Source organism: Peromyscus eremicus, chromosome 8b (genome assembly GCF_949786415.1).
Source record: "Peromyscus eremicus chromosome 8b, PerEre_H2_v1, whole genome shotgun sequence".
Taxonomy (NCBI): Eukaryota; Metazoa; Chordata; class Mammalia; order Rodentia; family Cricetidae; genus Peromyscus; species Peromyscus eremicus.
The window spans coordinates 59,251,635-59,394,196 of record NC_081424.1 but is presented as its reverse complement, the minus strand read 5'-3'; the positions used below and the strand labels follow the sequence as shown (position 1 = coordinate 59,394,196).

The window sequence follows — 142,562 nt, the reverse complement described above, 5'->3', positions numbered from 1 at the left end:
CGCAGACGTCCCTTTACCCACTTTCCTCTCTTGCCCCCACCCCCCAGTCGCCCTGCATTGATTTTTTTCAGTGACCTGAACTTCTGGATACTAATTAGGTGTCTCTCCCTCGCTTTGATTTACACTTTGGCCTCAGTCATCACCTCTCTGGGCCTCATTGTCTCTGCATCTCTCTCTCTCTCTCTGAAGCCCCTTGCTTCCTGTAGCCCCTCACGGGACTCAGTTATAACTGCAAAGCTGTGTCTGGGCCCCCTGGTCCCTCTGATTCTTTACAAATGTCCTCCTTCCTTCACCCATGGAGTGGCAGGCTTAAAACACAACCGGTGTGTGGCTTTGTGAGGAGCTTAGTCAGGTCAGGTGTGCCCAAGACTCTGCATTCACACGGACTTTGTTCTCCTCCACCCAAGAACCTCACGTGACACTCCCATCTGCCCCTGTTTGCCGGAAGGTGGAAGCTCAAACAGCACCTGGTGGCTGAGCCCTCACCTTAGCCAGCTGCCTCTGGATCTTGTTCTAAATGAAACTTCCACGTTGACTGTGTCCTGTTCAGACTGGAAAGTGTTAATACAGAGCGCACTGCTGCTCACTGTGTGGGTTTACTTTCTGTGTACCCCACAATGTCCATGCAGAGGCAGTGTCTTTTCACATCTGTGGGTGGAGCTTGGGCATGGGACGTTCCCAGATAAAAACAAACGCACTGAAGTGTTCTCGGGGTGACGTATAATAATTTGGACTTTGCTTTGAGATGTGGAAGGAATGTTGGGACAGAGAACACACAAAACACCGCAGAGTCTGGGAGAGCAGAGCTCCGTAACAACCACAAAGGCCAGGCAACAGTGGCCACCTGAATGGAAGCCATCTGGTGTGGCCTGAGAGCCCTGGAAGGCCGAGGGAGGATATTCTGTGGTTCACTTTACTCCCTTGGGTGGAGAAGAGAGGTCAGAGCAGGCCCTGAGGGCCTTTCCCCTCTAGCCTCTTCAAAGTTCAGTTCTGGATCCCTGTTTCCAGGGAAGGAAGATGGGTCCGAAGCCTTTGGAGTGACTCACCCACAGTGCTTTGGCCCAACATGCAAGATTTCTGTTTAGTATTCTTTTTTGGTCCTTAACAAGGTTAAATCTGTTATATTGTTTTTTTATTTCTTTCAGGCAAGTCATTTCTGGGGCTAGTTCTCTGTAAGAGATTTGCTTTCTAGCTGGGTGTGGTAGCACACCCCTTTAATCCCAGCACTCAGGAGGCAGAGGGAGGTGGATCTCTGTGAGTTCAAGGCCAGCCTGGTCTACACAGTGAATTCCAGGACAGTCAGGGCTACAGAGTCAGACCCTCCTCATCTTCATGACAGACAAGGTCGTGAAAGGAGTGAGGAAGCAGGGCGGTGGTGACACACGCCTTTAATCCCGGCACTCGGGAGGCAGAGCCAGGCGGATCTCTGTGAGTTTGAGGCCAGCCTGGGCTACAGGGTGAGTCCCAGGAAAGGTGCAAAGCTACACAGAGAAACTCTGTCTTGAAAAACCAAAAAAAAAAAAAAAAAAAAAAAAGAAGAAGAAGAAGAGAGAGAGAGAGAGAGAGAGAGAGGAGCAGTGGGTAGAAAGGCCAGGTCAGCCACACGTATCCCCAAGCATCATAGGAGCCCAGTTTCTTCCTCTATGTGGCCAGTGAACCCCCTGGTGGGTACTCACACCAGCTTCTTCCTCTGTGTGGCCAGTGAACTTCTCTAGTGTGAACCCCCTGATGTGAACCCCCTGGTGGGTACTCATGCCAGCTTCTACCCCAGAAAGAAGCAGAAGCCAAGGGGCCCTGGAGGCTGGAGGGGAATGAGGCCAGGAGTAGGTGTTTTTAGCTTTCCTTCCTATCTGGGGGTGATGGTTCTAGGCATGGGAAGATACTGCCACAGCACAGGCCTCCCTCCCACAGGCAAGAGGCCCAGGCCACTTGTAACCACAGGAAATCCAGGCTCTTCCATAGAACAGGGTAGCAGGACTTGGGAAGGAGGCGTCTGTCCAAAGAACAGGGACAGCAGTGGTCACAGGGTCTGCAGACACTTCACCTCCCATGTAGAGCCAAAGGCAGGGGGCAGAGCCATGGTGTCTTGGGTGGGGAAGCTGGAGGGGTGCTGGCAGGACGCTGGCTGGACGAAGATCCCATTGTGACAGCCAGTTCCCTGGAACGGAGCAGAGCAGGTTCAGTTTTCCTGTCACACTCAAGTTTGGGGACAAGCTGAGCTCAGGATTCTGTGGAGCAGAAAGGTGTAAAACAAAGTGTATCCAGACTGAGCCAGTCGGGCTGGGTTGTGAGACCACGTGGTCAACACCTCTAGGAAGTGAGAGTGGGGATCAGTCAGCCCTGCTTGGGGTTGACCACTGTGTCTCCTCGGCTTTGTATTCAGCATTTCTTGGGACTTGCTTCCTGGCCACCGAAGTGTGAGAAACTTCATGATACTGTGATTTTGTGCTCCTCTAGTATTAAAACCACTAGAGACATGAAGAAACATCTCTTTACTCTGCTGTATATCGGGTGTGGGTGTAGGTTCACATGGGTCCATGGAATCAAGACACAGAGGCACCCCAAGGATGTTCTAGCCTTTCCCAGCTGCAGGGAGGATCCATCTCTACGACTGGTCCACTCTAGCTTAGGAAAGGGCCATTTTATTGTTCTCCAATATACACCTTTTAGCAAGTTAATCTCTGTACCCCAACACTCCTCACCTAAGCTCCCCAAAGGGACAATGCCAAATGCAAAATTTCAGTTGAGAAATACCTGCGGTGTTCCGGGTTCTTCCTCAACCAAATTTGCATTTGGCTGTGCACTTTCAGAAAACTCTCAGACAAAATTCACATAGAGGATACCTGGGAAGCAAAGACAGCAATCCCAAAAGGCAGATTAAAGCTGGGTGCTAACACTCTGGAGCCAAACCAACTGTGGCTCTGCGGGAATTCTCCTAACATTATGCCATGGAGCTGGAGAGATGGCTCAGTGGTTAAGAGCACTTGTTCTTGCAGAGGACCCGGGTTTGATTCCCAGTATCCACATGGCAGCTCACACACATCCACAGCCTCAGTTCCAGGAAATCTGATGCCGCCTTCTGACCTCTTTGAGTACCAGCACTACGTACACGCGGTACACAGAGCCAAACACTCACACACTCAAAGGTAAGCTGCATCCTGGAACCCCACCCTGGCTTTGATGACAATGAATGATAGCTGTGTCCTTGGAGCTCCTGGCACAAAGTCTCCTCTCTCCAGCAGCTGTCACTGCGTATATAACCTTGGGGAGTTGGGGAGGGTCCTTGTGGATCTTGTATAGTTAAGGAGTTTCCTCAACCTTGTAAATTTTGTTTACTTTTGGACTCTTTTGAGCCTTTCTCCTGGAGGGAGTGTCTTAATTCAGAGGAACTAGCTACAGTTCAAACACTTGCACCACCTAAAAGTGAGTTTCTTAAGTGAGTCCCCACCTGTCGCTTCCCGGGATCTGGCTAAGGACAGGGTAGTCATGGTAACCCTCACCAGCCATCTCATGGAGGTAAGGAGCACTACTTTAGGGATCCCTGCTTTCAATCTTACTGCACAGGAGTGGAAGCTATGATCGCTGAAGCCCGCTTTCCTCCGTCTCTGTCCTGTGTGCCCCCCTCACAGCCCTCCCGTTCTCTTCAGTACTTGAGGTAGGAACTACTGTGGATCTGGCCGTGGTCTGGGACAGCATCCTTCCTGTGCCTTTAGGACGTCTGGGGTAGAGCAGGGCACAACCAAAGCTCCAGACTCTGACTTCAGCCACTCGGAACACTGCAAATGTTCACATTGCCTCCGGGTGGATTCACACCCCAACACTTCACATCGAAAACAGCACAAAGGCTCTCTTCTTTGAGAAACCACAAAACCAAATTCTTCTCCACTTTGCCCTGGTCTGGCTCCAAGTCAGATTAGGGTGGTGGGTGATTGACAGTAGTGGTGATGGTGATGATGATGATGGTGATGATGATGATGGTGATGACTATGATGATGGCAAATAATTCTTTTACAGACTACAGGATGTACATGGTTAACCATTTGCATCCAGGCAGATAGGCGTTGCTTTTAAATAGGAAGTAGCGACTCGGTGACTTTCTTCTGACAATCCTAGCGTCTCTTAATGATCACTGCTGGTCGCATCTGGTGACAGAATGGTCCTCGCACTGCTAAGGCTGGAGCTTGGACAACCACTGAGGCGGGGGTAGCTGGCCAATCCACATTGGAGATCAGCATTTCCTGGGGTGAGCATGCAGCCCTTCCCAATTTTTTTTCTCAGACATGTCTTAGCTTCTCAGACATTCTCACCTGTGGCAGGGATGTCTGGAAGGGATAGTTTCCTGTGGGATGTGGGCATGCCAACCAAGCTTCCACATAATAAGTTCTTACCATTTTGTTTTGTACCAGTTCTTGTGGTTTTAGGAGAGAGGAGCATGTTTTCCAGAAAGCAGCTCTTTCTGCAGGGCTCACCGGGAGGCTCACTGGGAGGCTTGCTTCTCTCCACCTCACACCAGAGGTCTGGAGATGGTTGGTCACTACTTCTTTCTTTGGGAAATATATGAGAAACTTCAGTCTAGCAAGGAAGTGTGTGTGTGTGTGTGTGTGTGTGTGTGTGTGTGTGTGTCTGCATGTGTCTGTGTGGTCTGTGTGTATGTCTGTGTGTGTTTATCTGTGTGTATGTGTCTGTTTGTATATGTCTGTATCTGTGTGTCTCTGTGTATGTGTATCTGTGTGTCTGTGTGTGTGCCTATGTGTGCTTGTGTGTGTGTGTGTGTGTGTGTGTGCCTATGTGTGCTTGTGTGTGTGTGTGTGTGTGCCTATGTGTGCTTGTGTGTGTGTGTGTGTGTGTGTGTGTGTGTGTGTGTGTGTTGGCAGGAATTGAATCTGGGGTATTGTGCGTGCTAGACAAGCACTCCACCACTGAGCTTTATTCCTGGATACATTTTTACTCTTGATTCTGAGACAAGGTCTCACTAGGGTGTGTAACTTGATTTCAAATTCACATCACGACCCAGGCATTGAACTTGCCATTCTCCTGCCTCACCCTCTTGAGTACGTAGGATCACAGCCCTATGCCACCAAGCTCAGGCTACTGTTTTTGTGTGCCAGGAGTGAAGCACAGGCCCCACAAACACCAGGCAGTGGCACTACCCTAGCTGCACCCAGTCCTAGCGACGGAACGCTTTCCTTAAGGCTTTTTTTTTTTAATCTATTTATTTATCATGTATACAGTGTTCTGTCTGCAGGCCAGAAGAGGGCACCAGATCTCATTACAGATGGTTGTGAGCCACCATGTGGTTGCTGGGAATTGAACTCAGGACCTCTGAAAGAGCAGCCAGTGCTCTTAACCTCTGAGCCATCTCTTCAGTCCTCCTTAAGAGTTATTATTTATTTTTCATTATGTGTACATGTGTGTGTCTGGGTGGGGATATGAACACATTCGTGTAAGTGTCCAAGGAGGTCAAAAGTATCAGATCCCACTGAAGCTGGAGTTACACATGGTCGGGAGCTACCAAACGTGCGTGCTGGGAACAGACTCTAGTCTTTTGCAAGAGCAGTCCTCGCTCTTAATAACAGAGTCATCCTCTGGACCCCTAAAAATGCAATTCTTTATTTATCTCAGTACACAGAGAGACTTTGAGAAGCCAAGCACTAAGTTAAGACACAGAACCGCAAGAGATTTAGGCAATGCAAAGCTGTGGGTGGGACGTTGTGGAGACCAGCACCCTAAATACGGAACAGACACCAAGTCTGCATCACAGCTACTCTTGAAATGCTTAAAGATTTAATTCCTGCCAATAAATAAGGAAATATTAGCTGTGCATATAGAACCAGACTGTGTTCCCAGAATTCAATAGATTAAAAAAAGGATTATGGGTGCAACTCCACCATATGTCAAATAGTGAGACCTGGCCCCTAAAAACAAAGCGAACAACAACAACAACAAAATGCAGTATAAAAGTGAGCTGCCAAGCCCGAAAGCAAATCACTGGAAAATACCTTCTGGGTTCTTCCTACCCACCAGCTCAAAAGCAGAAGGAAGCTGGGTAGCACTTCAGCTGCACTGAGGTCAGCAGAGGGGGGAAGCCAGCATGCCTGTGGTTCCTGTGAACTTAAAACGTACTAAACCTAGCAGTAGAGAACGCCTGATGGAAGAAGCTTTAACTAAACTTATTGCTGAAGGTCTTGTGGGAACCGCCTGGCAAAGTGACCCAGATGTTGGGTGGCAGGCAATGGGGGAGTTCAGCACTGCTCATAGTCCAGGTGGGCTGTCTGCTAGGACACTGGCATGCTGTCTGTTCCTGGAGTGACCTCAGTGCCCAGCATGTGTCTGGAACTTGATTTACAGCCTGCACGCAGCTGTACACACACAGCTGCACACACACACAGCTGCACACACACACAGCTGCACACACACACAGCTGTACACACACACAGCTGCACACACACAGCTGTACACACACAGCTGCACACACACACAGCTGCACACACACAGCTGCACACACACCGCTGTACACACACAGCTGCACACACACCGCTGCACACACAGCTGCACACACACAGCTGTACACATACACAGCTGCACACACAAACACACACACACACACATGCCTTGTCCAAACATACTCCTCTGTGCACGTCTGCATACGCACTCATTCATACACACCTAAGACAGTATATACCACGTATGCATATATGTGTATATGCACACATAAACTCAGATATGCACACACCCATACATACCACCAGAAATGCTCATCCAGAGACAACACATGCAGGCCTATAGACACATGCGTATAGATACATGCATGTATACACAACTATCCATGCCTACATACCTACACATGGACATCAATGCATCTACACATATGCACATACACACATACACACGTAAACAGACATGCACACACACACATCTGGGCACATGCATAAAATCTCTCTCTCTCTCTCTCTCTCTCTCTCTCTGTGTGTGTGTGGGGGGGGGACTGCCTGTCTCTGTCCCGTCTCAAAGCCAGTTGCAGCCACTCTCCCAGGCTTACCATTGACTGTCTGGCACCAGCGAGGGCACTAACTGTCATGATAGTGAGATCTGTGTCACTTTCCTTGGCACAGTGTACACAGTAAAAATGTCTCTAGGAAATCATATCATGGTACATAAAAGATTAGTTTTACACTGTGTTGAAAGCATTACTAGTATTAAATTTCCCTAAAATAATGGTTTCTTTTTCGATGTGATTAAAAGAATTACCTCTGAAATGTTAGAACCCAGAGGTAGAAGCAGAGTTGGCCCAGACCATGAGCATGGGTTCCATCCTGGCACCCTAGCTCTGTTCCTTTCATTGGAAAAGGGGAAGTGGTAGTGTGCCTATACGGCTTCAAAACCGTAGACATGAAAGCTATGAAAGAGCTTAGTTTATTCTTTGGGTGCTAGGAGGAAAGAGAGAAGAAAGAGGGAGGGAAAAGAGGGGAGAGAGCAGAAATGAGAGAGGGAGAGCAGAGAGAGGGAGATGGTGCCTCTGGAAGAGAAGAAAAGCCATCCAAAGCCGTGCTGACCAGGAACTAGTTTCTAAAGCCAGTGAAGGGAGAGAGCACAGCTTGGGGAGTGCTTGGTTTTCACAGTTTCAAGAGACAGGATCCACTTGGATGTGATGTAACAGGGGTCAACGTGTCACTGTGACTTGTGACACCACCCCTTCCAAACCAGGTAGAGCAGTGCTGCAGACACCACAAGCCACTGCAGTCCGGCGTGGCGTGGCGTGGCGTGGCGTGGCGTGGCGTGGTGTGGCGTGGCCCGGGGACAGGCTCCTGGGAGCCCCTGGGCCTGCCTTTTTCAGGTCCTCTGCATTTTCCGAAGTCCCCTGCAGAGATCACAGGCTGTAAATGTCCCAGGGGCAGGAGGTTTGTCAGTGGTGATGGGACAGGGACCCAGATCCATGATGTCTCACCCTCAGCACCCTGAGAAGCTCCCATAATCTTTTGGGGACCTCAGCACATGCCAAATCAAGTTTTAGGGGGTTGATACAGAAAAGAATTTCAGGCATACCTGGTCTGAAACTGCTTTTTATTAAAGTTATCTTAAAACAGACTTTAGGCACAGGGGTTAGGGGAAAGAAGGCACTTGGGGAAAGAAAGTTAAGCTACACTGAGGGCATGGGTAGGGGCTTCTCTATGAATCGTGAAGAGTAAGACACCAAGTGTGGGTCTTAAGTGTCTCAGCATTAGCCACATGTACCATTTTGGTGGCCCTCAAGGTATATCTCAAAAGCCTGCTAAGACACACACACACACCCTTCTTTTGATATGTGAGGTTACAGGGTGACTGGAGATTCCTTGGATGGAGTTACCATGTGATGAAGTTAGGCCAGGAACCACTAGGGTGCACCAAGAGCTGAGTACATGTCCTTCCCACGTGAATGAGGTTTCTGGTGAGATTCCTAGAAAACTGGAGCTTTGCAGCTTGAAAGAGAGAAAGCACACATCCAGAGGACCTAGGGTCCTCACCTGGCAGCAGGTTTCCCAGTGACCCACGGCCAGCAGCGGGCACTTGGCATAGGAAGCAGTCCTTTCCCCAGAGCAGGGCCAAAGCCCCCAGGCACAGCTGACTAGGAATGAGCGTGGTTACAGAGTAATGAAAAGCACTGTGTGTGTACATGCTCTTCTCAAGATCCCTGGTACATCCACTCCTCACCAGATAGTAGATGCCTGTGTAACTCTCTCCTGCCTCCAAGAGACCTCGCTCAGATCACCTATGAACTCCAGGCACATAGGCAGTAAGCAGTCTAGGCTTGTGGGTGTACCCTGATGGCAAGCATCTGCGGATAGGACTCCTGGGTCTCACGGCACCTGTAGCTACATCTCATGCTCACCCATCTCCTGCAGCCAAGGGCTCCTGGCCCAAGAGGTCCAACCCATCCTGCGTTCAACTCCCCCACTCAAGCCAGCAGTGGTCACCACGTCCCAAGGGCACCTGTGCTGTTGTTGAATCACCTGACATTCTTCCTGGCACTCACATCATCTCTACTCCCAAGCGGAGTCCGACTTTAGGGTAGAGTAGAAGTCCCTCTTTCAAGTCACAATCTCCCACACCACGATGGGTGTCCTTTCTAGCTGACCCTCCACTTCTGAAGCTAAACAGCACCTCACTGTGCTTGTTCAATCACCAAAGATCCCTAGACCCCTCTCCCAACCCCTAATCACTGTGTAAAACTGGCTAGAGCCAGGTGCAGAGACTGGCACTAACCTCATTCTGAGCCTGGTGGTTTCTGTGGTTTTTTTGCTAAAAGTTAAGCAAATGTTCATTTTGCTGAGCTCTCTCTGAGTCTCACCATTACCACCGAGTCGGCAGTTCACATGGCTGAGCTTCCTGGCTTCCAGTTCTGCAGCCAGCGATCTGACACCAACCTCAGCTGCAGGGCAGCTGGGCACAGTGCCACCTTCTCTTCTGGGCCTCTAGGGGGGGAATCTGTGATTGATCCCTCCAGTTGTGGGCAGACCTCAGTTCCTGGGGCAGGACCCAGATTCCTATTTTTTCAACAGCCGTCAGAGAGGGCACTTGCCAGCCTCTTCAAGGAACCCGCTTGGCTTGTGGTTCCTCAACTGCCTTCAACATGAGCAGCAATAGACACTTCCCTCCCAAACCTCCATCTCTTCCCTTGCCTCAGGCGAGAGAGTCTTGAGGGCCAAGTACTTTCAACTCTATCTACCCCATGTGGCTACTCATCCAAACTGAATCATGTCTGCACAGTCCCTTTTGCCAGCGATTAGGGAGCAGACATCTTTGGAGCGCTAGGCACGGTGCTGTCGGTCGGTGTGTCGGACCGTTGGCTCCGAAGGCTGAGTGACTGAAGTGGAGGGAGACAGTCACAGCAGCTAGACAGCTGTGCCTGGTGGGGGCGGCTCAGCAGGCTGGGTGAACTTCCTATCAAATAAACGCCGACGTTATGCTCTTTTGGAACTTGGATTTTTCATCTGAGCTGTTGACTATTTAAATAAATGCAAGTGCAGGGGCCGGGCAGGAGAGATGGGTCGGTTGTTAAGAGCACTTGCTGATCTTGAGGACCTGGGTCATCCACTTTGTTATCTTCTAAAACTCTTGACATTTCCAACACAGTGCACTTACCTCCTCTCTTTGTTCTTATTCATCGTGGGAACGAGAAGAAACTCTCAAGTGAAGATTCTGATGGGCGCTATGCCAGTCAAGGTCTGTCCCAGTGTGCCTGGAAACAGGTTCCACATGGATTGTCACCACACCCAAACCGCTGCCCGGCTGGTGGCCCGTCCATCTCTCTGGCACCCAGACCATAGTTCCTTCTCATGATTACTTTCAAATTTCAGATTTAATCACAGATTTGCAATGTCTGTCACACTTCCCTTATCTGTGGTCTGTGACCATAACTATGGCTTCAGACCACCTGGTGACTGTCTGTCAGCAAATGGTGATGCTAGACCAGGTGTCTGAAATTCCTTCATGATGTCCTTTTGTTTGGTGGTGGGGGGGGAGGTTTGAGACAGGATTTCTCTGAGTAACAGCCCTGGCTGTCCTAAAACTCTGTAGACCAGGCTGGCCTTGAACTCACAGAGATCTGCCTCCTGTGCACCGTGACTAAAGATACTACCACTGCCCAGTCCTTCATGACATTCTTGGATTCGTACTGACTCCATACCTCAGTGGTGACATTCACTTTTTCTGTATCTACATTGTGAAGCTTTACCCTGTTCTTTCTTATGTGTATGTGTGTGGAACATGTGCATATGTGTGTTCACGTGTGTGGGCACATGTGTGTGCAGGCCCAAGGTTGACGACATGAATCTTCTTCAGTCGCTTTTCTTACTCTTTTTTCTTGTGTGTGTCCCCCCCCCCCTCCGAGACAGGGTTTCTCTGTGTAGTTTTGGAGCTTGTCCTGGATCTTGCTCTGTAGACCAGGCTGGCCTTGAACTCACACAGATCCACCTGCCTCTGCCTCCCGAGTGCTGGGATTAAAGGTGTGCACCACCACTGCCTGGCTCTGTCTTAATCTTTAAGGCAGGGTTTCTCAACCAAACCTGGAGTATGGTTAGTCTTACTAACCAAGCTTGCTGTGAGAATCCCATCTCTACCTTAGGAGGCTGAAATTACAGGTAAGCTGCATGCCTACCTAGTGTTTACATGGATCCAAATTCTTCTCTTGTGTCATGGTAAGCCCTTTACTAAGTTTTGAAGGTTCTGACAATAGCCCCACCTTCCTTCTCCTCATGGAGTAGGCAGCCTGACATTGACATTCTTGTCATCTGGAAATGACTTTAGAGTGGGCAGGTGGGGGGGAACAGGAGTGAGAAATTGCTTTGTCTCGTGTTTTGAAGATGTAATGAACTTCACGGAGACACACTTGGTGGTGAGGAAGAACCTTTGGGTGCTAACATTTTGATGTTGTACTGGCACACACTGAAGGGTCCTACTGCGTCCCACATGAGACGCCAGCGGCCTGGAAAGGGGGAAAGTCCAACAAAAGGCAGACAGAGGGTGACAGAAAGAGTGACACTTTACTCAAGGCAGCTGATGGCAGGCAAGGGGGTGTCTTCATATCCATCCCCTCACAGGACCCCAGAAGTTTTTCTCCAAAGGATAATTTGGGGCAGGTTTCAGAGACTCTCTTAATATCGATTGTTCTTTAGAATATTTCTATACATACCTGTTTGAGAACTGCTGACTTAGGAACATTAAACACCAAAGATGACCATAGTATGCATTGAAAATCAGTTGACAAACATAGGTCTTCTATGTGATTTATTCAGGCCAAAATAAGACTCAGTGAGTGGGCATATGTGAAGGAGAACAGTGTGAGCCTGAGGACAAGGCAGAGAGGTGTCTTGCTGTGGGTAGCTTGACTATGGTTTGTAGGTTCACAGAAAAGCAGGCTGTAGGCCCTATCCTTCCAGAAGCTTTCCTCTTGGTATACTGACTGTCTAGATGGCTCTAAATTCTTTAAAGGACAGACAGAAACATTTAATCAGGAATGAATTCACCAGCAGGTGCCGGGTATACTGGCACAAGCCTTTAATTCCAGCACTCAAGAGGCAGAGGCAGGTGGATCTCTGAGTTTGAGGCTAGCCTGGTCTACAGAGAGAATTCCAGGACAGCCAGGGCTACACAGAGAAACCCTATCTCAACCTCTCCCCCATAATTCACCAATGAGGACTGGAGAGATGGCTCAGTGGTTAAGAGCACTGGCTGCTCTTCCAGAGGACCTGGGTTCAATTCTCGGCACCCACATGGCAGCTCATGACTATCTGTAATTAAAGTTTCAGATGATCTGACACCTTCATACAGACATACAGGTAGGCAGATCACCAATGTACATAAAACAAAAACAAATAAATAATTTTTAAAAAAATCAAACAATCCCCAAAAGAAAAAGGAAAAAAAGAATTTACCAAGGTCCTTATCGTCACACACAAATTCTCTTAACAGAAAATGTATAGGTTGAATCTCCAGAGGACTAACTGCTGACACATTGAGATGATGAGGCAGATTATGCTCAGGACTCTACGTGCTGTGGTGGCCCAGATGCCAATCTGTGTCCAGTGTGATTTCCTAGCAACGATATGTATCACTCTTGTGGTGACAGTTGTGGTTTGACAGGCTGATTCATTTCAAGGTACTGTGAGTGTCTGGCATTCAAGTAAACATGACAGTTATTGTCTTACTGAGAGCACTGATTGCCAACCCCAGCACTGCTGAGATCATTATTATTCTGAGTTTCACAGGGTTAGCCCAACACGCTCACAGCATTCTCCCGAGACAGGTCCTTGGGAATTGTTTCACCATGGTAATCAAGGAATGTAGATTAAGACACTGTCTCTTGAATATAATAGACACTTGAACAATTGTCGGCCTCTGCTAGTGGTGCCCTCCAGTCTGGTCTGGAAACTATGCAGGCCACATTCCAGATCCTCCTGTCCATGAGGAACCACCATGGCTGACACCGGCCATCCCTTCAGTAGGAGCTGGCCTGGTTTTCTGTATGCCTTGTCTGAATTACATTGTTTGGGGCTATTGTGTTGCCTGGTACCTTCTTGACTCTCAGGCTCATGTTAGTTCTATGTCATGAGTCAGTGCCCATCCTCAAGAGACTTTTAAAACTTCCACTGAACTGAATTTACGTAAATGCAGAAAATGTGACTTATCATAGTGCAGATAAATATTTTGCTTATGTGGGAAGTCTAGCTGGGGATTGATGTACAGTACGGCTGGCTGACCCTCATAATCTTTTTTTTTAATTTATTTATTTATTATGTATACAGCATTCCATCTGCACATATCCCTACAGGCCAGAAGAAGGCACCAGATCTCACTACAGATGCTTGTGAGCCACCATGTGGTTGCTGGGAATTGAACTCAGGACCTTTGGAATAGCAACCAGTGCTCTCAACCTCTGAGCCGTCTCTCCAGGCCCGACCCTCATAATCTTTAATTAGAGCATTTTCCCCACCAACACAATGAGCATGGGGAGAAATTACCATGTCCTGTCTCTCCCCAAGCCGCTCTAGCTAAGGGACCATACTGACCACTCCCCTGCTTCAGTCCTCCCAATGGGTGTACCATTCTCCCCTATAGGACTGGCCCTCGGCAGCCTCTGCAGTATCCTGAACCTTTACACCTCCTTCTGAGGTTCCCACCACCTGTAGCCCCCACTCTCCCCAAGTCTGTACGGATACCACCCTTCAGGGTCACCTCAGTCCTACGGCCCATGCACTTTCTGTAACTGGTCTCTGAGCTCTATCACTGTTGGTGCAAGGCTGTTTACATAAAAGAACATTCAATAATTTTAAAATTAGCTTTACTGGGGCATAATTACACACAGTTATCGAAGAAGACAGTTCAAGGGTTTTGATAGACACATGGCCACACATCAAGTAGTATTCCACTGAGTGTGGGTCCACTATGATTCACTCTGCTGCCCCTGGGCATTTAGGCTCTTCCCAGTTTGGAGCTATTAGAAGGACTTTCTCTAAAAACTCAAGTTAGTGTTTTTGCCTCCCACCTGGGTGAATGCTAGGAGCCAGTTACTGGTTTGTGCAGCCAGTGCAAAATCCAGTGCACAGCCAGCATACAGCCAGTGCACAGCCAGTGCAATCCAGTGCATAGCCAGTATACATCCAGTGCACAGCCAGCATACAGCCAGTACAATCCAGTGCATAGCCAGTGTACATCCAGTGCACAGCCAGCATACAGCCAGTGCACAGCCAGTGCAATCCAGTGCATAGCCAGTGTACATCCATTGCACAGCCAGCATACAGCCAGTGCAAAATCCAGTGCACAGCCAGTGCAATCCAGTGCACAGCCAGCATACAGCCAGTGCAACACAGTGCAAAATCCAGTGCACAGCCAGTGTCACACGAGGTGAACTCATTTTTGTCCACGTACTTGACTTCACATTCCCACCACCCAACCAGGACATCTGCAGCTGCTCCGTGTCGTGTCGTTGCGGACACCCTCACCTTCCATGGCCATCCTTGTGGGAATTAAGTAGCACCTCAGGGAGGCTGTGGCTTGGCTTCCCTAACAACATCTTTTGTACATATTCACCATCACATATTTTGTTGTCTTCCAGGTACTGAGTAGCTGAGATTCCTTGTATGTTCTGGATGTGAATAGATACGGTTTTATAAATGCTATTTTCTGATTCAAATTTTTTTTTTCATTTTCTGAAGTGTTTTGAAAAGAGCAGAAGTTTTTAATTATTTTTTATTTCAAATATTTATTATTATTATTATTATTATTATTATTATTATTGGCTTTTCGAGATAGCATTTCTCTGTGTAGCTTTGTGCCTTTCCTGGAACTCACTCTGTAGCCCAGGCTGGCCTCGAACTTACAGAGATCCACCTGCCTCTGCCTCCCGAGTGCTGGGATTAAAGGCGTGCACCGCCACCACCTTGCTGACGTTTTTAATTCTTATTAAGCATGATTTATTACTATTACTTTACAATACATGTCTTTCACAATTTATGTAAGAAAATTCTTCCATTCCTTGGGTCACGAAGATTTCTTGTGTTTCCCTCTAGATGTTCTCTGTCTCTGCTCTTGCATCTAGAGCTACAACCAATGTGAGCTCACTTTTCTTGTGGGAGAGGTGAAAGGGTGATCAGCTCTCTCACATAAGGCCCAGTACCAGCGCCATTAATTCAAGGTGTCTTTGCACTGCAGAGTCACCCCGGTGCCTTGTTTAAAAATCGGCTGACTACTTAATGTAGGTATGGTTTGTTTCTGGGCTTTGTGTCCGTCCACGGATTCCTGTTCCTTCTCCTTCATGGACGTCACCTGCCCTGACACTGAAGTGGCCTAAGTCTCACAGGGTCTCATGAATCCTCCGACTTCATTCTCTCTTGAATTCATTGTAGAATCAGAATCAGTTAGCCACTTTCTCTATTTAGAAAACCTTCCAGAGTTTTGACTTAGTTTATGTTGTAGATACACATCAATTTGTGGAGCGTGTATCTGAATAAAGAACCATTCAGCCTTGCTCTAGACACCCCTCTCCTAAATCTACACACTATTTATTTTCTCTCAGCTATTAGGATTTTCAGCATATAAATCTTGTTCATTAATGCTTTGTGGGTTTTTTGTTTTTGTTTTGTTTGTTTGTTTGTTTTTTCGAGACAGGGTTTCTCTGTGTAGCTTTGCACCTTTCCTGGAACTCGCTTTGTAGACCAGGCTGGCCTCGAACTCACAGAGATCTGCCTGGCTCTGCCTCCCAAGTGCTGGGATTAAAGGCATGTGCCACCACCACCTGTGAGTTTTTTTCAATCCTCTCACTCTCTCCTCCTCCCTCCTGCTCTCGTAATTTATCTTTTGATATTTGTTTTTTTTTTTTTTCAAGATAGTTTCACTGTGTATCCCAGACTGGCTTTGAACTCACCATCCTCCTGCCTCAGCCTTCTGAGTGCTGAGGTTACAGGCATGCACCACCACACTGGGCTTCCAGCTTTCAGTTTTTAAGTCTTCTTGTTAGGGTAGAATCATAATGGCTTTATCCATGTGGACTGTGTCTACTCATGATATTGATCACAGGAAGTTTCTGCCACATGCATTGGGCCAGGAGAGGGCATCACATCCCCTGGAACTGGAATCACACTGACTATGAGCACCTGATACGGGTGGTGCTGGGAATCAAACACAGGTCCTCCAGAAAGGCAGCGAGTGTTCTTAACCACTGCGCCACCTCTCCAGTCCTCAAATCATGAGTTTCTATCCATACACACACACACACACACACACACACACACACACACACACACACACACACACACACATATACTGTTCTGTGGGATTTTCTTGTATATTCTTAACTGGAATTTTGGGTGAAGACTCTTGTATAGTTCAAGAGCTGTGGATTTTTTTTTCTTTTTTTTTTGGTTTTTTGAGACAGGGTTTCTCTGTGTAGCTTTGCGCCTTTCCTGGAACTCACTTGGTAGCCCAGGCCTCGAACTCACAGAGATCCGCCTGGCTCTGCCTCCCGAGTGCTGGGATTAAAGGCGTGCGCCACCACCGCCCGGCTGATTTTTTTTTTTTTTTCTGATATGACTTTTCTTAAGCCAAAAAGATCAGAAATTGGAAAGTCACAGTCTATGGCTAACCAAGTGTGGTCAGGCCCATTCATTTCTATGTTCTTTACGGCTGTTTCCAAGCCACCAACGCTGGCTTGAGATGCCAAGACAGAGCCACAGGGCCTGCAGAGCCCATAGTGTTTGCTCTCTGGCTCTTCAGAAAGCGTCCTGTTAAGTGGGTATTTTCACATCAAATAATATGCAGTGCAGTATGTTCTGATGGGGTAGAATGTTCCAGAACAGGGGGTGACTGAGCACACTTTGCCTTCTTTCCTCCATAGCTTCCCCTCTGCTCTCCTAACATCTGTGCTAGTGAGTGTGTGGTTGAACCGCCCACTTCACTTTCTACACCAGGTCTGGATCTCCCCCTACACCAACGACCATGACACATGAAGTGAGGATCTGCTTTGTTTTGGCAAAGAGTGGGAGCTTGGCTAAATGTGGTCGCTTGAAAAATGTGTTGTCACTAATTCTGTTTTCATTGTTTTCCAGGAGACAATGAATTCCACAGAGCTCTACTCCTCGACTGATGATTACTCTGACCCGACTTTCTATTCTGTGCCTATGGACGACTTGCAATGCTCTTTGAAAGAAGTCAGAGAGTTCACCAGGGTATTTATGCCAATCGCCTACTCCTTAATATGTGTCTTTGGCCTCCTGGGCAATATTATGGTGGTGATGACCTTTGCCTTCTACAAGAAGGCCAGGTCCATGACTGATGTCTACCTGCTGAACATGGCCATTACAGACATCCTTTTTGTCCTCACTCTGCCATTCTGGGCAGTCACTCATGCCACTGGCACTTGGGTTTTCAACAACTCACTGTGTAAACTCATGAAAGGCATCTACGCGGTCAACTTTAACTGCGGGATGCTGCTCCTGGCCTGTATCAGCATGGACCGGTACATTGCCATCGTTCAGGCAACCAAATCTTTCCGGGTACGATCCAGAACATTGGCACACAGTAAGATCATCTGTTTGGTGGTGTGGGTCATATCGGTCTTCATCTCAAGTCCCACATTTATCTTCCATGAGAAATACGAGTTGCTGGGCAGACAGGTCTGCGAGCCCCAGTACAAGCTTGTCTTGGAGCCCATCACCTGGAAACTGCTGGGGCTGGGGCTGGAGCTGCTTTTTGGCTTCTTCATCCCTTTGCTGTTCATGGTGTTCTGCTACCTGTTCATTATCAAGACCTTGGTGCAGGCCCAAAATTCTAAAAGGCACAGGGCCATTCGTGTCGTGATCGCTGTGGTTCTCGTGTTCCTGGCTTGCCAGATCCCTCACAATGTCGTCCTCCTCGTGACTTCAGTAAACATGGGCAAAATGACCCGGACCTGCAGTGGTGAGATACGCCTCGCCTACACCAGGAACGTGGCCGAGATCCTGGCTTTCCTTCACTGCTGCCTCAACCCTGTGTTGTACGCATTTGTTGGACAGAAGTTCAGAAACTACTTCATGAAGATCATGAAGGATGTGTGGTGTGCTAAACGAAAGAACAAGGTGCCAGGTTTCCTCTGTGCCCGGGTGTACTCAGAAAGCTACGTTTCCCGGCAGACCAGTGAGATTATGGACAATGACAATGCATCATCCTTTACCATGTAACATGAAGCCACATACCCCAAAAACCTTTGTGAAACTTGCTATCACATGTGAAAGAGAGAGAGAGAGAGAGAGAAAGCCATGCCCAAATAACTATGGAAATTAAACGAAGCCTTCCTGCAGGATCAGAACCAGTTGGCAGGTGGGCACCAATAGCCAAGCTCTCCCTGGTGTGGTTGACAAGAAACGTTGGTGGCTCTTGTCTCCTGGGGTTGGTGTTCCACGAAACAAGCTGTGGGGAATGCTGGATTAGAGTGATGTGCTATGAATATGAACATATTCACAAACTGCGTGAAGGGGTCGCAGACCCAGTTAGAGCACAAAACAAGGAGACAGCTTGAGAAAGCTACAGAAGCCCTCCTGTGACTCACGGGACGCTAACAAGATGTTTACCATCCCTGATGGCAAGTGGCAAAGATCCTGTACAGCTTCCCTTTTATCACCTCAGCGAGCGCTAGGCGGCCGGGGTGGGGTGGGGGGAGGGGGGCCAAGGGCAAGTATCCACAAACTGGAACCGCAGCCTGGGAGGCAGGGACTAAGTAGGACATGGGCAGGCTGCCATCATGGGGGCTTGCTTCCCTTTCAGGAAGTGGTTTCCTGTGGCTCCCTTCCCCTCCGAGGTGGGTGGAGCCTGAGGAGGCAAGCTGGGATCCGGTTCCAGGCTAGGCTACCAGTTCAGCAGTCTCTAGCATAGTTTAACATTCATCCCATGGGTGGTAAACTTGGCTTGTCTGTAGTTGAAAGTGCTTTTCTTCCAGTTCTGAAATGGAGCTGAGGATTCTGGCCACCAAGAACTTCAAGTTAGCCCCTGAACAGGGGAAAGTGTGCTGGCCTCTGAGACCAAGTGGATTTGTGGTGTGTTTAAATTGGGAATTGAACCTAAGGTCTCACTCACATAAGGCTCCGCAAGTGTGCCGCCACTGTGCTGTATTCCAAGACCTTTCCGTATCTTTTGTTTAGAGGCGGGCCTAAGATGTCCATGCCAGTCTTGAACTTTGAAATCCTCTAAGATTACAGACCTATGATTGGCTCTGAGACTGATCTTAAGGAAGCTTTACCCAAAGTCACGGTTAGCGGTAGAATCAGGTTTTGGTAAGTCTCGTCTGCCTCATTAGAAGTTCATGAGACTCTAGTCCATAAAGTCCAGCATACGCAGGTGGCAAATATGAACTGGGAACACAGAAACACAAACCTCCTTACAGAAGTTGCTGATATGAGTGTCAAAATACTGGTGTGTGTGTGTGTGTGTGTGTGTGTGTGTGTGTGTGTGTGTGTACTCGAGTGTGGAGGCCAGAGAACTACTTCCGGTGTGCTCCTCAGGCGTTCTTTTTTCTTGTTTAAGACAGTCTCTCAGAGCTCAATAAGTAGGCTTGACTGGCAGGTCACGGGAGCCACAGATCCACTTACCTCTGCCCCCCAGCGCTAGGATTAAAAGCATGCACCACCACATTTTTTTTTTGTTTGTTTGTTTGTTTGTTTGTTTTTTTACATAGGTTCTGGACATTGAACTGGTCTTTGTGCCCACAAGGCAAGTGCTTTACTGTTGAAGCATCTCCCCAGCCCAGCACTGGAATGTAACTCCTTGGCTTACTCTGATTGTTTCACATATTAAAACATAAACTTATTCACAAGCTTTAAGAATTCTGGGTCTTTTTGTTTGCTTTGTTTTAAGAACCATTAAGAAAGTGGGGTGGGGGGGGCAGGGCAGAATGTGTACCGCTTTCGTGGAGTCCTGGTTTAATTTCTGTTGCTGTGATAAAAGACTCATCCTGACCAAAAGCAACTTTGGGAAGAACAGGTCTATTACAGTTTGCAGTTCTAGGTCACAGCCCATTATCATGTGGAAGCAATGAAGGAAAATATCAGCCAGCGTCCAGGGCAGAGAAAGAATGAATGCCTGGATCCCTGTCCACTTACTGCTCCAACGACAAGCTAGCTCTCTTACTTTTTCATACAGTTCAGGGCCCCATCCATGAAATGCCGCCACCCACATTCCGGATGGGTCTTCACACCCAACTAACAAGACAAGCCCTCCTCCCTACACACACACACACACACACACACACACACACACACACACACACACTCCAACGTCACCTAGACAACAAGTTACTAACACTCTTCCCAGATAATCCTAGGCTGTGTGAAAATTGCAGTTAAAATTAATGGGCACACGTGGTGTCCCTGGGGGCAATTTTAGTATTTCCTCAGTGGAAAACGCTTTGTTCCAAGGCTGAAATAACTTTGAAATCGTTTTTATTTTTAGTTATGAATTATTTTGTTTCTCATTAGATAATTAGAAAAGAAAGTGGACCATGCTTAGGTGACAGATTCCATCGTTCTATAAATGAGTAGAGGCCCTTAAACCCTGTGCTGGCCTCGCAGGCATGGATCCTTCTGTCAGCTGCCCATAGCCTTCGGCCTGAGTTTTTAAACTTCACATCTAAGTTTGATGAAGGCAGAGGAACACAGAATGCATTGCTGAGGGCATGGGCATCTTCTAGCCTGCAGAGGAAGACACAACAGGTAAAATGCAGAGCGTGCCGAGGTGGCCAGCTTGCAGGGGAGGGACGGAGAGCAGAGGATGCTGCTGGGTACTAGGTAGCTAAGGATCCAGAGCACAAACCAGGTCCTGGCCCTGCTCTTTCAACAACCAACTGACTCATTGCCTTTATCCTCCTATCTACTCAACCCCTTCATGGCTAGAAACCAGGACCTAAGACAAAAATAAGTGAGCCAAACACAGCGGCACCTGCCTGTGGTCCCAGCAACTGTGAGCCTGAGGCAGGAGGATCACCTGAGCCCAGTAGTTCAAAGTCAGCCTGGGCAACATAGTGAGACTATCTCAAAATATAACATAAATAAAAATTGCCGGGCGGTGGTGGCGCACGCCTTTAATCCCAGCACTCCCGAGGCAGAGGCAGGCGGATCTCTGTGAGTTCGAGGCCAGCCTGGGCTACAGAGTGAGGACAGGCTCCAAAGCTACAGAGAAACCCTGTCTCGAAACGTCCTCCCCCAAATAATAATCATAGTCATAATCATAATAAAATAAAACTGAAAATACTCATTGCTCTTCTGCTGGGATCCTGTCCTTCAGCCTTCATGGGCTGTAATGAGGTCAAAGATACATTGTTGAGTGCCCCATGAAGGCTGCATAGACCCACTGCCATGGAGGGCTAAGCAGAACCATATCACCTAGGGATTGGTGCTGTGCTGTGGGGACCCTGTGCTTCGAAAACCAGCATCCTGACTCTCTTGTCTCCCTTCTCATGTCACAGGGCTGGGTATCAAACCCCCAGGCCGTATGTGCACAGGTCACATGCTCTGCCGCCTGTTGCATCCCCAGCCTCTGACTCCCCTTGGAGGACTACCCACACTGAGAAGCTGCTGGGCTTCTTTAACATCACAGAATCAATGTCTGACTTATTTTGAACTTGTTCTTCACGTCTCTCTCCGTAAAGTCACACCGAGAGTTTCAGCCCTGCCTGCGGCGTGAGAATGTCTGTGCTTGGAGTCCGAGTTTCTCACTTCCAGTTTCTCATTCTCTCTGGGCTTGCTGCCCCCTTATCTCTCTCCATCTGCTGCTAAGGTGGCCCCTCCTCCATGCTCTGACAACCCTGGATGCTTTCACACCACAGGGACCAGGGTAGCTAACTAAGAGTGGATCCCTAGGGTTTTCCTGCAGACCAGGGCCAATGCCACCTCGCCCATGAACTTCCAGCTCTCACCCTCTGCTAATGGCTGCAAGCAGGCAGCACGTACTCTTGGTTCTGGCATCTGTATGGCAGTGAGTGAGAAGTGGGGCAGCCATGGGACGGGGCACACTGCCTGACGGAGAGCGGCCAGCAGAGCACAGAGGATGGGTCACATTAGCAGCGAGTGGTAGGATATAAGGGGCACCAAGCCTGTGGGAGTGGCTGCTTGTGAAGAGAATGAGAAACTGGAATTGAGAAACTTGGGACTCCAGCACAGAAATTCTCATGCCATAGACATGTGCCCTGGTGAGCCTTCAGGCTGGCACAGAGAGCATTGGAGGCTTTGGACAGGGGCTTAGTTCCCGCCCTCCTGTCAGCTCATGGTCCTCTAGCTCAGCTCCCTAAACTCAAGCCACACAACCCTTGCAGTCCCTGGCAAGGCAGCGAGGGACTGCTGTGACCTTGCTCTACACACCATCGAATTCCCTCTCTCTCCTTTTTGGCTGAGACCTGCCTCCCTCCCAACTGCCCAAACACAAGTCAATCTGGAGTCACATCTAGTCCTTAGCAGTGGCTTCCTGACTCCTAGTGTGGAGGCTGGTCCTGTGGTATAGAATGTAACTCTACAGCAAAACAAAATTGGTAAAAGCAAGCCCCCTCTTTGTTCCCTAGTGCTGAAGGGCTTTCCAAACCCCTTTAGGACCCAGTAGCACCATTTATCATACAATCCAGGACTCTCCTAAAATCCCAGAACTAAAGGGATGTGGAGGCTCTTTCACTTCAGGACCTCCTGCATGCTGTACATAGTGTCTGTTTCTCCTAATGCTCTCTGACTTCACAGCCTCCTTTCAGCTGCCTACAGCCATGAGCTAAAACTCCCTTAATAAAACAAAGTTCCTGAAAGGCAATTCACCTCAGTTTCCTTTTTTATGAACTTGTTCTGTTGTTCATAACACCTGGTTTGCAAAATGACTCAGACATGTGATCACAGTCACACCAACAGCACATGAAACGGAGAAATAACTTCCACAAAACTGCTGGGGCAGTGCTTTCCAAGAGGATGATGGGAAATGCTGCAGAGGTCCACTGGGACCTGGACCCAGAACCAGGAAGAGTTTGAAGATTTGAGCTGCTCTGTGAGGTCTACATGCTGCTGCCTCATCCATGCACATGCGTACACACTCCTCAAAATCCCTGAACCACAGGTGAAGTGGCCGGAGACCGTCAGGCTGAGCATGTGCCTTATCACCTCCCACGCGTCCTCACTCTGCCTCCAGACAGGGCCACCGTGCAACCCGAGGCCTGAGAATGTGTGTTCCCTCTTCCTGTTTTATCAAAGCAGGATTGCTAATCCAGGGCTACACTTGATCCCTTCTGCTTGCATAGTCCATGCAGAAAACCAAAGCCCACACCTGCGGCTGTTCTGTACAGTCCAAATAATGAGCTACCAGAGACATGCATGCTTCCTGTTTTGAATGAGTGAATATATATATATATATATATATATATATATATATATGCTATGTATTACATATAATTGTTACATTTTTGTTACATGTAATTGTTTTATATATATATAGAGAGAGAGAGACAGAGAGAGACAGAGAGACAGCGAGAGACAGACAGACAGACAGACAGAGACAGAGAGAGAGAGACACAGAGAGCAAGAAAAGTAAAAGAATAAACAGCCAATTGAAAAAAGCAACAGACAGACAGAAAAACATCGTCAAACTGGGTGCTAATAACGCCCAGCAGAATTAACTAGAGACAGAAACTGAAAGAGAAAACGAAGGTGACATCATCAAATCAGAAACTTACAGGCAACCAGCAGGAATCGCCTGAGGAAGCTGAGGCGGCTGGCTGTTGTTCCCATGTCGGGGCTTTCTCTCCATGGATGAGCATCCTGCTTCTCGTTCTCTTTTTAGGCATTTTTGTACCGTGGTAAACCTTGCTGGAAACGGTCCCCCTTCTGGCTGGTCTCAAGGATTCAGTGTTGTCAATGTCCTTAGCTGCTTGCTGGTGTTCCTTCTCCTGGACAGCCTGGCCCAGGACAGGAGGGCTTATGGGAAACAAGGAAGGGCCCCTTGATCCAAGAGTCCACTTTCAACAAGTTGTCATAGCATATGGCAGCTTACCAATATAATTTGCATTACAGCAGCAAGCTTGACCCTGTGGGAAAGCAACTGATGGTCTCTGACTGTCCTTAGTCATCCTGGGAATACAGAAAGTTTTGCTCCCAGGTGTATAAGGTTCAGTCCCAGACAACACAGGTACACGATGTGATGCATATACTTTGTGCTGTTTACCTTCCTGAAATCCAGGATACCAGAGGGATCCCATAGGGTCTACAATGGTACAGTTATCGACCCCTTCTTCCTCCTCCTCTTCCTCCTCCTCCTCCTCCTCCTCCTCCTCCTCCTCCTCCTCCTCCTCCTCTCCTCTCTCTTTCCTCTCCCTCTATTACTTCATTATTTCAGTAGGAGGGACCTGGGGTTGGAAGCTTCCTGGCTGTGGAAATGGTACTGGGAACTCAGTCTGAGTGCTGCAGCCTGCAGGTGGAGAGACAAAGGGTTGGATGTCCCAGAACCATGTTCCGTTCACTGGCCTGGGGCTATACAATTTCTAAATGGGGCTTCGATGTTTCCAGGAGGATGAAGTGCCCTTCTTGGACTTCTCCTGGAACCATACCTCACAGCAACTTATGTGTGTTTACAATTTTATAATCTGCCACGAGAGGGCGATAAGTGCACATCCACAGAGGTGGCACTTCCCTCCTCAGACCTGCGGGTAATTAGAGCCTTCCCGGCCGGTTCCCTTTGACAGCCCTCTCAGAAGAAGAGCCCTGCACCAGACAGTGTGCCCACAGGGGATACGGCAGGCTGCATTTGCTTCTGGTTCCTTCTACAGCCTGGTCAGGCGACTGCTGGCCCTGAGAACACAGAGTCCATGCTTGATGGTCCTTACTGGGAGAAGCAGAGAACCATAAATCCACCAGAGACCTGCACAGGAGAAGGTGTTGAGATGATCAGAGTGTGGTTGGCTTGGTAGGAACCCAGGATGTTAACACTGGTGGTTCTTCGTGTAGGAGGCTTAGATGCCTCCTTTAAAATGCCTGCTCCATAAGTACTTTAGAGAGGGGCTTGTTTCTTGGTTTTGTTTCTTGGTTTTTTGTTGAGACAGGGTCTCTTTAGCTGTGTAGCACAAACTAGCCTTGAACTTCTGATCCTCCCGACTCAGCCTCTTGAGAACTGGAGTAGAGGCATTTGCCAAGCCCTGTAATAAATATTTTTACTTTTTTTTAAAAAAAAAAAATGTACTCTTTGCGCGCGCGCGCCTGCGCGCGTGCGTGTGCGTGTGTGTGTGTGTGTGTGTGTGTGTGTGTGTGTGTGTGTGTGTGTGTGGCAGAGCACACATGCAAGGTCAGTCAGTTCTCCCTCTGCAGCCCTGGTTTTGAGGCAGGGTCTAGCTTGCTTCTGCTGCTGCTGTTCAGCTTGTGTGATTCTGGCTGGTTCTCCTGCCTCCACCTTCCACCTTGGGAGACATGCTAGGATTTCAATGGCCACACCCAGATCATCGGGCTTGCTGGCAAGCGCCTTCACTGCTGAGCCATCTCCCTGCTCTCTGTACTCCCCCGCCCCTCCCCGGGGATCTCATCGTTTGGTTGTTTATTTAGTTTGGTTTTTGCTTTTTTGAGACAGGGTTTCTCTGTGTAGCCCTGGTTGTCCTGGAATACACACTGTAGACCAGGCTGGCCTCAAACTCAGAGACCTGCCTGCCTCTGCCTCGGGAGTGCTCAGGGTGCACCGCCACCACCGCCCGGCTTTGTGTTACTCTTTAAGTCCTGACTTCGACAGGACTCAGAAGCAGAAGCTCTCAGCGAAGACAGCTTCTGACACTTGGCTATCTGCTCCTGGCATGTTCTTTGCTTTCCCTCATTCTCTTGGCCAAAAGTTTAGCAAATCACAGCCTCTTAGTGTATTGTTTCTTCAGAACAATACATTGGCATTGGTATTGTAGGACACATGGACTAATAAGATACTGAATCTTGGGTGCCTTAGTTCTGGCTTCTTACCTTCTTGGTTTAAGGACTTTCTGACAACGTATTGGTGGAAATCATTCATTTAGAGGAATTGAAAAGCTTTTGGATTCTGCTAGCCTTTTGGGACCTCAACTGCCAAGACACAGTAGTATCTGTCAGTCCAGGCATACACTTCTCTCCTCTTTTTTTTAAACAATAACTAAGCCAAGAACACTCAGATTGGCATCTGTGAATAGACTTGTGCTTCCTCTCCCCAGTTCTCCTTGGTCTATAGCAGGAATGCCCCTTACTCAACAGCAGGCCCACTCTGCTGGAGGTCAAGACACCTTGCTTCATTGCTTCATGGGAAAACCTTGTTGCCTTGAGGTGTCCTGACAGGTTGACCTGGGTCCCTCCACCCTACCACCCCGGTACATGTGTGCTGTCAGCAACCACACCTAGCTGGTCTCTTCAAACTTGTTCCATACCCAACTCAGCACTCCACTAGAACAGCTCTGCCCACCCCTCTGTGTTGTGTTGAAAAGATTAGCAGCTCTCATCCTCCAGGAGGAAGTCCAGGCTTCTGGCCTGGTGCCCATGACCTTGGCCAGTCACCCCTAAGGCACCCCAGTGTGAATCCATGCTTCAGTGCTTGGGTTCAGCAGTCCACACGGTGCCATGTGCTCCCCATGGCTATTGACATTTAAGTTACTTAAATGCAATTCCAAACTTTAGATTCATGGCTACCCAACCACATTTGAAGTGCTTACTCATCTTAAGGCTTGTGACCTCTGTTGTAGATGGCACAGAGGTCCTGCTCTACCAAATCCTCTGGTTCGGGATTTACTGATTCAAGGATGGCTCCAGCAAGTTCCCAGAAGAGAAACGTTGAAGGGTATAGGTAGCTTGTAAAACTTCCAGAGAGCAGGAAATCGAGCCTGGGGGCCTTGTGACTGTGAGGAACCAATGTCCCTCGAGGCTCAGCCTAAAGGACTCTGCCCTTTGTGAAGCACTCTGTGCCTCAGTGGGAGAACTGATGAGCAGACCCAGGAGGAAAATCTAAATAACTACTGTTGATGTGACCATGTACCCGGCTCCTTCCAGATTATCACCTATTGAAGTCCTGACCCCCAGGACCTATTTTGTGTGACTGTATTTGGAGATGGGGTCTTCACGGAGGCCATCAAGATTATGCCATTTGGGGTGGCCCTAATCAGGTATAACCAGTGTCCTTATTTAAAGGGAGGCTTGGGGGTCTGGGGAGATGACTCTGTGGGTAAGAGAACTTCCTAACAATAATAAGGATGGAGTTGGATCCCAGAACACACATACCAAGTTGGGTATTGGGGACACATCTGTAACCCCAGCTCTGCAGGGGAGCAGAGACAGGAGAACTACTGGGGCTTGCTAGTCAAGCCTAGCAGAGCATGACATGAGACCCTGCCTCCTGGGAGGAAGCAGAGTGACAGAGGAGGCTGCCCTGTGCCCTCTTCTCCTTCCACACATGAATACAGGCACCCACACCTGCACATGCACACATGCAAATACATATTTAAATCACTTTAAAGGAAGTTTGGACACAGTGACAGCTATACAGAGATGCTGTGTAGAGTTGTAAAGACAAGACACCATTTGGAAGCTAAAAAAAAAAAGGGACCTTGGAGGAACCAGCCCTTCTGCTGTTAATGGTTTGAATCTGAAAAGTCCTTCACAGTTCCATGTTTTGTTTCCAGTTGGCAGTGCTATTTTGGGGGGCCTGGAAGTCTTTAGGAGGTGGGGCCTGCCTGGCTAAAGTATATTGTTGCTTGTTTTTGCTCCTTTGGGGAGCCCACCACCCAGCTCCCAAATAAATCACCCACAGAGGCTTATTATTTCTTATAAATGCCCAGCCTTAGCTCGGCTTGCTTCTAGCCAGCTCCTCTTAATTCAAATTACCCCATCTACCTTTCGCCTCTGGGCCTTTTCCTATCTTACTTCTACAATCTTACTTTTACCAACATACCATGGCTGGCTGGGTGGCTGGGTGGCTGTGTGGCTGTGTGGCTGTGTGGCTGGGTGGCTGGGTGGCTGTGTGGCTGGGTGGCTGGGTGGCTGTGTGGCTGTATGACTGTGTGGTCGTGTGTCTGGGTGTCTGGGTGTCTGTGTGTCTGGGTGTCTGTGTGGCTGTGTGGCTGGGTGGCTGGGTGGCTGGGTGGCTGGGTGGCTGGCCCCTTCTTTTCTCGATCCTTCGTCTCTTGCTCCTCAAATTTCTTTTCCTCCCAGATTTCTCCTTCTATTTATTCTCTCTGCCTGCCAGCCCCACCTGTCCTTTCTCCTGCCTTGCTATTGGCCATTTGGCTCTTTATTAGACCAATCAGGTGTTTTAGACAGGCAAAGTAACCCAGCTTCACAGAGTTAAGCAAATGCAACATCAAAGAATACAGCACATCTTTCCATCATTATAAGAGCAAACGTTCCACAGTATAAACAAATGTAACACAACCTAAATTAATGTTCTACAACAAATGTAGGTCATGAAAGGCAGGTCATTGAAAGTGACACCTAGCCCTGGATCTGGCCGGTCTCGCTGTTTCCTGGTCTGCTGTGATGTGAGCCACCCCACTCCATGCTCTTGTCTCTATGAATAAGCCCCTCTACTTTGCCTTCCCTGCCATGATGAACAGAACCATGAGCTAATAAATCTTTCCTCCTCTGTTTTCTTTAGGTGTTCTGAACAGGTTGATGGAAATGTGACTGATACTCCTGCTGACACCTTGGTCATGGATGCCCAGCCCCCACAACTCTGAGAACAGTGTCTAGTTAAGCCATCCATTGATGGGAGTTTGTTGTAGCAGCTCTAGGAAACTCAAACAGCTACCACAGATAGTCCTTATCCCCCAAGTAGGGCCCACTGGTATCCCCAACTGATTGAGTGTCCCCATATTCCTTTTCCTACCTATGACTTGACTTATTTGGAAATTGTGTTAGCTTTCTGTTACTGTGACAAAATAACAGAAATCATTATATTAAAAACAAGAAAGGTTCAGTTGTAGAGAATTCAGTCTATGACGGGTCCCATTGCTCTGAACTTGTGGTAGCATAGCACCAGACGGTGGGCTCACGTGGCACAGGAAGCTCATGGTTAGAACATGAGGGAAAGAAGGGCTGAGTGTCATGACCTTCTTTCAGGGCATGCCTCCAATAACCTTCCCATCTTCTAAAGCTTCTATTTCCCCCATAGCTTTAAGACAAAGACTAAAGGCCTTTAGTATAGCAGCCCTTGGGAAATTCCAAATCCAAAGAACAGCAGAAACTTTCCTTGTGAGTTCCTGTTTTCTACCCCTGCTCGCCCATGCCCTGGGCAGTTACCTGTTCATGGTGTTGCAGATGCCACTGATAATAATTTACTATGAGGCAAGGCAGTTCAGGGAGGGACGTCTACCCATTCCCCACTGTGGAGAGCCCAGAGTGTAGCTCAGCACCTTTGGGTGTTCGCTGTATAGAGCTGGCTACAAATCAGACTTGCTAGCCAGAGAGCACCCTCACCTCCTGAGGCCTCAGGCAAAGTACAGTGGGCAGGTTCCCCCGGCATAGGCTATTTCCCATACCAGGTAGCTGTGCTTAGGGACCTGGCCAGCTGGATGACAAGATATCCACTCCCAAGGCATGGCACCCCTGCTGGGCACATCCAAATCCAAGTGTGCTCGCTGAGTTTTGTAAACTGTCAGGCTGTGTTGGATCCCATGACCAGTCTTTTAGAGTCTGCTAGGACCTGGGAAAAATCCAGAAGTTGTTTTTCAAGAAGAGAAAAGAGAGAGAGTAGGGGCCATGGGAGGAACCTATCTGATACACAATACAGATTTGTATGAAAATGTCCTTTTTGAAATAGCATCATGTACAATGGGCATGCACCATTAATTTTATTTTATTTTTTAAAGAAAACAGTTATTTGCTGAAGGGAACATGGTGTCTTCTACAGCCTCAGGGGTTGATTGTGGCCTCTGGGACCGGGGTCCATGGAGATGCTTGTGGCACCTTTTTCCTGTAAGTGTCAGGGCCCCTTCCAGCCAGTTCTGTGCTTGCCTGTCCTGCATCCCTGACTGGAGCCCTTCTAGAACCTCCCCCTGAGATGGGGATGCCTGGCCCTGTGGCCCAGGGCTCTGCCGTCTACATAGCTGACCTTCCCCAGCCTCTAAGCACAGAGTCCCTCAGGGATTGAACCTCACCGTCTCAAGGAAGCATGGCAATTGTCCTGCCTACCTCCCGGGAATCTCTGTTTGGTCATCCTCCTCCTGGCATACAGCAGAGCCTGGGATGGATGCATCCCTCCCGATTCAGCGTCCGCGTTTCTGTGGAGGTGTGAGCACTGGAGACCCCTTATCTTATATCTGTTGCCAGCAGCACCACCTGGCACCTTTGGTGTCTAATGACACCTGTGGGCAGACAAAGAATTAAAGGTGAATGGAGAGATTTAAAATTGGACAAGGACCTAAGTCATACACAGGACTGATCTGACGTTAATGTGTTAGAGAAAACTCCCTTGCCTTCTGCTCCTGTCTCACTCCCCACAGAGTCCCTGGGAAATCTAATGCCACATGGCAAGAAAATGTGTGTGCTTGAGCAGGTGTCTCAGGCTAAGCTGCAGCCCTGAGGTTTGTGAGGGTGACATCCTGCCCTAGGTGCTTTGGGAGGTGGGCTGTGACATGCAGTCGCATGACTTTCTCAGAGCTCTGGGGCCTGGGGACAAGGAAAGGTATGGGCAGCACAGGGCCACAGCTGACTCCACTCCTTGCTCTGTTGGTGGAATGTTGGGGTGTGGCTGCTGCCTGGCGGCTTCCCCTTGGACAGCTGATGAGCACACAGCAAATATTAGCTTTCAGATAGCTGCTCTGTCCATCAGGGCTAGTCGCTGTGGTCCACGTGGCAGTGTCTCTGAGGGCGAGTAAGCAAAGCTAACCCAGTCGGACTTCGATCTGTTTTCTGAGTGAGAAGAACAGGCTAAGACTGCCACCTTCTCATGTGGGTGGCTCACCGTGGATGGCTCCTCCAGCCTCAGCTTCCAGGCACTGGGTCAGCTGGCCAGGTCAGCCACACTTCTACATCACAGCTCAGCTGGCAAACATCAGCTTCCCTGATTTTGTTTCATTTAGAAACCAGTCCCACTGAGGCTGAGTCCTTGGAACCCAAGGTGGCCCTGTGGCTTCCTGCTACGGGGACTCAGCGTTGTCTTGAACTAAGGCACACCTGAGCAAGAGGAGGAAGACACAATCACCAAGATAAGTGAGCATTCCTGGAGGATCCCAGATGTGGCAGTGCCCGCCTATAATCCCTGCACCTGGGAAGAGAGGACAGGAGGTTGGGAGCTGGGAGCCAGCCTGTGCTGTGTAACACCCATTTCAAACGGAACAAAAACAGAGAACACAGACTTAGGGAGAACTGCAGAGGAGACCGGCCTGGTGCATGGCAGGGCAGAGGCTGAAGCCTCTGGCTGCTGAGGGGAAGGAGCCAAGCCTCTGTGCCTTTGGAGGGCAGGAAGGTTCCTTTGCATCTGCTCGGAGCATCATTTAGATGCAAAGATCTCAAACACACCTAAACTACAGCACTTAAATCTGAAGGGGATAAAGGAAACTCAGGGAGAGCCACACCCCAGAAATATGCTGAGTCCCAGGCATAGACCTTGCCAACGACAGCCTAACAAATGGAACAGTGGTACAGGCATTTGGGAACCTTGCAGCATGTCAGCCACAGGTGGACAGAATGCTTCCACCCGCATGGAGGTGTTCCTGCTACACTGGTGCCCTGGACTTATCTGAAACAGGACAGTGAGGATATACACTAATGGGTTAGTATCTCTGAGGCCAGTGCTGACCACCAGCTGTACTGGGAGCCATAGGGAAATGTGGCCATTGTGCTGGCTCATGAGTGTTGTGGGGCATTCCCTGGAGAAGACTGTTTAAGTCCATAGAAAGTCCTTTATCAGCGACAACACTGGGTGTTCGGGATCCCAGTGTAGCACCAACCTTTCTCAGGGTGAGTTTTTAAGCACAAAAACCATGTTCTGGGTTGACTTCAGTTAATAAGAACAGTTAGCCTGTCAGTTAGCTGACAGAAGTAGAACTACAGAAGCCAGAAAGCAAGGTAGAGACTTTCCCAGAACTGTGGACTTTGATGGACTAGGTCTTTGTTTTCATTTTGGCAAGTGATACTGTCTATGTGCCGAGTTTTATGGCCAGATTGGTATTTCCATCAGGGACTCAGTTGTACTAAGGTTTGGTGCCTGTTACAGTTTCAGTAGAGCTTTATAAGGATTTATGCTAACTCCAATTCTAGAATCTCTGCAATAAAATGTTTGACAAGTATAAGAAACTAAAGGGAGCAATGGCAGCATTGTTTGCTCACCGAATCCACTGCACAGGACGACCTGAGCATGTGGTACCACAGGGACAAGCTGAGCATGTGGTACAGGGCATCCTGTGACAGCTCATGTAGGACCAACTTAGCTAGGAGGATACCTTTGCAACTAAGGCTGCTGGGATGTGAGTCAGTAAGAATAACTTCATGTACCTTTACGTGAGCACAGGCTTTAATGGTGGTGGACAGCACTATGTACATTAAACACTAAAATTACTCCTGGGAGGGAAGAGCTGGTCTTCAGCTATGTGATAACCTGTGAGTTTCCTGTTGATACAAATGAGTTGCCATGAGAGGTGGTGAACCAAGCAAGAAGTGATGGTGCAGGCCTGTGATTCCAGCATTAGGGAAGCTGGCACAGGGGACTGTGAGTTCCAGGCCAGCTTGAGCTATGTGGTAAGAAGAGAAACCCCGTGGGGACGGAAGGGAGGGACCGGGAGGAGAGGTGGGGAGATGGGGAGGGGAAAGTAGGTAAGACTGCCTGACTTGAAGTGATAGGATTTTTTTTTTTTTTTTTTGGTTTTTCGAGACAGGGTTTCTCTGTGTAGTTTTGCGCCTTTCCTGGAACTCACTTGGTAGACCAGGCTGGCCTTGAACTCACAGAGATCCACCTGGCTCTGCCTCCCGAGTGCTGGGATTAAAGGCGTGCGCCACCACCGCCCGGCGAAGTGATAGGATTTTAAAACTACCATGTTTGCCTCAAAGAAAATCAATTCTCCTGAAAAAAGACGAACCCATTTTGTCAATATGACTGCACCCGTTGACGATGTTATGACTAGGTTCAGTTTTGGAAAACTTTTCAGTCTGGCTACACTTTGAAGACATTCCATTTTATGAAATTCAAATTTTGTCAATTAGAATTTAGTATCTGAACTGAAAGGAATCATGTATCTAAAATATATACCAGATCTTGAGGACTTGGTGCAAAAAGAAGAAAACAGAATTCAATAATGGTTGCTGACAGAGCATAGGGGCAGCTATCTTCTTGTAGTGTGGGTTTTCAGCTCCCTGGTCTGACCAGCACCAGACAAAAAAAAGTGTTCCTTGTGTGTTTTAGATATGGATCCCTTATCAGACAGGTGATCTGCAAACATTTCCTCCCATTCTATAGTCTTGTTTTTCCCTTCCAGGACCAGGAAATCATAGAATTTTATGTCAGTGTTTCAACATCTGTAGTACATATTCTTTTCAATATTCACATTCTCCTGTGTGTGGCCACTGGGAGCCCCTAAAAGATGGCTTCCTGCTCTGTTGCTATCGGTAGAATTCCAGTCAGTATGCTGAGCAGACTGGAGGAACACCTGGCACTCTGGCAATCACAGACTCAGCTCTTTTTTTTTTTTTTAAATATTTATTTATTTATTTATTATGCATACAGTGTTCTGCCTGCATCCCTGTAGGCCAGAAGAGGGCACCAGATTACATTACAGATGGTTATAAGACATCACGCGGTTGCTAGGAATTGAACTCAGGACCTTTGGAAGAACAGCCAGTGCTCTTAACCTCTGAGCCATCTCTCCAGCCCCAGACTCTACTCTTGCTGACTGTGGCCAGGGAGCTCAGCTTCCTCATGGAAAGCTCTGTAAGCAGAAACATGTCACTTTGCTGTGGATCTAGCTTCTTGGAACTTGGTTGTCACCCTGCATGGAAACAGGGCCGTGTGCAAGAGAAGCAGACAGGCAGACCAGGACAGACAGTAAGAGAAGCCATAGCCCTGACCTCCCCAAGTTCAGAAATCAGCAGGGATACCATCCTTGGTGCTTGCCCTTTGACAGGGGAGCTAAGCTCGCAGCATTAGAGAGCTGTGACCCAGCTTGTTAACCAGAGGAGGATATAGCAGGTAGAGCGGCTGAGGTTCCTTAAGGAAGGAGGAAGGGGCAGGGAGTATTATGGAGTGTGCTGTGACAGCACCAAGACATTATTCATTTTCTTTTTTTGTTGGAGTCACAATCCACAGAAGGTACATGTTCCATCCTTGATTTTCTCATTGCCATGGATGTTATCCCTACGATGGTGGTGCATGCCTTTAATCCTAGCACTCGGGAGGCAGAGCCAGGCTGATTTCTGTAAGTTCAAGGCCAGCTACAAAGTGAGTTCCAGGACAGCCAGGGCTACACAGAGAAACCCTGTCTGGAAAAACAAAACAAACAAACAAACAAAGATTCAACCTACAGGGTGTGACAATAATAGTTACTGTGTCTATGTTATAGATTAGGAAAGTGAGGCCCTGTAGGATTTAATGACTTCCACTTGTGGACAACTCTGAGCATTCCAGGGCGCCCCGACTCAGAAAGCTCAACTGGCCCCTCCAACACGTGGGATGTTCTGAGTGGATGGGCTCTGGGGCTAAGGGGCTTTGGATGCAGGCTGCCCCAGAAAACTACACTAACAAACTCTCTGATGCAAACAGACTTCACACTTACATGACCAAGAGCTCCCCTTTCCGCTCGGCTCCCGAGGACACGGCTGTGTTTATGCGGGAACTAAGAGCGGTCCCTGTGGCTTGGATGGCAGCCTAGCACTCTGCCATGATCCCGTCCTCCCAGCTTTCAGTGGGGAACTTTCAGTGTTTACTGACCCCTATGTGAGTCCCTCACTTCCACAGTGACCAGACTGCGGCTGTTTCTGAGTCCCTTGTCTCTCTAACACTTATTCATTAGGGAACCTCAAAGCTGCCAGCCTGTGAGACCCGTCTTTTGTGACTTCTCTGTCTGTGGGTGAGAACCAGAACCCGGGAAGAAGATGGAGAGCGAAGGCAAATGCTCGTGTGGGACAGTTCATCAGGCACAAACCCAGCAACTCACCGCCCCCTCTTTAAGTGGCTTCATTCTCTAGTCTGGGGCCCTTCACCCTCTGCTCCTTGAACTAGGTTAGGTGTCCTAACAGGCTGAGCAGAGGTCAGTGACAGAGATAGAGCTGAAGAAAGCAGAAACAACACAAAGGATGCCGGTCGTTACACAGTTATTTTCCTTTTGAGACATGAAGACAGGATGTAGAGAAAAGAGCAGCTCAGGAGTCTGGGAAACTGCCTCTTTACATTACCTCAGGACTTATCTGAGAGCTGGGTCTGAGATGCTCACATCAGTTGACATGGGTGACAGGATTTTATTTACAGTTTGGGCCAAAACTGGGTACAGAAGCTCTCTGCCTGCACATTGCCACAGTAATGTGGTTACTTATACTAAAGATGAAGCAAAACCATGTATAGATGAACTGGGGGCCCCAGTTACCAGCCTGGGAGAGATTTCTTCTGGTAGATAACTTTTCTCCTGCACCAGGGTTCCAGGGTGGCTATTTTCACATCTAGCAAGCTATTCCTGAAGCATCTAAATTCCAATTCTCGGCTACAGTACCAACAACACTGCCAGGCAGACAGTAGATTTTCACCATCCTCAGCTCCACACGATGCTTGGATAAGAGCTGAGCTGGAGAGTGAAGGGTTTAGCTCAGACTTGGAACCCCTCAGCCTCACCCCTCTTCCTGATTGATAGGACAGAAAATGCACAAGGTGTGGTTGCTCAGGCCTGTAATCCCAGCACTGCTGTCATCCCAGCAGAAGGACTGTGGGTCTCTAGCTGGCTGTTCAGTAAGAACCCGCCTCAAACATCAAAAACTGAAAATAAAAAGGTGAAGACGAAGGAGAACGGAGGTACACTTGCTTCAGCAGCAGCCTGGTCAAAGGGTGGGAATACATAGCAACACCATGAGGGAATTAGCGAGACCATGATGAATATGCTGTGTAGACAAAGGAAAACCCATAGCATGGGCCTGCAGGTAAGCCATAAGAGATGTTTGGGACAGGGTTCTGCTGTATAGACTAAGCTGGGCTGGAACTCCCTATGTAACTCAAAACTGACCTCAAACTTGCAATCTTTCAGTGTCTGCTTCCTATGTGCTGTAGTAACAGGCCTGTGGCACTGAGCCTGGCAAGCTATTTTTATTTTTTTCAGTTCAACATTCTTTTTGTGTGTGCTGGAGATCAAAGCCAGAGCCCACATGCTAGGTGTTATGGTTTGAATGTGAAATGTCCAAATGTCTCCTATAGGATCATAGTTTGAAGCCTGATCTCCAGGGCTGGTGATGATGTGTTGGGGCATTTACAAAACATCCAGGTGTCAGGGCCTGGGTGCCACAGATGAGTATCTCTGCTTGGAGGCCTTTGACTTACAGCCTGGTCCTGGTTCCAGTCCACAGCCATGCGAGGAGCCTCTGCTACATGCCTCCCCTGCTATGGAGACTCTGTGCCAAAATCATGAGCCAAAATGTGAGGTATTTTGCCATAGCAATGACAGAAGTAATACACTAGGCACCAAGCTGTAGCTTGTGCACCATAAAAACTGTAGTTCATGCTGCACTGGCTGGCCCAAAGCTCACCATATAAACCTGATTGACCTCAATTTTATGGAGTTCTGATTCTGCCTTCTCAGTGCTGGGATGCACCAAGACACTTGTTCTCAGGGTCCAAAATAAAGAACTGATGAGTATTTGAGTGACGGATATGCCAGTGATCCTGATCTGACCGTTAAACATTGGATACATATATGGAGATGCTGAGGTTGGGATGTAGCTCAGTGACAGAGTATGTATTTAGAGCATCCGTGGGCTCAGGAGGTGGACTGCCTTCTGACTTTTCAAACTCAACCTGCACACTGGGCTCAAAGTAGCCAGCGATGGGTTCATTTGCCTTTGTACCTTCCACACACTGTCCAAACATGCAAGAGCATATGGAGTTGGCCTTCTAAACTTCCAGAAAATTATCAGCAGTGTGCCTGCTATCACATTATCTTAGGCTTTAGACTTAACTGCCCAAATCCTACAAATACATACAGATGTATGTTAACACAAGGGAAATTCTTTCTTCATCAGTGGAAAGTGTGGCTTTTGGAATCCAGGAAAGCTAGGTTCACGTTCCAGTCAAGATCTTTAATAGAGTGGGACTTCCTGATTCTATTCCTTTACTTCAACATTCCATGTCACTGTTCTCCATGGGTGTGAGCTAATGGAAAGCTTCAAGGTCCAGAAGCCCTGAGTAGAAAACATGTCCTGATATTGTTTCAGAGGTAGCAATGGGACAGTAGGACAAAGGCCTCTGTAGTGTTTCTTCAAACTCTACTGGGCAGGAGCTAGATGCTCTGTGGCCCATACCATCTCCAGTGTGGCTCTCTGTAGTGAGCTACTGTAGGTGGACTTTCAGCCGGTGCCCAAATAACCACACAGAGACTTAATTATAAATGCTTGGCCTATAGCTTATGCTTGTTACTAAATAGCTCTTACAACTTAAATTGACCCATATTTCTTATGTACCCTCTGCCACATGGCAGTACCTTCTTTCAGGAAGGCATGCTCTCCTGCGTCTCATCAGACTCCTGTGACTTCACCCTTCTTCCTCCCAGCATTCTCTCTGCCCTGTACCTATACTGATAAAAGAATCTCAGTCACTTCCCCCATTGAATCCTATGTGTCTTTGTTAGAATTTCTATTGCTGTGATGAAGCACCATGACCAAAAACACATTGAGGAGGAAAGGGTTTATTTGGCCTATACTTCCACATCACTGTTCATCATTGAAAGAAGTCAGGACAGGAACTCAAGCAGGGCAGGAGCCTGGAGGCAGGAGCTGATGCAGAGGCTATGGGGGGAGCCGCTTACTGGCTTGTTCCTCATGGCTTGCTCAACCTGTTTTCTTATAGAACCCAGGACCAGCAGCCCAGAGATGGTACCACCCACAATGAGCTGGGCCCTCCCAATCAATCACTAATTAAGAAAATATCCTACAACCTTGCCTACAACCCAGTCTTATGGAGACATTTTCTCAATTGAGGTTCCCTTCTCTCAAATGACTTTAGCTTGTGTCAAGTTGACATAAAACTATCCAGCACACTATGACTCCCAGCCATATGTTTTTGTCGGAGCTTACCAGACATAAATTTCACCAGGAGTGAATTTCCCTGAGACATGGTCCTTAAGTCCAATCAGAAAGCTGGTTGTGCCCATTAAAATTCATTTCACTATACACTGGATGGCATTTCTTGCCTGGCACTTTCACAGTGCAGCATGCAGGGCCCGCAGCTGAGTAGAACTTGGGCTGTAGCTCTCTCTAGCAGTCTTCAGCACAACTTCCAGGACTACAAAAGCCAGTCAGCAGACAGGGGACACTTGTAGTTCAGTCCCAGCCTGATCTCTCCACGTCCTACAACCAAAGTGTGTGGTGTCTTTAGCAACTGGGCTTTACCATCTAGTTTTGGCATGCAACCAACACCAGTGGCAAGAGCCTTTATCAGTTTTGGAACATCGAGGGCCTCCCTGGTCACCAGCTCATAGGGAGGTAACCCACCCCTAGCTCTGGGATTCTCAATCAATAACCATAGGGCTCTGGGAGCATCTTTCTCCATCCACAAAGGGTACCTTTGTTCATGCCGGTGTAGACATGTACAGGTACAGGCTATTGCACAACTTTCTTGGTCATGGTAGGTATCATTACTCAACCACAAAGCTTCCTAGAATTTTACAGCTGTGCCTTACAATGTTCCTGACTACCGTTTGTGAACTGATTTCCCATCTTTTACATCCTATGTCTCTCAGATGTGTTTCTAAATCTACAAATCACTCAGAAGTTAGCATTATGTCACCCATACAATAAAACCTTTATTTATGAGATAGGGTCTCACCATAAAGTTCTGGCTGTCCTGAAACTCACTGTGTAGCCAGGCTGGTCTCAGACTCAGAGATCTGCCTGCCTCTGCCTCCTGAGTACTGGGATTAAAGAGGCACGCCACCAAACGAAGAATACAATAAAATTTTTTAACAGAAGATGAACAGGAGGATTGTCATGAGTTCCAGATCAGCCAGGGCTACACAGTAAAAAATGAAATTGCTTTTTCTCCATCTCATGTCCCATTAGTCATACTTAGGGACAGCTACTGACAATGTTGTTCCAGTATCTTTGCACACACATCCCTATGCACAAATGAGTAGCATACTTTACACAGTATTCCCTATCTTTTTTTCTTGCAAATAAATATAATTATTTAACACCAGAACATAAATAACTACTGTTTTTTCTTTTCTTTTTTTCTCACTATGGATTTCACTATGTAGCCTTGGCTAGTCACTATATAGACCAGGCTGGCCTCAGGAGTCCCAGAGATCCATCTCTGCCTCCCGAGTGCTAGGACTAAAGGTGTGAACCACCAGGTCTGGCTTACGACTGTTTAGTTATTTTAGACAGGGTGTCCTGTAGCCCAGGCCAGCGTTGAACTCCTGGAACTCCTTTCTCCACCTCTCACCTGCTGGAATTAGGTATGTGCCACCACACATGCCAGAACTTACCCTGAATATCATATAATCTGTTAAAGACGTGTATTGTGATATGTTTAACCCTCCTTGAGGATTGCTTTCATACTAAAACAAGGTGCACAAACTAGCCTGTTAAAGGTCAGCTCTAGAAAGGGACTTGCTGGGTCAAAGGGCATGCCCACTGTTAATACTAATATATATATTCCCTTGAGTGCTTGGTTTATCTTCCTATATCCATTTCTGCCAATGCGTTCCAAAGCCCGTGTTCCCCAGAAAGCATTCTAAATGACTCAATTTCGGTTGCTTTGGGGTGTAATCCCCAAATTGTGTTTTTGTTTTTTGTTTTTCTTTCCTCCTCCTCCTCCTCCTCTTTTTTTTTTTTTTTTTTGAGACAGGTATTGGTGAAATTATTAAGGCAACTCCACGTAGTTAAAAGGGAGGATTTCCAGCCGGGTGGTGGCGAACGCCTTTAATCCCAGCACCTCGGGAGGCAGAGGCAGGCAGATCTCTGTGAGTTCGGGGCCAGCCTGGTTTACAAAGCGAGATCCAGGAAAGGCACAAAGCTACACAGAGAAACCCTGTCTCGGAAAAACGAGAAAAAAAAAAAGGGAGGATTTCCCTGAGTAGCCCTGGCTGTCCTGGAGCTAGCTCTGTAGACCAGGCTGGCTCAAACTCAGGTCCTCCTCTTGCCTCTGCCTGAGCGCTAGGATCAAAAGCATGTGCCACCACACCCAGCTTCCAGTTGTACTTTTTGTAAGGAAGATAGTCTCCTCCATTCTCAGAAGGTTGTTAGGATAAACTGACAAAAGTTAAATCTTAGAAAGGGCGCACACATTTACTATATGCAGAAGGGGTAAGTCACAGAAGTGAGATTACCATTTGCTTAACAGCATTCATCCCAATTCTCCACCCTGAAGACTCAGGCAGTGGTGACCTTGAACTTCTGATCATACTGCCTCCACCTCCCAAATTCACCACCCCGCCTGGTTTGTGCCTTACTGGAGATGGAACCCAGTCAGGGTTTCCCACGCATACCAGGCAAGAATGCTACCTTCGGTGTAATAGTCCCAGCCCCTATAGAGAGGAAGAGACTGGCACTTGAATCAGGGAACAGGCATTAACTAGCTCGTATGGGAGGTCCACTCAGGTGTGGCTGGGAGCGGCCCTGTCTCCTGAGACAATGAGATTTTAGGGTGAGGATCGAAGGCAGCTGTGTTCTTTGTGCTATCCGGTTTAAAGCGGAGGAGATCGGGGCGCCGTTCCTTTGTTTAGGGGAGGTGGTAGTGACAGGAGCAAACGTACCCAGGCCTTTTCATTTCCTTCAGCTCAACTCGCTCTGCACTCCTGCACCCGCCACGTCCGGGGGCGCGGCTCTGAGCCTCGACACCGGCTCGGGCGGGTGTCCCAGCTAACGCTCCTCCAGCGTGCACACGGAGGGGACTTACGTAACCTTCACTTTCCACACGTGGGCAGCAGCCACACACTTCTGGAGACTGAGGCTTCCTGCTATTTTTAACTGCCTTCCTCCTCTGCTCCGGGTGACTCCATCCCGAGCCGGTTGCCGCCGGCTTGCAGGATCTCACTGCCTCTCTGCCGTCGCCGGCGGGGCAAAGGGACGGGAGCAGGACGACGGGAGCCCGACCTACCCGCCGTGTCCCCCCTAGGCCCACGCAGGCCCGGGGACAGAGACGTGTCACCCTTACAGTCCCTAGCAACCGTCAGCCTGCGCTCGCCGCCGGGGGGCCCTTTTACGACCGCAGCCGCGGGCGCGCGCAGCCCGGAGGGCAGGCGGGAGGTGTGTCGGCCGCGCCAGCCAATCCCGGCCGCGCGCTCCAGCCTGGCTCGCCCTCATTGGCGGGGCGCTGGGCGGCCGTAAGGCGTATCCGGGTGTCGTGAGGCGGGCGCAGGGTGAGAAGACCGAGGGCCGCTGCCCGGTCGACGCTGGTGTGTCATCTGTCCCGAGAGCGGCTGCACCGCGAACCAACCGCAGGGCCATGGCTGGGACGCTGGTGCGCAAAGCGGCGGACTATGTCCGGAGCAAGGATTTCCGGGACTATCTCATGAGGTGAGCGTCGGGGAAGGGCCGTGGGGAGCCGCCCCGCCACGGGACAGCCCTGTGTGGCGCGGTGCCAAGGTGGGAGAGCCGCGCGCGGGCAAGCGGACCGGGCTCCCACCCGTGACCGAAGGGACGCTGCTCCCTCCCGTGACCAAGGGGGCGGCTGCAGGTGACCGAGGGGGACGGTGCTCCCACCGTGACCAAGGGGGCGGCTGCAGGTGACCGAGGGGGACGGTGCTCCCACCGTGACCAAGGGGGCGGCTGCAGGTGACCGAGGGGACGGTGCTCCCACCGTGACCAAGGGGGCGGCTGCAGGTGACCGAGGGGGACGGTGCTCCCACCGTGACCAAGGGGGCGGCTGCAGGTGACCGAGGGGACGCTGTTCCCACCCGTGACCAAGGGGGCGACTGCAGGTGACCGAGGGGGACGGTGCTCCCACCCGTGTCTAAGGGGACAGCAGGTGACCGAGGGGACGCTGGTCCCACCCGTGACCAAGGGGACGGCAGGCGACCAAGGGGATGGCAGGTGACCAAGGGGACGGCGCTCCCGGGCAGGGCGACCTAGGGAATGGCAGGTGACAGGGAACGTAAGGTGACTGGAGGGACGCCGCTCCCGCTCGTGACCATGACCGGGCGAGCGCCGCTCCTGGGCAGGCAGTCGAGGTGCCCTTGCGTGGGTTGACGCGGGGACACTGGGTGACAGCCACCACCTCCCTCCTGGTGTCCCCTTCGTCACGGGCCTGGGACTTGGCGAGAGCAGTGTTGGAATGTTCCCGGACGCGCGGAGCTGGGTCCTGGGAGCTAGAGTTCGCCGCTGCGTCGAGGTCGTTTTTCCGTTTGCCATCTTTAAGGTACAGGACTTGCAGGGGGGGTGGGGCAGGACCGACCAGTGTCTGTCAGTGGCAGCCAAGCAGTCTGAGAGCGGGCTTTTCCCTGCAGCGGTGTGACTGGGGGGCTTGACCTTGAGAGATCGAAGAGGCACTTTCTAGAATTCATTTTCACGTAAAGTCTTCTGCTGCCTGCTTCTATGTATAAGCATTTCATAAAACTTAGAAACAGTTTTAGAATATTTCCAAGCATAATTTTATTTTCTTGTGATATTTAAAACCTAGGTAAGTGGAAGTCTGCTTTTTAGCATTTCTTTTTAATAGTTAATAGTGTAGTAAAGAGGTAAAGTGTTGAATGCAAACTTAATTTTAGCTTTTTCTCCCCTAGGGAAAAAATACTTTTCTTTCTAGAACTTACCATGGTGATATATATTCTCAGTTATTTCTTCTAGATGCCACCCACTCAACAACTTGGCTTTACTTTAGGAAGGGAGAATAAATCATACATAGAAAAATCTAATTATGGCTCTGTACATATAAGGTTCTAGTCCTTTGTGTTTTATTAATGACTTATACATGCCTTATTTACATCCGTTGCCAACTAAAGATCTGCATGAGTTTACAGCCTGCTGACTATTCAGATTTTCTGAACTGAAGCCTTTCTAGAATTAGAAAAACAATGTTTTTCTTTTTTTGAGACAGGGTCTCATTTAATGCAGGCTAGCCTCCCAGCTCCCTATATAGCTGAGGATAATCTTGAATTTGTGATCCTTTTGCCTCTGCCTCCTGAGTGCTGGAATGGCAGGCATGTGCCACCACACCTGGTTTATGTGGTACTGGGTGTGAAGCCCAGGGCTTCTTGGATTGGTGCTAGGCAAGCTGGTCTTGCTGCCTCCTAGCTTTGTGAAGATTAGTTTTATGCTTTAGTAGCTGCAATGCTTGACAAACATACCATGATTTTTTATTGTAATATTATATGTTTGATGCCTTGGATGTCTCTAACTCTCCTTACTCACCTTGATAAGGATGTCTTTTCCTTGGAGAGGAGGTTCTCTTTTCCTGGGACTAGCCTTCAATGCCTAGACTCAATTGAGCACCTCCAACCTCCAGAGTAACCACGTTGCCAGACTTGGTTTTCCATAATAATTGCAGATCAAGAACTTTCTAGATTTCTAGTTCAGTATTTTCTTAATAGTTCTCTTTTTTTTTTCTTTTTCTTTCTTTTTGAATATTGAGGCCCAAAGTCGGGACTTGTGCCTTTTGTAAGCCCTACAAGGTGTACTACTAAGTTATACCCCAGCCCTCCAATTTCTTTTTCTAATTTATGTGTTTGATATGTGCCTGAGTATATGTACCTATGGAGGTGAGAAGAGGCATCAGATACCCTGGGCTAGCTTTACAGACAGTTATGAGCTGCCACGTTGGTGCTGGCAATGGAACCCAGGTCTTTTGTAAGAGCAGTTGCACTCTTAACTGCTGAGTCACCTCTCCAACCTCTGTTTTATTTTTATTTTTAGTTGTTTTGTTTTTGAAACAGGGTCTCTACATATCTCTGGCTGTCCTGGAATTCACGATGTAGACTAGGCCGAGATTTATCTGCCTCTGCTTCCTGAATGTTGGGATTAAAGGCGTGTGCCACCACCACACCTGGCTGCAAAGTTTTTTTTCTTAAGAAACTATTTCCTTATGTACCTTACTGACAGGATAAAACAAAATAGCCCTTTTTTTTCACTCTCTCATTCCTCTTAGATTTTTGGTTAAATTAGAATGAGCAGTCAGGTAAGACTTGTATTTTAAGGACTGAGGAAATCAGCACGTGTACAGATTTATTTTAGAGGTTTATTTTCAAGTTTATATATAAGAGCAGAGGTGACTGTGTACACACAGAGAGAGAGAGAGAGAGAGAGAGAGAGAGAGAGAGAGAGAGAGAGAGAGAGAGAGAGAGAGAGAAAGAAAGAGAGAGAGAGGGAGAGAGCCATTCAGCATGCTTACAACTCTGGGATTAGTGAGATGTTGGCAGTGAATATTCTTAAGTTAATAAGGTGTTGTATTCTAAGTTGACTTCTGCATTCCCAGGAAAGCTTTAAGAGTTTATATTGTCTACCTAAATGAAAAAAAAAATGAAAAGTTGTAGTGGAAATAAAGGGAATGTTTCCGACATAGAATATTAGAGTGGAAATAACTGAGCATTTCACCTGCAACTTGAGAAAACTGACATTTAGACCAAGCAGAAAACTTGAGGTCCTCTGAACGCTCAACTTGTGAAGCCAAAAGAAGATTGTCAGCTTAAGACTTCAGGAAGAGTGATGTATGGAAATGGTTTTGGAAGAGAGCAGGTTGTTTTGGGAGAGGTGGGGGTAGAGGTTGAGGCAAGCTCGCCCGCCTCATGTGACCATGGCTGGCCTGGAACTCTGGGAGAACTTGAACCAACAGAGACCTGCCTGCCTCTGCCTCCTAAGTGCTGGGAGTAAAGGTGTGCACCTCCACACCCAGCCTGGTACCTTCTGCCCCGCCACCTTCTCTCTGCAACACTATTTCTCACATTCTGCCTTTGGACTCTCTCAGCACTTCTTGTTCTATTATTGACCTTCAGAATTAATGAAGATGAAAATGTTGAGACCTAGCTATGAGTCTCTTGATAACTGGAAAGTCCAGTTTATCCAGTTTACAGGGGTCTTTACTATCATTTAACACAGGTTCTAATTGTTACATTACAACTAAAATAATAGATAAAGTTTTGTGAAAATAATTGAAATATAGGTGAGCATTTTTAGCAAAATACAGAATTATAATCCAGACAACCTTAAAAATCTCATCCCATGTGATCAGGATGTAAAATAAATGAAAAAATTTAAGTGAGTTTATAGTAAACTATGTTCCTTAAATTGCTCTCAGTGTTTTCAAAGAAATGTAGCAAAACCTATCAGTCCCAAAGAAACTAAAGTCAGCAGACTCATCAGACGCTGGAAAATAAAAATGATCATAGGAAAGAACTCTGAGCCAGCCAGTCACTACTCAGAATAAGGGAAAGACAAAGATAAGCACATCCCATGGTAGTTGTCTTTATCATTCTATGTCATCAAACTTGTAATTGAGTAATAGAAGCATCACTTGATTAAATTCGTAGTGCTTACTGTGTTTCTCAGTATAGAATGAACAGTATAATAGGCAGTTGTTGACTCCACAAGAAATAGATATATATTATATATTGTGTATATATGTATGTATATCAAATAATGAGAAGCTTAACTCTCACTAAGATCAGAACCAAGACAAAGATGCCCCTAGTACTATTTTTTAACATCAAATAAGTTCTGACTAATGCGGTTATGAAAAAAAAGATAAATGTCATACTGGGAAGAAAGCAACAAAACTTAAAAACTATGTAGACAATCCCAAAGGACCAAAACTTTATGGAACTAACAAGTGATTATAGCAAGGATTAGGGTACAATGTTAATATATAAAAGTCTATTGCTTTCCTATTCACTTTCAACTAATAAATGCAATTTGAAATTAAAATACAATGTCATTTACATTATCACATTCAAATGCTGGAGTCTTATTTTGTTTTGGGTGCTGGGGATTGAATCCAGGGCCTTGTGCATGTTAAACACACATTCCATCACTAAGCTACATCCCTATCCCTAAATGAAATAGATGTAGATACAAAAAAATCTAGCAAAATTATATGTAAGAGCTATCTAAGAAAACAACTTTAAAAGATAATCAAAGAACTAAGTATCGGAGAGGAGCTACTCCAAGTCCATTGATGGAAAGACTCTAGATCTTCAAGATAACCATTCTTCCCGCTTAACTTAGAGAATCAGTGCAGTACCAGTCAAACTACCACAAAATGATTTTGTGGGTATCAGGAAATAGATTCTGGACTTCATATAATTTGAAATAAGAATGAATTAGTAGATAAGTAGTTTATATGGAGAGACAGTAGACCCAATGTAAGCAGGACAGTACTGAGGGAGAACAAAGTTGGAAGGCTGATACTACCCAGTTTTACAATTTACTGTAAAGCTACAGTAATCAAACCTGTGCTACTAACACAGGGATAAACAAATAGGTCAATGGCGCAGACTAGACAGGTCGTAAGTAAACACACATAAGTACAGCCAAGTGAACTTTGGCCAAGGGTCAAAGACAAAATAATGGCACCGAGCAACTGGCCATCCACATTAAACAAAACAAAACATTTAGACACATCCTATGTCTTTAACAAAAAATTTACTCAATTTACATTTGTAGATCTAAACATAAAGTGCAAACTATAGGATGTGGGAGAAAAATGTAAGTGATCTGGGGTTGGCAATGACTTAGATACAGCTCCTAAGTCATGATCCATGAGAGAAAGAATGGATCATCTGGACGTGGTGGTTCATGCCTGTAAATGCCAACTCAGGATGTGGAGGCAAACCAGCCTGGGCTACACAAGGAGACCCTGTCTCAGACAACAATGTTAAAAGTATTTGAAAACGCTAACCATTACCTGAAATAGACCGAGTTCCTGAGATAACTAAACTGAAGCAGGATGAAGGTCATAACAGATCACATAAGGGCACACAGACAGCAAGTAAGCGTATGAAAGTTGCTCCTCGGCCTGCGTTACCATAGAAGGAAGTGCACATTAAGTCAGTGAAATGTAACAGAACACCTACTGTGATCGCCCACATGCAGCACTGGCAGCACTGCAGCTGCTTTGGAGCCAGGGGATCTCTTCGCTGCTGGTGGGAACACAAATGGTACAGCCGCTCTGGAGGATAGTTCAGCCTTTCTTGCAAAGCTTGACCTGCTCCTATTATATATCTGATGTCATACCACCTGATATAAACAGCTTGAAAATTCATTTCCACCCAGGAACCAACGTACGGCTATTTATAGCAGCTCTATGCATAATTGCCCATCAAACAAGTTGTCTTTCAGTGGGTGAGTGATTAATACATCCAGACAGTAGAATATTGCTCAGGACCAAAAGGAAATGAGCTACAAAATCATGAAAACATATGAAGGGAACTTAAGCTCACATTACTAAATGAAATAACTTGAAAACAGCAAATAGTAGAAGTTTCTGTAATCAGGATTCAGGCTTCTTTTGTCAAAAGCTCTTCGCCTGCAAAAGGATGTCTGGTGGGCAACTCAAAGCAGGACTAAAGCTTAGCATTTGCCTGGGGTGATAGTTCTGTTTTGTGCTGGCTAGTTTTTATGTTAACTTGATGGAAGCTAGAGTCTTCTGAGAGGAGGGAACCTTGATTGAGAAAATGTCTCCATAAAACCAGCCTGTAGCCAGGCCTGTACAGCAGTTTCTTAGTGATTGATGCAGGAGGGCCCAGCTCCTTGTTGGTGATGGGGCTGGTGGTCCTGGATTCGAGCAGGCTGAGCAAGCCAGAGGAAACAAGCTAATAAGCAGCACTCCTTCATGGCTTTTGCATCAGCTTCTCCCTTAATTTACCTTTACTAAAGGTTCTGGCTTTACTTGAGTTCCTATCCTAATTGCCTCAGATGATGGACCATTACCTGGAAGTGTACTTGAAATAAATCCTTTCCTTCCCAAGTTGCCTTTTGGTCATGGTGTTTTATCACTTATTATTACAATAATACAAGTGCTAACTAAGACAAATTTGATCTCTAGAAACGTGTTAAAAAGAGCTGACATGAAATCAGGAGTGGAGGCATACTCCCTTAAACCTAGCACAGAGGCAGGTGGGTCTCTTCAAGTTCAGAGCTAGCCTGGTCTACATATCAACTGTGAATTCTAACCAGCCAGGGATACACAATGAGACCCTGTCTCAAAAGGGAGGATGAGGCTGGGAGTGGTGGCACACGGTTACTCCAGCACTGGGGCCGTGGAGACAGGCAGAAGCCTGGGTTTGCTGGCCAGTATACCTAGTCTGCTTTGCAAACTCCAGACCGATGTAAACAAACAAAAACTAAGATGGGTAGACCTGACAAGAGTAGCAGCTGAGGGTGTCTTCTGGCCTACACATGTGCGCACATAAACATGTCCACACAGAAAAGCATCTTTGCCTTCATTTTGCATCTATCGTCTCTACTACCTTAAACTGGAGGTCAGATTCCTGCCCAGCTCTGCAAGTAAACATGTTAATTATTTAAGGAGTGTTAGTCTAAAACTGGTACTACAAAGCTGATTCATCCTGAAGTAACCTAGTCTTTCTTCCCGTCTGAAGTCTGAGGACACCAAGATCAGGGTAGCTAAGGTATTTTCAAAATTCCAGGAACAGTAAGACTTGCAGGCAGATCACTCAATGATGAAACTGAAGCTCCCCGTCAAATGAAGAAATTATTTCACAGCAAGAGCTGAACACCTCCCGCCCCCCGACACACACTGTAATTTTCCACAGCAGGACCACACAGAACCAGAGCTGAGAAAAACGATCACCCAGAACACAGCTGACCACTGCTTGCTGTGCATACACCTTGTCCCTGCTCTTGTCCCTTCCCCAATGCAATCTGTTATTTATATACTATAGTAATCTATAAGCTGTTGCCAGCACCTTGACGGTAGCCTGTAGAATGAGAGTCCCCTGCTCCTCCTGTGTGGCCATATCGAGTAACCTGCTTCACAGCCATGCCTTTGATTGGACTTGGAGCTGTGCCTTAGTTAGGGTTTCTGTTGCTGTGAAGAGACACCATGACCACGGCAGCTCTTATAAAGAACACATTTAACTGAGGTGGTGGCTTACAGTTCAGAGGTTCAGTCCATTGTCATGGCAGAGAGCATGGCAGCGTGCAGGCAGACATGGAACAGGAAGTGGCCTGAGTGTCACACTGAGCAAAGCTTGAGCAAAAGAGACCCCAAAGCCCACCCCCACAGTGACACACTTCCTCCAACAAGACCACACCTACTCCACATGGCCACACCTCCTAACAGTGCCACGAGTAGCCAAATCTGATCTGTTGGGACCCCTAGTCAGGCCTAACTTAACACAAACTGGGGTCATCTGGGAAGAGGGAACTTCATTTGAAGAATTCTCCCTATCAGACTGGCCTGTGGGCTATTTTCTTGATTATTGATTCAGACTGGAGGGCTCAGCCCACTGTGGGCAGTGCTACCTACCTCAGGGTACATGGTCCCAGGCTGTGTAAGGAAGCAGGCTGAGCAGGCCATGGAGGGCTAGCCAGTAACCAGTGTTCCAGGGCTTCTGCTTTGGCTCCTGCCTCCAGAGTTTTTGCTCTGACTTCCCCTTATGATGGCTTGTAGGCCATAATATAAATAAACCTTTTCCTCTCCAAATTGCTTTTGGCTCTGGTCTTCATCACAGCAACAGAACAAACTAGGACAGATTCCAACTCTGTGACATTCTGGGAAAGGCAGAGTTACAGAATCAGGTAAAAGATCTGAGGTTTCCAGGGGTTAAGAGCAAGAGAGGAAGAGAAGGCAGAGTCCAGGGTTTTACGGCAGCAGAACCACCGGTGACCTTGTCTAGTGTGTCAATGTGGCACATGCTCATCCAGCCCAGAGAATATAGTTTCTCTACCATGACAGTTGGAGTTCACTGTGTCAATCCAAACGCAGTTTTTCATGTTCAACCGAAATACAGCAGATGACCACACAAAGAGAAAATCAAACGTATTTTCCACATGATTTACATTACTGCCCCAAGCTATAGTTAAAAGTAGCCAGGCTTGCCACTATTCCACCAAGGTCACGTTGTGATTTGTGTGTTGCTTACAAGTTTACCTTTGTCTGGACGTGTACTGTTACATAATGGGGGAGGTATTTTTTTTCTAGTGTAGCCCTGCACAAATATGCTTTTCATAGTTTTTAAACAGAACACAAATTGTATGTGCCTAGAGCATGAAATATGACTCTATTTTATTTATTTATTTATTTATTTATTTATTTATTTATTTATTTATTTATTTATTTTTTCGAGACAGGGTTTCTCTGTGTAGCTTTGCGCCTTTCCTGGAACTCACTTGGTAGCCCAGGCTGGCCTTAAACTCACAGAGATCCGCCTGGCTCTGCCTCCCGAGTGCTGGGATTAAAGGCATGCGCCACCACGGCCCGGCTATGACTCTATTTTTAAATTGTCTTATTAAATATGGGTCTGTATGGGTGTATACTAAATGTGTGGCTGCTTGTAGAGGCCATAAGAGGGTGTTAGCTCATCTGGAATTAGAATTATCAGTAGTTAGTTATGAGCTGCTGCCCAACCAAACTCAGTTCTCTAGAATAGCTGAGCCATCTCTCTAGCTCACTTTTCAGATTTCTGTGTTTTGTTTTTAAAAGACCTTTTAATGGGTATGTTTGTGAGCCTGCATATCTGCACTTGTATGCAAGTGCCCACAGAGGCAAAAAGAAGCATAGGAGCCCGTGGAACCGGAGGGATACATAGTTGTAAGCTGCCAGGTATTCTGGGAATTGATCGTAGGTCTTCTGCAAGATGGACCTCTGTTAGATGCTCTTAACTAAGCCATCTCTCCTCCAGCCCTACAAAACTTTTATTTTAAAAATCTTTTTTCTTTCGATTTTTTTTTTTTTTCGAGACAGGGTTTCTCCATGTAGTTTTGGTGCCTGTCCTGAATTTCGCTTTTTGTAGACCAGGCTGGCCTCAGACTCACAGAGATCCACCTGACCCTACCTCCTGAGTGCTGGGATAAAGGTGTGTGCCACCGACTCCCTTTACAATCTTTTTTAAAAGATAAAAAATTTAACATTCGTAAAATAATACCATTCATTCATTCATTCATTCATTCATCCTTCATTCATTCAGTAATTACTTTGCACACCAGGCACCACTTTAGATACGTCAGTTATAAAAAAATACAGGCCTTTCATGAGACTAACTTTATGTGATAATGAAAGTTCATTAATAATAAAATTCAACACTTTCCAAGACTATGCTGTCCACTGTAAGCCATAGGCCACTGGCTTACACTTGAACTGTGGCTAGTCCAAACTGAGATGTTCATTAAGTGTAGAATCACACTAGACTTCTAACAATGAGTATAAAAAAGTATGTGACATGGCTAACTAGTAATTTTAGTGATGACATGTTCATACTAATTTTTTTTATATTCTAGGACAACTTTAAGAATGATTTGTATCACTCTCACACACACTCACTCACCAGGGTTTCACTATATAGTTCAAGTCTCAGACTTGCTTGGTGACATTAAATGGTCTTTAACCTGAGTGCTCGAATATGGACACACACCACCGTACTCTGTTCTTTTCACCTCAGGGGACTTGTGGATGGATTTAAGTCACACGTACAGCCCGGGTTGTATTCACATTGTACTTCTATTAGGCAGCTCAGCCCTAAAGGTGAAGCTTGTTTTCATAGAGTGAAGATTTTACTTCACTTGTTATTGCATATGATTCCTTAAAAATCATTTTACACTTATTTAATGTGGGGAGAGGTTCATGTGTCAGAGCACACTTGTGAAGGATTCGCTTCTCTCCTTACAACGTAGGCCCCAGGAATCAACTCGGTTGTTAGACTTGGTGGCAGGCACCTGTACCCACTGGGCCATCTGGCCAGCCCTAATGTAAACTGCAAACTGCGTTGCTAGCATGTGACTGAAACTTAGATGCATGTGAGTTTGAAATGGGCTGGAAGTGCCTGGAAGTATCTGATTCTTCTCTTCTGTTTTGTTTCCTCCATGTCTCCTGTCTGGACCTTGGTGCCTCCACAAACAGTACGGTAAGAAACCGTGTCCGTTCTGGGCACTTGCGGACTCTGTGCTGTAGGGGTTATAGACAGTGGGCATGCTGCGGTGGCCGGTTGACTGCCATGGTGAGCTGTAAGTGAAGCACACTGGCGGGCCCGCCTCTGGAGACCACAGCTCCCCTGTGCTTAGACAGGAACCTGCACTCCTTCGTTAACTAGAGTCACTTCAGAACTGGCGGCTGATGAAGAGAAGGGGAGAGAAGGGGAAGCAGACCGGGTGGTTTCCATGGCCTGCTTCCCGTGTGACAGATCCCACACCATGCTGCTCGTTTCTGTTGGAACTTTTTATAGCCACAATAAAAATAGCACAGTAACATTTTTGCATATAACTGATAAATATTAATGACAAAATTCCTTATTTTTCTATAAATTGACTACAATTTCTGGCAACTTAGACCAGACACATATTTCAGAACAGAGAAGAGAGAATTACAATTTTGCACCAGATAGAAAATGTGCATTAAAAGCTTTCTTTGCCAAGGCTGCTTCACAGAGAAACTCTGTCTAGAAAAACAAAACAAAACAAACAACAACAAAAAGCTTTCTTTGTTGAAATGATTTTTGCCTTATGTGTGTTTGTCTATTTGTTGGTAACAGAGACCCATGTAGACCAGGCTGATTTACTATTAATTAATTAATTATTTCCTTTGTTAGCGAGACAGGGTCTCACTAAGCAAGCAGCCTTGGCTGGTCTGGAGCTTGATATGTTAAACCAGGCTAGCCTCAAACTGACAGAGATCCCCCTGCCTCTATGAATGTGTGTACTGCCATACCCGGCTAGGTTGACTTGAACTCACCATTTTCCTGCCATAGATGCCAGAGTGCTGGGATTTAGAGGCATGTACCACACACCTATCACCCTTGCGTTTGTAAGGAATATATTTAAATATATTTAATAGATAGCTCAATGCTATAGTTCTGTGTGTCTTTCTTAGCTTTTAGAATTCCATGTCATATAATCAAAATTTATTCTTAAAGTTGCCATCATTTAACTAGAAATTCTTTAGGCGTTAACTAGGAATCTTTCAGGCATCTAGACAGCTTCGGATCTATTCCATTGTCTGTTCCTACTTGGGCAGAAGGCAGGTCACACCTGGTGGTAGACAGGGCTGTAAGCCCATCCTAGAGTAACTCTTGAGGCTTTGTTAGAGAAGTCACAATCTGCGTCATAAATATCAAATCAAGTCAACCATACGGTGCAGGGCACTGGAAAGAGATTAACGGGAAAGAGATGGAACTAGACCAACTGGAGAGAGAAAAGAGGAAAAGCAACATTGTTATGGAGCAAGCAGTACAGTTGAGGATGAAGCAACATCTAATAAAGAGACAGATAGGAGAAGAAGTCAGCAGAGTAATCAAGGAGGAAGGACTCACATTACAAAGGTCTGGGCGTACGGGAGAATTGAAAGTTAATCTCTGTTGAAATACAAAAATGAGGACATAAGCAGTGAACAGCTTACTTAGATAATAGCGGTTTGACTGCATGAAGACTAGTTGCTCAACACAGAAGCCCAGAGATTCCTTAAACCAACAAGCCGTGTTCTGTAGAGTTGGGCAGTCCTTATCATGCGGGCTGAATAGAAATTGTAGCATAATTACTCAAAGCATGAGCCTCAGAACTAACATTTAAGCATGTTGGGTTAGCATTTCAGTGTGTTCTCCCAGCATGCCAAATGCGGCCCTAAATTATTTTTCTTGTATTGCCCTTGTTTTCCCACTTCCTGGAGGGTTTTTAAGATTGTAACGACCTCTACTCAAAGCAAAGTCTAGAAATATATTTCAGTCTTTATTCATCACAATCCCCCCTGAGGGAAGTCCAGTGAAGGCTGTTTTCACCATTTAGTGTTTTCAAACTCTATGCAAACAATTTTAATTCAGTTGACAAAAATCATTGACTTAGTACATTTTTGCCTCAGAAATTAGAATAAATTAGACATAGCTGCTATTAAACAGCTTAATTTTAGTTACTTTAGATGAGCATAGTTTTAGAATGATCTACTTTTTTTTTTTTTTGTATTACTTCAAAAAGTATTTTCAAACAATCTTAATTTCCTAATGTGGGAGACCCTGGCCGTAGATTTTCAGGTTCTTTGATCTTACTATATTTCATGTACAGGCTGAAAAATATTTCTTTACTTGAGTTGAAGAGATGATGGCTCAGCAGTTAAAAGTGGGTATTGTTCTTGCAGAGAACCTGAGTTCTGTTCCCAACACCTACGTTGGGTGGCCCACAACTACTTGTAACTAGTTCCCAGGGTACCTGATGCCCTCTTCTCAACTCCAAGGGCACCTACACTTAGACCTATAGATACCCCTCCAAACACAAACACATAGACACAGAATTCAAGAAAATCTTTTAAGCCAAGCATAGTGTGCCTGCCTTTAATCCAAGCAGAAGTAGGCGGATCTCTGTGAATTTGGTGACAGCCTGGTCTACACAGTGAATTTCAGGGTAGCCAGCACTGCTTAGTGAGACTGTATCTCAAAAAAACAAAATCAAGCCAGACAGTGGTGGCACACACCTTTAATCCAGCACTCAGGAGGCAGAGGCAGGTGGATCTCTGTGAGTTCGAGGCCAGCCTGGGCTACAGAGCGAGATCCAGGACAGCCAAGGCTACACAGAGAAACCCTGTCTTGGGGGGAAAAAATCAATCTTTAAAAAAGTATTCTTTCCTTCCTACTGTGAACTTTTCTTCAGAAAAAGTGTCTAATTTATGCTCTGCATTTTACTAACAGGTAACTTAATGAAAATTAGAGGGCAAGCATTTTGATAGATTTAAACATACTGTAGACAGTAGCTGTAACAAGGCTTAAACTGTGTAAGGATGGACTGTCAGAAGTTGTAACATTTCCCTTCTCTGGCTGCATAGTCAGGGGTCACTGACTTGTAGTGTGGAAGCCAGTGAGGAGCTGGAATAAACAGCCGGCCCTTCTTAGTGCTGGGCTCACCTTGGAAGAACTGAGTCAGGGACACAGTGAGCAATCAGACTTGTTGTCGTGGACTGTGGTTGTTAGAAGGGTGGAAATGCAGGTGTCTGTGGCTTCACTCTAACTCCCTCCTCTCTCCCCTCTATTTATTGCAGCACTTCTGGGGCCCAGTTGCCAACTGGGGTCTCCCCATTGCTGCTATCAATGACATGAAGAAGTCTCCAGAGATTATCAGTGGGCGGATGACCTTTGGTAAGAACACACTGAGGTCAAGGAGGGCGTGACACATGATGTAGCTTCTGCATACATCTCACCACATGCTATGGTTGCTATTAGGAAGTCACATGAGAATATAAGGGCATCGAAGAGTGCTGCTTTCTCTGAGATAGAGTAATTTGAAGTATTTGGGAGATGTGAAAATTATTGCTAAGTAGTTTGCTTAGTTTCAGTATGTGTCGTTCTAATCATCCTCGTAGCCAACAGATTTGATTATAAACTTGATCTGGCAGGGTTTACTTGACTCCAGTATTTGAACATACAAATGAAGGGGAAGTATAAGCAGCAATTCTTTCAAAGGATTGATATAAAAACTCTAGCACACAGTACAAGTGGCAAGAACTGAATTCCACTTGTTCCTGCTAATGCATGTTCCTAAACTTTCAGGTTATAAACAACAGACATGCCCATGACACAGTGGAGTATTCCCATAGCTTCCCAGCCTTCTATAGAGGCTTAGAAGTTCTTTGTTTCACGATTGCATTGGACGTATTGACTTGTTTCCTTCAGCTTGGTACCCTAGATGCTCATGTTCTTTTGTTTTGATGTTTCTACAGCCCTCTGTTGCTATTCTTTGACATTCATGAGATTTGCCTACAAAGTACAACCTCGAAACTGGCTTCTGTTTGCCTGCCATGTAACAAATGAAGTAGCTCAGCTCATTCAGGGAGGACGGCTTATCAACTATGAGTAAGCAAATTTTAATATATTGTTTTGAGGAATTAGTGAGAAACTCTATTAAAAAACAGAAATGAATGTGAAATAGGATGTACCATTGTTACAAAACCACATTACAGAAATGTGTCTTCTAAAACCATGCTGAGCCTCTGAGGCTGGCAGGAGAATTTGTTTTTCATTGGAACTCTCTGTTTCCAGGATGAGTAAGAAGGCATCTGCATAGCGGTGCATGGACCAGCTCTTAAAGGGACAGCACCCAGCCACTGCTGCCAAGCCACAGATCACATCAGCACACGTGGTCTTGCTGAGGGGAAAACACGAAAGCTATCTTTAATTACCATGCCAACATTATAGACTAGCCGGGAGTTCCCAAGCCAACTCTTTGCTGCCTTATCACTGCTAAAATGGATTTGTCTTCATCAAGAGTAGTTCAAAATATGCAACTAATTTAATAATTTTGAATGATGGTTTTATCTGTAGTACTCTGTAGTAATATGTATATTATCTATTGGGATTTGTGTAATAAAAATCTAGGGAACAAAATTTTATAACTATAAGCACTTATTCAAATTCTTGACTCTTTCTTTAATTACTATAGTACATCCCTCAGTTGGCCACATGTCTACACATACTTTCCAGTGTTTTCCATAGTGTGTAGATTGAGATCTGTAACTTAATGGCAATAAAGGATTTAAATATTTGCTATTTGAGTGTGACTGTATATCTTGCTGTGTTGGTTAGGAAACTGCAGGACTAAACACCTGAAAGGGTAGTTTCAGAAGAAAAATGGGACTCCCTGAGAACTGTTGATGTGACCTGAGGGAATGAAGAGCCGGAGAGGTGTCCTTTGCAGAGTCCTTCAGCCCCAGCTATTCACAATGCACACGCCTGGGTCCCTGTTCTCACTCTTAGGCCTCACAGTCTTCTGAAGAAGTAGACTGTTTTCTGGTGAGGGTGGGATGATGGTGGTTTAGAAGTTGGAAAATACTTGATAACCGGGCAGAGCCAGAGGCTCCACTCTAGGCTCCCCACTGCCAAGCTGCATCTGCAGCCACAGCCAGGGCCCCCCTGGGAATGGTCCAGTGCCTGCCTGTCACAGACCCTTTCTAACAGACACCAGAGAGCCAGCACTGGGAGCCACAGATTGTTCCATCTGCTTTATTATGTAAAGTGCAGTTACAGCCATGGCCTTCCCGGGCCTCTGATCCCCGGGATCAGAGATTTGAATCTTGTTCTTTCAACATTTGGGGAAAGTTCTGACTGAATAGTCTTGAACATTGAGGAGAGAGCCCAAGATTTTTCATATTTCCATCAGGAAGACTGACCAGCTCCCCAGGGTAACCATAAAGAAGAGTCCAGCTGGAGACAGAAAGAGCTGCAGAGACCCAGCAGCAGAGCAGCAGATGAGACTCAGACGGGTCCCTAAAGCAAGCCAATAGTTCTGCGAAGGTTTCTCACGAAAAAGTTCTTTGTGAAACCCAGATGAGGAAATAAAGATTTTTTTGCTGGTGAGGAGACTCAGCACATAAAGGTACTTGCTGTCAAGCCAGACCTGAGTTTGATTGCTGGCACCCACACGGTAGCAAGAACTGATTTCTGGAAACTGTTTTCTACTTCCACACTTGAGCTATAGTGTGTGTATGTGTGTGTGTGCACATCCACAAATAATGAAATAAATATATAGGATGTAATTAAAAAAAAAAGATTTAGACCAGGCTGTGTTGGCACACACCTTTAATCCCAGCACTAAGGGTTAGGCAGAGGCAGGTGGATCTGAGTTGAGGCCAGCGCGGTTCTCAGAGTGTATTCCAGAACAGCCAGGGCTACACACAGAAATCCTGTCTCTAAAAAACCAAACCAAACCAACAAAAAAGATTTGGAAATGGTTTCTGCCAGCCCTGGGGGCTCCTGTTTTTTATATATGTATTTGGTGGAGCCCATTATCACAGCATTTGATTGATTTCTGGTCAGTTGATCAGAGAGTATGTGATTTCCGACCTTTTCAGTACAGCGTGTGGCCTCAGCACTGCGGTGTGTGTCAGAGAAGAGGCAGATAAAACACCATTGTGAGAGGCCAGGCATTCACGGAAAGGCTGCAGGATACAACTGCAAACAGCTGGGCTGACTTAAAACTGATTAAAAGTCCAACTAAATGAACTTTTCTTTTTTTGGTTTTTCGAGACAGGGTTTCTCCGTGTAGCACTGGCTGTTCTGGAACTCACTCTAGACCAGGCTGGCCTTGAACTCAGATCTGCCTGCCTTTGCCTTAAAAACAAACTTTTAAAATAATAAATTACATTATCCCATGACTCTTAAAAATAAGGGCTACAAATATTTTTCATTTCCAATAGCAAAATAGACTCAGTTGTGACTAACATCTATGAGGATTCTAGTTCAGTTGTCAAAACTCTTGTGCCACGTTGGTCTCACCTCCAGTAGCAATTTTCTTGTATTGAGTTCTGGGGCAGAGGTGACAATTGTGAAACCTTCCTGTATAACCAAGAATCTCCAGCCCACACAGTGGGAGTCCGCCCCGGGGGCGAACCGCATGGGCTGCCTGTTCTGGAGAAATCAATGGCCTTTTGTTTCATAATTCTCTGACCTCAGCTGGCTTTAGGTCACACCACTCAGTTTCTTCTGCCCCTTCCACACCTTACTCAGAAAGCAGTTGTCATTCAGAAGCTTAAGCTGAGGGTAGACTTTCTGACTTCCATTGTACCTGAGATTTCTTAGGCGTTGTCTAGATGAGTGTGAAGCGTTTACAGACAGTAATGAGGGTGTGAACACAATGACATGATGCCTGGGGACAGTGACAGTGCATCGGATTGCTAAGAAGACATTTGGTAGACACCTAGACTGCAGCGTCACAAGCGAAGGTGAGTAGGTGTGACCGGCCTGGGCAGGTTAGTATCTTGGGGACAGGGCATCACAAACTAGAGGTCTATGGAGAGGAGCCATCAAGGTTAGAAATCATAGAGCTGGTTTTACCCTAAGGGCTGTTGGAAGAGGGGACTCACTGAATGTTGCCTTGGTCTGGGTGGCTGTAACAATACTGGATTGGCTCTTTTGACCCTTTCGTTATGAAACCTAGGCAGCTCACAATCACCTTACCTCAGTTTACCCACCTATTCCATGGCCTACAGGCACCAAACCTCACTGTTTTTCAGCCCCCTGGCAGAGCTGCTCATTCTCTGGTGCTCTGAGAGGACCATCCATCTGAGACAGGACAGCCTTCCAAACACCTGGTAACCACGCCTGTGTTCAAATCATCTCCTTATGCAGCGCTGCTGGGTAAAGCAAGCTCAGACTCTCTGACTCTGAGTAAGTTCTCACTAGGAAACCTCTGTGGGCTCCCACAAACTATGCTATTAGCATTATTTTGTGAAGGGGTGCGGCGAGGGTGGGGGAGCACTCTAGTGTCATGCCTTTAGCCTCTGGGAATACCTTAAAAGATAACCTTTCGGCATAAAGTCATTGATTTCTGAAAGCTTCCATGTTTTCTGGTACAAGATTCCTCCTGATTCCTATTCTTCCCTTGTTCCTGACATGTAGATACTGCCAGGGAACTCTGGTTATGAGAGATGGTGTTAGAAACCAGAAGACACACTCATGCAACAGAGGTGCTCTGCTTCTTATGTAGCAGTAGATAGCGCCAAAAAGGACTTCTGTGGGGAAGTACGCATGTGGAGGTTAGGGGACAACAGCCAGTGTTGTTCCTCAGAAGGCTAGGCTCACTGACTAGCAAGCTCTCTGTGTGTGTCTGTTTCTGTCTCTCTGTCTCTCTCTCTAGCACAGGAATTATAAGTATATGACACCATAGGCTTTCTTACATGGGTTCTGAGGATCTGACTTGGGTCCTTATACTTGCAAGAGAAGCACTAACCACTGAGCTATTCCCCGTCCCAGAAAGGACCTTCTAATAGTCACAGGTTCATATTGATCTTCATCCCATTCTGGTGTGTACTTTTGTTTACTCTGTTCCACAATTGGTGCTAAGTCCTCCATTCTCCAGTGGCTCTCAGGGTGCTGGGGTCCTAACCCCTTGGTGGCAGCTGGTGGCACGGCGCGATGATCTAGGACGTCTGAGACCTTTGCCCCCTTGAAAGCTCCTTGGAAGGAACTCTTCCAGCAGCCACAGCTGCAGTGTCTTGTCTTCAGCTCTTCACAGCCTTCTGTTGCCATCATGGATGCACAGGTCACTCTGTAACTTAGCTGCCCCGTTCACATCGCTGCTCCCTGTCTCTGCTGGAACTGCGCTCTGCTGCACTCTCTGATATCCTCTCCCTCTTTTCACCAGCCTACTCTACCAACGGGAAAGGTCGGAAGTAGGCAAGAAAACATACTCAAGAGGAACTTCTCATCGGGGCCAGTTTTGCAACATCAGGGGCAGCACAGGAGAGTGTTTCCAGCTGGAGCACAAAACAAGCTGAACGACTTGCCTTTGTAGTCAGAAAGGGGATGTGACAAGGGTGTGTATGCCAGTCACAGCGGTCTTCCTGTTGAAAGACTGCACAGTAGGCCTGCCGAGCATCAGGGACCTGGGTAGGAACAGCTACAGGATCATCTGGAGTTTACTGGGGCTTGTGAGTTTACAAGGTCTAGTGCTGGGGACTAGAGAGATGATGGTTCAGTAGCTAAGAGCACTTGCTGCTCTTGCAGAGAACCCAGTTCAGTTCCCTGGACCCATGGAGGGAGGGAAGGTGCTGGCTCATAACTGTCTGTAACTCCAGCTCCAGGAAATCCAGTATCTTCTCTTCTGGCCTCCACGAGCATGTGCGAGCACATGAATTTCCATAGGGTTTGTCAGAGAAGAACTGAATTCAGGGCAGGGAGGGATGCAAAATGAACTTAGCATTTGGTGGCAGAGATTCATGAAGCACTCAGATGATGAGGAGGCCAGTGGGAAGAGAATACTACAGTGAGCCCGAAGAGGCCCCGATATGGTTTGGATCTGCAATGTTCTCCAAAGACCATGTCTAGTGTGGGGAATTTACAAGGCAACTCCACGTAGTTAAAAGGAGGTTTATTTGGGGGTAACTTACAGCCAGTAAAGGGGTTGGTTACAGCATCCGGGAGAGGTGAGGTGCAGTCCAGCGGGGTTCTCTGGAGAACTCGGCTCAGTCTACCATCCAACACCCAGGATCACAAGGAACCAAGAGAGCTGGCATGTCTGGATCTTGGGTCTGAAGGGCTCCCGTCTTGGCCCTGCCCCAGGGGCAGGTCATAGGTAGGTGTGGCAGTTACCAGAAGCCTCACTAGGGGTAGTACTTCCAGGTCAAATGTTCCACTACATGTCCCAAAGGCTTGGTCACTGCTAGGAGATGGTGCAACCATTAATGGGTAGGGTCTGTTGGAAGGAAGTAAAGTCATCGGTAGCATACCCTTGAAAGTGCTGGGATCTTGATGTCTTCTTCTCCCAAACTCCTTGTCAGCTGCCAGGAGGTGAGCAGCTTTTGCTCCATCATGTACTTCCCACCTTATGTTCTCTTGCCGCTACAAGCCCAAAGAAGCGAGACCACCCAATCAGACTAGACCTAAAATCACGAGCCAACAAACATCTTCCTTTTAAGTTTTTGCCTTGAGTGTTTTGTTATGGTGGGCAAAACTAACACAGAACCCAAGGAACCTGTGAAGACATTCTGAGCAAAAATAAAACAGTATTGGGGTAGCAAGTACTACTCACCCGTTGGATAAAAAAATACCCATGAGTTAACAGTCATACAAATGAGTAAGTGAATAGTTAATACAAGGAGTAGAAGGAACAGTTCTTCATTATGGAATCCCAAAGAATAAACACATAATAAACAATATAAATAAAACTACCATTAGACAAACACTACAGAAATAGTATGACCAAGAATCATCTATTGATGGTAGAAGTGTGAGAAACAACATTTGTTCAGCACCCCAGGAGGCATGGGGAGAGTCTGTGGAAGAACTGGCCATGACTCTACCACAGACTGGAGGGCACCAAGGAGACATAACTAAGGGTAGTGTAGGGGTGTGTCTCAGTGGGATCTGGGAGATATGAGGTCTGTAGATTACTCAATACTTGTGTTTCTGTTACCTTCCTGGTGTTTACCATTGTTATTTGCTATGGCAAGCTACCACTACCAGTTCAGGAAGTTAAAGAAGGCTATAAGCAAACACCACTGGTTCTTAATTCTAAAATGATTTTGAAGGGATACTCCATAAGGGACTAAGACAAATAATCAAAAAATCATGACATCACCGGGCAGTGATGTTGCATGCCTTTAATCTCAGCACTTGGGAGGCAGAGCCAGGTGGATCTCTGTGAGTTTGAGGCCAGCCTGGTCTACAGAGTGAGATCCAGGACAGGCACTAAAACTACATGGAGAAATCCTGTCTCGAAAACAAACAAACAAACAAACAAACAAACAAAAAATCATGACATCAAATATTCTGGGAACTGACATGCCCCTAATGTTTCCCCTTTACAGATAAAGAGCCCAAGGTGCAGGGAGCTAGAATTCCGTGCCTGAGGTCCACTATATGGTCACAAGGTGTAGTCTGCTCAAAGTTGAACCCAGCTCTTTATGACCAGAATCTACTTTCCTTGCCCCTAAGCAATGTTGTAAGTTAGTTTCCAGTTTTATTTTTATTTAGTTTTTGAGACAGCCTCTTTACATATCCCTGGATGTCCTGGAACTCACTAAGTAGAGCAGGCTGGCCTCGAACTCACAGAGACCCACCTGCCTCAGCCTCTGGAGTGCTGGGATTAAAGGCGTGTGCCACCACATCCAGCTAGTTTCCAGTTTTAATTTCATGAAGTTTCAGGAGTAGAGCACTCATCTAAGGTAAAAAGTTCTGACTGTTTGTCAAAGTCACATTAGCTGTTTGTCAAAGTCACATTAGCTAAAATGTTTGTCTCTTTTCACCTGGTTCTTAGCTCAAGTTGCTTAGCAGCAGTAGAACCTGCATTTCCTGCCTGGCTAGAGTTAACAAGAATCCATTCTTCCAGGCAATCCCGGGGCACAGGACGTCTCTCCAGGCTAGGCATGGTACCTGGGACACTCTGTTCCTTCTGTTTACATGGAGACCTATACATCAGGCCGTGAGCAGACCTACAAGGCCGTGGACAAACAGCAATGGAGATGGAGAGAGGAGGGAGAGAAAAGAGGATGGAGGAAAGGAGGCAGGAATAGATTAGTTGACTTCTCTGGCTTAGTAATCATGTATGTGCGTGCGTGCGTGCGTGCGTGCGTGTGCGTGTGTGTATCTGTGTATCTATATCCTCATATGTATGTGTATATGAGGCTTTTCTTTTTGTAGTACTTGGACTGGAGCACACAGCTTCACACGTTAGGCAAATACTCTTCCAGCATCCTCAGCACTAAACTTTTTCAAGACTTCTTAGAGTTCTCAGGATTGAACCCAGGGCTTTGCTCATTAGATGGAGGTCTACCCTTGAGCCCCATGATCAATTAAACATTTTAAGTTTGCCATAAAACACGTGTGTCAATAAAGCTTGCAGCTATTGTAGCAACTGTGCCACCTTGTGGCGTCACAAAATCTGAACTCTGAGTTGGTGGCCAACAGAACATTGTTTACTGTGACAGCTGTGGTAAAGAACTGTTTCTTCAAAAACATTCTCCTTCTACAATGTCCTTTCTGTGAACATGACAGCCTGGGACAAAAGCCTCACCTTTGTCAATCTCAACTCTTAGGTTTAAGTAGGTTCAAGACAGTAAGACAAGAGCAAAGATGGACTAGCAGAGGACCTTGATTTTTGCTTTCAGTCAATTCCTTAGCAAGTGATTAACAAGTTCTTAATCACTCAATGTTCTTAATGGTTAATGTTTGGTGGAACAGTAATCCTTCCAAAACTGTTCCACCAAACATTAACCATGTTATGTTCTTAATGGTTAAGGGAGGGCTGCTCCGGACCCTTCGTCCCCATTAGCATTTGTAGTGAGACCTGTGGGTGGTAGGAGGAGGCTCTGGGTCTTGTCCTCAGCCACCTCCCACCCAAGTCCATGAAGAAAAGGCTTTGTCTACAAAGGGCTGGTTAATCTGAGGGTCTTGTGCTAGGCTCCTAGCCAGCTATACGATTTGGAGAATGCCATTAGCAAAGTCCCTGGGCCTTTAGCTTGTTCAATAGAATGAGGGTGGGGTGGGAGGAGGGAGGACAGGGGAGTCCGTGGCTGATATGTAAAATTAAATTAATTATAAAATAAAAATATTTTAAAAAGAATGAGGGAAGACCTCATTTCAGTGAACTTTTGGGGTTACAATTCTTAGCTTGTTCATTCACATAAAAAAATATTTGTGTAACACCTACATCACAGGACTGCTGGAGTGTAGGAAGATAGTAAGAGAAAAACACAGTGGGAAAGATGTCACCTGAAATGGAGGGCTCGTTCTCAAGAGCACGTTCCCTCTCTAGGGAGAAGTGCCAGGCAAAGGTTCACGGCTTTAGCTCGCTGCAAAAATTATATCCAAACTTACATCTAGGAAATAACACAAAAATGACATGGTATACGGTGGAGATACCAGTCAGGCCACGGGAAGATGACTTCTGTGCCCACACTGTGCTGTCCTGGGGAGAGCTTGGGAAACAGACTGGTTGTATACAGAAGCTGCAGGGGATCACTGGGCAGGCAGTCTGGGAAACTGTGCACAGCCCCCAGTTCATCCTGGCTTTCAGTTACCACAAACTACCTCATATTAAGAGAAACGTGACATTCGCCTGCCGCTAGTTCAGATGGTTCCTTTAACACACATGCGCACATACATGTCACTGTGTGTATGTGAGTGTTGGATATCACCTTCCACCTTACGTGAGAAGTGAGAAGTGTCTCCTAGTGCTCACCACTGCCTATCCCATGCTGGTTAGCCTGGGAGCTTCCAAGGGCTCCCCTGTCCCCACCTCCCATTCTGCTGTAGGAGGGATGCTACCGTGCCTCGGCCGTAAGTAGGGTCTGTCACAGCTTCTTCCGCCTGGGTAGTAAAGGAGAGGTCAGCAAGAGCCCCGAAGGGAAGGGTTTTTCTCAGCAGAAGAGGCGTGGGGAGGGGAAGGAAAATCAGAAGGGCGCAGGCGAGTCTCTGAAACTTGGCAGCCATGTCCTTGTTCGAGTATCTTCTGAGACTACCCGGAATAAAAAGAGGCTCTAGTCCCCCTCCTTCCGTCTCTCTGTGAACACCTGGAGCTTCAGCTGGAGTCCTGGGTCCTTTGCTGAGATTAGGACCCAGTGGGCTGGCAGGACCTGCGGCTGCATTTCCAGCCAGGCTCCGGGGTAGTTGGTGGTCTGCAGGCTGCTATCAAGGGTGGGGTGTTGTATTCAGACGCAGGCTTGCTTTTGTTCATCTTTCATCGGATCTTCAAAGTCAATCAATAAACTCTTGAAGAGCAATGACATTGTTTTCTGAATCCAGTGCTGAATACACAAGTACATGTTAACCAATTGATCTCTGAAAGACAAGACCCTGTTATTCTTTTACACACACACACACACACAGACACACACACACACACACACCAGGGGTTTGTCTGACTGTATGTCTGTGTGAGGATGCCAGATACCCTGGAACTAGAGTTACAGATAGTTATGAACTACCATGTAGGTCCTGAGAATTGAACCAAGGTCTTTCGGAAGAACAGACAGTGCTCTTAACCCCGAGCCATCTCTCCAGCCCTGCTGTTATTCTTTTTATTGTTGTTTGTGTGTGTGTGTGATCCTGGATCTCAGGCTGGCCTGGAACTCACTACATTTAAGTCTAGGGGATGACGTAGAACTTCTAATCCTCCTGTCTGCATGTGCTGAGAATTGAACCAAGGTCTTTCGGAAGAACAGACAGTGCTCTTAACCCCGAGCCATCTCTCCAGCCCTGCTGTTATTCTTTTTATTGTTGTTTGTGTGTGTGTGTGATCCTGGATCTCAGGCTGGCCTGGAACTCACTACATTTAAGTCTAGGGGATGACGTAGAACTTCTAATCCTCCTGTCTGCATGTGCTGAGTGCTGGGATCATAGGCATGTGTCCCTGTGCTTGGGTGTATGCAGCGCTAGAGATTGAACCCAGGGCCTGGTGCACACTCTGTCAACTGAGACACACCCAGCCTACGATTCTCTTACTTCTAATGAGGTCAAATTACACACTGGCTGTTGCCATTTCCCTGGGGCATTTTAATTCATCCATGTAATGCTAATCACATTTCTATGAACTGATTACAATGTGAATATAACCACAGAATCCAGGAAATGACAGGAAAAAACTTACTTTTGCTCTTAAGCAAGCCACATCCAAAACTTGGTAGTTGGCTTAATAGTTTAAGGAATCAACTAATGAAGATGAATTTGTTTTCAAGGACTAGAAAAAGAATTTCATGCAGGCCTCAACTGGGCATTCGTAGAAGGGCATCGGCCACAAGGCCCAGAGTGGCTGTGATTGCCACAGCTGCCACCACTAGCTGCCTTCAGAATGGGAAAGGAAGAAGCAGTTTGTCACGAAGGCACTGGGTGCTTCCTGCTGGCTGTCTGGAGACAGGGTTTGGGGAAGGCATTTTCTCTTGGTGGGTTTTGAGGTATGGAAACTGTAAAGGCCACAGGTACACCCACATGTCACCATGGTGCCTCATTTGGGTTGTCCTGCATCAGCAAAGCATAAGAGCCGATCACACTTGTCCTTCAACAGCTCCTGTGCTCAGAAAACATGAAGGGGAGCTCAGCTCAGGCACTCGGCACCACACACAAGCAAACTGCCAGGGCTTCTGGCCACAGAGTGATGGTCCGCAGGCACCCTGAAGCAGAACTAACAACTGCAGCCTTAGAGTCATGTCAAAACTCAACTGTACCTTTTCAGGTCTCACTGGCCTTTGGAAACCAGACCTACTGAGAGAAACAGGACCCAGGCCGGGTCACTGGTCACATCCCACTTGCTCCTCTCTCACCCTTGTTCTCATTTTTATGTCAGAACACCAAAGGCTCCTTCCTGCACCCACGGCCTCTTGGGAGGTCCTCCACTTCCAGGCCTCTTGCCAGAATTCCTTTCAAGTTTCCGTCACACCGTCTGTGTGTGGACGCTGCATGCAAGGGCAAACCCAAGGCTCATCTGACACAAGCCCTACCCTTCCCTCGGTACCCTCATCACCACACCACCCCCACAGGGCCCAAGTGCCCAACTGCGTGTGCACAATCTGCTTGTTTCTGCCTTCTGCAGGCTACTATCAGAGCTTCTGTGGCCCTCCTCTGGTCTCCCACCGGCATCTGACAGGCCACAGAGCAGCCATTTCTGGGTCCAGGACTTACTGGATCCATTCCATGGATCTAACAAATTTCACGCACCACTGTTCAGAAGACAGGTTTGGCTTTTGGGTACCAGAAACAATAAAGCCTTCACATAACTCTTTGTTTTTAGTATTTACTTTTTATTCCATATCATTCAATTTGCCAGGCAACATACACTTAAAGACACGTGTCTTGTCTGGTCTCTAGTCTACATAAGATTTTGTGCATATGTGAACTTCTCAGTCTTAAGAATAACAGACAAACTGGAGAGATGGCTTGTCAGTCCAGAGGTTCTCGGGTTTCCCATCACCCACATGGCAGCTCACAGGCTTCCCTAACTCAAGTTCCAGGGGATCCTGACACTTTCTTCTGGCCTCTAAAGGCAGTGCATGAATGTGATGCACAGCCATACCGGGAGGTAAAACAAGCATACATATAATTTTTTAAAAATGACAGAAAAGGGGGGACACATATACATTAAATCAGAACATTAAAGGGTAAATTTTCAGGCAAAACTGGGTTGCTAAGTGGCTTTCTCACCTCTGTGACATATTTTAGGACCCAGCTGTTTATTCTTATTATAATTAACACCTATCATTTGTACAAATTAATGGGTTTCACTGTGACATTCCCACACACTTACACATCACCAGTGTTCATGACCCGCCACCAATTATTTTAAAGAACATACGGACTCCTGAAATCGGGGTCTCAACTACACGGTGAGTGCTGGCACTTCCATCTATCTTTGGAAGGCAGACTTCACATTACTACAGACATCAGTTTTGTTGTTGGTTTTTTTTTTTTTTTTTTTTGGTTTTTCGAGACAGGGTTTCTCTGTGTAGCTTTGCGCCTTTCCTGGGACTCACTTGGTAGCCCAGGCTGGCCTCGAATTCACAGAGATCCACCTGGCTCTGCCTCCCCAGTGCTGGGATTAAAGGCGTGCGCCACCACCGCCCGGCCTTGTTTTTTTTTAATACAGAAGCGTAACTATACTTCAAAAGGAAAACGTGTAAACATACTCAAGGGAGATTTTGTTGTACAATCGTTATCATTTTTATGACTTTTCAGAGGGCAAAAGGATGGGTTTTCCTACTTTTATTTTACCTGATCCGATTTTAAGGAGGAGGCTGTTAGTGAAGGAGTCAAACATTTCATTACCATATCTTCAAACCAAAGCCATCGGGGCAGCAGAGGCACGCAACCGGACACTTCGTTTTTTTGCACCACGCTGGACTGCCAGTCCTAACTCTCAGTCCCTCCCGGTGAACCAGCCAGAAGGAGGAGGAAGCAACACCCACCCGCGACCACGAGCCCTCCGTGGGCCGGGGTGGACGCGCCGGAAATGACGTGCTCCGGACCACAATTACCCCCCCCCCCGCCCCCAGCCATATAAAGCGCGAGGAGGCGCGCATGCTTGAAGGAAGCGGAAGCCCGGATTTCCGGCTAGCGCGTGAAAGTGCGGGTTCCGGGCTTCCGGGTGGGCGTGCAGGGCAGGCGAGCACTTAGTGGCCCGCGGGGCGGCCTGAGGACAGGGCCATGGAGAAGCTGCGGCGCGTCCTGAGCGGGGAGGACGACGAGGAGCAAGGCCTGACGTCGCAGGTAATCCCCGGCCGCGGCGACGGCGGGAAGGCGGGAGGGAGGAGGGCTGCGAACCGCCCGGGAGTCGCCGCCGAGCGCCCGGGGCTGCCCGACTGGTCCCGCCGCTTCGCTGTGGCCTTTCTCCGGACCCGCAACCGTGTGTCGCTGCCCCTGCAGTGAGTTCTGGGGCACAGGCCTCGGGGGCCGGGCTGCCTGTTGCCAACCGAGGGATTCCAGGTCTCAGCTTCGCCCTATTATGTCTCTGAAGTTGTAGTGAATGAGATCAGGGCTGGCATCTGGGCTGGAGACTGGGGAGGCGAGCACAGACGTGAAGCTACACCGTGCTAAAAGTTGCCTGTGAAGACAGCCCGCCTTAGCAAGGCATGCTTTTTTTTATTAACAGAACCCTGTGCTTGCATGTGACCCAGACATGAAACTTGATAAAGACTCACTTCCTCCGTGAGAGTTTAAAATAGGCAAACAGGAACTGCTTTGTATTTTGTTTGCTAGCACATTTTGGTGTGCCCTGGCACAGACGTGGAGCCCTTGAACTCGAGTTGTATTACATGAAGATCTTTTGTTTGTTCCTTTTTCGTTTTCGACTTCCTTCCTTGTTGGCAGGACTGTGAGCGAGTCTGTGTTAAGACAAGCGAAATCTATATTGTGGTGTTCTCTTCTTTTTGAGACAAGGTCTCACTGTGTAGCCCTGGCTAGCCTGGGAAATACAGAGGTCCGCCTGAGAACTGAAATCTGGATTGTAATTGCAATACAAAAGCCTATACATAGTAACATCAGGAATGGCAATTCATTTGGCTTATCCAAATTGCTTGGTAGTAACAACTGTTTCATGCTTCGCTCTTTTTTTTTTTTAATTAAGAAATTTTTTTTATTCACTTTACGTACCAATCACAGATCCCCCTCTCTTCCCCATGCTTTCACTCTTTACTCTAGACCTGTGCTGTAGCCATAACCACAGGTAGCCATTTAAATTGAAACGTTAAAAATTAAAATGCATTTCCTTAGCTGGACAGCCGAACTTGTAAGTGTTGAGTAGCATGTGGTCAATGGTTGTTGTTGAGACACTGCACATAGGAAAGGTCTCCACTGCAGGAATGATGTCAGACAGTGCTCTTCTAAACTGTGGGCACAAGGAAGTGATCTTGTTGAAGCTGACGGGGAAAAAAAAGTATGTAGAGAAGAAATTGATCAAAGGTCAAGGGGCTGGAGGTGATAGGCTGTAAGTGTGAAGTGATTATTCACTCCAGCAGCTCCTTAGGTTACCACATAGTTGGCACTATCAGTGACTTAATAGTGACCAACAGAGGCCTCCGGTGCACTCAGTACAAACATCTCCCGTGTTGGCCTTCAACACGGCTCTTGGGTGTTCTTTGGGTCATTGAAGACTTGCACATTAAAACTCACTAATTTATCCCTTAAAAATGGAACACCGTGAGCCTTGCAGCCCTCTTCTCTGGGGAAATGGATACCCATTTCTGATTCTTTGGCTAAACATCAGCAAATACCATAGTGCAAAAGAAAACCCAGAGGCCCAGAAGTCTGAGAAGAAGGGAACTTCAATCTGAGCAGGCCCTGGCTGAAGCCTGAGAGACCATCTCTGGGGAGCAGAGGAAATCTGACCCAAGCAGCTGTTAAGCTGGCCTCAGGCAAGATTTCTTTGACTACAAAATAAGAATCATCCCTTCCCTGGAAAGCTCAGTGCATACACACTATTCCTGAAGTTGCTTGGGAATATCTAGAAGATGGATTGTTCTCACAGACTCTCAGATTCTAGTTCCTTGTAGGCCTGATTCCCTTCCCGTACTCTCAGGATGAAGATTGCTTCTGTTCCAAGTAAGTCACTTCACACACCCCACAAGCCCAGGGCTCAAGGCTCGTCAGCAGCTTGACTTCCAGTTCTCGATGTTTGCTTCAAATGTCTTTCTGTGAGGCCAGTAAGGTTGACAACCTCCCCACGCCTCTCTCCAGTGCTGAGATGAGCCTCCCATTATTCCCCTTGGGAGTGCAGTGTTAAGGGCAGATCTGTGATGCTGCCGCGCTTGGTGGAAGACAAGACTTTTTGTGTCACTTTGGCTGGAAAGGTAAAGTGGGCAGAGAAGCTTAAGGTCCCCCATATTGCATAGGGTAGTCAGCCTCCCTGTTAGGGTGCAGAGCCTAATAACAGTGGCCTGTGTGTGCCAGGCCAGTGAAGAGACCATGGCGACTGGGACAGAGGGAAAGGGGGACAAGTGTAGGAGACAAAGGCTGGCAGGCAGAAGTGGGATTCTGGATCGCATTGCGTCTCCTAGGCTGTGGAGATGGTAGCTTTACTGTGAGGGATGAGCTACTGTATTGGTCATTTTCCTGTCACTGACCACAGTACCTGACAGAAACTATGTAAGGCGAGGGAAGATACCTTGTGGTTCACATTTTCAGAGGCTTTAGTCTGTCATGGTGGACGGTTCAGTTCTTGGTAGCAGGGATATATGGCAGAGGGCACTCATGTCACAGCTCCAGGAAGGAGAGGCAGAAGTCAAGAAGGATACAACCCTCAAAGGGACCATCCCTTAGTGAGTGACTTCTGCCAACTAGGCCTTACCATCTCAAGTTCCAGAACCTTCCAGAGTAGTAGAGGCTGAAAGTATGAGCCTGCTCTTGAGGGAGATCTCAACTGTGTTGATTCAGTACTTCAGTTTTCTTTTCTTTTTTTTAAGATTTATTTTTGCTTTATATGTATAAGTCTTTTGCTCTGGAAGAGCAACCAGGATGGCCTAGCTAAGAGAGAAGCTTGGGTCATTGGAGGAGAAATTAAAAATTCAGAATTCGCAAGGGTTGCTTGTTCCAGTGGTGAAGCCATTGGATCAAGACTTGAGATGAGAGACAGCTGTGACTCTCCAAGGGTGACAGGAGTAACAGTGATGAGGAACCGGAGTGCAGTGCCATGATGGCCTTGAAAGTAGTAGGTATCTCTAGGGAGGAGCATGGCCCAGCCCACTGCTTGTCCTGCAGGGTGTGTGGGGACAACACAGGCCCCTGGGGAGGGTGTGGTGGAAGCTGAAGGACGCTTAGAAGATGCTGAGGACCAGCAGGTTTGTGTGTAGAGTCCAGGATGGTCTCAGATTGTAGGTGCCCAGGCTTAGCAGGGATGAGGGAGTCCTGAGTCATGGTGAGCTTGTGCAGCAGGATGGAATAGGTCCTCTAAATGGATGGTTCCGTGCCTGTCCAGGGCCTCAGTGAGACAAGGGTATCTGGGTATGCTGGGGTTTAAGCTACTCCATCCTGCTGCTGGCGGGCTTGAGACCCAGGATTGACTAGAAGCTAGGGTTCTGGGCCCTCCTAAGGAGGTGTCTAGAAGGGCTTCCTAGAGTGAAAGGCCTGACAAGACCTCAGAGAACCCCATCCTGCTCTCTCTCCTACCACTGTGGCTCCTAGAGTTAAACCCAGATTAGCTCCTCAGGCCTACATTGGCCTGGGCCCCACCTCCTCCTCCACCTGCCAGGACTCACTGTGCTTCAGGTATCTCGGCTCCCTTGGCTGAGGCTTTTCCTACCTGTACAACTTGGCAATCTTTGGCAAGATCTTTTTTCTGGAATGCCCCTACCTGGCTCTTCAAGTGGAGTCAGCACTCAAATGTCTTCAGAGAGACCAGTCCTGTTCCTAACTACTCTCCTGTTTGCGTCTGTCAGCTGTTCCTCCATTGATTGCCTGTCCCCCATTTCGTGTAAGCTCCACAAGGCCTGTGTGAATTAAATCCTAACAAGTAGTTGCCGTGACCATTTTCCCCTTCCATCATGTGAGGAGGTGACAGGAAGGTGCCACCTGTGAACCAGTGTCCTCACCAGACACCATGTCTGCTGACACTGGATCTTAGACTCCCAGCATCCAGAATCATGAAATAAATTTACCTTGTTTGTAAGTTACCCAGGTGGTAGTGTTTTGTTACAGCATTCAGCATACAAGGTCTCGCTACATAGCTCTGGCTGTTCTGGAACTCGCTATGTAGGCAAGCCTGGTTTAGAACTCAGAGATCCTCCTGTCTCTGCCTCCCAAGTGTTAGGATTAAAGACAGGCATTATCGTTGGCTGGTCAGCATACAAGTTTTTTGTTTTTTTTGTTTTTACTGAGGAGCTGAGCCCCTCACCTAGCACTCACATCCACATAGTAGCTCTCCTACCAGTGAGTGGATGGATGTGGAGGCTGGAGGGAGACCTCACGTGAGATTTTTATTTTAAGGTAGAAGATTCCTAAGGGCATTTAAAAGTAGGTTGTTGGGGGAGAGAATGGTTCAGTAGAGAGGAAACCCTGGAGTGTCAGTTCCTGCACAGGGGCTGAGGGGTGGGGCCCTAAAGCAGGTAGGCAAGTGTGTACCTGGGAGAGGTAGGAAGAGCCCCTCCCTGGGAGCCAAGGCAGGGTCAGGCAGGGACCTGGCTGCTCTTGTAGGTGGGTGTCTTAGTTACTTTTCTGTTGTTGTGATAAGACATCATGATCAAGGCAACTTAGAGAAAAAAGTGTATTTGAGGCTTACAGTTTGAGAGGGTGAGGCATGGCCATCACAGTAGGAAGCATGGCAGCAGGCGGGTGGGCAAGGCTCTGAAGCAGTAGCTGAGAACTCACATCTGAAACACAGCCACAAGGCAGAGAGAGCCAGCTGGGAATGGTATGGGCATTTGAAACCTCAAAGTCCACCCCCAGCGACATACGTCTGCCAAGGCTGTACCCCTAATCCTGCCCAAACAGTTCCACCGAGTGTTCAGAATCTGAACCTCTGGGCTGTTCTCGTGTTGGATGAAGACATCACGGCAGTTGTGAGCGAGTTCCCTCTGCTGCCTTCAGTTTTCTCTGTTGTCAGTAGGTGCAGTGTCTGCCTAAGCTGTCTGTTTAAGTAGAGCTAGAAGGCTTGAGATAGTTAAGTGTTAGGTAAGAAGGCAGGTTGAGAGAGGGTGTGGGGGGGGGGGGGGGAGAGAAGAGAGCGATCAGAGGCCGAGTAGCCTTCTGGCAGCCCAGAAAAGTTGGTGACACACTGACATACCTCTGTCCTCCGCTATACTCAACCCAGGAGCTCAGGGAAACAGGCTCGATGCAGAGTAGGAAGCCCAAAGTGGAGGCAACAGGAAGAGAACTTTGGGTGTTGTTTTGAAGTGGTATGAAAATATAATTGCCAGTAAAATGAGGGGAAGCTGAGGGCCCTCTGGGGGACTGTAAGGCAGCAAGGTGGCAGCTACTAGGATGCTTTTGTTGTTTTTTAAGATTGATTTATTTTATTTTTGTGTGTATGAGTGCTTTCCTGTGTGCATGTATGCACACCATGTGCATCTCTGATGACCACTGCAGCCAGAAAAAAGCATCTGATACCCTGGAACTTGAGCTAGGAATGGTGACCAGCAAGTGGGTGCTGAGAGTTGAACCCAGGTCCAATACAAGAGCATGTGAGAGTGCTCTTAGCTGCTGAGCATCTCTCCAGCCCCAGGACTGGGATTTTTGAGCAAGGATTTCAGAGATAGAGTAATTGCAAGGAGAGAGAGGGCTCTGGTTAGTGGGTAGAATGAAGAGAGAAAAACCACTGGAGAAAGGATTGGCTGTCCATGTTGAATATGGAGATCATGCAAGACCCACCATGTGGCTGGGGTTGGCCTTGTGGCCAGGAGTCCTGAAGAAGAAGACAAAAAGTTAGTCAGGGCCTAGGCAACAAATGTTTGGGACAGAGGGTCTCTCTACCCCAGGACCCCAGGGGAAAGGCTGCGGCATCAGGTGCACTGCTCAGATGGCCCTGAGGAGCAGGGCCTCCAGCTTCTGCTGATTGGTGTCTCTTTATATGCCAGTTATTTGGGGAGAGGAATGGAGGGGCATACAGAAATTAGAGCTCTTGTCAATTGAGAACTTCAGCGTGTGTTCTCTTGAGAACTGGACTCTGCCCTCTGCACTCTTCTGGCAGTACAGGAGGTGTAGCCTGAGCATTAGCCAGTCCATCAGGTCCAGGTGCAGAGGTGGCTTCAACAGTGTGGTGGGTGTGTTTGTTCTCAGTGCCCGTACCACTGAGGAGTCGGCATCCGTGGTTCATCTTTCGGTCCTGATTCCTTCCTGTGTCTTATCAGTTGAGTGTGATGGCGAGAAGTCCTCAAGAATAGAAAAAGTGGTTCTATAGCCAGAAGTTTTCCTGTGTCCTGTTCGGCCCTCAGCAGCTTATAAAATAATCACTCAGAGGCTTAATGTTAATTACAGACTGTTTGGTCTATGGCTCAGACTTCTTGTTAGTCAGCTCTTTCATCTTTTTTTTTTTTTTTTTTTTAAAGATTTATTTATTACATATACAGCATATATGACTGAAGGCCAGAAGAGGGCACCAGATCTCATTACAGATGGTTGTGAGCCACCATGTGGTTGCTGGGAATTGAACTCAGGACCTCTGGAAGGGCAGTCAGTGCTCTTAACCTCTGCAGCTCTTTCATCTTAAATTAACCCATTTCTGTTAATCTATTTTTGCCATGTGGCTGTGGCATTACCCAGTCTGTTGACATGTTGCTCCTTGGGCGGCAGGCTCACGTCTGCCTGACTCCACTCTCTTCTTTCCCTGTATTCGGTTTGGCTTTCCTGCTTAGCTATATTCTGCCCTGCCATAGGCCAGAGCAGCATTATTCGTCAGCCAGTGAGAGCAACACATACTCACAGCATACAGAAAGACCATCCACAGCATGGCTCTTGCTTTACAGGGACTTTTTTTGTTCCTTCTTCTGGTGACAAGTAAAACAGTTGGTGGCAATTGTGATGTGTTTTCTGAGACTAAAGAGGTGACAGATGATGGGTTGCTTCCCTTGGCTGTAAAGAAGCCTGTGGACACAGATGCTGCAGAGCTGGAAGATTGGGTAAAAGGCTTCCTGCAAACTCATGCCCTGTCCCCATGAGGTTTCTGTACCCGCCACACATTGTTGGCTTGTGGACTCCATGTTTATAGCGGGACTGATTGGTCATTATGCTGCATTTTTCAGATCGTCACATGGAAATGCTAATGAGAGGAAAACCTATCACACAGATAATTACATGTGCTTGTTGATGGGGGAAAACTAAACAGATCCTTGAAAAAGAACTATTATTTGAGCTTAGAAACAATGAAATGACTTAGGCTCTTAGAGAAAAGTAAAAATGAGTGTATTTTTCTTTTCTCCATAAATTCTAATGTCATTGCCAGATCGCAGCAACTTTTAGAAGTTGTGACTAGTGACTGTTACCACGTTTAACTGATAGTGAAAATTGGATACATGTGTGACAGAGCACGTTGTTCTGGTGTGTGTGACAGCAGAATCTGAAGAATGAACCATTAGGTCATTTGCTAAGTGATGTAACATTTGGGGTTTTTATTCTGTGGTTAAAATATATGGAGTGTATAAATCCCTGGTGAGAAGGGGCTTTGGGTGTCTGTAGGCTGTTCACTCTATTTACAACCATACGTCCAGCTAGGCTGTAAATTGTTGGCATTGCTGAAATAAGAGTGTCTGAGTTAAAGTGCATTGCAAAGACATTTTAAGATTTGTTAAGTGCATTGTATCGTGCTGACAGAAGACTTACTGTTTTATCTGCTTTTCATGCTGCATAAGGATTCTCAGATGATCTGCTGAGGTAAGGAGTGGTAACCAAGGGGATTAGAAGATGGTGCACACGAATTCCTGTTGTGATGTGGCAAACCGAGCTTCAGCAGTTTCCAACATGCTGCCTGCCTGGCTTTATCCCAGTTTAAAGATGCATCTTATGCATTGAGTTGTTCTCCCTAGATGAGCATGCATGTGCTGTACCCAGTGGGAAGGACTTTGAGAAGAACAGTACTGTGATTTTACCTACCAGGTTGTTTCCCAGAATCATGTGATGTTTATTGACCCTTAGAACCTCAGAAATGACCGCATTACTTAGAGTGAAACAGAGTCAGGTCCATGTTCAAATGAATTGCTGCCAGGTGTGGTGGTACGTGCCTTTAATCTCAGCACCTGGGTGGCAGAGGCAGGCAGATCTCTGAGTTTGGGGCCAGCCTGGTCTGTGAAGAGACTTCCAGGACAGACAGAGCTACATAGAGAGACCCTGTCTTAAAAACAAAAACAAACAAACAAAAAAAAACGCAAAGCAAAACAAAAAAACAGAAACAAAAGGCATGCTTAATGTACATAGCTTAGAGTCAGAGTCATACATGCCGACCTAACGTTCTCAATTGTCTCCTCTTCCCTAAGGTCCTGGACGCCTCATCCCTTAGCTTCAACACCAGATTGAAGTGGTTCGTCATATGCTTTGTTGCTGGCATTTTCTTTTCAATCCTTGTGAGTTAAAGCTTTGTCTGGTTTGATAGTTTATATTGTGCTAAATGAGTAATTTCATTTAGAACCAACAAAAGTAGTCTGCTTTATCTAAATGTCTCTTAGATTATTTTGATGGAACACAGTGACCTTAAATAAATGTGCAGGGATTAAAGATATGCAGAAATTAATGTTATGGTGATTTGAGGAAAATGTTAAAATTGTATTTAGAGCACCAATTTGTGTTGAAACTGGACAGTCAGTAATTTAGATGTGTTTTATTAAGCCTGTTTTAACTTGGCATTCAAATGAATACTTAGTTTCAGATCATTTACTGACAGTGTGGAGTCACATTTATGTACGCTGGTTCAAGAGACCGTGGTCCCTCACCTGTGTTTAGTCGTGTATTGTACTCAGGATCAACTGCTGTGGAAGCACTTTCAAGTTTTAGGCTGTTAAGATCACATTGTTGTTAACTAACTCTAATTTCTGCTCTAGGGAACTGGTTTGCTGTGGCTTCCCAATGGCATAAAACTCTTTGCAGTATTTTACACCCTTGGCAACCTTGCTGCGCTGGCCAGGTGTGTGTACTTTGGCTTCTCAAAATGCCTTGTTTGTTGTTGGTACCAGATTTCCTTTCAAATAAGTTCTTTGTAGGTAGCATGTTTCTGTTGATTTTTCCCCCCTGAGACAGGATTTCTTTGTGTAGCCTTGGCTGTCCTGGAACTCCTCTGTAGAACAGAATGTCCTTGAACTCACAGAGATCCTCCTGCCTCTACCTCCAGTGCTGGAATTAAAGTCGTGCGCCACCACTGCGTTGGCTGTTTACTGTTTATAAATGTCAATTCCACAGCAAAGTTTATGTTCATTCTGTAATGCTGCTGTTGTATGAATGAGTACCAGGGATGCCACGTGGCCAGTAGTGTGTTCGGGGAGCATAAAGAGCGACCCTCACACGTTGAGGCTAGATCCTAGCCTCGGGTGTTCTCCAGAGCTACCCTCAGTCCTGGCTCTTGTGGAGCGAAGGTTTTGTGAGGAAGCTGTGGGTGCAGTGCAGAGAACTGAGGGTGGTGAGCTGCAGGGACTAGGAACTGTTGGGGTGGGCGCTGGTGTGTCTGAGACTATTGCTGTGTCGTGATGAGTAGAGTGTCCTAGTCCAGTCTGTTTGTGCTGCCTTAACAATACCACAGACTGTAAGAACAGATGTGTGTCTCACATTTCTACAAGATCAGGGCCTCCGTTGTCCGCTGAGGGCTGCACCCTGTATCCCTGAGGGGTTGCATGCAATACTGTGTTTGAAGGGTCACCTCAGGGCCTTGCTTCCACCCAGGTGACCTCTTCACCCCTTCACGCTGTCATACCAGTATTACATTAAGGCCATGGCATGTCCTGAAGTGTCTTTTCAAAGTTAAGGGGGGGAAAAACACACATAGTGGACGCCATCCTGTGGAGAAGAAAGCAGAAAATCACAAAGTCTAGCCATCCTGGGCTGTGTAGCTAGACCTTGTCTCAAAATGTCAACAAAAATGAAAAGAAATAAGGAGGCTGAGGCAGGAGACTTGTGAGTTTATGGCTAGCTCAGGCTACATAGAAAGACCCTGTCTCCAAGTAACAACAAAAGTTAAGTTAGGCGAGAAAGTCTCCAGCACAGGAGACTGAGGCAGGAGTGTGAGGTGTTTAAGGCCAGCCTGGGCATTGTCCCAAGCAACAACAAAGACAACAGACCCACAGAAAGGTAAGGGAGAAGTAAAACAGCTCGCACAGATAGTTTATAGCAGTTTTCTGTTTGCATAGCCAGACTAGAGCTGTCTCTCACTTGTCTTGAATAGTACATGCTTCTTAATGGGACCCGTGAAGCAGCTGAAGAAAATGTTTGAAACGACAAGACTGCTTGCCACAATTATTATGCTTGTAAGTAAATAACGTGAATTTTATAAACTTATTGAAGCCTTTTCTGCATTATTGCTGTGAGTACCTGTTCATGTGTGTGTTACTCTTGTGATGTTTTCAAGGCCGTGTGATTGAAGAGTTTGACTTGTACAGTGCTGTCTGATATGATTGGCTGGGTGGTGCCCGCTTCCTGTTGCATGCTTGCAGTATGGCTGGGAGCAGTCAGGAAAACCAGAGCTGGTTGTGTTTTCATTTTCGTCTGTGGGGATGTCTGCTCTTCTGAGGGTAGGAGGGAAGGTGGACCACTTCAGAATCCATTGGCTCTTCTCAGGAAGAAGCAGACTTCTGTCTCCTCCTGTTTGCTGGCTTGGCTCTTGGGATGGTGTTTCGTCTCACCGTGGCTGTTGCTCAGTGAAAGCTTGCACCACCCCACGTGGTGAGGGTCTTGGGGTGCATTAGTTGGTGGGTGTTTGGTGTAGAGTGGGCAGGGAACCCAGGCTCACATCCCCCCTCCCATCTTCCCTTGCCGGTCCACTTGGTCCTGATGTTGGGTTCTTAGAACATTTGTGATGCTTAAAGAAGTCAAGTTCCAGCATTAGCGGGTCGTTTCTTTTCTCCTTTAGGAGTAGCTTTTAAAACACAAGCAACCTCTATTACTTTCTGGATACAGGATATTTATTTAACTAGTTTGTCGTTCTGTCAGCTTGAACTCAGTTTGGCTTAATTATATTTTTTGTCTTTATTCAACTTCAGTTTTATTTCCATTTTTACAGCTCTGGTGATTGAGTTTTCTAGATTCACCTGTATCAGCCCATGTATTTACATTAACTTGATCGACTTTAAACTACGAGAAGCCCGTGTTTCTCTCGTACTGTGCTTAGGGTTGCTTCATTGGTGATGTCTTGGCACTTAGAGTTTTTAGTAATGTACCTCACACACGTGTTCAGTTGCCAACTGTTAGAATGCTGGAAGTGTAAAACATCTCTTCGGGGCCTGGCTGTTTCCATGGCCCTCCCTGGCAGTGCACGGGTCACGTCCTTTCCAGGGAATGTTGAACCTGAGCCGAGTTCCTGCACGCACAGATTCTGCCTCACGGTAATGGTGAAGACCACCCACTGCCCCAGTGCAGAGCAGCGGCAGCCCATGAAGCAGTGGGCGGATGCCCTCCCTCTTGTTAGAGGAGAGCTGAGCCCTAGGCAGGCCCTAAGCAAGCTCTGGCCTCTGAGCTGACTAGGGGAGACTGGGATCCCATCAGGCCTTCCTCACTGGGACTCCCACTTGAGTTCTCCCTAGCCTGCCCAGGTGGCGTGGCTGTGCAGGGTGTGTGTCCCTGTGTGACACATGGTCCCGCACTGTGAAGTGAGCATGGTGGAGCACGCTGAGGCAGTCGGCACTGCTGGTCACAGCTGTTGCAGGCATCAACCCAAGAGCCATAGGACAGCCTCTGTGTTCTGAACCTCACTCCTCAGAGTCGTTCCTTCACGTACCCAGCACGTTGTTTGTGCTTCCGTTTGCTGGAGCTGGGGAAACTGCTGTGACAGGCTTAGGGTGACAACAGAGTCCACTGTCTCACTTACCCCATAATATGGTATCTGGGCAATGAATGCAGAGGGTTTGTGCCTTTTTGTTGGGCCCCTGAAGAACCTCAGATTGCTCATTAACTCTTTCCTTCCCTATAGCTGTGCTTCGTGTTTACCCTGTGCGCTGCTCTGTGGGTAAGTTATGTCAGCCATGCTGGCTTTCTGCTAACAGTCCCCACTCCACCATCATTTAGAATATCTCGGAGTCCAGTTTCATCAACCCTCCAGAGAATCGGTGTCCCTGAAACAAGGCTGGAGACATCCTGTTGGCTAGATGTGAGGTGGACTCTGCTGTTTACAGCCTGCACAGAAGTTGTTAAGTGTAGGTCCCTGTGAGAACCCTCGTGCTCTGACAGCAGCATCCTAGCCTGGGAAGAGCCTTGGCAAGGCCTTGTCCTGTGCTTTGCCTGCTGCAGACTCTCTGCCTCAGGGTGAAACAGCAGTGCCATGGGGCAGACCAGAAGCAGAAGACTCTCCGTCAGGGCCGGGTGGTGTGCTGGTGATGGGAGGCAGAGGCAGACAGATCTGGAGTTTGGGCAGCTAAGGGTTTCACTGCTGTGGGTGTGCACAGTGCACAGGTGAAGTCAGAGGACAACTTGCAAGAGTCGGTGTTCTCTTTCCAGAGTGTGGGTGCCAGGGTTTAAACTCAGGTCATCAGGCTTGGGAAGCACGCACCTTACCCACTGGTTTGTCTCGATGACCCCTCCTTAAAGGGCAGGGGATAGGCGTGTAGCTCAGGGGTAGAGCACTTGCCCAGCTGGAGGCAAGTCCTGGATTTGATCCTCAACACTGCCCACCCTCTTCCCCCAAAGACTAGGCATTCTCCAGTCAGTTATCTTAGAGCACTGCAGGAACCCCAGATTATCCCAGGAAACTGCAGCCATAAAACACCCCAAGAAGCCAGGTGTGATGTGCATGCCTATACTCCCAGCACATGGGAGGCTGAGGCAGGGGGGTTGCTGGAGGTTCAAGGCCAGCCTGGGCTGTGTAGCACAAACACCTCCAAAAACCAAAAAATCTTGAGAAGCAGCAGGGAGGCATAAGTAAAATTTATATGGCGTTTTAAATGTTGGTTCTAGCAAAGGTTACATCAGTTTATAGTTGTGTCCTTGAGGGGTTCCTCTTTCCAGCCTGTGCACAACTGTAGGTCATTTGATGCTGTGTACTTCATAGCATTTACGATAATAGAGACGGCATTGGGAAGGGAATGTACTTTCATGGGTGATGCTCAGGTTCTCAAATACATAGGGATAACATTTAACAAGCAGGGCTGTCCATTTTAAAGGGAAGACTTGAACCTGTTTATAATGATAGTGTTTAAAATCCTATGTGCTGTTTGTTGCTAGTGGCGGAAGAAGGGGCTGGCCTTACTCTTCTGCATATTGCAGTTCCTGTCGATGACCTGGTAAGTCTCCTTATACCAGTTACAGAATGAAAATGGTCTAGGATGTTAGAAGCATTGTTTGGATCCTAGCGAGCCCTAGAAAAGGGGGTCAGAGGCCCGTGCCTGAGAGCCAGGCTTCTGCAAAGTCAGGTGGGATGAGGCCCATTCTGGATGATGTGCCTCGCTGGTCCTTCCAGAGAGAGCTGGGGTGGTCGTGTGCACAAGCCATGGAGGTGGGCTAGTGTAGGAGGAGAGCTGATTGGGGATGTAGACAAAGACACTTGAGTTCTAACGGGAGGAGAAGCACAGGGTGAGCCTGGGGGGTCGGGTGCCTTAGGCGTTCTACTCTTCGTTGCTGTGTGACCCTTCCAGTCCGACCTCTGCCTTACAGCCCTGTGTGTCTTACTCTGCTCCTCACCTCTCTCCCTGTCAGGCATGTTTCCCTTGCTTGCCTCCTAGTGGTTGCAACCCTTCCCAATGCCTGTCACCAGCTGGACCCAGCTCTTGTTTTGGCTCTGTTCCTACCTTTCCACTGAGATGTCACATCAGATTCACCGTGTAGTGTTCCTTCACTCTTCCTTGAAGTGTGAAGAACCTAAGCTAAACCGCACAGGCTACTCTCTAAGTGTGGCTTCTGTCTGATGTGTGCTTGGTTGGCTTTTCTCCAGGAAGTTGTCACCAGTTCTTAGTGATATTAGCTTCTGCTGGACGGATGAGAGGTTAACTTCCGCAGAAAGCATCAGCATTGCTGCACGTTCACTAAAACATTATCAGTTGTGGGTGGAGCTCAGCGGGAGAGGACCTGGTTCCATCCCCAGCACAGCAAACCAGAACCCCACAAGCTCCTGGTCGATGATTGCCTGAGACTGGAGTCACAGTTTGAAACCACTGTCCTGTGTTCCGCTGCTGAGGTGGCTGCGTAGTAGATGTGGCCAGTGGGAATGGTGGCTGTGGTGTACAAGTGTCAACATCCTGGACTTTGTCTTGCAGGTACAGTCTGTCCTACATCCCGTATGCAAGGTGAGCTCCTCTGACTTCCATGTTACTCCTTCTGGACGTGAGTTCAAATAAATTCTCACATTGAGATATTGATGGCTGGACATAGTGGCTCATACCTTTAACCCCACTTTTGTGAGTTCAAGGCCCATCTGGTCTACACAGTGAGCACCAGGCCAGTGAGGACTGCGTGGTGAGACCCTGTCATAACAGCAAATATGTAGGGGGTTTTTAATTAACTTTTGTTCATTGCTTTAAGAACGTTATTTTTAAGTATGATTTTAAAAAGGTTGGCATAAGAACTCCTTCAGGTGAACATCCTGATACATGTAGCAGGTGGAGGGGTGCTTGCTTCTGCCTTGCTGTGTGAACACTAACAGGGACTTTGAAAAAGAAATCTGCATCTTTCTGTTTAGTAACTGAGAGCCTAGACTCCAGCAAGGCTAATTCTATTTTGGAAAATAATGGGGAAGTTATGGGGAATCAAGGCGTAGTACCTTGATGTTCTCAGCCAGCAGGATGCTCACCAGGTGTGACAGGTGGACATCCTCACCCACAGAAGCCTTTGTAGTCTACCTTGCTGATTCTGCATGCTCTTCTAGAGAAACAGAGTGACTTAGTTGTGGAAGAAAAGCATGACTTAATTCCAACCTTAAACCTGATAGATTTGGGGGAAAAATGATCTGGTGTGGTAGGACTTTGTGGAATTTGAAGACACCTTATATATTTAAAAACCAGCAGAATTATATACCTAGTATGAACAATGGAAGAAAATCTGTTTTTATTCTATTTCTCATTATGATTATTTTTGAAAAAAAATTAAAAGGAGAAAAAGCAAAGCAGTGTGAACTGCAGAAGGAGGCTTTATGTCAAGAGCAGAGGAAACTTACCCAGCTGGAGTCACTAGCTGGGCTCAGTTAGGAGGATCCAGTGTTTTCAGTGTGGAGGGACGGTCAGTCACACACACACACACACACACACACACACACACACACACACACACACACACACTGTCCTTTCACATCCAAGTCAAGGCTCTGCCGAGGGCACAGCTCCTAGAGAATGACCACGTGCCCCACAAGTGAAGGCTCCTGGATTGGAGCCTCAGGCAGCATGAAGAAGACATTTCACATTTTATTGGTGGGTTTTTTGATCAGTAAGGTGTTTTGTTTTGTTTTGTTTTGTTTTTAATTTTAAGCACATTGTGTAATGGTTCAGACACTGAGAGAAGAAAACGTGAAAGCCGAAGTTTATCACATTATTTTGAGGATGCTTAGAATGCAATGATAAACATTCTACCTTAAAAATCAGACTCACTGTCTACCTTCTGGATTCTGGAGCAAGCGGCTTTGCTCACACTTCCCCCACCACGATGCCCTGCCACTGTCTGGCCAGACCCAAACCTGGGAAGGTCTAGAACAAAGACTGAAATAGCCCGATTCCGCATAGGAGAGAGCACAGTCAAGATCTTAACACCGTAAAACACTGTAAAAACACTCCAGCCAACAGCGACCTAGGGGGAGGAGAGGGCGTATTTGACTTACACTCCTGGGTCACAGCCCATCATAAGAGAAGTCAGGGCAGGAACTCAAGCAGGAACTTGAAGCAGAAACCATGGAGGATCATGATTACTGGCTTACTTGGAGACTCAGGCTTAGCCAGCTTTCTTACAAGGCTCAGGACCACTTCCCAGGGACTGGAACTGTCCACAGTGGGCTGAGCCCTCCTCTACCAATTAATAATCAAAACAGTCCCCCACAGACTTGCCCACAGGCCAGTCTGATTGGAGCAACCCCTCAGTTGAGAGTCCCTGGTAATTCTAGAGTGTGTTAGGTTGACAGTTCAACCTGTTTTCCAGCAAGCAGCAGGGTTCTTCTGTTCTTCTCTATGGCTGGAGAGACGGTTCAGGGGTGTTTGCTGTTCCCCCAGAGGACCAAACCATCCATGGTTAGGTGCCTCATAACTACCTGTAGCTCCAGAGCCGAGGGATCTGTTTTTCTTTTCTGGACTTTGCAGCCACCCCACACTCATGGCAAAAACTCACATAAACACATACAACACACAGAAAAATAAATCTTAAAACAAAAAACAAAACTTCTACTGTGTATGTACACCACATTTTCTTCATTCACACCCACTGTTGGACATGTCTAGGCTGATTACATGCTAGTAAAAATTCCTGTGATAAATACCTTTTCAAAAATCAGCAAAAATGCTTTAAAAGCACCTGCAAGTATTTTAAGTGATTCCCAGCAAAGTTTTGGTTCCTTGAGAATGTGCACGCTCGCTGCATTTTCTCTTTCCCTCGGCTAGTGTGTGGAGGGCTCAGCTGGTCCCCGCACACTGCTCCTCAGCTAGTGTGTGGAGGGTCTGCTGGTCCCCACACACTGCTCCTCAGCTAGTGTGTGGAGGGTCTGCTGGTCCCCGCACACTGCTCCTGGCTAGTGTGTGGAGGGTCTGCTGGTCCCCGCACACTGCTCCTCAGCTAGTGTGTGGAGGGTCTGCTGGTCCCCGCACACTGCTCCTAGCTAGTGTGTGGAGCCCTGCTGGTCCCCGCACACTGCTCCTGGCTAGTGTGTGGAGGGCTCAGCTGGTCCCCGCACACTGCTCCTCAGCTAGTGTGTGGAGGGTCTGCTGGTCCCCGCACACTGCTCCTAGCTAGTGTGTGGAGCCCTGCTGGTCCCTGCTCACTGCTCCTGGCTAGTGTGTGGAGGGCTCAGCTGGTCCCTGCTCACTGCTCCTCGGCTGGTGTGTGGAGCCCTGCTGGTCCCCGCACACTGCTTCTGGCTAGTGTGTGGAGCCCTGCTGGTCCTCGCACACTGCTCCTCGGCTGGTGTGTGGAGCCCTGCTGGTCCTCGCACACTGCTCCTCGGCTGGTGTGTGGAGGGTCTGCTGGTCCCCGCACACTGCTCCTCGGCTGGTGTGTGGAGCCCTGCTGGTCCCCGCACACTGCTTCTGGCTAGTGTGTGGAGCCCTGCTGGTCCTCGCACACTGCTCCTCGGCTGGTGTGTGGAGCCCTGCTGGTCCTCGCACACTGCTCCTCGGCTGGTGTGTGGAGGGTCTGCTGGTCCCCGCACACTGCTCCTCGGCTGGTGTGTGGAGCCCTGCTGGTCCTCGCACACTGCTCCTCGGCTGGTGTGTGGAGCCCTGCTGGTCCTCGCACACTGCTCCTCGGCAGGTGTGTGGAGGGTCTGCTGGTCCCCGCACACTGCTTCTGGCTGGTGTGTGGAGCCCTGCTGGTCCCCGCACACCGCTCCTCTGGAATGTGCACATTTTTTTTTTCTCTCCCTCAGGGACGCGGTGCTCAAGTGCTGCTCCTCGATCTTCAGTTGAAAGTTGCATCTGCTCAGTCGGCAGAAGTGCTTAGGAATGGTGCTGATGTTGTGCCTCACAGTGATCACTCCAGAGACGGCGGCCGCAGCCTCAGACCACGCCCTGTACTGGTGAACTGCGCTTGCATAACCCTCCGTTCCCTGCCATTAACCTGTTCTTCCAGAGACAAGGAGATCATAATCATTGCCACTTGTAAATAATCTTGCTCAGTTTTTAATCTTCACAGACAGCTTTTGAAATGTGAATATTTAAGGTATAAACCTGTGTTGTAAGATATATCCAGCTTATTTGGCTTTTTAGATGGTCTACAATTTAAAATTTTTTTAACTTTAAAAATGTGAAATTTTATATACTTTAAGCTTAAAATTACTTATTACATGTAATAAAAAGTAATATATGTATCTTTACGGTTTGAAATAAACCTGCTCCTACAAATGTACCATTTTCTGGATCAACTTTATGATACTTTAAGTAGCTTAGCTCATTGAAGTTCAGCTTGGGCTCTGTGTAAGGTGCAGCTGCTGCTTGTGAGAAGTGACAGACTGGGGTGTCACAGGGACTGGAAACCAGCCGGGCACAAGTCCAGGGACCAGACATGCATAGTTTTAACCCCAGCTGTCGGGAGACCAGGTGGATCTCTGAGTTCAAGACTAACCAGAGCTACATACACAGTGAGACTGTTTCAAAACAAACAACCCCCCCTCTTCCCCCTCCCCCCCCCCAAAAAAAAAAAAAAAAAACCAAAACGGTCCAAGGAGGGATGTGAGGGCTGCTGGTCAGAAGGTGGCCCAGAGCTGGCAAGGACAGGGTACTGCTGTCATTGGAAGGTAAGGATGGGGAGGAGGAGGAAGGGGTTTTAGTCCTCACAAAAACGGGAGGGGAGGGGTGCAACAGGGTATGAGGAAGCAATGGCTGGGTGCTGTCTCCTTCAGGTCCCCATGGGCTGGCGGTAGCCCCGTCAGTGGCAGCAGAAGTCCATTTGTGGGGACAGGGTGAGTAGGCACACACCAGAACGTGCGGCTCAGGCAGGTACAAATGAAGAGGGAAGGTGGCCTGTGCTTGTGTTGCTAGCCTGGTGGGTGGGGCAGCAGGTGTGTATGGAGATGAGTCCATAGGACAGGGTGGAGAAGGCAGGGCATTGTGAGCAATTCACACTGCTCAGTGTTTCAGAGTACAGAAATGGTGGGAGGGGACAGGCAACTGGGACACTCAGGAACTGTGGCCTTGCGGGGATAGAGAAATGACTGACTGAGGGCACATGCTGCTCTCCAGAGATCTGAGCTCAATTCCTAGCACTCACATGGTGGCTCACAACCATCTTCAACTCTAGTTCCAGAGCCTCCTCCTGGCCTCCAGCAGCACCACATCACATGGTGACCAGACATACACATAAGCAAAACACTCATAAATATTTAAGATAAGCCTGCAGAATGAGGGTTCTGCCCAGCCTGGAGCCTCTTTGGAGCTATGCTGCACCTTGGTGCCAGGTATAACAGACATCGCCTGCCCTACAGAGGCCTGGGTACCATGACAAAGTGTACGATTTACAGAGGTTCTGCCCTGTTGCAGGTGTGCAGTGCTGGTCAGCACCTGCTTGGTGTGATGATCCCACCTGCTGAGAGGAACAGTACAGACAGAAGCACTGAGGACAGTTCACACCTGACAGTAGAGGGGGAGCAGAGTGCAGACAGAAGCACACTGAGGACAGTTCACACCTGACAGTAGAGGGGGAGCAGAGTGCAGACAGCAGCACACTTAGGACAGTTCACACCTGACAGTAGAGGGGGAGCAGAGTGCAGACAGCAGCACACTTAGGACAGTTCACACCTGACAGTGGAGGGGGAGCAGAGTGCAGACAGAAGCACACTTAGGACAGTTCACACCTGACAGTGGAGGGGGAGCAGAGTGCAGACAGCAGCACACTGAGGACAGTTCACACCTGACAGTGGAGGGGGAGCAGAGTGCAGACAGCAGCACACTGAGGACAGTTCACACCTGACAGTGGAGGGGGAGCAGAGTGCAGACAGCAGCACACTGAGGACAGTTCACACCTGACGAGGAGGAGCAGAGTGCAGACAGCAGCACACTGAGGACAGTTCACACTTGACAGTGGAGAGGAGCAGAGTGCAGACAGCAGCACACTGAGGACAGTTCACACCTGACAGTGGAGGGGGAGCAGAGTGCAGACAGAAGCACACTGAAGACATGTGCAATGCTCCCTCCAGGTTCTTGGCTTTTCTAAAGTGCCTGTCCTGTCCAGTGGGCCAGATTCTAGGAGAGGTGGCCACGCCTGGCTGTACATTTTATCATGCTGCTCCTTTGAATCATCTGGTTCTGCTTCTCCAGATGTGGGAGCCATACCTTCTGAAGAAAGCAGAATTGGGGATTCCCCCTTGAAAAGTATCTCCAAGTAGACTTTAAAATTCAGGTGCTGTCTGCTCACTTTGTGCCATGTGTTGACTGGGTATAGCCAGTCCCAAGGAAAAGCTGGATCCAGATAGCCTAGCTAGCAGACCCTGGAGTTCTTCCTTTGAGAGGATCGGGGTGGCTCACAGCAACACTTTGTGGGAGCTGAGTGCTGGCTCAGGTCCCAGGGCAACATGAGCAACTTCGGGCAAAAATGTCCACCTTAGGGTGCAGAGTGGCCCTAGAACGGAGAAGTCGGTTCCTAAGTCAGCTCAAGTGGAGAGATTCATGGAAGGCAGGGTTTTGCCTTTGCTGGGATCTCGGGTCTTCCCAGGTAAGAGAGGATGGGCCCTCAGTCCTGGGCCAGACGGCAGCAGCGGTGGCAGCCTGCACAGGCATTGCAAGACGTGGGCATGGTGCTGGAAAGGATTCGTAGGGCATCAGGGGCAGGGGTGATGTGGAAACGTAGTGCAGTAGAAACTCCAGGACTCCATGAGGGGGACCCCAGCAAGGACGCCTAGTAATGGAGGATATGGAGTCTGAACCAGCCATCTCCTGTAACCAGGTAAGGCCTCCAGTGGTGGGAGTGGGACTAACCCAGCCACAAAACCTGTGACCTATAATCTATCCTGCCTGCAAGATGTGCTGGGGCAGTGGAGGCGCAGAACTTGTGGGCGTGGCCAGACAGAATGGTCTAATTTGAGGATCATGCCACAAGAGGGAGCCCATGTTGGACACTATCTGGATGACCAGGAACCAGAGGCTGGATAACCCAGAGAGCTAGGATTAGAAAAAAGAAAAAAAAATCAATGAAATGATTGTTAATGATACTCATAGATCGGTGCCTAACCCAGTCATCATCAGAGAGACTCACAGCCAAACATTAGGTGGAGAGAGAGCCCAAATTGGAGATCTCCATCAGGCCCTTCCCCTTGGAGCTCGGGGAACCTCGTGGAAGAGGGGGAGGAAGAATTGTAGGAGCCAGAAGGGTCGAGGTCTCTAGGAGAATACAGCTCATAGAATCAGCTCAGCAGGGATCTTAGGGGCTCACAGAGCCTGCACGGATCTGTGCTGGGTCCTCTGCATACACCTTGTAGCTATTAGCTTGGCCTCCTCGTGGGACTCCTTACAGCGGGAGTGGGGGTCTCTGACTCCCCGCTCTTGGGATCCTCCTACTGGGCTGCCTCGCCCAGCCTTGATACGAGGGTTTGTGCCTAGTCTTATTGCATCTTATGACGTGTTCGGTTGATATCCCGGGGAGGCCTGCTCTTTTCTGAAGGGAAACAGAAGAGTGAATCTGGGTGGGTGAGAGGGACTGGGAGGCATGGAGGGAGGGGAAACTTCAGTCAGATGTGTTGAAAACAAAAAAATAAGGGGAAAAAAAGGTTGGTGAGTGCCGGTGTGGGGAGGAGGGGAACCGGGCATACTGAAGTGCTGGGCATAGGGCAGCAGTTGTAGATAGTGACAGGGACACTGAGATTCAGATAGATCCAGTTTAGCCTTCCGTTTTCAGCCCCGGACCTGAAGGAGAGTTTGGAGGACTGTTGGTGGGAGGGACGGAGGACAGACAGATTCTGTGTCCTCGGTGGGAGGGAGGGGACAGGTGGGCTGCAGTGCCCGAGGGCACAGCTGTTGTGGAGTGAGCCTTGTGAGGCAGGCTGTTAGGTAATCCGGTCAGCGCTCCGGAGACGTGTTTCTTTCTGGCTTCTGAACGCCAGGGTCGGTCCTTAGTGTGGGCACGGATGATCTGTCCCACCTGCTTGTCTCACTCAGCGTCCTGCAGCCCTCCTTCCGTGCTGTGGAGCTAATTCCTCAGCATAAGCCAGGGTCACACCTGGCGGTGCACACAGTAGCATATCCCAGCCCACTTGTCTTCTGGTCAGCTAACATCAGTTTACACAAGAAAGGAGTCTCCCCAGAGAAAACCCACGGCAGGGCCCACATCAGGAAAATGGGTGCTGCAGACAGGCCTGGAGGGACTTCATGGCCCTTTCCAGATCCTCAAAGGGTTACAAGTGTGGCCTCTGTGCATAGCACCTGGGAGATGCATGTCGTAAGCAGGTTATCTGGAGCCGAGGTAATGGCCCTCACTAGGATTGTCTACACTCCACAGCCATATAGAGGTTTGAGCATTGTAAAGGTGTGAGATCCATAGCCTGGGCAAGAGCTTCACTCAGCCTCAGTTGACTCCACAGGATGGCTGGCAAGAGTGAATGAGTGATAGAGCCTGGTAGGTAGTACTCAGTACATAGACCATTCAAAAAGGGGCCAGGCCTCTGTGGGAGGAGCCTGAAGTTAAAGGCAGAGGAAGCTCTTACCTTACCACTGAGCCTGGGATGCAGTGCCTTGGGGTCTGGGTGTTCCCAGGATGACCCACTACCTGACTGAGCAGGTCCAGGATCCAGGTCAGGTTGTCGGTACAACCTCTGTCAGCCCGAGACAGTCGAGTGTTCTTTACACCACGCTGGTGGCAGATGACAGTCATGGTGAATGTGCCTTGTGGCAGCTTCTCATCCTGGGGCATCGAGTGTAACGTCAGTGTCAGGAGCTGGATGTATGCAACAGGGACCAGTGCTGTGGCAGCTTAGGTTTCCAGCAGTCCCAGGAGTGGGGCTGGCAGGATTCTGGAGAGTGACCAGCCCCAGGGTGGGGCGGAGGCAAGCATCTCATGCCCAGTTTGCAAGCTGCTTTGTCTCCGCCCACACTGGTGTGGCCTAAGAAAGCACAGACTTTGCTCACCGCGTCCCTAAAAGCTGCCTAAGCCAGCTCTTGAAGTATAAAACTGTCAGGAAAAATGTGAGGTCATTTGGAATATTCACGCTTGTATAAAAGCACCTAAGGTTGGTGCTGGATTTCCTGGTTCCACTGAAGGCTGATGATGTTACTATGTGCCTCCATCCCACCCAGACCCCCTTCCTGCAGTGCCCCTGTCCCTAGCCCACAGGGAAATGACTTAAAAAGACTGCTTAAAACTGGGGCTAAAGAGTCAGGCTAAACTCCCAATCTGTGGGGAAAATATTAGTGTTGAATTTAATATTAACACAATGAGTGTAAATTGCATGAAATGGTGCAGTCGAATACGCTTTTCCTGTCTTAAAGTTCAGGGTTAGTTGAGGTTAGATTTTTGGCTGCTTATTGCTATAATGAGTTTAATTATTTAAATTGAAATACAGAAATGGGGCTGGGAGGATGGCCCAGTGGGTAGAGCCTCTGCTGTGCAAGCCTGAGAACTGGAGTCTGGTTCCCCAGCACCCACACAGCCAGTACTCCCAGAGGCAGGATCCCTGGCGCAAGCTGGCTAACCAGACTAGCCAAGTAGGCAAACGCGAGGTTCTGTGCCAGAACCTGCCTGGGCAAATAGAGAGCAGCTGAGGAAGACACCTGATGCCAACCTCTGGCCTACACCCGCACACGGAAGCGTGCCACACACGTGCAAGCATGTGTGCACACATACATGAAACAAAGTGAAGTCTGAAGAAAACAACTGGAAGAGTAATGTGTGGAATAGTTAGGAAAGCAGTGCATTGGGATGTTCTGGAGTTTTCCCAGATGGACATTTAAGTATGATGTGCCTTGGTAAAGCCAAGAGGTTGTGAGAATCATGAAGTGCTTCTTAGAGTCATGGTCTTACTGCCATCTGATCACTGTCTGGCTTTTTCCCCTGGTGACTCCTTGTGAAATTGCGAGCAAGTGGCCTGGCAGGTGTGTGCACATCTGTGGCTCATCTGGGGGGGATGGACTATCACCACAGCTGGGGCGCCTTTCTACAGGCAGTTCACTGTTGTAGAATATTAATTTAAGATGTGTTACATTTGTTTATGCTGTGGAACATTTGTTTAATGATGCAAAGATGTGTTTCATTCCATTAGGTTGCATTTGATGCCGCTGTGTTACTTTGCCTGTCTAAAACACCTGATGGGTCTGTAAAGAGCTGAACAGCCAATAGCAAGGCAGGAGAAAGGATAGGCAGGGCTGGCAGGTAGAGAGAATAAATAGAAAGAGAAATCTGGGAGGAAAAAAGAAGAAACAAGAGAACAAGGAGAGGAGGACTCCAGGAGCCAGCCACCCAGCCACACATCCAGCCACCCAGCCATACAGCCAGCCACGTATTAAGAGTGAATGTAAGATTACAGAAGTAAGAAAAGGAAAAAGCCCAGAGACAAAAGGTAGACAGGATAATTTAAGAAAAAGCTGGCTAGCAACAAGCCAAGCTAAGGCCGGGCATTTGTAAGAAAGAAAAAGTCTCTGTGCGTGATTATTTGAGAGCTGGGTGGTGGGCCCCTTAAAAGAGTTAAAAGAGTGAAAAAGAACTACAGTTCACGCCTTTGAGAACCACCTGCCGTGGCAATGGGACCTGGACGTCGTCATTTTACTCATTCTGAAAATATCTTTAAGGTTGTGGTAATTACCATGTTATATTTAAAGTCTAGAAGCAAGTTAATTTAATTTTTTAATATCAAAATATCCATTTTTATTAATTCCATTCATCAAGAGGCCAAAATGATTGTCCCAGGAAAGTAGAGAGTCAAGTTAATTTCATACACATGTAGAGAAATGATTAAATTATTTTAAAATTGTACTCCCAACAAAAATGAAACAGAAATTAGTGGTAGACCAGAAAACTATTGAGCTATTTTCTGTTTTATTAATAAGATTGGGGTTTCGGGCATTTGAAATCTTTAGTTATCTCTTCTCCATACATTGAGCAGAGTTAGTAAAGATAATAGTTACCTGGTTGCTGCTGTGCCGAAAAAGAAGAAAATTAACCTGCAGTCATCTTAACATCTCAGGTCCTGCAGCAAGTGACATGCATCCAAAAGTCATGATGTTTACATAAATAATGCACATTTTCCTGAAGTCCCAAACTGACTCAGGACCACAAGCTTTCAAAGGGAGCTGAGAAATTCTGCTCTCAGGAGAGCTCAGGGATGAGTCAATGCCTCTTTCTGCCCTGTCTCATTCTAGTCAAGGAAAGTCCTCTTCACTATCTTAACTGGTTTCTGGGATGTTCAAAATCCTGGACCTTTTATGAGCTTGCTCTAACTTCTTTAGAGCAGTGAGAGGTGGGTATTCTCTTTGCCATCTCTGCATCACTTTACCCACAGCTCCTTACATCAATGAATTCACCCCAGGAATACAGCATTCTCACAAAGACAGCTCTTAGAGCCCAATGTGTATGATGTCAGACCATTTAGAACAGCTTAGCTGATCTGGCTAGGAAGTAGATAACCATGTCTTAATTTCCTCAGATATGGAGTATAAAAGCTTTCTTCAAGGTCGATTCACTCCAGATACACCAACGTGTGCAGGTGGATCATTGGCTCTCCTCATTCCCACGTGCACATAGACAAGCAGAGTGACTTCTCACATCCACTCTGACCCAGGCTGGCTTCTTGATCATATTCTTCCTGCCTCAATACCCCCAATACCACCTTCCTACCTCAATACCAGTGCTGAGTTTATAATCATTGACCACCAGGCTAAGCATTTCTAATGTTACCCTGCTTAGGCCAAACTTCCACGGATGCCCATAAGGTAAGCACAAAACCCAGGTGAGCAAACTTTGGTTCCTTTCTCTAGCTCCAGCTCAATTTCATGTTAACCTCCTTCCACATGTGAGCATAAGCACAACCTCAACAAATACTATGCATATTCCTTTAGATGCTTCTGGGAATAGTAATTAACACCGTATGTCACTATGCATTTGTACTGTGTTTAACTTTTATTCCAGCAGCAGTTATCTTTATGATCTCACTTGGTCCTCTTCAGAGACACATCCCTGCACTTCAGCTCTCTCTGGACTGCAGGAGGTGGTTGGTGTTGTAGGAGCACAGTAAAAGAAGAAAGGATTTCCTGTCTGAATGTCAGGTACTAGTCCTGTATCTCTTACTACTAACAACTAGGATATTGTTGGAAATTTACCTGAACACGCGTAGTCAGAGCAGACATGGAACTGTTTTCATGAAGCAAGTTTACATTCACAGATTCCTAGAAATTCAAGCCACAGCCTATAGGGGCCACCTAACTGGTCAGGAAACAGAAGGAAGAAAGTGGAATATGGTCCAGAGCCTGTGTTGTGGTTATTTCAGAAAGGAACGGACAGATAGCTTAGGTATACTACAAAAGTTTAAGATTGTATCCTCTGAATCCATTTTGAAGGCTGTGAGCTGGAACAGGGGTCCTTAGAAGCTACAACCTGGCGCTGAGGTTCCTTACAGGAGTATTGGTGTGGAGTGTGAGGGCCTGATGAAACACAGAGTGGAACTGGCGTGCCGGCACATCCTTGTAATCCCAACATTTGAGAAGCAGAATGATCTCAAGTTCAGTTCCAGACTAATCTAGTTCAGTTTGAGACTAGTCTGGGCCCAAACAAACAGATGGTGGTTTGGACTTTCTATACCAAAGTCTGCATGTGGGTTCTTTGCTTTCTCTAGGACTTAGCTAGTACTATACAGGGCAGTCTTTCCAGTATCAAAGCCTCAAATACCAGAGCATCAAAGACATAGGGAATAGGACACATACCAATACGGGCCTTAGTCAAGTCACTTTAACTCTTGGGACCTCTGTTTCCTTATCCACATAACGAAGGTATTGTATGATGTAACCTTGAATGTTTCTGAACACATTGGGGTTATAAGGAAAAAGCTGCGTGGCCTTGGTGTTACAAGCTTCCAGGTTGTTTTTTATGATGATAAATAGTGACCATAGTTAAACGGAGACTCCCAATGTGGAGGTTATTGTTTATGTCTGGGATAACCACTGTTTTCATTTTCTTTGGCGTTTTATAAAATCTTTATTGACAAATAATTCACATAGTATACTTGGCTTGTTTGCTCAATTTGATAGACTTTAGTCCAGCATCCTCATAGGCCCACGACACCAGCACCACTTTCTATTTTAGAACATCGCTGTCTTCAATTTCATACACACATATAATGTATGGTGATTAGCAAGTTAATTTTATGTTAAGATGAAATGACAAAAACCCTGGGCAGTGCCAAATACGTATATTTGGGCTTGCTGACTTGAGCTTTTTTTTTTTTTTTTTTTTTTTTTTATCATCTGGCTTATTCGGGATAGTAAGTTCAGAGAGTGTATGGGTTACTTGGCTGTTGCTGCGATAAAACGCCATGACTGAAGCGAAAGTCTATGGTTCCAGGAGGTTCCAGAAAATTGGCGTTTATGATGGCAGAGCCAGAGCATGCAGCAGGAACAGCTGAGTTCACATCTCAAACCACAGCATGGGGCAGAGAGCCCTGAATCAGAAATGCTGTGAGGCTTTGAAATCTCAAAGTCCCCACCTAGTGACATCCTCCAACAAGACCATACCCCCAAATCCTCCCCCAAACAGCCACTAGCTGGGGACCAAGCGTTCAAATATATGAGCCTATGGGGGACATTTTCATTCAGACCGCCACGTGAGGAGAGCCTTGTCCGCCCTTGTTCCTTTGTTTTGTGGTGTGTGTGTGTGTGTGTGTGTGTGTGTGTGTGTGTGTGAGAGAGAGAGAGAGAGAGAGAGAGAGAGAGATGTGACAAGGTTGGGCGTCTCCCTCCCTCTTCACATTATATGAAATTCCAGGTAAATTTGAATGTGTATAAAATTACGTAAAGAGTGTATTTGTTGACTAATCAATGCATCATGCATCCCCCATCCGTTTTTTTAAAAACTACTTTAAGTTGTTTTAGCATTTATTTACTTTTGTAAGTGTTTGCCTGTGCCCCGCCATCGTACATGTGTAGCGCTCAGAGAACAACTTACAGGAGTGAGTGGGTTCCAGGGATTGAGCCCAGGTCCTCAAACTTGGCAGCAAGTGTCTTTATTAGCTCAGCCATCACGTCAGCCTCTGCATCTCCTATTGGAAAGTCACGATTGATCTCCCTTGCTCCAACTGTCACTGCCATCCACTCCCACCAAATGGAATGTGTAACGGATTCCGTAACAGTCAGCGGTAGATGGCCCCCGTGCCTCCAGAGCTCCCAGGTGTCCTACTCTTCCTGGCGTCTGAGAAGAGGCCGAGGGAGGTGGACAAGTGCTGCTGATGTGTAGATGCTCTTCTCCGCAGCAGAAGATTTGGAAGAATCCTGTCAGAAGTGAACAAGCTCCCCTGCTAGGGCAGCCCACGCGAGGTACAGGAGTATAACTGCTTCCGTGAGACCATACTTGAGCTGGCTTCCTGCTTCCATTCCTCCGGGACTCTCGGAGGACAGGAATGCTTGTAGCTTCCCAGGTTGTGGGCTGCCGGGCCAGAGCAAGTTGCTGAGGTGACATGGAACATCCCAGTCCCTGGTCTGGGTCACCTTAGCTGTCACCCTGGTAACTGCTCACCTGCTTCTCTGGGCTTTTACATGATAATGTCTACTAGCTGGGTTCACTTATGCTGGTTCCTCAGCCAACAGACTCTTCTTTTTCTCCTGTAATAGCTGTCTGACTTTGGCCTCTCACCTGGTACTGAGTCCTGTCCTTTCTCTCTCACTGCATTTTGGAGCTTCCGGAAGCCCCACTTTCCCAGGAGAATGGACAAGGAGTGCTGGGCACAGACTTACCTCAGTTTATGTCAGCTCTTAAAATTATGAGACTGCCCTGCCGCCTCCACCTCTGACCTTCAGCCCAAACACCATTACTTCTGAACACCCTGAAGCCTTAGGCAGTGATGTGAGCCCACCCGCAGGAAGCAGTGGGTTCCAGACACTGCACGTTTTCACTGGCATACAGAACATCTGGGCATCTAGCTGTTTGTTGGTTTTCTCTAAAGTTGACCTCCCCAGCTGTCCCTACAGAAACAGCTGCTGACCCCCCCACCCCCACCCCCAGCTTTCAATCATTGGTCACTGCTTACAAACCTGTACCCACAACTACCTAAAAACTAGAACCTGGAGTAAAACAACAGAAGCATGCTTTCAGTGTCGGGGAGCTAAGCTGCCCTGTGTTCAGCTGAGTCCAGAGGCCCGAGTTCAGAGGCAGAGGTTACTGCCTTTGGTGCCCTGGCAGGGGCAAGGGCAGGAGGCTCCTGTGAGGAGGAGCTCTCTGGAAGCTAGATGCTTTTGCACAGAGGGAATGTGGTGTGGTGGAGATGCCTATAGGGGTTGTGGGGCCCGTGCCAACTTCTCCACCACTCCAATGAGAAATGCTTCCGCCACCCAAGTTTCCTTGGCTACCCTGGGCACTGAGTGTCCAGTTGCTGCTGCGCAGAACAAACAGAAGAGGAGGGGGTGGGGTGAGTGTTGGCACAGAGCACACAGGCTTACCCACTTTCCCATGTGTGGCTGACTCACCCTGGGCCAGAGCTGTTTAATGTGATGGGGAGTAGTTTTTTGAAACGTTTGATGCTCACTTGTAAGTGAAACAGGTGTTGGGGCTGCCCTGTAAAAACCCTTGACTTTGGGGTACATTGCACTGTTGGATTGCCGACTTATTGGACTCTTCAGCATTGTGGGTATGTTTCCAGGTATTTACAACCAGAAAATGAGTTGAGGTAAAGATTGGCTCTCATTTTGAATCCTGTTACGGTGGTGGTAACACATCGCCTTGCCTGCAGTCCCTCGTTAAAACAGAACAATGTCTAATATTCCCTATGTTGCTATTATCTAACAAACTGCCTTGCCCAGTCATAGATAACAACTGGTTTTAATGTGCAAACAACTCTTTAAGGAGTGGGATCAGCAATGTCAGTGAAACCTAGGGAGCACTGAAACGCCCCGCCCGGCTCCGGGTGCTTTCCAGACTGGCCCGAAATTTCTCGCCACCAGCTCCCTTGAGACCTAGCTCCTGGCTTCTGGTGGACTAAGCCTTCGCTTCGCGGACCATGGGAGAACTGGGGAGAGGGGAGGCTTGGGTCACCGGGTGCCGGCTCCCGCCCCTGCAGCTCTCGGGCACTTTGTCTCCAGTGTTCAGCAGTCGGTGGCGACAGCAGCCCCGCGCAGCCCGGGACTTGGCAAGCTCTTGCTAGCGCGCGCTCCTCCTCCTGCCGCCCGGCCCAGCCCGGTTGCGCGTCTCGGAGGTGCGAACCGGGCGACATCCAGATCCGCCCGCAGTTGGGCAGCTGCTGGCGGTGCCCACAGGGTCGAGCCCGGAGCACCCAGTTTGAGGGAGCTCCCGGGGTTGCCGAAGGGAGGAAGGGGCGGGAGGAGCCTTCTCTCGAAGCCACGGGGCTTTAGGCTGGGGCTAGGAAGGAGCGGGAGATGCCGTGGCTGCTCGCAGGTGGGTGTGCCGAGAGCGCGGGGCGATCTGCAACAGATGGGGAGACGCAGGGGGGTCGCTGGGCCTGTGGGGCGGCTCCGCGCGCGCGGTGACTGAGACCCGCCCCTCTCCCTTCCAGGACACTGATGATCCGCTTGCTCGGCGGCGTCATGTCATTCCAGCCTATGCCGCCACCGCCGCCGCCGCCGCCGCCGCCGCCGCCCTCCCGAACCCCGGGGGGCCCCGCCGCGCGCCAGCTATCCCGGAGGCCCTGCGTGCCGCCCGCGCCCTCGCCGCCTGCCGCCGCCGGGGAGAAGAAGAAGCGGCCGCCCGAGATGCTGCTCTCCAGCTCCTGGCCCTCCGCCACCCTGAAGAGGCCGCCAGGCCGCCGCGGTCCCGGCCTGGGTCCCGGCCTGGGTCCCGGCACCCCGCAGCCGCCGACCTCCGCACGCGTTCTGCCCCAGTCCTCTCCGGGCCGTGGGGGAGCCTCTACCACGTGCTCCGCGCCCCGGCGGGTCGCCTGCAGCCACAGCCCAGGGGGAGCCACCGCCGCGGGGACTCCTGCGGGGGCGGGGTCCGGGCCAGACGACACCACGCGCTTCTCCTTGAGCCTCACTCCTGAAGCCATCCTGGTCATCCAGAGGCGCCACCTGGAGAAGCAGCTGCTGGCACGGCCGCGCAGGCCCTTCCCCACACCCTCGCCGGACCCTCGGCGCCCACTGGTCCCCTGTCCCCGGACCAGGACCGCGACCCTGCGGAGGGGCGGCCCCCCCACCAGTGTCCCCGACGCGCCTCTGGCTGTGGCTGTCAGCAGCCGCCCACCCGGCGCCTCGCTGATGCCGGGAGGTCTGCAGGCCACGATGCCCAGCCACCGCCCCTCCAGCCTGCGCCCGGTGCTCAAGGTGTCGCTGCTCAATGAGAAACACAAGTACGACGATGAGGAGTACGAGGAGGAGGTGGAGGTGGTGGACGAGGGCCTGGTGCGCAAGTGCACCGAGTGGCTGCGCGGGGTGGAGTCGGCCGCCGCTGCCAGGGGCCGCACAGGGCATCTGGACTCGCTGCCTCATCTGAGCACGCTATGAGCGAGGTGGGCCTGGTGTGACCCGACCTGGCAAGAGGCCCACCACCGCCTCCTGCGCTCCTTGCCCCATCTGGGCTCTTGCGAACCAGGTAGGCCAGCAAGAGAGAGGACCACAGCCTGGAACTTTGCTCAGGTGCACTTAGTCATGGGTGACCCACAGCCTCCTCTAATGCCCGCCGCCCACCTGTGCACCGTGCACCGCGAGCCACCACGTAGGTCATCGCGGGACACAGCAGACGTGCCTGACTCCGGTGGCTGTCCTCTGCTCTTCCTGCTCCCCCGTGGGGAGGAAGGACCTGTGAAATGCCTTCTGACCTCCCACCCTAAGGAGCGGTCCCAGTGGCCCTCTGCCCCAGGCGGCAGCCCACCTCCTTGGGGACTCTGCAAGCCTGTGACCACCGAGGGTGGGTGGTCTCCTGTTGTAGAGCTGGGACATGGTGCTACATTTATGATTCGTCTTCTTCCGAATCAGAAAGATGTTGGGTGTTGGAAAGCCTAGAAGCTCTGGTTAACTTAAGTTGTAACTCGGCAGCCCTGTGAGTGAGTGAGCTTCCGGGGTAACAGAGCTCTGTTGCCACAGGATGAACCTGGTGGACTTGTGCTCTGCCTTCCAGCTGTGTACTCAGCCATCCCACATCCCTGCACTTTCACACATGCACACGAAAACACTCCCCTGCCATTGCACAGGCACGCACACTCATACCCATGAGTGTCAAGTCATGGGGGCATGCATACATACACAATCACCCACACATGCCACTCTCACATAGATGAGCATTCGCGCTCATACACCAATCTCACTGTAGACACACACACACACACACACACACACACGCTCACACACACACACACACACACACACACACACACACACACACACACACAGAGAGAGAGCCACACACAGGTGTTCCCAGGACCACAGAATTATTTTCAAGAGCTGGACCAAGGAGGGAACAGGAATTATGGTTGGCATTTGCTAAGAATGCAGCCTTTATTTGAGGGCACAGCAATGTCTCCCGAAGGAGCATGGGGGAACGGGGAGGGGCCTGTGTGAAAGCGAGGCAGGGCAAGTCCGCCTCCTGGAGCCCTTAGAGAGGAAAGCGGGAAGTACCTGTGGGTGAGGGCAGGTGTCTTTCATCACTGTGAAGATCGGGGACACAGGGACTCTGTAAACTGTAAATAGTGACTTTTTAAATTTTATTTATTATTGGAATGAAGGGTAAAACTCCTGTCTCTTAGCAGCCATGCCCTTCCCACTAACTAGGGGATGATTCTTTTGTATTTCTTCCGTGCCTGAGTGGATTTAACCCCAAGGATGAGAAGGAAGTATTTGTTCTAAGCAGATAAGGTTGGCTATAGAAGAGTAATGCAGTACCTCAGTGTTTTGTTTTTCACTTACCTTATGCAAGTCAATAACTGGTTTAATGTTTATCTTGTTAAACTTTAGTGTGTCAATTCTTAATTGTATTTTAAATCGAAGCCTTACATTTTTAAGAACCAACTACATATTTTTCTTGTAGAGACCTGTGTTCTCTCTGTCTCTGTCCCTGTTTCTCTTTCCTTCTCTCTTTCCTTCTTAGCACAAGTTTTGTCAAACACGAAGCCTTAGTTCAGAGGGAGCCACACCAGCCACGAGATGAGTTACGAAATAAGTCACTCATTGATTCCTCTTTTCTGATCCTAGTTTGACATCTGGGAAGTAGATCTTCATTGGTTTTAAATGGTTAATGCCAAAGGGGCAAAATTAACAACCCTGGTGAAGGTAGATGGGAGCCTTTCTCTCTGGCGTGAGCAGAAGGGCTCTTTCTCTAGGCAGGCCAGATGGAGAGGGCACAGCACAGCTTCATCTCACCCACACTCAGTGCAAACACCAGTCCTTAAGACACTCAGCTCCCTGCCTCAGTTGCCGTCACACCACAGGGAGAGTTCCTGGTGCCTCCTAAAGGAGGGACCTTGAGAGAGATCTTTCTCGCTCTGTCCATCTTCTGGGTCTCCGAACTACTCTGTCCATCCCTGTCTGTGTCTGCTTTGATTTTCTTTCCTCCCTGTCTTCTCCAGGCAGCTCTCTCCCAGTTCCCTTCTAACTGGCCTCAGTTCAAAGCTAAGCACATTTTTCCTGGTTGGTTATTCACAGGGGCTTGTACGCCTGATTCTCCACTTTAGAGATGGGAGCATGTTTGTGTTGGATGGCCGATGACTGTCTGTAAGAAAAGGAAGGTCTGCGCTTGTGAGGTCTCTTCATCATTGCTGATGTTCTGAGGACATTTTCTAGTCACTGTGATACAATTTCTTAATGTTTAAATAAAAGAGGGATTCGATGGTGTGTGCTGCTTCTTATAGACTAGGACTGATAACCGTCCAGAAAGAAACCTTTGAACACTGGTAAGTCCTCTAAAATGGCCTCTTAACTGCCTGGCCTCCTTAGGCCCAGGGACTTCTGAGGTCATACAAGGTCACTACCAGAAATGGCTTGGATTTTTAAGAATTTAAGAACAAATGCTTTCTAAGAATGCTATGGAACAATGACAAAACTTGTGAGAGATTGCAAATGCCCATGAGAGCTTTATCCCAGATACACTCCTAAAGCCATCCCACAGGACAAGAAGTCTGCACTGAGTGGACATACATTTCAGGAAGACTGTGAAATCTGGACAGACACCTCCTGTATACATTCAGTAAAACCTTCGCTTCTGACTTCTAACACACTTCCTAACTTGTAGGCCATCCCAGCCAGAAGTAAATGGTCCATTTGAGTAACAGCCAGGGTTGCTACCAGATTGCGTAGTAAGTGTGATTTGTCATAAATTCTTGAGTCCATGTGTAAAGAATAGTGAAAGGAAACTTAAGAACCATTCCCTCCTTCTGTGTTTTATATATATATATATATATATATATATATATATATATATATATATATATGTGTGTGTGTGTGTGTGTGTGTGTGTGTGTGTGTGTGTGTGTATACATATATATATATATATATATATATATGGGAAAGGTTGACGTCTATCCTAGAGGGTAGGCAACCTTGTATGTGAAATGAGAGAGTGCGCCATGCCTGTGGTATGTGCCTGTGAGTTCCAGAGTTGGACTCTGTGTGACTTCATCTCCATACCTTGTATGACACTTAGACAGTACCTGGCACTTTCCAAAAGGTATTGTTACTGTTTCCCTTAATTTGTAAACTAACAATCAATGCCAAAATGTCATCAGGACCTTTAGTGTTGTGGTTTCCTCTGAAATGGTCCAGTTCAGCTCAGGGTGGTTGATTTATGGGGTCCAAGCATGTTAAGCCTGCCATTCAGACCCTTTGCTTTTTAGCATGGGAACTTTGTAGTATGTCATTCCAAGAAAGTTGCCAAGTCAGGCCTCCTTCAAAGCAGGCAGCCCACTGCATTGACCTCTGCACAGCACACTACATTGACCTCAGTGCACGGGCCACTGTGGCTGTGAGAAATCCATCTGCTGGTTACTTTGCCCCTTGCTATGACAATTATCTGACAAAAGGGGCTTAAAGAAGAATGGGTTCATTTTAGCTCACAGTCTGTGGGGATGAGGTCCATCATGGAGGGGAAGGCATGTGTCAGTCAAGAGAGTAGAGCAGCTGGTCACATTGCATCTGCCCTTGGGAAGCAGCAAAAAGGTAAACACAGATGCTCGGCCTGATTTCTCCTTTGTATTTATTTATTATTACATTTTATTTCACTTAAAGTATCAAGCTGTAGGATAGCGCTGCCTATATTCCAGATAGACCTTCCCTTCTCAGCTAAGCCTCTCTGGAACTGCCTTTGCAGACCTGTCCAGAGATGTGTCTCCTAGGTGACTCTAGGTTGACAAAATAAACCATCACAACCCCACCCCTTACAACCTGACGCCCAGACACGGTACTTCTAAATGGAAACATTCCATCCCTGTCCCATAAAGGCTCATTCCATCTAGTAAAATACATACAGTCCTGAAGTCTCCGTACCATCTGCCAGTCCCTACATTGCTCACAAGTCCAAAGTCTCTTCTGTGACTCAAGATAAAGTCTTAATTTTGAGCTTCTATAAAAACCAGTAAACAAAAAAAGACAGTAAAAATTACATGCTTCTGATATACAATGGCATAGAATAAATATTGTTATTACAAATGGGAGGGATGGGAGCATGGCAAAGAATGATTGGGCTAAAATCAGACCAAATCCAGATGGGCAGACACTGGGTGGTGCAGCCCCATGCCTGGGATCTGGGCTCAGCTGTCTCGGGTAGTCTCTCCTCCAGTTCTTTCCGCCTGCAGCACACTTGGCCTCTCTCTTGGGCTGTCTCCACGCTGTGTGCAGCTTTCCATGGCAGATAGACCACAGTTTGGGTATCTCCTCCATCCCAGGGTCTCCACCGTGATTTAAACTTCCACCTCTCTGTTTCACTCAGTGGCTTCTCTGCCCCCCACCCCCACCCCCTTTAGAGACTCCAATCCTTCTGCACCTCGCCAAGCCTTGGTAGCTTTCTGGAACCTGGGTGCAAGCCTCTGTGGTCCCGTAATTCTTGCGTTTTCCATGTGGCAAAAAGGCCACCAAGAAGCTGCTGCTGCCAGGGTCTGTTGCCAGCTGAATATATTATCTGGTATCTTTCTGCCACAGATGTAGTAACCTCTATGCACACCGGAGAGACGGTTTTGAGTCGGGAAGATCTTCCAGCAATGACATCAGCTCAGTCTCTCTTTAAATAAGCGTGTATTCTTACACTGCTGGAGCCTCGCAGAGGAGCCTTCGGAGTGAGATCTCACCCTCACTTTCCCTGCTGTCCCACCGCAGAGCTTCTATTTCTCTCATTTTAATATTGATGTTTTATTTAATATTTATTTTTATGTGTTTTGCCGGCACATACTTCTGGGCACTGTTTGTGTACCTGATGCCTGTGGAGGCCAGAAGAGGGTGTTGGATTTCCTAGAACTGGAGTTACAGACAGTTATGAGCCATCATGTGGGTGCTGGGAATTGAACTCAGGACCTCTGGAAGAGCAGCCAGTGCTCTTAACCACTGAGCCATCTCTCTAGCTCGTTCAGTTTCTCTTTAGCAGCTGTTATGTCTGTGCCTTTCTTGTCTGCATCGTTCAGCTCACCTACATTCTTTTTATTTTCCAAACAGCACATTTTATCAAATCTTTTGCTGTCTCTCACTGTGGATCTGACTAAGAGCAGTGAACAATAGCCACCCACAGTCGGAATGTTATACTGTCCTAGAATCACCCCCTCCCCAAGCAAATAGGTCCATTACTCTCTCCCCTAACCCCCAGCCAAGGTTTCTATGGGTAGCCCTGGCTGTCCTGGAGCTCACTTTGTAGACCAGGCTGGCCTTGAACTCAGAGATCCTCCTGACTCTGCCTCCCAATGCTGGGATTAAAGGATTGTGCCACTCCCCCACCCAACCACCCACAACCCCGTCTCCATTTTTAAACTCAGCCTCACTCATTTTGTTCAGGCTAAAGGAAAGATACAACCAGATTCTCTGCCAGAATACAATGTAAATGTCCTCTAGTCCATTTGCAAATAGTGTCCCTGATCCTGTCCGGAGCCTCATGGACTACATTTCTCTCAGTGCCCTGATCTCGGGAACTCTCACCCAAAGGATTCATTAAGTTCTGATTACAGCTTTCCAGGACTTCTCTAGCCCTTGGATTCAATCTTCTCCCCATTTTTCCCACATCTGGGTCCAAAAGTCTATCAACCACATGGTCACATGTATCTCAGCAACACTCTTACTCCTCCAGCACCAACTTTCTGTCTGAATTAACTTCCCCACTCTGTTCTGAAAAGAGCATTGTAAGGAAGAAAAAAGGACTTCAGGTCACAGTTCAGGTTTCAATACTTGTGGACATGACAGCAGGAATGTGAGTGGCTGTCACATCCCATCAATCGGGAAGCAAGCAGAGGTGGGAGCTAATGCTCAACCCCCTCTCTTCTTTATCCCAGCCCAGCTCTCTGCCCACAGGATGGTGCCGTCCACATCCAGGAAGGGTTTTCCCTCAGTTAATCCTCTCTGGAAGTGAGACTCTTGTGTGTAGCCCACTCCAACCAATGGTACAATATTCTCAGACTTCATGAACAAGACAAATATTCACAATGACTTTCATCAAAACAGCCTCCAGCAGGACAGAATCATCCAGCGATTCATTTGGAAAAGAATGTCATTTCTGCTGGATCCTGCTCCTGACAGACCTCAAGGACTTGGCCTGTGAGACAAGGCTGTTGAGAGATTGTCTGTCCACAGCCACGGGAAGTTGGACTAATAAATTCCTTAGAAGAGCCTTTGCTCAGTGTCAGCCAAGCAGAGTACAAAGAATCGGGAGCTCAGAAGACAATGCTTTGCCAGTGGTAGAGATTCACACCCTTAATCCCAAAGCTCAGGAGGCTGAGGCAGCCAGGTTTCCATGAGTTCAGGCCAGCCTGGGCTACAGAGTGAGACAGTCCAGGACCCTGTGTGACAATCCCCTAAAACCCACAGGGTCCATGGGTAAAGCCCTTCCCTCATTCCTCATCTTCAAATTCATCATGTTTTAAATTTTCTCTACCAATCTTGTGGGAACTTGCTCAATACAACTAATTTTTGTTTTTGTTTTTGCTTTTTTGAGACAGGGTTTTTCTATGTGACAGCCCTGGCTGTCTTGGAACTCATTTTGTAGACCAGGCTGGCCTCGAACTCAAAGAGATCCACTTGCTTCTGCCTCCCAGGTACTGGGATTAAAGGCAAGCGCCACCACTGCCCAGATACAACTAATTATTTTTAAAGTAACCAACTTTGGGCTTTGCTGATTTCTGTTTGTGATTCATTTTGCTGGCCTCTACTGTGATTTTTTTTTACAATTATTTTTATACAGTGTGTGTGTGTGTGTGTGTGTGTGTGTGTGTGTGTGTGTGTGTGTGTTTGGGTTTGTGCATGCCTTGGCACTGGACCTCCCAGTCGGCTCCCAGTGATGGTGTCCGAATGAGCTCTAACCAATAATTTTCTCCTTTTGTGTTATTTTTGAAAACCATCCTGTCTGTGGCTGCTAAGTGGTCAATCATTCAGAACATCTGACATCACATGACTGAGACTGGCTTCTTTTTCTTTTATTCTTTTTAAATAACCAGCTTTGGTGGAGTCAAGAGGGGCTTCACTTTATTGACATCAGTGAATGCAAGTGCTCCCCGGTAGTCACTGACCTGCCTCCCATCCTGATGTGGCAGGCACAGTGCTCAGCAGAGGAGCGTGTGTGGCATCCCTGGGCATCCCCTATCTGTCTTCTCCCACCCCATGTTGGAATTCATGTGGAGTTAGATTTGGGCCTTACTGAATCTCCCCACCCCAGGACCCAATACCAAGGGACAGGTCACCACAAGCTCCTTAGAACACAGCCAAGGGACAAGGCTTGATTTCCCAGTTCTTGCCTTTGCCCTCAATCGCGTGCAATTCCTCATCCCGACTCATAGTTAAGGGGACTGCTGCGGGTGGGGTGGCTATCCAGTCACGGCCTCCTTCTGCAACCATCCTGTCCCTTCTGTGAAGCTCATGCCCAAGGGGACATTGATGTATTCCCACTAATGCACCCTCAACAAACTCCCCCCGGGTCCTTGTCACTCTGTCACTGTATAGCAGAGAGCCGGTCCCTCTTGAACTCAGATGGTTGTTCAGAGACTACAGAAGATGACTAAATCCTTACCTGTGTCACAGCAGAGGGCAGCGATGGGACTCTTAGCTGTGATGGTGAAGGCATGGGCCTCTTACTCTAGGGACCCGCTAAAAGATACACTTGGGTGAAACCAGCCATCTGATAAAACAACAAGCAATTCAGGGGGACCCCAGGCCACCATGGAGGAGACAATATCTCCAGGTGGGCTGCACACTGTAAGGCAGCTCCTGAGCCCAGCCACCTGGCTCATTGCTCAGTGCCTCAGTCAGTCAGTCAGCCGCATAGCTGTCCCCCCGCTGGCTCCCGAGTGTGGAGGCCAGGCTGGGCTGGCACACAATAGGACAATCCTTGCTATCTTCAGTCCTCACGCTGTCTAATTCTCTGGCACCACCCCAGATTGTGGGCCTCACTTGACCACAACATGTGCAGCTCGGGGACAATCAAGCTAAAGAGTTCTGAGACAATTGTCCCTGTCTGAATCCTCTTACGGTGCCATCCCACTCGGGGACAAAACACACACGAGGCGCTGAAGGAACAGCGGACTTCAGACAAAGAGCTTTCTCAACATGCCCGCTCCTGTGTCAGTCCGGGGTCTGTGGAGAAGCAGCAACGGCAGAAGGGTCGTCTGAAGAGACCCTTAGATGTGATCTCCTCACCCAAGTTCACATGTACAAACGCTGGCTGCCACAGGAAGGTGGGCTCTGAGGACGATGGCACCCACCACAATGTTCTCAGATTTCCGGAACTAAAGGCTCCCAGGGCATGTCTTCCCTGCAGATAGCATTCCTGTCAGACCTTTTAGGGATGTGTCTAGGCTGAGGCATCAGCAGCCTCCTAGCTGCATCATGCTTCTGCCCCACAGATGATGGGAATCCTTGTCAGAATTTGAGAAAACAGCATCCAGCACATTATAATCGATGATGGAGGAGGGGTGGGCTCTCACACCAGCTTGGGGAGAATGCATGCCCAGGTGCCCAGGGGAAGCAGATGTCACCCTGCCCATCACACTTCGTTGTATGTAGAGATCTGGAAAAGCAGATGAGGACCTGAGCAAGGATGAAGGTTTGAGCTGTAAGACGATAGACTGAAAGTAGGTACACCAACCAGTTTCATGTCAACTTGACACAAGCTAGAGTCATCAGAGAGAAGGGAGCCTCAGTTCAGAAAATGCCTCCATGAGATCAGGCTAGAATGCATTTTCATAATTAGTGATTGATAAGGGAGGGCCCAGCCCGTGGTGAAAGGATCACACCTCTGTGGCCTCTGCATCAGCTCCTGCCTCCAGGTTCCTGCCCTGTTTGAGTTCCTGTCCTGACTCCCATTAATGACGAACAGCAATGTGGAAGTGTAAGCTAAATAAACTCTTTCCTCTCCTACTTGCTTTTTGGTCATGGTGATTTATCACAGCAATGGTAACCCTAACTAAGACAAGTTGGTACCAGGATAGTGGGGTATTGCTGACAGGTGTGACCGTGTTATTTTGGGGAGGATTGTGGAAGGACTTTGGAATTTTGGACCAGCAAAACCATTGAGTTGAGAGCTCAGTGAGCTGTTCTGTGGGAGCTCAAGATGAGAACATTGAGAGCAGTGCAGACGATGGGGGCCTGGCTGGTGAAGTGTCAGAGGGAAGCAAAGACTCTCCTGGGCTTTTCGTGCGAGGAATCTGTGTTCCAGTTAGCTGGGGCTGAAGACTCAGCCGTGATTAACAAGAGAACAGACTATTAAAGTGAAACCTTTGCTTTGCCGGGATACTCGATGCTGGTCAGCTGGAGCTGACAAATTAGCAGTGATTAAGAAGTGACCAGCGCCGGGTGGTGGTGGCCCACGCCTTTAATCTCAGCAGAGGCAGAGGCAGGTGGATCTCTGTGAGTTTGAGGCCAGCCTGGTCTACAAAGTGAGTTCCAGGAGAGACACAAAACTACACAGAGAAACCCTGTCTCGAACCCCCCCCCCAAAAAAAAAGAAGAAGAAGAAAAAAAAAAAAAAGAAGTGACCAGCATCTTCTGGAAAGTGTTTCCTGAAATCTTCTGTGTGTCAGCACACACAAGCTATGTTCCAGACATGGCCAACGTCGTGCCTTGAGCTGGCATCTGAACTTGGTAGTATAGGAACCGCCCAGGTGCTACCGGTTTTGAAGGTATAAAGGGGTCATGAAGAGCAGCCGAGGCTTGGCACTGTGTGGCAGGGCTGGAGTCATCCTTCGTTACACGCAGAGGTTGAGGCTGTCCTGCGACACACAAGACCTTACCTCAAAACCAAAAATAGGCCAGAGAGCCTGGTAGTGATGATGCACGCTTTTAATCCCAGCACTGGGGAGGCACAGGGGTGGGGTGAGGTGGGGTGGAGGAGAGCAGAGGGAGGGGGCAGGGACAGTCAGATCTCTGCGAGTTCGAGGCCAGCCTGGTCTACAGAGACAGCCATGGCTACACAGTGAAACCCGGTCTTGAAAAACAAACCAAACCACCAAGGCTGGAGAGTTGAGTCAGCGTGCCCACTGCTTTTCCAATGCACCCGGGTTCCGTTTCTAGCACCCTGGAGTCACTCAAAACTGCCTGTACCTCCTGCTCCAGGGCATCTGATGCCTTCTTCTGGTCTCTGTGGGCACCCGCACATAGACACACATGAATAACAAACTATAACAAAACCAAGAAAACAGAATACCCTGCCTTGGGTTTTCTGAACAGGGAGGTTACTGGGGAGATTACCTAACTGTCTCTCCCATCTCCTGTACCAGCTGTCTCAGTCAGGGTGACTATTGCTGTGAAGAAACACCACGACCAACAGCAACTCGGGGAGGAAAGGGTTTATTTGCCTTACACTTCCACACCACTGTTCATCATTGAAAGAAGTCAGGACAGGAACTCAAGCAGGGCAGGAACTTGGAGGCAGGAGCTGATGCAGAGGCGATGGAGGGGTGCTGCTTACTGGCTTGCTCCTCATGGCTTGCTCAGCCTGCTTTTTTTTTTCTTAAGATTGATTTACTTTATGCATGAGTGCTCTATCTGCAAGTATGACTTTATGCCAGAAGAGGGCATCAGATCCCACTACAGATGGTTGTGAGCCACCATGTGGTTACTGGAAATTGAACTCAGGACCATCTGGAAGAGCAGCCAGTGCTCTTAACCTCTGAGCCATCTCTCCAGCCCACACAGCCTGCTTCTTCTAGAATCCAGGACCACCAGCCCAGGGATGGCACCACCCAGAATGGGCTGGGCCTTCTCTCCTTCAATCATCAATTAAGACAATGACCAACAGGCTTGTCTACTCACAGCCTGACCTTACGAGGAGACACGGGTTCCCTCCTCTCAGATGACTACAGCTAGTGAGTGGCGCCAAGTTGACATAGAGCTAGCCCGCACAGCAGCCTTCTCCAAACCCGGTCTGACGGCGCTCACAGAGATTCTCAGGGGTGTACGGCAGCTTGTGTGCTCTGTGGTGAGTGACCGGTGGTTTTGAGGGCAGAGGGGAGGGATGGGGAGGAACCGGGGTGGCGGCAAAAGGGCATAGAAGGGGCCGTGGGGTGCACTGTCTTCTTACCCAGTGATGGCCAGCCAGTCATAAGGGAGGCACGCACTGGAGAGCTGGATGCCTCCCTGCCCCAGGAGACCCTTAGGGCTTATGTTCCTGGGGTGGGAGGCCGCAATTAGTAAACAATGTGAAAATGGCAAAGGATCAGATGACCTGCGCAGTGAGGGGGAAAAAGCCGATCAAGTTCCATCAGAGCCAGAGTGGGGCAGGGCAGGATGAGGAACTCCAAGTACTGAGTCACTGGGAAGGTGACCAAGCACAGACATTTAGATGGGTATCTGATCAAACACCAGGGGAGGCTGGCCAGGCAGAGGACAAGGGATCAGGGGGCCTGAGCCACACAAGCCAGTCTGGAAGAGGGTCTGGGAGAGGTAAGAGGAGGCAAATCAGAGTCCTGCAGGACCCTGCCTGCCAGAGGCAAAGCAGGAATGCATAGGGTCACTTGCTGGGTGTGCACTCTGTTAGGAGGCAGAGCCAGAGGGCCAGGGTGTGGCTCAGTGGTAAACACCAGCCCAGCATGGGCCTGCCTAGCAGAGTAGCCTGAGACGACCCTGGACCCTCACCAGGTAGCTGAGTGTGAGTGTGCACTTTTATTAATATTTATTTTATGTGCCCATGGATGTGCACCATGTGCACACCTGGTGCCTGGGACGCCAGAAGGAGGCACTGGAACTCGAGTTCCGGGCCGTTGTGAGCCATCTCTACAAGAGCAGCAAGCTCTCCAGCCCCAGGGGTGTTTTGATTCCCACCACCCCCTGCCCAGACAGGGTTTCTCTGTGTAGCCCTGGCTGTCCTGGAACTTACTCTGTAGACCAGGCTGGCCTTGAACTCACAGAGATCCTCCTGCCTCTGCCTCCCGTGTGCCACCACCGCCCAGCCCCAGGAGTGTTCTTAATGGCACGAGCCAACTCGAGTGCCTGGGGGACCACCAAGGGCCATCCTCTCAGTGCTTGGCTGTAAATGCTGGAGTGAGAAGAGGCTCCTGGAAGGCTGAGGGACCTGGGATCATCGCAAGCACAGCACACGGAAGACCTGGGACCGTAGGGCGCAGGAACACGGCTGTGGCACCTCTGCTTGGTGGAGAGCTGAGCTCAAAGGTGGTTGCTTCATGTTTCCAAATCGAAGAATAGAAACAGCATGGCTTGTATTTCCACACCTAACTAGGTGTGAAAGGGATGTCGGTGGCAGGCAACGTGCAGCCGCTTTCTACAATGGGTCCGGGGTTGGCCTACTGTCGTGCCATGGAGAGCCAGAGTCCAATCCCAACACCCGTGGGCACTTAGGAGAAAAGATGGAAAAGAGAGCAAGAGAGCCATAGCTGAGGGAACCCAAGTCTCCCCAGAGCCAGACGGCCCGTGCCACAGAGGCTGAATGCTGGGCGGGCAGAACACACCAAGTCTCCTGCACTCGTTGCCAGGGCTGCCTTGTTGTGGCAACACAGTGGCCTGGAGCCGGTGGTGAGTCTTTCTGGACCTGACTGTGGGACCTGAAAGATCCCAGCCTGGTTGGGTGGGCACAGCTGGTGCCCGGGTGGAGAGACGGTGGAGGGCAGTGGGGGAGGGAGAGGGGGAAGGAGCTGGGGCTCACACCTGCTCTCAGGGCTCACACCTGCTCTCAGGGCTCACACCTGCTCTCAGGGCTCACACCTGCTCTCAGGGCTCACACCTGCTCTCAGGGCACCTGGACACCAGCTGTGTGGACCAAGAAAGGACCTCTGGCCTGATGGTAGGGCCTGAGGATGGCAGGCCTGGCTTTAGTGAGATGTAGGTCGTCGGATATGTGGTGGGAGAGGCGTCTTCTGCAGAATTAAATCGAGCTGCTCATGGCAGATTGCTGTTCCCCTTTAATTGAATGACAATTGAATTACAGAAAAGTCGGGGGCCAGGGTTGTAGCCCAGTTATCAGAGTAGCTTCCTTAGCAGGCACAAAGCCCTTGGTTTGATCCCCAGGAGAGCAGAGACTGTGTGATGTCCCACACATGTCCTGCCAGCACTGGGAAAGTGAGGCAGGAGAATCGGGAGTTTAAGTCATCCTTGGCTATATAACGAATTAGAGGCCAGCCTGGGCTAGGTAAGACCCTATCAGAGATATTTTTTATTACATTTCCTAAATACCCTTGGTAGTTATGTGAGCTCCCGCCCCCATCACCGTGGCAGTGAAGAGCAACAGTGTCAAACCGCATCCCTCTCTTCCCATCCGTGTTCTGTGTGAGGCATCAACACCCCATGCTCAGTCCCGGCTGGTTAAAAACCAACCAACCAGGACTTCAGGCAGCGCATCTGGCCCTTGGAGGATGGCCAGGGCATGTCACCTGGCTCCCCAGTGGGTCTCCATAGGAAGCACTTCCCAAGCTACTTCCGTTACAAGTCCTCTGAAGATACCCCGTCTGGCAACCTGTATCCATGTATCTTTCTCCTCCTCTCGTGAAGGTGCAGGCTGGAGGAGAACTCCATGTCTGGAGTACGGGGGGAGGGGACAGACCGTCCCAGAGCAAATTCAGTTCCCAATAAATCCGAAGAGAGCTGAGTCTGACTTTCTGCAGAGTTGAATCGTGTCTAGAGCGGTGCTGAGGAGTCAGGTAGCTGAGGCTGATATGGGAACGGGATAGGACACGCCCCTTTCTGTTCTGAAGTGTGGGGGGGGGCTAGGACAGACCCTTGAACTGCTAACTAAAGTAGGGTCTTTTCAAGTCCATTGGTAAATGAGGCTTTTGGGATCTCCAGGGAGGCAGAGTGACCTACGGTATTGTGTTCACCCAGGAAAAACCGTTCGACTGTGCAGCCAGGTGGCCTTGGGGATCAGTAATTAAAGTCACAGGGCTATAGCTAAGGTGCATGTGTCCCGTGGCTGTTGGTCTGAGGGTCCTGCCCTTCACCTATGGGTCTCTCTCTTCAGCCGGGTGACTTCATTCCCTCCCCACAGCCACAGGCCTGTCTCCAGGCCTGCCCTGTGCTGAGTGTGTCCTCTCTTCACAGGTGTAGCTCCTCAGACCATGGCCTCGGACCTCCACACTTACCACAAGGGCTTGCATCTGCCTCTCCTGAGCAGCCGCCTAGCACGAAGCCCTCACCAGCAGGTAATGGCTTCACGGAGGATATCAGAAACTGCATTAGCTGGAAGGGACAGGTGTGCCCAGTGACTGAAGCCTGCATGTAGCACCTCCTAGTCACTCTAGCTCTTGACCACAGAGGTGAAATATGCATGTAAACGTTAACACAGCTAAAACTCCTTACAGCCAAATAGTGTGTGTGTCCAACTCCATGGCACCTACAAAGGTCCCACCAAAACTGAGAAATCCATGGTTCTATTCTGGTTATGACCAGGGTATGGCTGATCTGGACGTGGCTTGGTGGTTCCACCAGTGGGGAGCCCATGTGGCATCTGCCTCTTGGGTCTCTTGTTCTTAGGGCTCTTGTTCCCACACTGCTCTCTCCAGGGTTCCTTGTTAGAGAGGAAAGCCTTACGTGGCTCCTGAGCATCTGGGGCCCAGAACGCCCATCACCGGGCTATGTGACCTCTTCCTCCCTCTGTTCTGGAGTATTTATATCTGAAAGACCTATCTGATTCATACCCAGAATCAGTGGCACCTTTGGCCATGTGGAGAGGAGCCACAACCTGACCTCTGTCCTGGTGAATCAGTCTTCACAGACGCACCCAGACATAGGAAAGGGCTTTGATGAGAAGACAGATGATCCGTCCTTCAGACAGAGGAACAAGCTCAGCCAGTTGTGTGTTTGGAGGCACTTGGAGCTCTGTGAATCCTGGGTGGGGGATTGAGGACATTTCCCTCTCATCACAGTTTCTAATAGAGCCCAAGCAGGGCTTGGCATGGCTTCCTTGTCAGTCTGGTCCCTACCTGGACACCCAGTAGGTGAGATGTTGAGGCTGTCTTGCCTCAGTGGTGGACGGAAGCACAGGGGACATGCTAAGGCTGAGGGTGTGTGTTGTGTGTGTGGCTTGTGTGTGTGTGTTCAGAACATTCTCTGGAGGGCGCCTCCTGCCACTCCCCACCCCCAGGCCATGATGTGTGCAGCTGGAAACAGGGTCCGGAAAACAAGCAGGATACAGAAACACAAACCACTCACACCACACCACAGCACATACTTGCAAGGGAGTCATCCTAGAAGCTGCAGTGTCCCCTCAGGGAATAGCCGGTCTCTGTGCTGTTCAAGAAGAGTTCCAAGAGGACTACAGAGATGGCTCAGCAGTTAATAGCACTGGCTGCTCTTGCAGAGGACCTGGGTTTGATGCTAGCATCCTCACGGTGGCTCACGACCATCTGTAACTCCACCCTTCCTCTTCTGGCCTCCTCAGGTACCAGCATGCATGTAGTGCACAAACATCCGTGTAGGTCAAATACTCATACACGAAAAATAATTAAGTTTAAGAAGAAGAGACCCAGGGAGGTAGCAAAAAGGTCAACTAGCGCATGCTCCTGGTTCCTGACATTTGCAATGCGCATCACAGGGAGAAACCTCACTGAGAGGCACCCCAGAACAGCAGCCATGCTGGCTTTTGTAGCACCTTCAGTGGGGCAGGAGAGCCCGAGATTAAAAGGCACAGCAGAAGGCATGTCTTCAGAGGCGGTGAACAGGCAGGCGGTGACTGCCCATGAAGCTTGTTCCGGGATCTCCTCTATGTGGCCTCAAGGCTAACTAGACAGAGAGCCTTGGATTTCCCAGGTAGAGCAGGCAGGAGACTTTAATGGCAATCCAAACCCATATCCCAATTGTAGACAGATGGGAGGCTCAGCCCTCCCTCAGATTTGGGAGGTGTGTTGGTCTGGTGTCCAGTCTGGTTCCAAGAGCCCCATAGTACGTGGTCCCTGGAGCGGCCACTATATCCAGCCACCTCACTGCGCCGGTCACAGCACCAAAGATGGACCATTGTTCCCCCCGGATGCTGCTCCTTGTCCCACCTTTATCTCTCTCTCTGAGGCTCCACCAGGCAAACCCTGAACCAGGGATCTGGTCTCCTGGACTGGGCTTGCTCAGCTGTTCTGGCCAAAGCTCTTTCTCCTCTCCTTTGCCCACTCAAATCCTGCAGGAGTCAGCTCAAGGCTTTCCGTACCCATCCAGCTCTTCCCTCAAGCCGTGAGGTTTCCTTCCCTTCCTCCTCCACAGACCCCAGGGTAGCACTTCTCTTACCTCCTCCCTGCCTATTGGAAAGGCACAGGGAAAGCTGGTGACTTGGAAGTAAGAAGAGTTCTCTAAGGGCAGGAAAAGACAGCGCGCTTACTGGAATACACTTCAAGGAGGCAGCAGGTGGGTTCCCAGAGAGAACAGCGTGAGTGAGAGAGGCTTGATGTCTTATAGAGCAGTTGTGCGGGCAGGTACTTGGTCTTATCTCCTGGGTCATTTCGGCGGGCAGGTCCATATCTGGATAGATAAGAGGGTGTCTCACTGTCTTGTTAAGTAGTAATTTTATTGCATAAGTTGCTTTTCTTGAAACTGGGCATTTTGTTTCAGGCAACATGGATCATTGGGCATTGGGAGGTAGGCTCCGACATCTGTGTAAGACATCACAAATCACCAGGGGTCAGGACACAAGCAGCTGTGGTCTGGTTCAGTGCGGGAATTTTGCTTTTATTTCTAGTCTTTTGTATTTACAGTATCCATAGTGCCAAAGCTAATACTTACTCATGTTTGGTGATTCTCCCCACTCTTGTTTTTATTTATTTGTTTTGTTTGTTTTTGAGACAGGATTTCTCTGTGTAGCCCTGGCTGTCCTGGAACTAGCTCTGTAGACTAGGCTGGCCTCAAACTCAGAGATCTGCCTGACCTGGCCTCTCAGGTGCTGGGATTAAAAATGTGCACCACCACTGCCCAGCTTGTGTATCCCAGGCTGGCCTTGAGCTCCAGATGCTCCTGCCTCTGCCCCCTTTGGCAAGCCCTACCGGCCTGTGCCACCAGAACTGGCAAATCCCCTAACCCTTGAAATCAGGAATTAGTGCCAGATGCTTGTGTCACTACAGACCTGATGAGTGGACAGGAGAGAACCAGGCTTACTTCCGTGTGTGTGTGTGTGTGTGTGTGTGTGTGTGTGTGTGTGTGAGAGAGAGAGAGAGAGAGAGAGAGAGAGAGAGAGAGAGAGAGAGAGAGGGAGGATGATGGTGTGTGCGTATATGTGTGTTTGGGATCATGTTGTTGATGAAGATGGTGATGATGACGGTGATGATACAAGTGTGGAGGTTAGAGGAAAATTTACAGTAGTTGATGAAAGGATAAAACGGCGCTGGTTGTCGGCAGAAGAGTCACGAGCCATGGCTACCAGAGTTAGAGTGGGCTTTATTAGAAAGAAGAGGGAATAGGACAGAGAAGCCAGGAAACAAGTTAGGCAAAGAGGAAACAGAAAGAGAGGGAGTCCATCCGTGTGTGGCTTTTTAAGGCAGGGACGTAGTCGCCCGCTGATGACATAAGGCATTAAACCTGGGAGAGTGAGAGCAGGATCCTTACAGTTGGTTCTTTCTTCACCATGTAGGTCCCTAGGATAGAACTTGGGTCATCAGGCTTGGCATCAAATCCCTTTGCCTGTCGATCCATCTTGCAGGCCCTAGACTCATCTTTTTGAGGCTCTTTCCAAGGCTGGAGGTTGGTAAACCTGAGTAAAGGACGTCAGCAGGGGACAGAAAAGTTTCCAGGGGCCTAAAATGAGCTTGTTTCCTCTCCACCACCTCTGACAGCCACAGCCTCAGCCTCAGGCTGAATGCCTGTATCTGGAACCTAGCGGTCCTAGACCACCTCTGTATCCCATCAAATGGAACATTTTATTCTGCATCTTTATGGCCTGCCTGTCAAATTCACCATCTTCTTTCCCATTGCTACTGAAAGAGTTCCTACCTTGTTACTATATTATATTCTTGGCCATTCGACCCTTATCCAGGCACCTCCATGTTGTACATCAGGGTCTTTTGGAGAGATTTCAGGAAATACCTACAGTGGGGGCCTTACTTCTGACTTAAGTCAGAATGTCTAGGAATGGTGCCTTGGACTTCAGTACTTTTAACCAAGCAGGGTTTGGGGAAGAGGATGCAACAGGCCTGATAAGAGTCACCCCACCCTCCTCAAACAGAGGTAGTCTGTTCAACAATAGCAGCACCCCAGGGGAGTGGATGCAGCTGAGAGAATGTTCCTACTCCCAAGTGTGTATTTTACCTCCTAAGCTGTGGTTCTTCAGAGCTGGGAGAGCGTGATTCCATTCCTGGGAAGTAGGTTCTCCAGACCCTTGGGGACCTCCCTCCTCCTCACCTGGCTCCGGCTGTAGTGGCCTACAGTGCAGTCCGGGACAGCCTCACCATCTGGCATCATTTGCAATTCCCCAGCTGCATTTCCTCTCTTCCCTTTCTCACTTGCAGAACAGAATTGTTAGCTGTTGCATCTGAATGTGAAGTTTCAGCCTCAGGTCCACGTGTTTGAATATTTGGTCCCTGGCTGGGGGTGCTGTTTGAGGGGGCTGTGAAAGCCTTAGGGTGGCAGGCATGGTTGGTGGAGGTACATCATGAGGGCAGGTCCTTGGGGGTCTGGGGTGCTGTCTTCAGCCCTTCTGTCTGCCACTGAGACATGGGAAGACTCACTCCCCCTACCACTGACAGGACTCCTCTAGCCGTCAATCATGGCTGCCATGACGGACCCTCTGAGCCCGGAGCCAGAATAACTTGCTTCTGTGAGGTATTTGGTCACAGCAAGGAGAAGAGTTGTACTGAGTTTGGTCCTGTGTGGTGGCCCGGACACATTCATTGACCAGGCATGTGGCTGGTTACTCACGCTCCTTTCCCAGTCCATGTTCATGCTGGTGACTCCGATGATAACACAGGACCTGTGTTGTGGGCTGTAGGTCATTTTCAGTGACTGGAGCTCACAGGCCCTGGGATGGGGACTCATTGCTGAGCGCCCCGTCTCCTCCTTCCTGTCTCTAGTTACCGACTTCAGAGTCCCTCTGCTGGGAAGGCCCTCTGTCCAACTGAGAGCTGCACTATTGCACAGCCCCTCCACCGGGAGGCTTCAAATGTTTGATTACACGTGTTAATGGCTTTTAAAACTCAGTCGTGGATTCTCACAGGGGACCAGGTCTCTTCCCTTCAACCCGCATGCCTCATACTGACGTGGCCAGCACTTCATTGTCCCTTTGCCTCCAGGCGTCCAGCCCGCATCCTGCATGGGCAGCCCAGTTCCTGGATTATGCCTTCAACTTCAGGAGAGTCCTTGGGTTGCCTATGGAGGGTACTAGGGATTGAACGCAGAACTGTGTGCATGGCTAGTCAGCATTCTCCCACTGAGTATATCTCCAACCCAGCTAAGTCTTTTATATGCTATTTCATATGGTAGTTATATGATAAAAATTATTTTTATCTTAAACCACATTTTAAATTTAGGTGAAACAAGAGACTTACAAAATGCACGCCAACTTTTCCTACTATTAGCTGGAGCAGTCAACTATTCGGTTTTCTATGAACATTCCTGACTGCCAATTTCTGTGCTTGCTTACCTTCTTGAGACCACACAGAATAGCATGAACATTCCTGACTGCCAATTTCTGTGCTTGCTTACCTTCTTGAGACCACACAGAATAGCATCTAAGTGAAGCTAGGTCAGTTTTTCAGTGTGTGAGTGTGTGTGTGTGTGTGTGTGTGTGTGTGTGTGTGTTCCTGATTCTTTCACTTTCTTACCTTTAAGATCAGGAGAACCTGCTCTTGTGTTTTATTTTTATATTTAACAGTGTGTATATGTCTGTGTCAGTGAATGGGTTGGTGCACATGGGTGCAGTGCCTGAGGAGGCCAGAAGAGGGCATCAGATCCCCTGGAGCTAGAGTTACAGGCAAATGGGAACAAAACTTGGATTCTTTGCAAAAGTAGGATGCACTCTTAACTGCTGAGCCATCTCTACAGCCCCAACCCCTGCTTTTGATAAATGGAAAGAAAGAATTGACTTAAATTATTTGAATATGTCTACTCTAAAGACCAGGTGTTTTAGGAAGACAGTATTTAGAAATCAGCCTCTGGGAGGCCATCAGACCACCAGGTTCCCTCCTGAGAGGGGGGTCAAGATCCTTGTAAGAGGACACCTCATCAGTGCCCTCTCCTCTCTTGCTCTGTGCCATTCAGGAGTGTGGCTATGGCCATCACCACACACTAGTTGCTCATGCTGTTCTTGTATCCCGAGCCTCAGAACTGATGAGACAGACTTCTGTCCTTTGAGAATTAGCCAGTGTGTGTGACTCTGTGGTCACCCCATGCACAGACCAAGACAATTGGCTTGCACATGTGTTGGATCTTTTCCTGGCTTCATTTTCTTTTTTTCATTTAACCTCATCTGTCTCTTTTTCCTTTGTAATTTTTCCATTGAAATGATTAGTTTTCAAGCTGCATGTGGTGGTGTACACCTTTAATCCCATTACTTGAGGCAGAGGCAGGTGGATATCTGAGTTTGAGTCCAGCCTGGTCTACAGAGTGAGTTCTAGGACAGCCAGGACTGTACAGAGAAACTCTGTTTCAAGAAAACAAAACAAAACAAAACTTTGTTTTCAACAGTGCCCCTTTGTTCCCTCTGGACCTCGAACATTGATGTCAGTGTGTACAAGTGTGGGCTTGCCTTCTTTGGTTCCCGGGGCATGACCCATGCTTCAGTGAGGCTCCCAGCTTCAATGCAGTCTTGGAGACTGTTTGGGAACACACTCCACTTGTTTAGGAGGAGATATGCATACTCCTTGCTGCCCCACCCAAGACCTGGCGGCACCTCTGGACAGTCACATCCACCTGGTGTGTGCAGATAGATCTCTCTGATTTCCTTCTTGATAAATTTTACTCAACAAATGTTTACTGTGTTCTCTTCAGTGCCAAGCACGTGAAGCAATCTGGGTTATGCCAGTTCTACTGTTTGTCTATACCCGGAAGTGTTAACTTCTGGATAAAAAAAGGCAAAAAATACCCACCAGTCAATTAGAAGGCTATTGACTGGCTCACAGAGTGGGTGAGAGATCCAGAGAGCTTGCTTGGAGAAACGGCCAGAGTCGTGCAGATCCTATACCTGCCAATGTGCACTTGGGACGAGTTGGAGATGATAACAGTTCACATAAACAGCAGTGGTGGACCTTGAGAGGAGGGGTGATTCTGAAACTACCTGCTGGACAGCACACACTAGTACTGGAGACTGGCCAGGTGGTGGTGGCACATGCCTTTAATCCCAGAATTTAGGAGGCAGAGGCACACAGATTTCTGAGTTCTAGGCCAGCCTGGTCTACAGGTGAGTTCCAGGACAGCCAGGGCTACACAGTGAATCATATCTTAGAAAAACAAATAAATAAAACAAAAAGCCCTGGAAACTGGTGATTGGAGCGGAAGGGATGAAAGAGGGTCATTTTCTGTCATGGTAGAGAGGGAACATTTTGGGAAGATCCTAAGTTCAGACTTGACTGGATTTCAGGAGGGGCCAGAGCCCCCCAGTGGGTGTAAGTCTGAGTAAGATGGTGTCAGGGCTTGACACGGATGTGGAGTTGTGAGAATCCTGGAGAACAGAAGAGAAGGAGCGCCGAGACCCAAGGGAGAGTGGAGAGAGGGAACTCGGGTCGGTAAATCCTGGGACTGACTTGCAGGAAGCAGGCTGAGGATGACACGGAGGAAGAGACGGAGGTGGTGGGACTCACGGGGGCAGGAGAATTATCCCTCTGTGAGCAAAGACGACGTAAAATGAGAGGGAGGAACAGATGCCCCGGTGTGGGAAAGAGGAGAGCCGGTGCCTGGCTCGGCATGCTGTGACAACCGTGACTATGGCAGGAGCAGGTCCCGTGGGTCGTGTGGCAGAAACCAAAGCACAGTGTGGATCCATGTGAGTGGGAGCTGATGAGAGGGTGAGGGAGAGAGTGGGGCAGTTGACACGGAGCTGCAGAAGCAAGAGGGACTTATGTTCGTCTTCATAGTCTTTCTGGGCTGTCACATTATACAAAAAATTGTGCCTCCCCAGGCCTGGCATCTGATACATTTTGGCAGGGGTGTGCCTCCCCCTGCTGAGACAGTAAATGCATCTCCACCCCCACCCCCAGGCCCCTTTTAGGTCACTTCCTGCTTCTTTCAGTCCCACACTAGAGCAACCTCCAAGTAGCTTTCCCCACTATAGATAAGTTTGCGTTGTCTCAAGTTCTCTGTGTGAAAAATCCTTCAATCTGGACTCTCTGTCACGTTGGTCTCGCCCCCCCCCCCCCATGTCGTCGGAGTGTGTGGTGTCCTGCTTCATCTCCCAGCAGCAGCTTGGTTGTCTGTCAGGTCACACCGTGATGGACATGTGGGCTGCTCCCAGTCGGGGCTGTTCAAATGGAGGAGCTGTGCTTGCTAGTTCCAGGCTCTGTGCACACGGGCTCTCTCTCGGACAACCACCTTGAGTGAAGGAGGAGTCTCACAGTAAATTAACTATTAAAGAGACTGTGTGGAGGGGCTGGAGAGATGGCTCAATGGTTAAGAGCACTGGCTGCTTTTCCAGAGGACCTGAGGACCCGAGTTCAATACCCAGCAACCACATGGTGGCTCACAACCATCTATATGAGGATCAGATGCCCTCTTCAGTCATGCAGGCATACATGTAGAGCACTCTTACATAAAATATAAATAAATAAATAAAAATTTTAACAAAAGAGACAGTGTGGAGTGGTCACACACATGAATGCTCACACACATGAATGCTCTCTCTCTCTCACACACACACACACACACACACACACACAAGTGCTCACACACGTGGCATTCCCACTAGCAAGTGAGAGTTAAGCCCTGGCGTCCTAGCCGCCACCTGCAGTGACACAGTTTGGTCTAAGCTGTTTCTTTTCAAGATAGGGTCTCACTATGTAGCCGGGCTGCCTGGAACTTTAATGGAGCCCAAGCTGGCCTTGGGCACAGAGATCTGCCTGCCTCTACTTCCTGGGTGCCGGGATTAAAGGTGTGTGCCACAGTCTTAGCTATTCGTGTGTGTGTGTGTGTGTGTGTGTGTGTGTGTGTGTGTGTGTGTGTATGTATGTATGAGTGGCTTCCCTACACGTGTGCATCGTGTGCATGCAATGCCTCTGGAGACCAGTAGATGGCACCCGAGCCCCTGGAACTGGAGTTACAGACTGTTGAGCTGCCATGTGGGTGCTGGGAATTGAATGTGGGATCTTTGTGAGAGCTGCAGTGCACGGCACTGCTGAGCCATTTCTCTAGCCCAGTTTTAGCTCTTCTTAAAGGTCTGTGGCAGAATCTTGCTGTTTTCTTTTTCTGTTTATGAATACAAACTGCTGGCTATCATTTTTATTTAACAACCCTTTATCTTCTCAATAACACCTAATTTTGCCTACTGTGTGTGTGTGGGTGTGTGTCTCTGTCTGTCTGTGTGTTGTCGTGTGTGTGTGTGTGTGTCTGTCTGTGTGTTGTTGTGTGTGTGTGTCTGTCTGTGTTGTTGTGTGTGTGTGTGTGTGTGTGTGTGTGTCTGTCTGTCTGTGTGTTGTGTGTGTGTGTGTGTGTCTGTGTGTGTGTGTCTGTCTGTGTGTTGTCGTGTGTGTGTGTGTGTGTGTGTCTCTGTGTGTTATCGTGTGTCTGTCTGTCTGTCTGTGTGTTGTCGTGTGTGTGTGTGTGTGTGTGTGTGTGTGTGTCTGTCTGTCTGTCTGTGTGTTGTCGTGTGTGTATGGGTATATGTGGCGGTCAGATGACCATCTCCAGCATTATCCATTCAGCTTGTTCGGCTGTTGTTTTGACATCGGGCTGCTCCTTGGCCCGGCGCCTGCTGAATTGGCCGGGTTGGTGGCCGTGCTCTTCAGAGAGCTGCCTTCCTCTGCCTTCCCAGTTCTGGGGTTACAGTCCATACCACCACATCCAGCCTTTGTAATGTGAGTCCTGGGGCTTCAACTCGGGCCCTCACAGTTGTGCTGCAAGCGCTTTGCCCTCTGTACTATCACCCGGCCCCGGCTTGCCCACTTTAAAACTGTTTTCTGGTTGCTAGTCTCGCTCCTGACTCGAAGAGTCCCCGGCCTCAAGGGAAAGTGGTAGAGATCTGTGGATGGCGGTTTCCTCTTCCGACAGTCACATGAGGATAAGAGGACCCTGGACTAGGAAAACCCACTGTAAGCTGGCAGAGAGGCCTTGAGCTTATCCCGCAGGGAGATGCCTGCAAACTAGCAGAGGCTTTCCCAGTGACCTCTACACAGACAGTGGGTGCAGAAGCTGGACCCCAAGCACTCTGGAATTAGCTCAGAAGCTGTAAATGTCACCTAGAAGCCCTCTTTCTGCACATGGGAAATGGGACGGGGCCTCGAGGGTGACTACTCATTCTCTGTGAATTTAGCTCAGATTGGCTTGTTTGTTTGTTTTCCAAGATAGGGTTTCTCTGTGTAGCCCTGGGTGTCCTGGAACTCATAATAGACCAGGCTGGTTTCGAACTCAGAGATTTGCTTGCCTCTGCTTCCCCAGTGTTGTGAATAAAGGCGTGGGCCACCACTGGCCAACTTATTTCGGATTTTTTTTTTTTTAAAGTCCTAGGTTCACCCAGATAGCAGCTAACCAGCAGCCTTCACTTCCTCACTTCCTTATTCTTCTTCCCTCTCGAAACTTCTTGGTAGGATTTTCCTGAGCTGAGATGCTCCTACTTCATCATTCATCCATCCAGACTCATGCACTGGGTGAGGAAGGCAGCCAGCCAGAAGGCCCAACAGGCAACTCATGCTTCAAGCCTCCTCCCCTGCAGGGCCTGCTGCTCTGCCTCAGTGCGTCTCTACTGTTCTTGCTCATCTCTCTGGCCTTGAACTCACAGAGATCTGCCTGCTCTGCCGCCTGAGTGCTGGGATTAAAAGCACGTGCCGTCACACCCAACCATCTCAGCTATTCTTTTTAAAAAAATATTTTTATGTGTACCGGTGTTTTCCCTGCATGTATGTGTATCATTCAATGCATATGATGAGATGACCACTCTGGATCAGTGTGACTTGGACGTTGCATTTCCAGCGCCCTACTTCCTTGTGCTAAGCCCATCTGAGCCCGGAAACAAGCTGTCACGGTCCAAGACGCTGCAACAGAAGGATTCAGTGTTCTGTGGAAGGAAAGTGTAGCGGACACAGAACCCATGGGTCTGGCCCAGCGCAGCTGTGGCCCTTGTTTTTCTTAAATGTTTTCATTTGTTGCTTTTGCTTTAAGAATCTGGGTTTTCTTTCCTGGGCGACTGGAAGCATCAGCATGCAAATCTGTCATGGAGAAGAAGCAGGGAATGGATGACAGCCAGAACCTGCTCCAAAAACCAGTCCATTTTGCTGCGCCAGCGTCCCCAGATGTCTCCAGGGTGCTGGGTGGCCTTTGTTCTCCTTGAAGCCCTTGAGTCATGGGGGTCCCCCTTCTTTGTCTCATTTCACCATCGCTGAGTTGAGGGGATCTGGTTTGAATCTACTCCTGGGCCCTGATCCAAGTTTCCACTGTCACTGGGGAGGCAGGATTGTGTCTGCCCTGCCATCCCCTGGGTATCTGGACCAGTCTCTTTGACACAAGGAAACAGAAGACTTACAAGTCACCAGACCCTTGTAGCCCTGCCAGGATCATCTCTGGGCTTGAGAGGCATCCGTTCCCACATGCCCTGTGGAGGGGATGGTGATAACTGAAGTTTGCAGGGGCCCTGCCTGGCAGCCAGTTTTCACAGCCAAAGGAAGCAGCGTGATGAGATAATAGTGACATGGCCATGGCAGGGAAGATGTTGCTATGGCAACACAGCAGCAGGGCCCTCCTGGGATGCTGCATCACAGCACAGCACACTACAGATGACGTCGATACCGTCTTGGCCTCTGCAGGGCTGGCACACTTCCCCTCCTGCTCAGGCTCATCAGAGACCCTGAATTCAGCTTCAAGAGAAAAATGGGGCCAGGCATCTGGTGCCTGCTCCTTCCTTGGTCAGGCCATCTCACCATCATCTCACCATCACCTCACCATCACGGTGCCACCCAACACAGCCTCTGCTCAGCCTCCTAGGCTCTTTCTGCTCTCTGGCGCTTGCTTTGTTTCCAAAGCTAATTAACACCAGGCTCCACTAATGTGCTACGAAGTTCCCTGGGGCTCCTGGGCCCCACCACCTGCTCTTCAGCCCTTCCACTCCATTTTCCTGGTTTTCCTCCTTCCCCCAAGAGGATGCCACTCTGACCCTGTCTGTGACCATCTAGCCCCCAGTACAAAATGTTTGTTCATTGTGATCCTCTATGTGTGTGTGTGTGTGCATGTGTGTGTGTGCGCGCATGCATGCACAGAAGCAAAAGCTTGACGAGACAATATTTACACTCACTGTATAAATGCAATCTTTTCCATATTATATAGAACAAGTACGTTATTTTCTCTTCTATTACATAAAATATTTTGCTGGCCATACTTATTTGATAACATGACCCCAGTGGTTTCATGGTTTGGAATGACCTGTTCGGGTTCACGTGCCTGACCAGGGATGGATGGCTCAGACCCCCCTCTCCTTCCCAGAACCAAAAGTGGAGGGGGCGGGGCCGGCTGGTGTCACGGTTCTAGGAGTACCAAGATGAGGCAGACATGGAGGTCTTCCTCCAGTCCGTGTCCACAGGTTCGCAAGCTGCTTACCTTCCTCACTGGCCAACAATCAAAAGAGGAGTATTTTGCAAATCCTAAAAACTCAGTGAAAGGAAAACCAACTGAACTCCAGTTTGTTAATATAGATGTATCACGTCTTCTCCCTCCCTCCCTTTCCTTGTCTCTTCCATCTCTTTTTTTTTGTTTTTTTTTTTTTGTTTTTTCGAGACAGGGTTTCTCTGTGTAGCTTTGCGCCTTTTCCTGGAACTCACTTGGTAGCCCAGGCTGGCCTCTGTAACGGTAACGCCCGCGTTACTGTCACCCGTTCACCATGTCCGAGCGAGGGGCTGCGGATAAAAAATAGAGACAAGAAACAGCGAGTCATTCGCCACGGCTGTAAGCCGGGTGCCAGCCGAATGCCGTTTATTGAAAGAGGGAGGAAACCTTAAATACAGGCTTACAGCACAATGGCGGATCCCCGGAGGGCAGAAGTTTGCTACTGAATGTTCTACATTCTTGCATCTAAGCTGTTAACGCCCAATATGCAGGATACACAAACAAGGAACTTCCCTAAAGCATTCAGGAGGGTGGATACCGGCAGGGAATTAGAATAGGGAGGACATCTGGTCAAGGTTGGCAAGCAGGCAACGGCTTTACTCAATATGGGAGGAGACCAGGGCCCTACAGGTCCCCCCTTTTTACTAAAAAATGAGCTTCTGACTTAGGTTGCGTGGGACGTCAGCAGGTCACCTTACCCGTCATGGAGACACCTGCCCAGGCCCCGCAAGTGCTCTGTCTTAGGTTGGTGAGCGCCCCCCAAGCATTACCCGTCTCTGAATACTCATTATCATACAGGCTCAACCACGTGAGCTGTAGAGTAAACTGTTGCCAAAGATCTCAAAGTGGCGCTGGGCTTGCAATCTGTGCGACCCAGAAAAGACCAACAGTAGTCCTAACCCACCCATAGCCAGGAGGCTAAAGGCGATTGAGCCATTCCCTTCTTAAACGAGCCTTACTGCAAATTGGAGTCCTTGTAAGGTGGTATCCCATACGCAAATGGAACTTGAGTTTAAATAATTTTTACAACTTTCAGAGCCAATTTAAATGTATATAACTGTTGAATTAAATTTATCATGCCCAATAAAAGATTAACTAACTGTGGTAGCTACTTTTGCTGCCAAGGTCTCCATTGTGCTAGCTGTAGAACCCAATTATGAAATAGCCATCCCAGAAATAGTAGCAGCAGTGGCCACCATCTCTATAACAGCAACAACGGCAACAGTGATGTCAGTCTCTTCTGGAGCGTGTTAGCATCATCTGTGTCTAACTGCCATGGTCCACTGGCATGGACGCAGCTCCAGGAACACGAACCACCAAGGCCCATTTTTCTTCATCCCAGCACTACTTAGGCTGGCAGGTCTGCAAAAGAACAACTAAGAACCATAAAGAAAACAAAAACAAAAACAGCAAACAAGGAGCAGAACTAATGGTCTCATTAATGGCTACATTCAGGCTCACAAATTTTAAGGTGTCTTCAAAAGAGGCTAGAAGAATTTCAGGAGGCCAATAGATGTTGCACAGAGCCATTCCTGAAAAGTAGGTACTACACCAGCTTGAAGAGGGTTGCAAAATGTGAAAAGGCTTAGCTGGCATGTTACTGTTAACAAATGAAGGTCATTGACCTTCGGGGTTATCCTTAATCTCCAAGGTGTGACACATTCTTAACATTTTTGAAAAAAGTTACCATACATTACCTTCTGAAGAATCCAACCACATGGCTACAGTCCCTAGGCTTACAATAATGTTTGCCAAGGCTGGCCGTATTGGGCTCTCAATCCCCATTGGCATCAGAAGGGGAGAGTTTTTTACGAAGGCCCAATAGGTCTCTGCCATGTTGGGCTTCAGCAGCAGCCACAGGGCGCACGCAGCGTTCAGGAACCCAAAGAGGAACTTCATTGTCCTGCGGAAAGACACAAACAGATCCCCGGGCCCACACCAACACCGGATCGGGTCCCCTCCAAGTGCCAGTAGAAAGGTCCTTCCATCGCACCAGAGGATGATTTGCAACAGGAGCCCTCCAGTGCTTATCTGCAGCGGATACTCCAGCAGAATCCACCGATAAAAAATTTAAAATATATAAAACAAGGGAAAGAATAGAATGTGGAGAGGAGAGATGAGCCCCTAGCTCCCCCCTTTTTACTTTAGAAATATATGTTTTTAAGGTACGATGGCAGCGTTCTACTATAGCCTGTCCTTGAGGATTATAAGGAATACCAGTCTTATGAACAATAGAAAAGTCTTGGCAGAATTTTGAAAATCCCGTACTGCTGTAGGCAGGACCATTATCAGTCTTTATGCATTTTGGCACTCCCATGTAAGCAAAAGCATTAAGGCAATGATTCTTTACATCCTTAATCTTTTCCCCTGAATGAGCAGAAGCAAAAATTAGAGAAGAATATGTATCAATAGACACATGGATATATTGTAATTTTCCAAAGGAAGGCACGTGCGTGACGTCCATCTGCCACACATGGTTAGGTAAAAGTCCTCGGGGATTAACTCCCAAATGAGGAACAGGTAAAAATTCAACACAAATAGGACATGATTTAACTATCTGGATGGCTTGTTCCCGGGTTATGCCTGTATGATGACGAAGAGATCCAGCATTAAGATGATAACGTTGATGCAACTGAGTAGCCTTATCAAAGGTGGAGCAAATTAATGTGACAGCCATACGAGTAATGGCGTCAGCCCTCTGATTACCTTCACTTAGAGGTCCAGGCAATTGAGTGTGAGCTCTAATATGGCCCACATAAAGGTTATGTGAGCGGGACCATATAAGTCCTTGCACTTGCAATAAATATTCATGAATGGGAGAAATGGATGGTATGTAGGCTGTTGTCTCCAAAGGCATAATGGCATGTGCCACATATTGACTATCAGTATAAATATTTACACTCTCATCAGAAAACATCTGTAAAGCAAGCAACAGCGCCTGTACCTCTGCCATTTGGGCAGAAGTGCCCTGGACTTTTATTCTCTTTACTATGTTACCAGAAACCACCACAGCAAAACCACGTGAAGTGCCATCAGTAAATACTACACGGGCCTGAGGAATAGGAGTCATCTGTACTATCTTGGGAAATATAACAGGATGCAATTTAAAAAAATGACACACATCATTGGAGGGGTAGTGAGTATCAAACCGACCCTGCATGGAGCATGTCAATATGGTCCAATCATTATCATTAGCTTGCAACCATGCTATTTGAGACTGGGTGTATGGGGTCACCACAATATCTGGCTCCTTACCGAAAGTTTGAACACTGATCTTGATTCCCTTAAATATAATCTGAGCAACAGCCTGTGGATAAGGAGTGATGGTTTTTGCTGGAGAAGCTGGGGAATGTACCCATAGAATAGGACCTGTTTGCCAAAACACTCCAGTAGGTGAATGAGTAAAACAAAATACCAAATACAATAAGGGAGAAGAAAGATCTATATACTGCACGTGAGCCTGTTCCAGGGCCTCTTGCACTCGTTGTAGGGCTACACGTCCTTCAGCTGTTAGTTTACGGGGAGATAAAGGGTCAGGGTCGCCCTTTAAGATGTCATACAAAGGGCGAAGCTGACCTGTTGGAATTTTTAAAGTGGACCGAAGCCATTGAATATCTCCCAGAAAGGTTTGGAAATCATTAAGCGTGCGTAGCTGATCCATACGCAGAGTAATCTTTTGTGGACGTATGCCCGTGCGTAGCAATTCATGACCTAAATAATGATAGGGATAAGATACCTGTACCTTTTCTGGGGCAATCTGTAAATTAGCCAGGCTAAGAACCTCTTGTAAATTAAAAAAGGCATCAAAAACAAGTTTTTTATCTCTAGCAGCCATTAATATATCATCCATGTAGTGAATTATATAAACATCTGGAAAAGCTTTACGAACTGGAGCTAGGGCCAAAGACACATAAATTTGACATATAGTAGGGCTATTGGCCATTCCTTGAGGCAATACCACCCACTGATATCTCTGATAAGGTTCTCTAAGATTTTCTGAAGGAACACTAAAAGCAAAGCGAGGACTGTCCTCGGAATGCAAAGGAATGGTAAAGAAACAATCCCTCAAGTCAACCACAATTAAATTCCAATGTTTAGGAATTGCCACAGGGGCAGGCAAGCCAGGTTGTGTTGCTCCCATGAGAAGCATGGTTTTATTTACAGCTCTAAGATCCTGTAATAGCCGCCATTTTCCTGACTTCTTGTAGTGGCCAGTTGGGATCTCAGGATTCTTATGAAATTATAGATATGCCCAGCACCAGAATCCAGTAATCTTTTAATCTCAATCCCATATAATTTTATTTTTAATTTAGGCTGTTTATCATTGATAACTGTTTGTCAAAACACCTTTTTCCTATACTTTCAAAGCCTCCAGTTCTACATATAGGTGCCATTTTGCAATTAAAATATGAAAGCAATATTAATCGAGCAATTTTATCACCAGCTTCTATTTTCATGGTCCTTTTTACATATACCAATTATAAAAGCATTAAATACAGTCTCTACAGGATTAAGAGGTAACTTTAGGTAATACTTCTGAGTATTTTTATAAAATCTTAAAAAGAGGATCTTTTTTTTATAGATTCCAAGTAACATTAATGTAAATTGCCAAATATTAACAATGTGGACCAAACAATTTACTTGTATTTTATTTACTGGAAAAATAATTTTGTAACCTCTTTATCAGTAAGAGATTATTATTTATGGGTTTATCTTAGCAACATTATTTAATAAGTTAACAACCCAATCCATTTCAGGTGTTATATTTCTATAGAATTAAACCAAGAATTTCTAGAAAGCAACTTAAATTGCAGGGCCAAATTTTTAGTAATGATCAACAGACAAGAGCACACCTAATACATAGTTCACAATTATGAATTCTGTTCCTTAGTTTATCTACCATGAGAATCCAAACATTTATTAAGACAATCAAAAGGACAGAACATCCTTTATACAATGAATAATTAATATCCCTGGAAATTCAACAGCATTGACTTAGCATTCCATGTCTGACCGAAACCATTTTTCACCAGAAGTTGGGCCCGTTTAAACTTTTAGGCGCTAGTCCCTCTCCCGGACTCTGCTGGCTTGGAGCGAGCTGAAGCTGTGGCTTAGCTTTGGCTCCGTCCAGTGCCCAGGCTCTAGTGCTGGTGCCCGCCCGGGCCGCGCTACATTGCAGCTCCACCTCCCACCGGCCTGTACCTGTCCGCCCGCCGCTCCGAGCTATCTTGTGCATGTCCACCACTGCCGCCGCTGGGCGCGCGCCCCGCACACACAAACTCATGTTTAAACTTCCTACTCCCATGAAGGGACTACCTAATGAGTTATTCCCACCATAAGGGAAAAACAGAAAAACATTTCCCACGAAGGGATCCTAAATATTGAATTATTCCCACTGTGAGGGAGAAATAAAAAGCATTTGAACCAAAATAAGCAAACAGACAGCAGAACTTCTAACCTCTGGGCTCTCTTGCTGTTCAGCCAGCAGCAATGAGGCCTACCTGCCGATTCTTTGTAATTCAGATGCTGCACTGCAGAAAGAGCTCAGAGTTTCAGCTATCCTGAAAATTCTACAATTGGAAAAAGTCTTTTCTTCCTCCATTACCACTGGGAAGAGGCTTCTCTCTTTCCTTCATCCTTCCTCTACAGGGCCCCAATCTTTAGGTCTAGTTTCAAAAAACTTTTCCCCTTTTTACCGGGAAAATCCTTTTTTCTTGATTAAAATTTTTTCTCCCTTTTCTAATGGGAAATTTCCTTTCCTTCCCTCTTCTCTATTGGGAAGATTTCCTGTTTTATTTAAAATCTTTAGCTGTCTTGCCCTTTCTTAACTTCGGTGCTCTCCTGCTTCAATTCAACAGTCCAATCAACTGACTGTGAGCTAGCTGCACCCATTTCAATTCACCCTCATCTTTTCTTTTTTCTTTAAATTGCTGGCCAGCCTTACCTTTCGGGTGTCCATCAGCTTGTCCCTTCTTTCTCGGATCTTGGTAACGTCTTGGTAGAATCTCGGTAGGGACCTCCATTTGTAACGGTAACGCCCGCGTTACTGTCACCCGTTCACCATGTCCGAGCGAGGGGCTGCGGATAAAAAATAGAGACAAGAAACAGCGAGTCATTCGCCACGGCTGTAAGCCGGGTGCCAGCCGAATGCCGTTTATTGAAAGAGGGAGGAAACCTTAAATACAGGCTTACAGCACAATGGCGGATCCCCGGAGGGCAGAAGTTTGCTACTGAATGTTCTACATTCTTGCATCTAAGCTGTTAACGCCCAATATGCAGGATACACAAACAAGGAACTTCCCTAAAGCATTCAGGAGGGTGGATACCGGCAGGGAATTAGAATAGGGAGGACATCTGGTCAAGGTTGGCAAGCAGGCAACGGCTTTACTCAATATGGGAGGAGACCAGGGCCCTACAGGCCTCGAACTCACAGAGATCTTCCATCTCTTTTTATCAGAGGAGAAATGGATATCCAGCACAGGGTCTCATGCATGCAGAGCCAGGGACTCCACCACAGCCTGGCATGGAAGTCTTGGAAGGAATTAAGGGTAAAGAGTGTGGGGGAAGGAATTAGGATATAGCTACTTCCGACTCTTAAGTTAAATCCTGTTTGAGGCCAGGACACTGAATCCCACTTTTCCCAAGTCCCACTAAGACATTAGACTTCATCATCAAAATTCAGTGAGAGCTGGGTACAGTGGCACACACTCAGAATCCTGGCACTCAGCTCAGGAGATTTGCTTTAAGTTCAAGTATCGCCTTTGCCACATAGTGAAACCCTGTCACAACCAACCAACCAGAGAAACAAATGACGAAGATTCGGCAGTCACTGAAGCAAAGAAGTTCAAATAAAAAGTTAGGGAACGTTAAAGAAATCACACTTCAGAGAGAACCAGAAAAGTTGATCTTGAGTTTGACTGTGAGCCTGTTACTGCCTAGTTAGGAGACCAGTTGGTACGGCTACGATTTTGGACCCAGGGTCTGTTGTGTGTGAGTCACATAAATGGTCTACCATCAGGCACGCATGGTGCACAGACATACATGCAGACAAAACACCCAGACGCATAAAATAAAGCTGGTGTTCTTGGTTGTGAGCCTAACCTCTAACGCCCGAGCCGTCTCTCCAGCCCCAATAAAATAAACCCAAAGAAAAACAACTTTAGCTGAATGTTTCTGCTATTGTTACCACCTGTCTCAGGGTTTCTGTTGCTGCGACAGCCAAAAAGCAACTTGGGGAGGGAAGGGTTTATTCGGCTTACACTTCCACATTGCTGTTCATCATTGAAGGAAGTCAGGACAGGAACTCAAACAGGGCAGGAACTGGAGGTCTGTTTCCTGACAGAACCCAGGACCACCAGCCCAGGGATGGCACCACCCCAATGGGCTAGACCTTCCTGCATCAGTCCTTAATGAGGCGAATGCTTTATAGCCGGATCTTAGGGAGGCATGTTCTCAGTTGAAGTCCCCTCCTTTCAGGTAACTCCGGCTCTGTCAGGCTGACGTTGATTGCCCCTCTCCGACGCAGTACCTCAGTCTTTGCTGCTCATCTCGCAGGCGCCTGGCTTCCGTGTGCATTTTGGAGTTATAGAAGAGTTCTGACTTTATCTTAGTCTCCCAGTGATTTTTGGAGACAGGTGATGTCTTAGGGTTTCATTGCTAATGACAAAATACCCCGGGGAGATAAGATAGCAAAGATCCATGTGGGCTCACAGCTTCATAGTGAGGTTCAGTACACGGTCAGCTGAACCCGTGAGTCAGAGCGCACGGCAGAGGGGCACGGGGGATGCAGGCCTCTCATCTCAGCTGCCCCCACGCAGCCCGCTGCCCCCCTGCAGCCCGCTGCCCCCACGCAGCCCGTTGCTCCTTAGCCACTGCCTTTGCCGTAGGCCCACTCCCCACGCATCTGCACCTGATCATCCTCACGTGTGCGCATGTCTGTGCGGCCCCGTTTCTTCTCTCAAGGACGTGGAGTTAGATCAGGGCCCGCTCTGTGAACTCAATTAGTTCAGTCACCTCCTTCAAGGCCCTGCCTCCAAATGCAGTCCTATTCCGAGGTACTGAGGTGGGAGCTTTACCGTGTGGCTACTGGGGACCAGGAGAGCCTGAAAAACTCTAGAGCCTGAGAATAGATGAGGCTGCAAGTGTTGGGGGGAAGCGATGAGGTGACTGCTGATAAACATTGTTCTTTTGGGGGGCAATGAAAATGTTCAGAACTTGATTATGGTGACCACTGCACATCTCTGCCAAGTCCCACTGAAGCCCATTGAATCATGGGCTTTAAAAGGATGAGTTTTGAGTATATGAATTACATGCCTCAATTTTAAAAATTATTTTTTTTTTACTTTATTTTATGTGCATTGATGTTTTGCCTGCATGTAAGTCTGTGTGAGGGTGTTAGATCCTGGAGTTAGAGTTGTGAGCTGCCATCTGGATGCTGGGAATTGAACCTGGGTCCTCTGAAACAGCCGTCAGCTCTTAATTACTAAGCCATCTCTCCAGCCCCTAAAAGCTATTTCCAATTATGTGTATACATGTACGTGTGTGGGGGTGGGTATGTTCATGTGTGTGCGGTCAGAGGCGGGAAGACATCAGATAACTCTGGAGCTGGAGTTACAGGTGGTTGTGAGCTGCCTACTGCGGGTGCTGGGTCCTCTGCAAGAGCGGACATGATCTTAACCTCCGAGTCATCTATCCAGTTCCTACTCTAACTTGTTATAGGAGAGGACAGCCGGCAAAGGTCACGGTACATAGGAGGTTGTGGGGAAAGGAAAGAGGGGTAAGGATGAGATCATGAAGATGACCTTTCCGGGGCCCTATGATAGCCGCCTAGGATGGCCGCCAGTATCCTCTATACGCCCCCACTCGGAATGCCCTGCCTCCATTTCCAGGGTCTCGGACAAACCACCTGCCAGCTTCCACCATCCGGCGCCCCTTAGCCCCGTTGCTGGGCTACAGAAATCAGAGCGTTGCTTGCTGCTGGGATCACAAAGCCAAGAAACAGAAGGAGCATGCTTGGAAGGAGGGGGCTGGGCTGGAGGCAGAGCATGTGGCCAGCGGTTTGGTGGTTTGCAGCTCCTCCCTGCCTAGCGGATCTGGCTGCTGTGCTCAGAAAAGCAATTTCCTTTCCAGCGGCATTTGGGAGGCTCGGGATCGTCTCGCCTGCTTCCTCACCTTCTGTAACAGTTCCGTGGTGTGGTGTGCCCACTTTGTGCTGTAGCCAGCACGGGAAGATGGCCAGTGTGCAGCATCAAGGAGCTGCTGTTCCAGCGTGCTTTGTAAAAGGGCTTTCTGCTAATGTTCCTAACTGCTTCCAGAATTGGCTTGTGCATCTTTTTTTTGTTGGGGGGGGGTACACATAGGCACCGGCAAGCTAAGTGTACAGTACATCACAGTGTAAAAAATGTCTAGCTGTATAAAACAAAAAACAAAAACAAAACAAAACAACAACAATAACAAAACCGCTCTGACCCAAAATTTAGTTTTTGTTGTTGTTTGTGTGCCTTAGGATGTCCCTGATCTTGAGAGACCATTTAAAAGAGCCAAAAGAAAGAAACAGAGGGACAGTCGTGCCCAGATGGAGGACACGGAGAAGGCAGCGCTGCAGATCTCGCCGGAACAGGTAACTACTGTTTGTGCTGTTGTGAACAAAGGGAGTCAGTCTCGTCTTTGATCTTTCTCTATTTGATGCCGCAGTTCCTATTAGAGTGGCAGGACACACCACTGTGCAGCTGGGACAGCAGTGAGTGGCTCCAGGGAATTCAAACCCTGAGAACATAAAATTATAACAAAGTTTTGTTCTGTCAGTCATATTCTGTCATCCAAGGTCGCACGGTGAATTAAAATCACCCAACAGCATTATATGGAAAGTCTAGGAACAAAGGCGCCTTGTTCTCTGGCGCCCTCTGGTGGAGCACAGAGGATGTAGCATATCCGAAGCCGGAGATACACTGGGCTCAAACCAGGATCCAAATGCTCCCCTCACCCCGCTCCAGTGACCTTGACACCAAGGGTAAAACTGTGAAAATCTTCCTGTGTCCTGTGAGTCCACCCTTGAGTTTCAAAATGCAGAAACTTGAGATCTGGAGGAAAGAGATTTTGTTTGCCTCAGGTACATGTGGAGGCCAGGGTCCTGGAGTAGGGGGACCCTTCCTGCTAATGAGGGAGAGCTGGCCAGGCAGGCAGTTTGGGAAGACTTGGTAGAGAGAACTTAGCTAGTGGCCACTGGGGTGGGCGGTGGGTTGGGGACACCGGGTAGCATTGGAAGTGGCTGCTGCAGACATCGGGCTGCAGCTGGGTTGGAGGACACTGGGACAGTGCTAGGCATGTGGGGTTGGGAGCATGACCTGGGCACAGAGGCTCTCTCTCCTTTGGGGCCCGGGAAGTACTGCTCCACTCCTCTGCTTGGCAGGTGACACACCTGTGGATGGGCTGGGGCTGTGCTGCAGGCTCTGAGTTCCTTTGGTGGAAACACTTAGTGACCTGTGCACCAGTGTAGCCAGAAGGACGAGCCGGCAAAGACAGAGAAAGAATTGGAGACAGTGAGCCATCCCAGGAGCCTTAGGAGCTGCCCCGGGGTTCCTGGCAGGGAGTGATCTCATATGGGATCCGTTGACCCTCTCGGTGCTTGCCCGAAGCACCGAGATGTTTGGCGCCCTTGGGCACAGTCACCAGAGGTTCCCGTTTTCCGTATCTCACGGCTAACTAAATTGCTAATTAATCACAATGAAGAAAACACCTCCTTTATGTTTTGTTCACAGATTAGAGGATACTAATGAGAGGTTTCTAAAAAAACATAAAACCTCCAAGTGTCAGTACTAGAAAAATTACAGATTTAATCTGCACCACTACGTGCGCCCATCTTACAGCTCCTGAAATCCCACACACGTGCACACATATGAACGCACACACAAAGACCAAGAAGACATTTTAAAAAATCAACAGACAGAAGCCAAGCTTCCATACTGTAGGGTGGAAGATGCATGTGAGCTTCAGAGTAAGTGGTCCTCTATTTAAAAAACTACTTTTTGGCTGGGGATATAGCTCAGCGGGTAAAGCATGCTCTTTGCAGGTATGAAGATGTGAGTTCTGTACCCTAAACCCAATTAAAGCAGCCAGGTGTCATGGTGCACACCTGTGATCCCTGCATGGGAAATGGGGGTGATGGCAGGATCCCTGGGGATTACTGGCAAGCTTGGCCTGCTTGGTGAGTTCTAGGCCAGTGAGAGACCCTCAAAAAACAAGGTGGGTGACTCCTGAGGAACACCACCCAAGGTTGACCTCTGACCTCCACATATATGTGTACATGCCACTGAATTGTACACACACACATACACACGTGCATTTAGTATTTAATAAGGAGGAACAGGGCTGGAGAGATGGGTCAGCAGTTAAGAGAAGTTGCTGCTCTTCCAGAGGACTTGGGCTTGAGTCCTGGCACCCTCATGGTGCCTCACAACCATCCTTAACTCCAGCTCCAGGGGATCTGACACCTGCTTTTTTTTTGTCTCTGCTACAATCAGAAATGCAAGTGGTATACAGATATACATGCAGGCAAAACACCTTTTCATAGTTAGGGTTTCTATTGCTGTGATAAAACACCATGGTCCAAACAACTCGGAGAGGAAAGGGTTTATTTTGTCTTATAGCTTCTCCTCCATGCTCTTCCAAAGTCACTGCAGGAGATCAAAGCTGGGACCTGGAGACAGGGACTGGAGTATAAGCCACAGAGGGGTGCTGCTTAATGCCTTGACTCCCGAGAGTTGTTCACCCTTTCTTATAGCACTCAGGACCACCAGCCCAGATATGGCACCACCTACATCAGTCATCAGTCAAGAAAATGCACCACAGTCTTGCCCACAGGACAGTCTGGTGTGGGTATTTTCTCACTCAGTTGGGATTTCTTCCCCAAATGACCCTAGCTTGTGTAAAGGTGACATAAAAGCCAGAACGATGCTCATACACACAACATTTTTTGTTTGTTTGTTTTTTGAGACAAGGTTTCTCTGTGTAACTTTGGAGCCTATCCTGAACCTCGATCTGCAGACCAGGCTGGCCTCTCTGACTTACAGAGATCCACCTGCCTCTGCCTCCCAAGTGCTGGGATTAAAGGTGTTCCTTACCACCACCCGGCCACACAACATTAGAGAATCAGACAATTTATACTCCAAGGGTTAAGAAGAGTCACCTGAGTAAAGTGTACAATCACAAGGACGGGCTCCATGTGGCAAAAACATGTTTTTCCATAGAGGCATGTAAACAAAGAGCAATAGTCAGTTGTAATGAATAATCTGAAGTGAACTCACTCCTGTCTGCTACACCTGGGAGGGGCACAAAAACACGTTCTGTGATTTGAAGAAACTGAGGTCACAAGACTGTCTTGTTTTCTTGGCACTTTCTCACAGACACTCATAATTCTCCTCATATGACTCCATTCTCAGACTGTGTTCAGACAGCCTCGGGCCGGGGGAAAGTGGGGTGCGGAAGCTTGGGCAGCGTCCGTGGAGAAACAAGAATAGACTGATGTGCGTTTGGAAGAGGACGCTGACTGGGGTCGTTTGAATGGGAAGTGTCCTCCAAAGGCTCGTGTATTTGAAGACTTGGGTGGTGGTGTTTGGGGAGGCCATGAGAGGTGCAGCCTTGATGGAGGAAGAACGTCACTGATGCTGAGCTTTGAGAGCTCATACCTTTGCCCTGCTTCCAGATTGCTCTCTTTTGTCTCATGTTTGTGGTTGAAGATGTGACCTTTCAACTCCCAGCTCTGGCCACTATGCTGGCTACTTGTTGCTACGTCTCCCCACCATCGTGGACCCTCCCTCTGGAAACGTAAGCCCGAATAAACCCTTCGTGGTGTTTTATCACCGCAACAGAAAAATAAGCAGTAAAGAAGTAAACCAGGAACTGAGGAAGATGAGAACCTGTAGAGAGCATGACGGAAGAGAGCGGACTTGGTAAAGGAAAATATGGTATTTTCCAAGTATTGAAAGAACTCTACAGCCAGATTCCTGAACCCAGTGAAACCACTCTCCAGGAATGAGTGGGAAATTAAGATTGAAGGGAGATCATGATTTCCTTTTTTTAAGGTTTACTTTTATTTTATGTATATGGGTGTTGTAATTGCATGCATGTCTGTACAGGTGGATCTCTGTGAGTTCGAGGCTAGCCTGGTCTACATAGCAAGTTCCAAGACAGCCTGTCTTCAACTCCCTGACAAGACCTTGTCTCAACCCTGCCCCACCCTGCAAAAGAATTTTACATTTATGGTAAAGGCCTAAATCTGTTTCCTCTCATGTTGGGAATGGAGCATAAATGCCCATTCTCATCATTCTTATTCAGTAGATCACTAATTCAATAAGTCAAAACACAGAACCAAAAGCCACAAAGACTGAAGAGTAAAAATGTTCCTATCTGTGATTTACAAGGAAAATCCTTAGATATAAACCCACAAGAGGTGCATAGGATCCTGTGTGCTGAAAGTTACACAAAGCTGATGGGAGAAACCAAAGTCTGAGCAAACAGGGAGAGATGCTGCTGTAATCTGAACAGTCCCCAAGTTTATGGGTGGATGCTTACTTGCCAGGTCACAGTATTCAGTAAGAGTCGGGGTGTCTAAGAAGGTGTTTAATCATGACAGCTCCAGCCTGGAAAATGAGATTAACAACTTTATAAAGGGCTTGAGTGGCTGAGCTTGCTCTTCTACCTCTGTTACCATGGACACCGCTCCTGAGAGGCATGGCACCAAGAAGCCATCTTGGAAGCGGAGAGCAGCTTTCCTTAGCTTCAGCCGTGACCTTGGGCCAAGGTGTAAACAAATACACATAAGTGTGTACCTGGTCTGTGGCGATTCATTACAGCCGCGCCAACGGGCTGAGACCAAAGCTTAGGTAGAAAAGGTGTCTGCTCTCCCGGCCATGACAGCCAGACAGTCTGTAGGTAGAGGAAGAGAGTATTCCAAAAATGTACAGGGCTAAAGAGACCAAGCAGGGGGATGTGGTCTGCCTGCTTTCAATATGGAAATTATTATAAACCCACACAAGGAAGGCACAGGAAGAGCATGAAAGACCTGTAGTGAGCTACATACACAGTCTGGACAGACGGCATTGGAAATGGACCCGGGGCAAATGTATGCTAGGTGAGTGTTCTACCCCAGCCACACTCCCAACCCTGCACAAACCATTGTTACCACAGTTACAGACATTTGTGAAGTGCCACATGGGTTCTGGGAGCTGGGAATTGCACCCGGATCCTCTGGAGGGGCAGCCAGTGTTCTTAACCTCTGAGCCATCTCTCCAGCCCTATAATCTAGTGAGTTGTTGAGGTCTATGTTTTGGAAATTAGTCCCTGATGCTGTGGAAGGTTTACAGTTCTCTCTGCTGGTCCTGGCCTGGGCAGGCTTTTCTTGGTTTGTGACAGCTAAGTCTGGGCTCCCTATTAGGGATAATGAAAGTTCCGCACATCTGAGAGAGCAGTGTGGCTTGGGTACCCTGGTCTCCACTGTGGTCCCTAACAGGGTCCCCAAGCTATTGTTAGGCCTGGGGATTGGGCTGGATCCCTCGAGCTCACCCTCAAGAGCTCACTCAAGTTTGTGAACCCCTCCAGGATGAGTAAGTAAATATTGGGAACTCCTCCAGGATGGGTAAGTAAATATAGTTACCTGAAGGTTTTGAAGGCAAAGTTTACACCTTTCAGAAAGGTCATTGATGTGGAAATAATTCCTCAAAATCACTGGCTCTTCAGGCCGGAGGCAGTCCCCAAACCCCAAACTCATTCCCTCCACTGCGATCTCCCAGCTGCCCCCCACCCCTGCCACGGCCCCCACCTTGATGGGATTAAAATACCCCCATACCTTTCTGTTGACAGGACTTAGTGTCAAATGCCACTGTCCTGCAGGAGGCTGATTACCATTTGATTAATATGCACATAAAATGTTGTCTGAGCCCAAATACACAAGTTGGGGAATCAAAGGGTACCCCTTCACACCCTTTTCTGGTTTCATCCTGAATGTTTATTTTGTTTGAAACAACTCCCTCGGTGTCCTTCCTAAAAGAATGGGAAATCTCCATTTTAAAGTGAGATCACTCCCCCACATGCACACGCCCCCAGCCAGTTCCCGTCCCCATGGAGCAGAGGCTCACCCAGCCCTTCCTGAGTCCCTCTCTACAGCTGCAGGGGAGACTCTTTAATATATATTCCCCGGGAAATTTAGAAGCTACAAAGGGCTGGTGTTTGGCTGGGAGCTATAATCATACCTGAGTAATGCTTATGGGTTTGGGCTGTGTTATGGGTGTGTGTGAAATAATTACTAAAATATAGTGTGCTTCCTATAACGTTCTGGTAAATAAACGTAAAAGATCTTTAACAAAATGCTTGTGGATATTCAAGAGTAGGTTTCCTACTGGAAGTTTCATCTATGAGTGTGTTTTAAGACACTACCCACAGAGTACAGGAGAGGGCCTCAAGATGCCCACGGTTTAAGAGCTGAATTAGGCTTAGCAGACACAGTTGACAGATAATGGTTAAAGCTTCCAAGGCGACACAATGATGTGTGTGGGTGACAATTTGCCTCTGAGACAGATTTATTGAAGTCTTAAAGTTATAACTTGTGGAGTGATTTCATTTTTTTTCTCCTGACCAAAATAGTGAAAAATGTTAAAAAAAAATACACATTTGAAATCCAACAAACTTTAAACATATTTATTTCCCCCTCCCCTTTTTTTTTTTACTCTGTAACAAAGATGGGGAGATTCTAGGAATCTGCCATGGGCTGAGTAGGTGAAATCCAATCCAGATATTCTGAACGGAATAATACTTAA

General features: G+C 48.1%; 4 protein-coding genes and 1 long non-coding RNA gene across 5 annotated transcripts; 4 read left to right on the top strand and 1 right to left on the bottom strand.

The window, feature by feature from the left end:
* Positions 1-17,075: 17,075 nt before the first annotated feature.
* Ccr6 (C-C motif chemokine receptor 6) lies at positions 17,076-18,188 on the top strand. The gene has a single exon (XM_059272411.1). The coding sequence runs from the start codon at positions 17,085-17,087 to the stop codon at positions 18,186-18,188; it is 1,104 nt and encodes a 367-aa protein (XP_059128394.1). The 5' UTR covers positions 17,076-17,084.
* A 2,236-nt stretch (positions 18,189-20,424) lies between these two features.
* LOC131918329 (uncharacterized) lies at positions 20,425-24,129 on the bottom strand. Its single transcript, XR_009380950.1, has 2 exons — positions 23,699-24,129; positions 20,425-20,690 (listed from the first exon to the last, which is right to left on the bottom strand). It is a non-coding gene; the product is annotated as an uncharacterized LOC131918329 (long non-coding RNA).
* A 17,331-nt stretch (positions 24,130-41,460) lies between these two features.
* Mpc1 (mitochondrial pyruvate carrier 1) lies at positions 41,461-56,758 on the top strand. The gene is made up of 5 exons (XM_059272861.1): positions 41,461-41,648; positions 52,141-52,144; positions 55,255-55,351; positions 55,933-56,065; positions 56,252-56,758. The coding sequence occupies exons 1-5, from the start codon at positions 41,578-41,580 to the stop codon at positions 56,274-56,276; spliced, it is 330 nt and encodes a 109-aa protein (XP_059128844.1). The 5' UTR covers positions 41,461-41,577; the 3' UTR covers positions 56,277-56,758.
* An 11,959-nt stretch (positions 56,759-68,717) lies between these two features.
* On the top strand, positions 68,718-86,773 carry Sft2d1 (SFT2 domain containing 1). The gene is made up of 8 exons (XM_059272860.1): positions 68,718-68,902; positions 77,089-77,175; positions 77,650-77,732; positions 78,981-79,062; positions 80,721-80,756; positions 81,968-82,026; positions 82,996-83,025; positions 86,295-86,773. Exons 1-8 carry the CDS (start codon positions 68,840-68,842, stop codon positions 86,332-86,334), a joined length of 480 nt encoding a protein of 159 aa, XP_059128843.1. The 5' UTR covers positions 68,718-68,839; the 3' UTR covers positions 86,335-86,773.
* A 9,898-nt stretch (positions 86,774-96,671) lies between these two features.
* On the top strand, positions 96,672-100,857 carry Prr18 (proline rich 18). Its single transcript, XM_059272409.1, has 2 exons — positions 96,672-96,867; positions 99,057-100,857. The coding sequence occupies exon 2, from the start codon at positions 99,064-99,066 to the stop codon at positions 99,997-99,999; it is 936 nt and encodes a 311-aa protein (XP_059128392.1). The 5' UTR covers positions 96,672-96,867; positions 99,057-99,063; the 3' UTR covers positions 100,000-100,857.
* Positions 100,858-142,562: the final 41,705 nt, after the last annotated feature.

What these genes read in the sequence shown, in the direction of transcription:
- Prr18 (XM_059272409.1), top strand. Translation starts at nt 99,064, where the DNA reads ATGATCCGCTTGCTCGGCGGCGTCATGTCATTCCAGCCTATGCCGCCA.
- Mpc1 (XM_059272861.1), top strand. Translation starts at nt 41,578, where the DNA reads ATGGCTGGGACGCTGGTGCGCAAAGCGGCGGACTATGTCCGGAGCAAG. An exon ending in CAGTGGGCGGATGACCTTTG is followed by an intron (nt 55,352 to 55,932) that starts GTAAGAACACAC and finishes ATGTTTCTACAG; the next exon opens with CCCTCTGTTGCTATTCTTTG. An exon ending in GGACGGCTTATCAACTATGA is followed by an intron (nt 56,066 to 56,251) that starts GTAAGCAAATTT and finishes CTCTGTTTCCAG; the next exon opens with GATGAGTAAGAAGGCATCTG.
- Sft2d1 (XM_059272860.1), top strand. Translation starts at nt 68,840, where the DNA reads ATGGAGAAGCTGCGGCGCGTCCTGAGCGGGGAGGACGACGAGGAGCAA. An exon ending in TTGCCACAATTATTATGCTT is followed by an intron (nt 79,063 to 80,720) that starts GTAAGTAAATAA and finishes CCTTCCCTATAG; the next exon opens with CTGTGCTTCGTGTTTACCCT. An exon ending in TCCTACATCCCGTATGCAAG is followed by an intron (nt 83,026 to 86,294) that starts GTGAGCTCCTCT and finishes TCTCTCCCTCAG; the next exon opens with GGACGCGGTGCTCAAGTGCT.
- Ccr6 (XM_059272411.1), top strand. Translation starts at nt 17,085, where the DNA reads ATGAATTCCACAGAGCTCTACTCCTCGACTGATGATTACTCTGACCCG.